At 50.0% G+C, this 139,514-nt stretch overlaps 1 protein-coding gene across 2 annotated transcripts; it reads left to right on the plus strand.

Moving 5' to 3' along the window:
• Positions 1-52,490: 52,490 nt before the first annotated feature.
• Positions 52,491-120,865, plus strand: LOC126541312 (uncharacterized). 2 transcript variants are annotated; one of them, XM_050188055.3, is made up of 5 exons: positions 52,491-53,462; positions 106,425-106,692; positions 115,051-115,197; positions 115,456-115,532; positions 116,457-120,865. In XM_050188055.3, exons 1-5 carry the CDS (start codon positions 53,032-53,034, stop codon positions 117,442-117,444), a joined length of 1,911 nt encoding a protein of 636 aa, XP_050044012.1. In that variant the 5' UTR covers positions 52,491-53,031; the 3' UTR covers positions 117,445-120,865. The 2 variants fall into 2 exon arrangements, with proteins under 2 accessions (XP_050044012.1, XP_050044003.1); XM_050188046.3 differs by having other exon boundaries at positions 52,492-53,462; positions 115,048-115,197.
• The last annotated feature ends 18,649 nt before the right edge of the window (positions 120,866-139,514 follow it).

Below are 139,514 nucleotides of genomic sequence, written 5' to 3' on the forward strand. Positions count from 1 at the left end.
TAAGACTAACTTGTCAAGTTGGCTCGTTAATAATCCGACCGTATATAGCCGCTAACAAGTATCTATGACATACTGGTGTTCTACACGGACTGTACAGGCATGGCCCACTGGTAAAAGGATACGCAAATTGGAACTTTGGTATTGATTACTTCTTAGCTTTGACACAAAGGCCTTAGCAATATCCTTCTTATTATTTATTTATTTATTTTTGCTATTATAGGTATACCTACTTTGTCACGTCGAGCACCTTTTTTTCTCAGTGAAGATGATGACAGGTTCAGGATTTGTTGCTTTAAACGCTGATTACGGGGGTGCATCCGTCAACAGAGGGTCCTTAAGTACGTGTGTGCCTTGAGCAAAAATAATAATCGTCACGGCTGAATGAAAGCCTATTAAAACCGGCTTGCTCCCGTAAGAATGAAACCCACATGTTACCGATCCACAGTAATCATACACAAAGTGCTCATCCCGATGCACGAATTGCGGCGGGTAGACGCATTAATCATACCCCGAGCTCGTTTATTCGGTTGCGCCGAATCTTCAGTCTCGGTCGTATACCAAGTGGAGTTTCGTTCACGAGTTCGTCGCGACCTTGCGTGGAATACGGAGCCCTCAAGAAACACTTGAACTCAAACCGTCAGGCAATCAACAAGCAAGCAACCGTACGCAAGTAAAGAAGTGCAAGACACGTAAGGAAGGCGAACGCTCACACGAGCGTGCTGTGCGTACTGTACGCAGGGCCTGCAGCCCCCGCGATGCTGGTGGTTGCACCTCTTAGCGCCAAGCTTGGCTCCTTTCTTTCTTTTTCTGGGAAGGAACCATTACGTCTTCATCTTTTTCTAAGAGCTGCTCGTTACGAGCGCGAACAAGTGCCTCGTGGCGCGGGGACGGAGGCCCGCCTCGTCCGCGCGCAAACCCACCGTAAGCAAGGGGCGAGACCGGGAGGCTCCGCGAGCACGCCGCATCACCGAGAAAGAAAAGATTGCACTCGCAGCAAAATGGGCGCGCCGCGCCCGCAGCCTAATCTACGCACTGACCATGCGTACGAGGAACCTATAGAGAAGAGGTATGCGCACGAACACCTACCCGTAATACATACGCACGCAGCACACACACACACACACACATTAAAGCACACGCACAACGCACGCACAAACAACACGCGCGCAAGCACACTCGAAGCGAAAGCTGGCCCCCATATTCCGGGGTCCGCGGGATCGAGAGAGAGAGAGAGAGAGAAAGAAGCGACGCGGATGCGCTATCACCCGGCGACGTCGGAGAGCACGCCGGGCAGCAGCGGGGCCACGCAAATGCGCGATTTGTTTGGGGCTCGTCGGTGTGTATTTTTCGCCACCCTCCTCCTCCTCCGTCGACCCGCCGCGCATCGCGTCGCGGCCAACGAGGCGCCTTCGCCAGCAGCTCGATCGGCGCTGACGGCCGAGCTGCCTGCCCTCCGCTCGATGCGCGCCTCTCGGCTGCCAACGGCGTTGACAACGAGGACCCACCGCAACGAGCCGGCGAGCGAACGCCCAGGCCGTTCGATCGACGCGGCCTGTTTGTTTGTTTGCTTTCTTTCTTTTTTTTTAAGCCTCGGACTGGACAGTGGTGATGGTGGTGCTGCTGCAAGACAGAGTGCACACTGCTCATTAGAGGGTGTGGCCGATGGAAGGCGCCGATAAGGCTGCCTTCGCGCGGGGCTGCTATTTAGAGCGTGGTGGTGGCTGCTCCTGCACGCTGCTGCTTCTTCTTCGACGGCTGCTCTCGCCCACCTGGCCTTCTCTCTCGACGGGAAGGTGCTCACTGCCACTTCGCTCGCGCGAGAGAGGAGAGCCTCCGCGTCGTCGACGTCTTCTCTTCATTCCGAGCCCTACTGCTCGGGCAGCGTCTGTCTTCGGGGGGTCTTCGCATCCCCTCACACTCTTGGCCGCGGTTTAGCGACGTGCTTTCGCTGTTTCACTGTTTTCGTTACACCGGGTGGCGCATCTACATGAACGCGCAGGCAAGAAGGCGCGGCGATTTAAGGGGGGGTGGGTGGGGGGGGGGGGGGGGAGACGGCGCGGAGCCTGGTCCGATGTATCTATGCAATACAAACGCACGAGTTACGAGGCGCCCGGAGGTGCTCGTTATACGTCGAAGCGTTATCGATGTGTGCGTGCTGTGACGGTGACAACGGCATGTAGCCGCAGGCACGCACGCACGCACGAAAGCGCGCACCGGAACGGACGACGATGACTCTGTGGCGGCGCAGAGTGGTGCTGGTGGCCACGGAGGCGATGATGATCGTTCCCCCGGTGGCAGGATTTCATTTTTCTTTTTCTTCTTTTTTTTTTCGAACTCCGTTCCCGCCCCGTTGCTCCCGTGGCACCAGCACGCTCCCTCCTTCTCCCTTTAAGCAGGTAATTATTACGTATAGTCGCGTCCTCGGGCTCCTACTCTGGTTCCGCGCCACGCAGTGCGTTTGCGTTGTTTGCACCCCATTTTCGTCTTCGTTATTCTTTCTCTACGCCCGCTCCTTATTAGCAGCCCTACAGCTTCGCAGCATTTCGTTCCCTCCGCTCGGCTGCGCCCTCAGGCGTCGCAGGTAAGCAAACAGAAATCTCGCGTACGCGCGCACGTACGAGCGTGAGTTCGCGCATAAAAGGGGAGAGGGGAAGAACAGGCGCTGACAAGTGGTGTGGTCTCGACGCGCGGCCATGGCGTGGCTCCATTCACATCGAGCGCGTCTGCACCGGCGCTACCTCGGTACGCTCTCATACATGTGCGTGAGAACGCACGCACGCACGCACGCACGCACAGCGTTCGGAAGTGTGCGTGCGTATCGGGCAGCAGGCGATGCCCGCAGCCTTTGCGTGCGATCGCGTCGATCGCGCCGTGACGCTTGGTGATCAACGCCGCTTTGCGATGTTTGCTTTGGGCAAGTCTCAATCATCCTTCAATTCCACCCCCCTCCTCCACTTTCACCCTCTCAGTCTACATCGCGCATTTGCCGCCTCCTCCCGTTCTCTCCGCGTTCACAATGCTCGGCGCGGTGGTGGCCGTTTTGGCCGTCGCGTTACTCGCTGCATCCGCGTCCGCGACCATCATGTTGGGACGTAATTATATGTGCGGGAAAGCAAGGGGAACAGGGGCACACGTTGTGCCTGCAACGTGGCCTGCTCACCATGCAGCTTTCGGACCGAGGCATTTGCATGCACACGTGAACGCACAGAGAAAAAACCTGGCTGCGCTGACGAGTGTGGGTGTGCGCGGTTGTGACTGCACCTACACGCACAGGTAAATGACATGTGCCGGAGCGAACATGCTACGGCGCCGCTTCACAGGCACTCTCGGTGTACAGCTCTATATTCCTCGCTCGCGATCCTCGGCGCGATCTTTTCTTCGGCGATTCGAAAGGTTTCCTCGCGGATGATTACGCTACCACAGGCTTTGGAAGTTTCTTGTGAAACTTGCAAGTTTCTATGACATCGCGTTCCAGTGTCGAGCGAAGCAGGCGCCGTCTTATTAAGATGCTGAATCGCGCATGTGTGTAGCTGCGTGAACAGGTTCAATGCACCGCAACAGTCCCAATGCACCAACAACGTGTACCAATATATATATATATATATTGTATGCGTGAAGCCACCTACGTAACAAACACAGCCAAGGAATGTTTGCGATTGGGTTCCGCAGTCAGTGTACCAGCACTGTGATAGGGCAGTGAGCCTAGTAAGCCAGCGCGTTAACTGCCTGAGGGAAAAAGTCGCAGTTGCTGTGACAGATTCTCATGTTTTGATGGAAGTAGAAGCCACATGATGAAGCTGAAGTGCTAACAAGTAACTGGTCTAACCCACTACTTGTTTATTGTTTCTTGCTTGCTCCTCGTCATCCTGTCCTTACTTTTCTGTTACGCGTAACTGTACAGCGAGGTGTGGAATTCGCAAATATTTGCGTTCGTAAGTGTAGTTTGCCACTGGATGGCCGCCGTCGTAATATGTTTGTCATTACGATCAGCTGAAATCGGCACTTACGAATAGTATAGTACAAGAACGTCTTGGGAATACGGGGCGGGGAGGATCTCGAACTTGTTCTGTTATCTCAAGTTGTCCCAAGCATGTAACAACATATATGCTGCGAGTCGTGCATGATAATATGTTGCATCTCAACAGAATCTAAAACGAATGCAACGCACGGTAAACAGATAAGGCACCAAATTTTCCACAACGACATGAGTAAGCGGCTGCGGGAGCCGACACTCTCCCTCGTCTTTCGCTGTTACTGCATCTGTCCTGGGAGCTTCAATACAGGATGTACACAGAGGCTGACGCCGCGCACGACTCGACCTGCGTGTACACAGACACCTCGAGACGAAACGCAGGTGCCAGACGGAGGGGGTGGGTGCAGGGGGGGGGTTGACGAGCACCACCGTGGGCGTACACACGCATGCACACAGTCCATGCTCGATCGCTCCAAATGCAGCCCCTGGGACGTGTGAGAGCCACGGCGCGGGAATTCCAGCGGGCTCTCGCGACGCGCGCTCGCCTGCCAGACGCGTGATCATCGCTCTTCGATGACAGGATAACAGAGCAGCCGTTGATCGCTGCGAAGCACGAACGGAGGAGAGAGAGCGGCGCGGCTGGCCAGTCGGCCAGCAGGCAGAGCGCCCCTGCCCCAGAAGGTCACTCTCGCCGCGCGCGCGCCTGCCGCGGTCAGCGCGGTTTTCGGAGGAGCGCGCCCGCCTTGGCGTCATCTCCCCTCGCGCACCCACGAACTCTCGAAGAGAAAAAAAAGAAAAAATATCTCGTTCTCCGCATCCGAAGATCCGGCGCACACAATGTCGCATATGTGCTATCGCATATCGAGCCCTCGTAACGATGCGCGTTTAGCCAACAGCGACAACGCTACACATTAGCGAGGTTTAGATTAGGGGCACGCAAGCGTCGGGGACCCCTAGCGCTTGGGGCCTGGGTACTGCGCATGCGCAGATTCCAGACGTGGGGGTTTGCGCACGCGCAGTACCGTGGCCCCAAGCGCTAGGGGGCCCCGACGCTTGCGTCCCCATAATCTAAAGACTCTCTGTTGCCACGTTGGTGCGATCGCGCACAGACGGGCCAGCGGAAAGGGCAGAGCAAAAATGCGAAATTGACCTGTAGGCGGAGAGACCGGGAGCGAGCTGTAAACATGCAGGTGCCGTATTCTTGCTCGGTCAGTTTCGCGAGATTTCGCGTGTCCCGCGACACTGGATGCGTCCGCGTCTACGAGTGACGGCGCTCTTCGCACACTACACCGAGACCACTGGCACACAGTGCCAGGAAAGCTGTTACTCGTGCCGGACTTGTGCCGCCAGAATGCACCGCTTAGTTCGGTTTCGTTAGACCGTCTGTGGGCCATGTGGAAAGAACGCGCCGGATTCTATGTTCGCAGATATGGCGACAGGTTCGCCTCTTCTACGATTGGCTTCACCTGGTATGCTTTTCGCTAGACCCAGTGAACCCCATTGAAAGCATTAGGAGGAGGCTTTAGCTCGGGTGCTCCTATGTAAATACATGTAAAAGGAGAATTCGTTTTTCTCGGCAAACACTGCACCAAATTTGACGAGGGTTGCTGCATTTAAAAGAAAAACTTAGAATGTAGTTATTGTTGGTTTGAAATGTTTTATTTAGGTCGTCACTTTTTTACTAAGAATTGGCAAAAGTCGCAGATTTTCAGAAAACGATACTGTCAAGTTTACAACTCTGAGGCATTTACCCTCGTAATAAAAAAAAAATAAAGATATCACAATTCTGTGAATTGCATCTAATAGTACACCTAAAGCGGACAAGTGTTACACATGAATCCCCAAAAAATTAATCATGTTTAAATACAGCTTTTGCAGAACTCTTGTACACAATGTAACAAATTCATGTAATATATAAATTGACATATTGATTTTGTCCGGTTTGAATAATCTAATGGATGCCGTTTACCGAACCAGGATATGTATTCTTGACGGAGAGCTATTAATTTGTAAACTTCGTGATTCTATTTCTTTCTTTCGAACTTTCGAATTTTTGAAAAGTCTTTCAACAACATTGAGGCGCAAAATCGAAATTCTGCCTCCAACAGTCACTAGAATTCAACTTTCTCTCTCAAATGCAACAAATTTCGTCAAACTCGGTCGAGGGGTTATCTCAGAAAAGCGTTTTTCCGTTTTACATGTATCTCAATAGACCGCGTTGGAGTTAGGTCCCAGCTAAAGCTTCATCTCAAGCTGCAGTCTTTTCGGAAGCTTGCAGCCCAAAACACGGAATTTTTATGGCGCAAGACCCTACCAACTCTTCCCAAAGGAGGCGAGACAAACAAATCCAGCTGTAGGGCGCAAGTTCTCGGGGAAGCCTTCATCCCGGAAGACATCGCCCCCACCGCTGATGTCCTCAAGAAAGGCCCCAAGTTAAGCTCCGAGCCAAGGAGTCCCGGCAGTTGAGCTTCTTTCCTGGAACAGAAAGATATCCAACTAAGCCGCACCTGAGGCTAAGGAGAGGTGTCTGCTCGACGGAGTTGACAGCCTGGCCAGAACGGTGTCTAACAAAGGAACTCGCCTAAGAACCCTTACAAAACGAAACGTATTGAGAATTTTCTCAAGGGCAACGACCTTCGAATGCTGCAGGCCGACAAAGAAGGATGGTTTGTAGCCATGCCGTCGCGTACGTGTAATGAAAAAGCTATACAAGACATGCAGAAGAATTTCAAGTTCACGAAACAAGCCAAGAAAGGAAAAGAGCCGTGCCATATCTCTTTGTGTGAATACCTTGGACTATAGAATCTCGCTAATAGTGTCCGCAAATGTAGGGGTAACCGTTTAAACCGTTTACTGCAAAAACGCACAAAGATGATGTACCGTTCAGATGTATTGTAAGCGAGAGAGGTTCGTGGCAGAACAACGTTAGCCGTTACCTTCTAAAGCAGCTTGACACCTTGGTTGTAGATGACCCGTTTATGCTAAGGAACAGCCTTGATATCATAGCTTTTCTACTCGAGACCAAGTCGCTAGGATGCTTGTTTTCAATAGATGTTGTTTATGTTTTCTACCGTATTCTGCAAAAAGTATTGTTAGCTGCCGTCCTGAGCTGCAATGAGATGAACGGGCAGGTATCCTTTCAGAATACCGCGGGAGTTTCTTTGGCTAACTTCATAGCACGCCTGGAGTTTTATCTTGTTCAACAACTGTTTGTTTTCAAGGCCAGTTTTATGTGCAAAAGAAAGGAATCTGCAATGGCGCGTCCGTGGCTCCCGTACTTTGCAACATTTTCCTTGCGGGCATCAACAGATTGATATCCAAGGTGTTTGGCAGAGGCAAAGTGCTCAAGATTTTTAGGTATGTAGGTGATTTTTAAAATTTTCACTGACGATACGATCTCCCACGGCTTACTCACATACTGTGCAGGGCATTTTATCTGACTTTAAACAGCAAGGCACAGGTTTAGATTGTACTTTTGACGTAGCCAAGAATAACAGCTTGCAGTTTAAAAAAAGAAGATAGAAAAGTGCCTTGTCCTGTCATTGTTCTTTCTTAGTGTGCGGTCTCTGTTGGCGCTTCATCTTTTGAAAGCTATGAACCAACCAGCCCCACAACGTGTTCTACTGCAATACATCATAACACGCTGACCACCTTGGGAATACGCGCTGAGTCAATTATTGATTACATTCAAAGGTGACTCCATCTCCGCATACCTGAAGGTCGGCCATCTTTATACATAGTTTGCCCATTTATTCCTAAACCATTTCAGCGCCGCAAGTGCCTATAAAACTTCGACATGTAAAGGCCGTGTGTACTGCCTGAGTGGTGTTTGGCCGGTGTGCGGAAAACCACAGCACATGTGTTGTCGATCTTTCTTAGTCGTCGTCTGACGCGCTGTTTTCCCTTGCAAATGGAACGCCAGCTAGCTCGAGCAACGTCGATCCCTCATCCAGAGAGAAAAGACTTGCCGTGAAGCCCTTTTCATGTGCTCGAACTGCCAGGGTTCTCATGACGCCACTTCTAAAGTCTGTGCTGAAATGAAGAAAAACGAGTCCGCTGTCCTCAAAGAAATGGTCAAGCGAAATTCGACGCACAGAGAATTCACTGAGATTTCCCGGTGTCGCCGACGTGGCCAACGACGATCTTCCGGCCAGGCAGAATGCGGAGGCTCTGAAGACGTCGTCCGCCTCCGTAGTACTTTGTGACCCTCCACCGCCGCCCGCATCAGAAATTGAGGACACATCGAAGACAGAAGCTGGGTAGGGCCTAACTGTTCAGAAGAATGGCCTGCTCTCTCGTACACTCGCACATTGTGAATGTGCCGCAGCGTACTGCCCTTGCTCTGACATAGTATACACCTGCTGATGAGGTACCTAGTTGCAGGTTGATAAGTTATGTCATGTACTACGGTCATTATCGGACGTCATCCGTGTACTCTTGTAAGCAACGAACGCAGCAGACTACACCTGCTCAAGGTGCGATGTATGTACTGGATTCACTGAATGCAGTGCTAGCATCTCTTGGGTAGCGGAATTTTCCTCAAGCTCCTAAATTGGCTCAAAATGCGAAAGTGGCCTCACCGATTGTTAGCAACAAGTATTGTGAGCTCTCTTGGAGAACTGCCTGGGCGAACGATTTCAAAACCTTCATCGTGTTTTGACTGCGTTAATATGTTCAGGTATCCCTGATGTTCTTGTGCACTCTTTTTCTCTTGATCATTTACCCTCCCCTTTTATCCTTCCCCAGCGCAGGGTAGCAAACTGGACATTGCGATCTGGTTTACTTACCCACCTTTCCCTTTATTCTTCTCTTTAACCAATCTTCTGGTTAGCTCAATTTGTGGCGCGATTGCACCGGAAAGGTGAAAGGTGATAAGCTTGATCCCCGGACAAGGATGAATTTTCTTGAACTGCGCAGATTTAAGCCCGTGTGTAGCAATATCGCCACCACCACCACCATCACCACCACCACCACCTTTCCAGAGGAAACCGTGTTGGTTTCTTTTTTTTTGTGTGTGTAATAATGCTACTTCTGGGTCGCCTTCAAAAGCCTAGATATGCAAGGAAGTCATTCCGCAGTCTTGGCTTTGTCAAGAAGTCTTACTTCGGGCGAAACTGCATTGAGAGATGCAGTTTCATGGTGGTAACCACGTTAAGCACAAATCGATATCACCGGCCACAAAACTAGGAAGTCACATTTGATTGTATCGGCGCACAGAAAGAAAGGCGGTCAGAACTTCTCCGCGCGCCCGCACTGCCACACACTGCCATATGTAGCGCAAACAGTCAGGCCGGTCCTACCATTGCTGGGCACTATAGCCGGAGTATAACAAATGGGATGCACCCGATGCCCGCGCGGTAACATTGGTACAGGCGCGCACGAATGCCCACGGCAGAGCGGGGCTGCCGGTGCTGCGCACGGAAGCCGCCCGTGGGGAAGCGTGATGCTGGTCCGAGAGATGTTATGTGTTTCGCGGACACGACCGTCGGGGGCAGTGTGTCCACGCTCACCGTCTCGCGAGGGGAGTGGATAGGCGCAGGCATATACGCGGGGACAAGTTGGGGAGGGGTGAAGGGCGAGACAAGAGCGCCTCGCGATGCCCGCAGCCATCCATCACTCCGGGAACGTCGATGGCCGAAGAGATAGGCGGCCGCGTACGACGTGCGGTGCACGCTCCGACGGCGACGCGACGTCGACGACGCTTCGACCGAGCTGCTGCGCTGCTTCGTGGCTCAAGCGGAGCAGCGAAAACGTGGTCGACGACGACTCATGACGAGTTCGCTCTGTCCCGTGTCCCTGTTTCGTTATCGCTTTTGCTTGTCCCCGCGTCGCTCCTGGAACCCAACCTCCTCTCGTGCCTTCTACCTCCGCCTATATACGTCGCTGTACGGCAGGAAGCACGCCGAAGAGCAAACTGCGGTCCGACGCTACGTAGCGCCCGTAGCACGCCCATTCCCACCGCTTCTGTGCGAGCCGGCATGCACTTGCTTTCGCGTCGTCCCGCGAAGGTTTTTGTACGAACGTTTTGCTTCTGCGCACGCGTGTGTGTACGGGTGTGTCATCGTTCTCCGGATCGTCCGTGCGCGCAGCGACGCGTTCATACATCACTGCAGCGGAGAGGACCGCGCGCATTTATGGGCAAAGTGACAGGAATATGCATTTGACCAGCGCCCGCTGGTGACGGCGCGGGGTGCGAGTCTGAGTGGCGGGAGGTGGTGGAAGAGGGTAAGGGAGGAGAGGGCGTAGGTGGACGATACGCTGCTTATACACGTCTGTGCTTATCGATCAAGTGGCTTTCTGCGCGGTGACGAGACTGATAACGAAAACCGGTGTTACGAACGAAAAGAAAATACAATAGGTTTTCGCTGCCGAGAGAAAACCGCTTAGCGATCCAATGCGACGAAAGTTGCCGGCATCGTCAGTATAATCAAATAAATCAATCAAATCAGCTTTGGCAATCTCCTTTCTTTTTTTTTTGGGGGGGGGGCGTAGTTTTCCTTATTTCGCTCTTCATATGGGTCACCCGTTTCACGCACAGCTATGCTACCCGTTTCTGTGGCTGTGACTCCGCGTACAAAGTAACATTCTGCATTTATAAGCATTTTCAGCCTATCGCTATACATAGAGGGAACTGAATGCTTGTTTAGCTCTCATTTTTCAGCCCTCAAGCGCCATCATCATAACATTTATCTATAAAGATTATGGGGTTTGTATCTATATTGTATCTATATTGTATCTATATAATTGGGCAGTTAACTCGGCTAGTGGAATAAGCGCGATTCAATTTATTGTGTAAGCTCTTTTGCGACTCGGGGCAGCGTTTAGGCCAGGCCGTGCTCATTGATGAGTACGTCCGGAAAACTTCGTGGGAAACACCTGAGGAATTTCCTTTACCATGTTGATACGTAACAGTTCGCGTTACCCAAACTGATATTTAACTTACTGCCAGTAATGTCCAAAGTAACCGGGTTCGCCACGTTTTCTCGAGCATATATAATCCGTAAGTATGCCGACCTCTTTACGAAATAGCGCAAGTTGTTCAATACCTTGTTTGATTTCCTTATATTCAGGCTATACCCATGTACTCAGGGCACTAGTTGTATGGCCACCTTTGGCCAATGCCCTAGAAAGCGTATGTGCCATTTGACGCAAGAGGCATAGAAGCGAACAAATCAAACACGGACAAGGAATTTGTCAAACAAAAGTGGAGAAATAAAAATGGGAATGCCCGCCTCATTTCCGAGGCGTACCTAATCAATAAATGTGGTGACAGGTGCGTCAGCTGCAGGCGTCAGTCGCACTACAAGGGAAAAAGTTTTTTAGGCGCATCTAACCGTTATCCCCACTATCTTGTGTTATCGCTCTTCAGTCTTGTTTCGCCTTTGGTTGAAAGAACGAATGGTGCGCGATTGTACGCATGCGTGAGTTTATCTATTTATGTGATTGTGTAAGCAATAAATTTTAGTCGTCAGCGCTCGTGTTTCGTCTCTCTTCTTTGTCGTCCGTGTTTGATTCATTCGCGCTGTAAGTATAATAACGCAGATATACCGACTCGCCCAGCTAGCTACCGTTCTCTGTATACATACACCGCACATCATTCTTCCATCGACAACCACGTGCCAGACACCGCCTTCGTTTTCGTGTCGGCTCTGCGTCGACGTCTCACAGTGTGCATCCACGCCTGATGCGGTGTTTGCATCTCGGCGTATACCTTGCGAACGCTGCTGCGCCTAGACACAAACGTTGCAACGTACGTCGCACTTCGCTGTACAAGAATTTACTGAACCGCCTCACGAAAGCTTCGCTTCTCATAGGAGGAGGAGGAGGAGGAGGAAGAGGAAACATTTATTTTAAGAAAAAGGAGAGGACAAGCAGGTAGGTTCCGATCTGTTGCGTTGAATCTCTGTAACTTCTTTTTCTGCCTCCTATAATCCGGCTCTAGATATCTCACCCAACTGAAGAAGAGAACGAGATGAAGAACAGGTAACTGCGCGTGCGAACCGCGACACCTACTCGAGGGGTGTGCTCCCGCATGGGCGCGTGCGTGGGAATCGGAAGGCGTGCGCTTCCGCAGCTGCATCCGTATCTGTAAGGAGATACTTACACGCACAGTGAATGGGAGAGCCCGGACGCGTCGCCTTCTCTCGAGGCGATCATCCGTGCATCCTACGTGTCCGATGTCGCGCCTCTGATAACAATCGGCGCAGTTGCCGCGGTGGTGGTTGCGTGCGCACCTGCTGTTGCGCAGTGCTCCACGCGTGCATGCACTGCACGAGCGGCCTGCGGGGACTGGAATATTAATTAGCCGCCAACGCGCGCCGGCGTTGCTCGTGGGAAGAAGGCGTTGCGTGTGCATATGCAAAACGGTCACGGGTGTTTGTGCGTGACGGTGGGCATGGATCCCCCTCAGCTTCCAGTGCTGCGGCCGAGGGCTGTTTTTAGTCGCACAACTACAAAGCAAAGTGCACCGGAAATTTGTTCGATGGAGTGTATTCGCTGCAGATTTACGGCCGGTATATTCTGCAGTGAACCGGAGGATGCATACAGCAGTGTGCAGAGAGAGAGAGAGAGAGCTTATAGATATCTGGAGAGTTTGGCCTAGCAACAGGCTTGGCGCATGCTACACTTCATGGTGAGATCGTGAGGGATGGAAGACGGGAAGTGAGAGAAAAACAAGAACGAAGACAGACAAGAACGGACACCGAGACACATGTATCCCACGCGCAAAGTGCATTGACACAAAAGCTATCTACCGAGTCTCATCGAGGCCTGTAACCTGCAGGAATGACGTTAGCGCCGTTGTGGGGGCGCAGTTTGGAACCGGGACACTAACGTTATGCGAGAACGTACCGGAGCTGAAGCCGCGTGTCGTGTCACATGTTTAGCGAATTCGCCAAGACAACCCTCGAAGTTCTAAAGCACCTGCCAATAGAAATTAAGTGGTCTATATATACGGTCTAAGTCCTGCGGTGTTGACGAGGAGTAGCACGATATCAGTGTGCAGTACGTTACCGTCGTACTTAACTCGAACCCGTTTCGAATGCATTTTGATTCTCTATAGGAGAGCACTGGATATTTCAGGTTGGGGCGTCTTGAATGTGAATGCTTAAGCGCGTCTTCCTTCTAGAGTATTTGATGTCTGGTTCCTATAGAACCCGTCCGCGTTTGTTAAAGCTAAGTCGCTGTACATGTGTCTTCATTGTTCGTTAAAGTCTGACGATGGATGTACGTACATCGCATTTACGCGCGCGATCCCCCGTCCAAAGAAATACAGCAGAACGGATTGTTCGTCAACGGAGTGTTTGCATTGTCACTTATGGTCAGTGGCCAAAAAGAAAACGTTAAAGGGGCCATGATCGACACTAAAGTTTAGATCTTAAATTATGCATTGCATGTTAAATACAACGAATGAACCAGGCTGATTGCTACGTTCGTTTGTACTTAGAACGTTTGGGAGGGCTGCAATAACGGCGCGCAAGCGGGCAGCTCAGGTTCTTCTTTTTTTTTTTTTTGTAATTTACGGTCATCTGCAGTAAGCGCAAAAACACTAATACCGAATAGATAGAAAATTACAAACTGCTGATCGGACGTTTTGCAAACCGCTCTACGACTTTTTAATTTGAAGTTTTTGCCTAACTTTGTTGCTTCCGAAGTAGATTAATTAGTTTTTACTAATTATGTAATTAAGCATAATACAAGAAGTAGTATGACTTACTCAATACAATAGTCAGCAACACGCACTTGGTCGCGTCGTCTTTGAGTGTATCGGCATGTGTTTAAAACGGTTGGACCACCGAGTACTGACACAAAATTTTGAAGTGGAGATAACGCCTGGGATTGATTTATGTGGGAACACATGCATCGCCTGCAAAATGTCAACGGCGAATATAGCTTAGAACATATTTAAAATCAATTTTAAAGTACATGCGCGCAGCCAGCGACACCGACGTCAATGAAGGATTCTAAACAACCGAGAAAACGCTACGTCAAAAATTTTCGTTGGCTCTTCTTCTCCGTTGTTGCTTGTATAGTGGCACGCTCTCCGTCTCGCTGTAACCACAGCGGCGGTTTTTGTCGTGTCCGCAGATTTCCCCCACTATCAGCTTGATTGCGCTGCATTGAACGTGGCCGATGCAAGAGTCTTGAGGTTCGTCCTCGCTGTCGCCGGCTGCAATATCCGAATCGCCGCTTCCTAGCGGGTCGAATCCAAAGTTATTGACCACGTCTAATACGGCGGCGACTCCGGCCCGCCTGCAGGAAATCGTCACCGCTGGACGACGAAAACGAGGACGACGGCGAAAACAACGACGACGATGGTGGCGAGGACATCGCAAAGCAAGTGCAGGCGTATAGCAGACGAACTACCAGAACGAAGCTCGCACGCAAGCGTGCGCCTCAGAGCGTACGTCAGAGGTTTTTGCGATCACGTGCCCAGCTGTATTACATTCCCTCTCTGGCCCACCTCGTTACTCTCTGAAATCGAAACTTTGACTGGTCGCAACAAACAAGACCCCAAATAATTACCTATCGCGCTCTGAAGTAAATGAGGTTTCGTGCCGTGATTACTGGGTCATTAGCTACTCATTAAAGCAGAAAAGAAAGACAGATCGAAATTTGTTGTGTCAGTACTCCTTCAATGTTGCCATACAGCTCTGTAGTGTGGTTGTTGACGCGTTATATACTCACGAAAGGTAAATTACTCGATCCAGTGTTAATAATATCTGCAATTTTCACGCGTGGTCACCCTGCCTTGATGGAACAAAGACACTTGTCGTCAATAGATGACGGTTTTGATTGCACTGCAAATAAACAGCAGTGGGAATCGGGTTAACATGCAGAATAGAGTTGCTTGTCCAAATTTGCGAACTGAAGTAAAAGAAAAAACAAGGAAATTGCTGCACTCGTTATATTCGACTCTTTAAGAAAAAAGCATTTATTTTATGGCGGGATAGCACGTGGCTAGTTTATGTATTAGTACTGTGGGGTCTTCATGTCTCACAGGAGTACCGACCACCGCGGGTTCGAGCTTAGCGAGCCACAGGGCCGCCGCGTCAGTCGTCGCCTCTAGCGCCACTGCGCGCGAGCTCAGGCTGCAAGGGGCTACCGAGCGACGCACGCAAGAACACAGTATTGCCCTGAGTTGACGGAAACCGTTTATTGTATCCGGCGGCACCCGACACTGCACAAACGCCCGGTCCCGGGGGGCGGGGGGCGAAGTGATCGCGCACCAAGGGCAGAAAATACAGTCAGGGGGGCGCCTGTAGCAAGTCGCTGCGAGAGCACAGGCTCAAGCTGGGACACGCCGCTAGGAATAGTCCCGGCGGCTATGCTACTGGCTCTCGCAATAACCAATGGGCCAACTCGCGAGAGCTCGGGCAATTTCCTTCGCCTTGGGCTACGAGAGTAGCCACCAGGGGCCGCTTCGTGACGTCGTAGCTCCGTCCTCACCGCGAACCATCGCGAGTGGAGCGCCACCACTGACAACTGGTTCGGAGCACGGAGGTAGTGAGGCGTAGGGATTGCAGAAACAGGCGAAATGCGTCCGCGCAATGGCGCGCCGAATTCCCCAAATCCCCACATCCTCCTCTCCTTAATTGCCCCCCCTACTAGCCTGGCGAACAAGCTGGTAGGGGCTAATGCGCCAAAAACAATTGAGCCTTTCATGCACTAGCTAATTGCCACCTCAGCCCAACAAGTACTATTAATACTTTCATGCGCACTATACATACAAAAAACATACATACACGGAAGCATAGTGGGCAAAAACTACGCTCTGCCTGTTCGCGATGTCACTTCTGCTTTTAGAAAAATTTTTTGGCATGTTCAAATGTATAAAGCCATTGCTTTTTTCTTTCTTTTCTTTTTATTCTCACTGCTTCTGAGCAAATGTATGGTTGGAGGAGCCTTAGTCAGGCAGAGTTCATCTGCTTTTACTCCTTTCAACCCAGAGAATGTATGTCTGAATAAACTGCAACTGAAAGTGAAAACACCTCTCTGTCGTGCTATGAAAAAAAGAAAGAAAAGGCCTGAGGCTGAAGGCTCAGATGCTTCACTGTTTTTGTACAACTCTTTATAGACCAGTGTTCAGTAAAAAAGAGCCTATAGCACTAAAACAAATGCATATCCTGCTCTAACGTCGAACCTCGTTATAACGAAATCGCATATACAACAAAATGCATTAACAATACTCAACATTCGTTATAAGCGTATATTCGTTATATCGACAAGAAACTATACATGTTTACTTCGCTATATCCGATAATGCGTTATATACGTGTTCGCTATATCGAGGTTCGACTGCAAGCTAGCAGCGCCCCAAATCACAGGTGCGATGTAGATTACACGTGCGTCCGCAAATGACTCGGGAAAAGGGCAATAGGTACATAATAGAAACGGAGAAGGAGGCCGCGTACAAGAGGGCGAGAACCATGACGCGCTGCCACACGTAGGTACTCCCAGCATCCGCTACGGGGGCATGCACTGCGAAAAAGCTCTGAGCCCCGCTGCGCTTCGCGGCCGATGTCGTTCATCACTCTCGAGTGAGAGACCCCTGCGTAGCTCTCGGACGAAGAAGGACGTGGCCGAGCGAACTGGTGGACGAAACCAAACAAAATAAATAAAGGAAAGGAAAGCGCTGTCATGACGCGCTCGGCTCGCCGGGCTGTCCGCCGCCGCTTTCCACGGAGCGTGGCGCCAAGGCAGCAGCAGCAGCAGCAACAGCAGCCCTTCCATTAAAATATCAGGGCTCGTGACGTGACGTCTCCTTTCCTCCATCCCCCCCTCACCCGCCCCTTCCTTACCCAGCACCCCAGCTCAGGACAGACTGTGACTCAAAAAACGGCAGGCAGATAGAGAGAGATATAAATATATAAAGGGAAAGGTAAGAGTGCCAGTTATACCGCGCGCATGGGAGGTGAGTCTGCAGGAAGCAGAGGCGTGTTATAATATGGCAAGATGCCGAGAAAACAAAAGAGAAACGGAGACAGCGTCCGAGCTTCAGAAATGAGAGGGGAGGGGTGCGGGGGGGGGGGGGAGGCTGTGCGTATGCAGAGCTATAGAAACCATCTCGCGCAGCGGGCGACCTGGGCACGCAGCGCTAAACTGCCCCGGTCTCGCGACGCCCCTTTCGATGGCAGAATAAACAAATATAAGAACAAAACGAGGCCCAGCTACGGGCAGCGTGTACGAAACGAAGCAGGATCTAATCCTGGTCCTTCTTGGCGCGCTTGGCAGGTAGAGGCGAGAGAGAGGGAGTCAGAAAGAATAGGGAGGAGAAGATGTGAATTTTGGGGGGTCGCCCGCAGAGTAAGAACAAAAGAGAGACGAAAGAAAAAGAAATCAAAGAGGAAGGCGAGAGACGTAGGCGAAGCAGGCAAGGGGGGGGGGGGGTGGCTGTCTTTGGGGGAAGGCAGGAGTGAGGCGTGCTGCTGAGACGTGGCGCCCACCCCGTAAGCATTTATTGCTGTTTGTTTTTTCTGTTTATTTTTCTGCCCCCCCCTCCCCGGCTCATTCTTTCGGAGGCGCCAGCACGGCAGCTCGCCCCGTCGTCGTCTTCGTCGAGGCGAGCATGCAGGAGGCCTCAGCCGAAGAATGAAGAAGGCGTGCTGCGGCGAGGCGATGATTCTCGCGAAGTGGCTCTCGCTTCTCTCGTCTGTCCGTGGTGTAGCCGTGATCAGGTGGAGGGAGGGAGAAGAACGAGGGGGTTGTAAGGCGGGGTACGCGGAGTAGGGGGGGAGGAAAGGGGGATGCGCGCATGAGACTGCTTACGAGCAACGACGCGGGAGGCTGTAGGACGGGAGGTGAGACGTCGGAGTGTTTCGTCTTCTTTCGTTCGTTCGCTGCTCAACGACGTCGGGCGATTGCGGGGCCGCAGCTCGCGCGTGAGCTCGCGGAAGGTAATCTCGAAAGCGAGACGTGTGTGTAGTAGATGTTAGAGCGAGCGGGGCATGCAGTGAGGTAGACGTGGAGAGCTCGGAAAAGAAGGCCCATCCTGGAGGACGGACGCACGGATTCCTGGACCGGCGCGACGCTTCCGATGCACGCGCTGGCGTCGTCTTCTTCTACCTCTCCTTCTTCTTCCATCTCGCTCTCCTTCTTTCTCTATTGCTCTCTCACTCTCTTTCTCTCTCTCAACCTCTCACGCCGTATTTACGTAGGGACACGCGTCCGCAATCGGGCGTGGAGGAAAGCTGCCCCGCGCTGTTCCGCCCGGAAGCCTCGGTAAAGGGAGCGGGGTGCTCCCCGTTTTCGCAGACACTCGACACGAGTTTATAGCGGAACGCGTCACAGCGGTGACAGCGGTGACCCTAAAGGGTTGGAGAGCCGGGAGTTGCATCTACGTGTATCGAGGGAAATCCGAACCAGTCGATCACGTGGAAGTACATTATCACCTCGGGAGTTGCCGAAGGGTTTGTTAGATTTCTTGGCAGTATTGTGCCGCATGTGGCCGAGATGACACTTGGTGTTTTGACGAACGGGCATAGCTGTGAAAGCTGTGCGGCGGCGGAAGGCGAACTCATCAAACACTTCATGCGGACAGACATGAAAGGCCTACATAAACGAACGTGGAAGCGGCCACAGGTCCTTCTACTTTTGAGAATTTCCTGTGGACCACATATACATACCGAATATTGCTCTACCAAATAGAAAGCAATATGACCTATCGATAACGAAAACTGGTGCAGATCTATTGATCAGCAAGGGTGAACGCTTCTGGAAGCCCCGGGGGAAGTCCAAAGTTTACGTTTCACGAACGTGACTACTTCGGTTCGGCGTGCGCGCGAGGCATGCGCGCGGGGCTGCGCCGACAGCGGCAGCATTCGCACGGGATGAAAAAAGAAAAGAAAATGAAAGAAATAAAGCCACGCTGGCGTGGAAGTCGCGCGCACGGAGCCTGCGGGCGCAACTGCCGGTGGTCCGCTCCAGGCGCAGCGATGCGCGTACGTACAGACACACGCACGTTCGCGCACGTTCCCGCACACACGCATGAGACAAGCCTTCGGCGCGCGAGCGAGCGAGCTCGGCGAACGCGAGACCTGCAGCATCGTCTTGAGCGCGAGCGAAGCCACCCCCCCCCCCCCCTCATCCCTTCTTCCTGGACAGAGGGGGGCGCAAGCTGTTATAAATTGTGTTTAGTTTGTCTACGGTATAATTTGCTCGCCAGCTATAATGACGGGGGCTTGGTACAGACGGCGGGGGTACGCATGGCAGCGCGTTGGGGAGGTGTGCTCGCGCAATGCGGTGGTGGCTGGCTCTCCTACGGTATAATTTGCTCGCCAGCTATAATGACGGGGGCTTGGTACAGACGGCGGGGGTACGCATGGCAGCGCGTTGGGGAGGTGTGCTCGCGCAATGCGGTGGTGGCTGGCTCTCCGCACGCACGCAGCAGCAGCATAGGCCGTTATCGGCGACCCATCGCTATCGTCGTTGTCGTCGTCATCATCATCATCGGGAGCCTTGGTGTGTGGTGGTGTGTGGCTAAGGAGGAGGGCTGCCTGTTGAAAAGAGTGATGACCCGTGTATACCCTCTCTCTCTCCCCTTCTACGCTTCCTTCGCTGCCCGGGATGAGAGAATGAAGGAGGCGAACGATGTTGCTCGTTGCGTCGAACGTAGCCACCTGTATACACTTGCCCGATCGTTTTCTCCGAGGCCCCCTTAGGCACTTCTCCGGCTATAATGGATAGCAGTACGCCCCAGCGCTCGTTGACGGCCACGCATACTCGGACTCATTATAAACCGCGCGCCGATCGTGAAGCTGTACAGACGTCTTCACTTAATCAGCATCGTGGTATGCAAAAATTGTTCGCACCCAAAAGGACGATTTTAGCTGAATGGCGCGCTGGAGCCTCGGATATTGTCATGGCAACGTTGGATGGCCAATATTGACCTAACAAAGACTTGATTTCGCAGTAGACCATATATCATATACCCGTCGAAGGTTCTCATTTGCTACGGTGTCAGCTGCTGAGCGCAAGGTCGCAGGTTCGATTGCCGCGCGCGGTGACCGCATTCTAGTAAGCTGGGCCGGTGCTGAGCTTCCACGCGCGACGGTATCGCTTTTGCCAAAACGCACGAGAAAAAGAAAGGGGGGTGGGGGGGGGGGGGCAAGTCACTTTTAACATTAACTGGTGTTTTCTTTCTTTTTCTTTTGTCTTTACTGTACGTGCAGAAGGAAATGTGATTCTTAACTTTCCTGTTCCCCAGCCTAAGCTAACGCGAATGACACTATATGCCTTTCCTACGGAAAGGTGTGTGCAGCTAGTATATACATTGTGGACGCGGGTGGAGACACCAAACCGCGTTCGTTGCTCGCAACCCTCGCCGTTCCGATAGTCTCCACTCGTCGATAATGTGCTCCGGATAATCTTCTGACGGGGCCACAGCGTGTAGCGTGCTCGATTTTCTTACTCGCTGCACTCGTCGTGTCTGCATGCGCGCGGGCCACTCCGTGACGATCGCGTGCTCCGGCGGAGGTGGCGCCTGGCAGTCTGCGCGCGCGTGCGCTCTCTCTCTCTCTCTCTCTCTCACCTGCATCATTTCCCTACCTTCGCCCTCTTCTCCCTCGTCCACGTCCGCGACGCGTCGATCGGGGAGCGGCCCAATTAGCGCGGGCGCGACCGGTCCTCTCTCTCCATGTATGCCGGGACAAAGACGAGTACGACGAGAAATGAAAGAAAGAAAGAAAGAAAGAAAGAAAGAAAGAAAGAAAGTGGAGAGGAGGCGGATAACAGTGCATTTGCATAACTCCCACGGTGCTCGAGGAGGTTTCAGGGTGGCTTGCAGGTTGTGTTCGTTCAAGGTGGCTTGCTGGTGTGTTAAACAGAAGAAAACGTCCTCGTCTTATGAATGCTTTCTTTTTCCGTCTTTTCTTTTTAATGCGGGACACTTTTTTTAACAAACTGCCATGTTTGACTTTATGTGAGCTTTAGATAGACCAAGCCTGTCACATCCAAACAAGAAAATAAAGAACAAGTGCCGCAGTGTTCAAGTTAAGGTCATCCCGAATTGTTAGAAGCACGCTTTTGGGACACTGGTAACATTAACTGGAAGACCAATGTATTTCGTAACACATTTTAAGTTTGCACCTCTCGAAATGAGTGCATGGGCTTAGATTTCGAGCTAAGCACCCATCTACTCCTCGGCTTCAAGTGCATAATTACATGTGTCCTAAAGCTAGTGATAATTGTTAAATAGCGCATTTTAGTCGATTAGGGCAATTATTGTCTGAATTTTAGAATGGTCACCGAGTCACATATTGTCAGCAGGCCCAATTGATATACTCCTGAGACACTTTGGACATTGTCCTCAATCCTTTGAAAAGTCAATAAGGAAGGGATTACGTAACACATTCGCGCTTATAAGAGAGACATGCGTAACAAAATGATGCCGTTGTGTCGTCACATACAGCCAAGAGTAACCATGAAGTGCGTTTCTAATGTCGCGAAATGGCGCGAAAATTCAGGATGCAGCATCACCACGGCAACCCGCCACAAGACGTGGCATCTTCATCTGAGTATTTACGTACAGAAGAACAGGTTCTAACGTATCGAACAGGAGCAGATGGTTATTTTGTCCACTTACGCTGTCTTCCTGCTTCTGACTTTGAGAAGTGTCATTTGAAAAACAGTAGGCTTATCACGATAATTTTGTAACATACCAGCCGACAATAAGAGCCGACTTGAAAAAGTGATTACGTTCCTTAGGTGCCTTCGGGTAGCAGGAGCATATGACGGTTTTTTGTCGAGTATTTCGCAGAAAGAGAAACACCAGATATATTACGGTTGACCCGTAGATGTACCGTGGCAAAGTGGCCCAGTTTATATATAGGATACGAGGGACAATGTCGCGAAGCAGTCCGGCTTAATTTTGGTCTAGCGGGATACCTCATGCGTGCCTAAGAATCGAAGCGCGCGAACATCTCTCCATTCCTCCCTAATTGAATATGGGTCGCCACGGCTGCAGGACTCGAAACCACCCCCCCCCCCCCAAAAAAAAAAAAAAAGAAAGAAACCAAGGCTACGGGTTGCATGCCAAAAAAATGCGGTTATAGGGGTCAGAATCTGACAAGGTCTATAAGAGCGATGAGCGCACGCACAATGCATGTCTAAGGCTGTTTCCCGGGACATCGCTTATTGTCGTTAAATTTAGCGGCATTTTGTCGGTCAGCCATGGCACGAGGTCGTCGGTTAGATTTCCGACCGCGGCCGTTATGTGCTCTTACTGGAAAGGCATGCGCGAACGACCGTGTAGCTTACGTGTGACTTTGGTAGAAGCTTCAATGAATGACTGATCGAATTTTTCTTTTAGCCATTCAGTCAGTCACGTTCCTGAGCATAATTCTGCTCAAGAAGACACGTTTACTATTTGCCGACGTATAAGAGGTACACGTTGCAGGCGTATACCTGTAGGTGTCGCTGCCTTAATGTTTTGTCGACTCCATTTACAAAGTATTTGGTGAAGCCATCAAAAGGCGAAAAAAATGGCGCGCGAATATGGTCGCGAGGCCTTTTCTCGCGTTCCTCGGGCTTTCTTTATAACGCTTGCAAAAAAAAAAAAAAAGTTTATGCAGCCCGTACAGAGCAATAGAAAGGCGGATCGGGAATTTTTCACGATGGCTTACAATACTCTGATGGACAATTTCGCTCTGATTGTAATATTTGATATGCTAATTAATTAAAAATAGGCAATCACGAAATGAGGCGAAATACAAAAGATAGCCTGACTTGCTCCGTGTGACGGCTAAAAACAGTATACCTTGGTTTTGTACAGCTGCGTGGTACTCGCGTATATTTTTGAAAATTTTAGCACAGGTTACGTGAGGCACCCTGTTTACAGATGCCACCAGCACAAATGCAAACTTGAAAAGGCAGTAATTCATTAGAACGACTCTCACACGGGAACACATGTCAGTGCGACGAGTAATCGCTTAGTAGCCGATTTCTAAGCTTATAGAATAGTCCCGAGCACTTACTCTTTGGAGTCCGAGTTACCCCGCTGTTACAAATGCAGGTGTGTGTGTGTGTGTGTGTGTGTGTGTGTGTGTGTGTGTGTGTGTGTGTGTGTGTGTGTGTGTGTGTGTGTGTGTGTGTGTGTGTGTGTGTGTGTGTGTGTGTGTGTGTGTGTGTGTGTGTGTGTGTGTGTGTGTGTGTGTGTGTGTGTGTGTGTGTGTGTGTGTGTGTGTGTGTGTGTGTGTGTGTGTGTGTGTGTGTGTGTGTGTGTGTGTGTGTGTGTGTGTGTGTGTGTGTGTGTGTGTGTGTGTGTGTGTGTGTGTGTGTGTGTGTGTGTGTGTGTGTGTGTGTGTGTGTGTGTGTGTGTGTGTGTGTGTGTGTGTGTGTGTGTGTGTGTGTGTGTGTGTGTGTGTGTGTGTGTGTGTGTGTGTGTGTGTGTGTGTGTGTGTGTGTGTGTGTGTGTGTGTGTGTGTGTGTGTGTGTGTGTGTGTGTGTGTGTGTGTGTGTGTGTGTGTGTGTGTGTGTGTGTGTGTGTGTGTGTGTGTGTGTGTGTGTGTGTGTGTGTGTGTGTGTGTGTGTGTGTGTGTGTGTGTGTGTGTGTGTGTGTGTGTGTGTGTGTGTGTGTGTGTGTGTGTGTGTGTGTGTGTGTGTGTGTGTGTGTGTGTGTGTGTGTGTGTGTGTGTGTGTGTGTGTGTGTGTGTGTGTGTGTGTGTGTGTGTGTGTGTGTGTGTGTGTGTGTGTGTGTGTGTGTGTGTGTGTGTGTGTGTGTGTGTGTGTGTGTGTGTGTGTGTGTGTGTGTGTGTGTGTGTGTGTGTGTGTGTGTGTGTGTGTGTGTGTGTGTGTGTGTGTGTGTGTGTGTGTGTGTGTGTGTGTGTGTGTGTGTGTGTGTGTGTGTGTGTGTGTGTGTGTGTGTGTGTGTGTGTGTGTGTGTGTGTGTGTGTGTGTGTGTGTGTGTGTGTGTGTGTGTGTGTGTGTGTGTGTGTGTGTGTGTGTGTGTGTGTGTGTGTGTGTGTGTGTGTGTGTGTGTGTGTGTGTGTGTGTGTGTGTGTGTGTGTGTGTGTGTGTGTGTGTGTGTGTGTGTGTGTGTGTGTGTGTGTGTGTGTGTGTGTGTGTGTGTGTGTGTGTGTGTGTGTGTGTGTGTGTGTGTGTGTGTGTGTGTGTGTGTAAGCGAGAGGGTCATATATACTTTCCGTACTGGAACCAATGATATTCCCTTGATTGCATAATGAGCGTCCTCAACTACTTCCTAGTGAGGTTAACTAAGGTTGTTCATAGCTACAAAGTCAGAAGCTTCAACGTATGTCAAGCCTCATTCCCCTCTATAAGAAACTACCTCCACCTTGCGGACCTTCTGCGCAGCACGGATCCGATAATGGGTATAAGAGTTTTACACTGATGCTATCAGTGTAATGACCGATTTGTATGCCTCGCTCAGAAGAGCTCGTTGCTCGTCGCAATTTGTAAGGCGCATGCAAGGGTGTGGAATCATGATTGTTGTCTTATAGACGTCATCGGAGCAGTCTCAACGTTTGCGCAAGATGTAATTTTAAAACGACGGAAAACTATATCGACCGTATAGAAAGAAGCCCCGGCGACATATTCATGTGGCCACAGTACAAGCCAGAAAGAAAAATAAAAAAACAAGACATCGCTCGAAGTTTAAACAATGTCGTATCGTTAATTCACGCTCCCCCCCACAAGCCCGCGTGAGTGCGGTATAAATTGCCCACCCATGAAGAGCCGAGCGTTTTCGGGGCGCGGAATAGAGAGGCTTGCGTTGCCTCCCCCCCCCCCCGTCCCCGCCCCCCATTCTTCTCTCGCTCATTTTGCTTCTTCAGCATGCGGGTGCCCGAGCACTCATCGACAGCGGGGCGTTTTTTTTTTTAAGCGGCGGGGAGGAGAATAATAAGATCACGGAATACGAGAAGAGCTAGCTCATCGCGCTCGGTGCGTTACGCGTGTACGTGCGCCACACTTGCGAGCGCGCGTACACGTACGTACGTGCGTACACGCGGTGCGTACGCTATACAGAGTGTGCGCGCGAGCGGTACGGGCATATGCAACCGGCCGCCGTCGTTGCAGCCGCTTCGCGGAGAGAGCCGGTCAAGTGGCCATTTTTCACTCGGCCCCCCCACGGCAGCCATGTACGAGCGTACGTCGCGGCGGAGCTGAATAAGGCGTTCCTCAGCTGTCTGCCATCTATACGCCCGCGTGTGTGTTCTTGTAATCCATGCAGCGTTGAAAGCATTGTGCGCGATAACATAGCTCATGCAGTGCATGCGTGGAGGGGGGTGTTTGAAATGAGCGGCGAGTCAACGTCTGAATGCCGCATTATCAGTCCAGCAGATATATATATATATGTATAACGCGAGAGGCCGTATATGCACGAGAAGTCTGTGTGGATCTCTCCCGTATGTTCGTGTGTGAACGTATATACTGAGGCGCATGTATGTACAGAGGCGCGTACGGCGCATTTTAAAGGTGCGCAGCCGTGTGTACTGTAGAGGCGTTCGTATATGTGTATATGTACACGGACACTTGTACCACGCATGGTTGCCGCCTCGCTCGCCACAATCGCTACGCTCGCGCAATTAATCTCCTCATTGCGGAACAATGGCGCGGCCATATAGCTACAGTGCGGCGGCAGCCTGTACTCGCGCCTCGCTCTGTAGGAGGCGCTCGTTCGCGTGTGTGCACGTGTGTGCATGCGTGATGATCGCGGACGGGTTAGGTGCGCGTGTATGCGAAGCATAACGCACGCGGCTCGCTGGGACTCGTGCTTGACCTGCAGCTCGTTTGAATTGGAGCTCCGGTTCTCCACTCCAAACCGGGTTTCCTCCTCCTTATTTTTTTTTTCATCTTGCCGTTTTGCGCGCACTGTTCTCGGAGAATTCGAGTTGGACGTTACCTTACATCACGACTTCAGTTCTCTGGCAGTTACGGTATGTAGTTATCGTTCCAACACAAGGTAAAACGTTGCTTCGACGAGGGAAAGAGGGAAACAAAAGAAACAACTTATTGAACGCATAAACAAGAAAACTCAAAACTAACGGAACGGGCGCCGCGGCAACAGGAGAACCTGCAGTGCGCCGGGATTCAAACAAAGAGTTTGACCTGACCGCTGAGGTGATCACGTCTCGAAACGGAAGTCCCAAATTGTGTCTTTTCGCGCTGGGAGTCGGTATACAGGTATACACAAGGTTCGTGCTATACGTGTAGAATTGAAACAATGAACTTCTTTCTTGTTTGTTAAATATCCTCAATAGCGACTATAACATCTAAAGCTTTATCGAAAAGGTCATTCATGAAGCGACAGCCGTTTCATATATATTTTATTTTCCCCCGAATTGCGCGTGTCTGTGGAAGGCCCTTCCCGATAGCCCAGCCTCGTGTATACACACCGCGCCTGTATACACACCCCAACTGTTCAGCCATAATCTCTTATATCACAGCACATTAACCATATTTCACATCAGGTTTGCACACGTCAATAAATCTTTTTCCCCAGTATTCGTCATTCTTTTCCAAATTGAAACGAATGTTACCACTGCCTTATTACCTTCCAATTTCTGCAGCGAAGATGTTAAGGACTGGTTTCCCCACTATCGTGTCCGCGTGTACAAAAAAAAGATCATCATCAGCAATGCCTCGCGCATCGTCGTCTTCTTCCACAGCTGGCTCTGTTGCCGCTCTTCATTCCAGCGCAGAATTTCCCTTCTCTTCTGTCGTCGTAATGAGTAGGCCGCCTTAGATCTATCTATCTATCTATCTATCTATCTATCTATCTATCTATCTATCTATCTATCTATCTATCTATCTATCTATCTATCTATCTATCTATCTATCTATCTATCTATCTATCTATCTATCTATCTATCTATCTATCTATCTATCTATCTATCTATCTATCTATCTATCTATCTATCTATCTATCTATCTATCTATCTATCTATCTATCTATCTATCTATCTATCTATCTATCTATCTATCTATCTATCTATCTATCTATCTATCTATCTATCTATCTATCTATCTATCTATCTATCTATCTATCTATCTATCTATCTATCTATCTATCTATCTATCTATCTATCTATCTATCTATCTATCTATCTATCTATCTATCTATCTATCTATCTATCTATCTATCTGTTTTGCCGCCAACTTGAGTCCTCTGACGCGAAGCCAGATGCGCTCAGTCTCAATATTCTTGCGATTGAGCTTTTGGAAATTGATGAACATCTCGAATCAGGGGCGATTTTCAAGATCTTTAAAAGATGTGTGCGAATGAAAATGTCAGTGCCTCCAAATCTGCCATTTAGACAACTGCCCCCAAAGCACTAATAAACCAGTTCATTGATAAAATACTTGTTAATTAATATTCCGATGCTCACGCTATTAGCGGCAAAGTATGTCTGCCTCGCCTGGAACTCGTCTGCAAGAGCGCCACGTTCGCTGCGCTCATTAATTTTTTATAAAAAAATCTGTATGGTCTAAAAAACGCCCTGTATGTACCACGGCGTATATGCCGCTCCCCAATGACAAATGCAGTCTTGTAAGATTTCTGATGCTGGGCAGAATGCGCGGACTTGGCGGCGGCACCGCCAGACGGCGCAGCGTGTCCAGTGCGAATGCGAAGGTAATCACCCGTAGGTAACATGCACCTTCTAGAAGCGCCTGGAGCTTAAAGTGGACGGAAGCATCAACCGGTCAGCAGTCGAGATAAGCAAAAGACGTTTAGAGAATTGGTAAAAAAAAAAAAAATAAAGCAGGGAAGAGATGTAGAAATGTTGAGGATGAGAAAAACGATTAAGCAGACGTGCGCAAAACTTGCTAGAATGAAAAGTATGTATAGCATACTTGATTACCTCAAGCAGGCTAGGTGGCCATTTGCCACCGGCCCGTTTGAAAGCGGATGCCAATAAATCGTCATTATCGTCGAATCGAGATAGAGGAGCCCGACTGCTTACATGCACCTCATACATGACGTGTCTCGGCGATGGTAATATGGTGTGTCGCTACAATGATTCAATCCTAACCTCATTAATGTCGACATTCATCGAGAGATGAACACCGACGTTATTGAATGTCGACGTCGACCAATCCGGCAGAACGCATCTCCGGATGGGTTCTGCCGGATTGTTTTAGGGGCATTAGAACTAAGTGAACACACTGTAGTCGTTGTCAGTTACCTTCCTTGTCTTTGTGCGGACGAATTCTCTTCATATCTTATTTCTTATCTTTTCAGCCCCAATGCAGAGTTCATCATGATCATCATAATTCTTTTTGCGTTGACTGCAAAACGAAGGCCTCTCCCTGCGTCCTCTATTTACCTCTGCCTTGCCCTATAGCTGATTCCAAGTTATGCCTCCAAGTTTCCTCATTTCATCACACCACCTAATTGTCTGGCGTCCTCGGCTGCATGCGCTTATTTTCTTTTGACGCTCAGTCTCTAAAGCTGATAGACCACTATAGTTCTCTGCCCTGCGCATTACGTAAACTCCTCAGCGCCATTTTTTCCAGTTAACGTAAACTAGAATATGGGCTGCCCACGTTTGTCGTTTAACCCACGCCGCTGTCTTCCTGCCACTTAATTTTACGCCTAGCATTTTTCGTTCCAGCACTCGTTGGGCGGTCCTTAATTTATTCTTAAGCTTCTTTTTTAACCTACAAGTTCCTGTCCCGTTTGTTAGTACGGGTGGAATGCAATGATGGTACACTTTTTTTTTTTTTGAAGTATAAGCTTCCGGTTATTATATTGTAATGTCTGCCGCATGTGCTCCAGCCCATTTTATTGTTCTGTAAATTTCCTTCTCATGATCAGGGTTCCCTGTGAGTAATTGACCTAGGCAAAGGTAGTCTCGTACCGATTGTAGAGGCCAACTGTCAATCATGAAGTCTCCGCTACTTGCCAGGGTACTCAATATTATTACTTTTGGCTACTGCCAATTATTCTTCAAACCTACTCTTACACTTTCTCGGCTAAGGTCTTCCATTATTTGTTGTAAATCATCCCCATCGTCACTGAACAGAACAGTGTCATCTACAAGCCTTTCATTGTTTAGATATCCGTCGTTAATCCTCACTCCTAATACTTCCCGGTATAACAGCTCGAATACTTTCAGGCATGCAGCACAGTGTAGCCAGCCGATACACACACTGGCTAACCTCCCTGTCTTTCCTCCCCTTTTGGCTCTCTTTCTCTCTAAGTACGCCGTCAGTAGCATTGGAGAGGTTGTGTCTCCTTGCCTGACCCCTTTGTTGATCGGTATTTTGCCGCTTTTCTTGCGGAAAACTAAGGTAGCTGTGGAGTCTTCATAGAAATTTGCTAAGACATTTACATACGCTTCCTCCACTCCTCGATTGCTTTGACAATCACGACAATCTTTATTCCTCATTCAGTCCTTACAAATAACATACGAAAAGCCGGGACTGTATCAAGAGGTCGCTTTACCAGCAGCTTGACAAGGGCTGGAGCACTGACTGTATTTGGCAGGGACATTTAAGGAAAAAAAAACAACGAATGAGTGCACAGTTACCTATAAGCTGATTTGGCTAACCCATGTGCCTGTAATTTCTTACTCTTTCTCTCTCGTAACCCTCAAGGTACTGCCAATGAGTGCATCTATGTTTTGCAGAATCAAACAATAAATCACGATAAAACGCCTGTTCATACACAATCGGCCGATGGTTATCTCAAGAGCGCCCGCACCTGCTAGTTGAACAGCGCATGATACTCAAATTCTGTAACTTAGAGTTGCAACACAGAAACTTTTGGAACACGTCAGATGTTACACTATATATGGATCTCTCGCTCTCTCTCTCTCCGTGCGCGTGTGCGTGCGTATGTATTTAGAATGAACAGGATCTTTAAAGATCGTCTGTGGCAGATCGGAATATTCTAATCCTGGATCTGTATTGTGCTCGGAGAATGCGTGCATTATTTGCACGAGGAATTAAAATACGCAATTAAATCACTTAAACAAAATTAAAAATCGACATTTAAGATAATCCTTCAGGACATATTTCGAGATTTCCAAATCGCTTAGCTCGTGAATTTACGGATTTTGAGCCTTCGCAGTGTCCCTTTCGCATGGGTTCCGATTCGCACGCTGCTATCGGCAAGCGCCAGTTCGTCTTCACGGGCGCACAACGAACGACACGGCATCGCGACTCGTGTATAAGCCAGTTGGTACCAAATGGCTTCGAAGACCGTTTCACGGGTATCCTCTCCAAACGACGGGATCGAGGCAATGACTATATACAGGACGTCGTCGCCACCTGCCCGCAGCACTTTTTTCTTTTCTCACAGCCACGCAGTCACGCCTTGCAAATTGCGATGATGGAAAAGCCTATATACACTACGGCGCCGCATACAAGAAGCGGTGGGGGCTAATTATGATCTGTCACTAAATGCGATCACAAAAAAAGAGAAAGAACAAGAAAACCATAGATATACATACGAAACACAGAAACTCCCCTAGATCGTGACCGCTGGCGTGCCCCTTGGAGTAGGAATCGGCCCAGACGACGCGCACGGCTCGTCATGGGCTAAACAACCGACAAATGACCGCGTCTGCGAGGAAGACGGAGAGACGGTTACAAATGATGGCCGCGCACTTGGAAAGAACAGTGCGTGCGTTCGTTTGCGCGTATACGCGCAAGGGGGCGTAATGAAGATGAGCGGCGAGGAGCTAGAACGCTAATCACGTTGCCGCCGTCTATATAGTGTAGCGTGTTTTGCTGCGAGTGCCCGCCTTCCATGCATCGGCGAACGAAAGCGTCCGTCTGCGACCGGCGGCCATCCGTGGATGGCCCGAGCAGACGACAAGCTACGAGCTCCCAACGCCTGCCATGCCTACCTGCGTGCATGCATGGGAGCGACGGCACAGGCTGTTCCAAACTGCGCGTTTGCGTGAGGACCTGCATGGCGGACTTGTTTGGCCGTCCAGTAGATCTTGTCCTCCACTTCCTTCGTGTACACGCGCGCGCGCACACACGCACGCACGCACGGAGACACACGAAGCAGTCGTAGCGCTCTTGTACATGTACGTGCCCGTGCGTGTGTGCGCGCCCGCCGAGGCAACGTACGTCTCTATCCTGCAGACCGTCCGGGAAAGAAGAGAAGAGTGCCTCGGCATTCATTTGCCGGCCGCTGGAACTCCCACGAAGGATGTGCGGGCCTTCTATGTACGCGTGCGTAAGTTCACCCTGTACAACGCCTCGGTGGAGAGAATGGTGCAAGCCAGAGTTGCGCATACCCCAGAGATTAAGATTTGTTTTTTTGTCTTGTTGGAGCGCCGTGCAACATTTTAGAGAAACGGGCCATTTGCGGGGATGCGCCGTGTTTATATATATATATATATATATATATATATATATATATATATATATATATATATATATATATATATATGAGGAGAGGTGGACTGCGAAGTCCGGACGGTCTAAGAACGTGCCAACGAACCAGGTTCCCAGATGAGCCGTTCGCCACCGTTGGTGAATGAAAATGTTTGCAAAGGTGGTAAACAAAGATTTGTCACCTTAACAAAAGAATAAATAAATTAATTAATTAATTAATTAATAAATAAATAAATAAACATCAAAGAAAAAATTTTGTAGTGTAGTCTTGTACGTCTATTTCGTGATCGAGTCAGCTATAGACATCACAAAGAAGCCCCTATAAGCCGTGGTCACCCAGCCTTCTTCAGAAGCGCTTTAACTGTCCTGTGGGGCTTCGGTCATTCGACCAAATAATACGATCAGCATCTGGAGTGTACGTGGCTTGCGTACAATGCGCGAGTCTGGTGTGTTTTATGAACGTTATTTATTACGCCATCGTTATCATCAACGCCATCATTAACATTAATCACAGAAACCTATATCGCGAGCTTTCATTAAAGAGCATCTCTATATATCTCTCTCATTCCTGATCATCTCGAGCTGGCAGCAACTGCTGGTGAAAAAAAAATCAACGTAAATTATTCCCATTTTTCCTTAGAGCCAAATAGTGCTGCGATTCTGTGGACATCATGCAATTCGAACAAAACTAAACTTCAATTGTGAAACATACGCCGCCAGGGACGCATCTGCTGTCGATGAATTGTCGTATATTTCTAAGAAGCGGTAGAAAATCCTATATTTTGTTGTTTTTTCGCGATTTCTTGTTTCGTGAAAGCACATTTGTTCATTATCCATGGAGGCAGATAATGTGCGCGGTTTTGCACCAAGAAACATTCGCCTACAGCGACCGATATGTCAACTTATGGATAACATAAATCGTCTCAAATTCTCCTTTGATCATTCCGACGCCAAGATGTCAACCGAACGCTCTGAAAGTGCAATTAGATACGGCAGGATGGGAGGGCAGAACATAGAACTCCTTTTACCTGCACTAACTTTTGTTTTGCTGTTATTGTGAAACCAAGGCTTATTTTAGTAAATTATGGGAGATCGGCCCTCAGGGCTGTTGGGGCGATGCCCCCCCTCCGTTGCGGTGATGCCATGTTCGCCCCAACAGCCCTCCGGTTCCGGAGCCGCTGACTTCAACGTAAATGTGCGCTGGCGGTCATGTAGAAGTCATTTATAGCTGCTAGTGGGTGTCTTTCAGAGCAGCAACCATAAGCCGTTGAGTGCTATACGTTGCTGAGCGCGTCCGACAGCTCCGTCTGCCTCTGAAAGACCACAACCAATAAAAGCGGAAGTCGACCAACATCAGTAGACCGACACCACAGCGCAGTATTCGACCGCTCTAGATCGGTTCTTTTTGCCACCTCGACGCAGCGTTCCTGGTGCATAGCATTCTGTTCAGGTCTCACTTGCACCCTTATTGAAAGAGACTATAATGAAAGATATTGCGGGAGGACTAGTGTCCCACAATGCAAAAAAAAAAAAAAACGTACCCAATAAAATGTTTATCGCGCGTAGTGGCAGATAGCCGGAATGAATGCATTTTTACTTAAAATAGAGAGACGGGAAGGAGAGCATTGCGCGAATTGGTCATCGTGTGGTGGTACCACTTCTAGTTGTTTCCTCTCACGTTCCAAGCCGAACAGGTCATCTGAAGAGGCTTGCAGAGACGACGACCGATCAACAGAGAGATTGAGGTAGAGTAACGGGAGGGGGGCGGCTTCGCGTTGCGCTCCGGAGCTCCGAGGCGAAGCCCACCGTGCCGCTTCTAGGGGTGGTGGAGGGTTCGACGGTCCGAAAGTCTTCCGTGGCGCCCGTCGGTCGCTCGCTTTGCTGGTACGTTCTCGTCTCCCCCCTCCCCCCCTCCCTCCCCCCATCGCTCCGGCTCAGTTCTTAGCGCTCGATTGCGCGCCCCGCTGAGAACTGCCGAGCCCGCGTCCTCCTCCTCCCCCTTCTCCAGCACGCCGAGCACGCGCGGGGAGGAGGTTGTGGCACTCCCTCTCTCCTACGCCCTCCCGCCGAGTCGCGAGATCTCGAACTAGCGAGAAAACAAACTCGGCAACTCCCGTTCTACTCCGTGAGGGATTACGCGACAGTCCGTCAGCACGGAGCGGCAGTGAGTGCGTTGCGGATCAGTCTCTTGTTATTGCACCTCAGTTTTTTGCTGCACGTACCATGGTGACTCAGTGCTATGACATTTTGCTGCTGAGCGCAACATCGCGGGCTCGAATCCCGCCCGCTGTGGCTGCGTTCCGATGAAGGCGAAAAGAAAAAAAAAGAATACAAGAAAACATGCTTGCTGTTGTAGTTATAAACGTTTATTGGGAATTTTTGACTAAATGTGGATCAGTCACCTGCGCCAGTCCACCCCTGCCAGCTAGAAAAAATAATGGAGACTGAGAAAGAGAGGGCGGGAATTGAAGAAAGAGGGGGAAAAAGGTAGGTAATGCGCAGTAAAGGTAAAATGAAACGAACCGCTTTGGCAGAGCTAAGGCGCCAAGTTTCGAAAACGAAGTTGGCACATCATCTGAACCTCGTAGGATTCCGTGCTTACGAGAAAACGGCCGCTCCAGAGCGGTTCGGATGAGCGACAGAGCTTCGCTCGGCGTAGCTCCGCCACCACCCCTCGCGTAGCGAGCCTTCTTCGTCGGAAGGCCCCCGCGTCCAAAGCAAACAATCAACACGAGGCCGCACGCCAACCGAGGCGGACGGCCCCCCAACCCTCCCGGGGCGTCCGCTCGGCGAGCTAAAACAAACAACGCTACCGGGACCCCGTAATTTATGGACTCGATTTGAACATGTAATTTTAAAGCGACAGATGCGCCTGCCTGCCTGCCTGCCAACGAGGTAGGCGGAGGAGACCTGTAATAGAGAGAGAGGAAGAGGAGGAGGAGGAGGAGGAGGAGGAGGACAGACGCCGTGGAGGAATGGGGAGAGAGAGGAAGAGGAGCTCCCGCCGTTTCCCGTCGGCGCGAGTGACGTCGCTGGCGACTGTAGTGGCGACTGGTGGTTTCCGAGGAACCCCCCCCCCCCCCCCCCCCCGCATGGGGCGCGCGTCGGTATGTGGTCTGCGGGATTGCCACTGGGTGTTATTTTGGAGCCGAAGGCTTGCGCCACCGCACGCAATCTTCACTTCTGTCGTATAGGGTTCGTGTTGCACTAACGCTGTTGCTTCTCTTACTAATACTGCCACTACAGCTATCACAACCGCAGCTATTATTACTAATTAGCAGTAGTAGTAGTAGTAGTAGTAGTAGCAGTAGCAGCAGCAGCAGCAGCTGTAGCAGCACAGGAACTACAATAACAAAGCCTCAGCCTCGCGTGAACGTTTCGGCAAGAGGACCTTTCTTGGTCAGGTCTTCAAAGACGAGCGCTTCTGTATAGCGAAACGTTGGCTCCTGGCTGAGACATTCCTTGTTCGCCCACTGCTAATGAATTCAATGCTTCCCCTTCCTACGACGCCTTCTTTCTGATAGCGAAAAAGCGGAAAGGCGCAATTAGACAGCAGACGCAAAACCGTGCGCTGTTTTTTGTATGCTGCGCTGTATACATGAATGCGCTCGTATACGTACGCGGTTATGCAAAAGTCTGTGCAGCGCACTTACACCATGTGCCAATCCTGTACTCGGGACACCTGCATGGATGTAAAGTTTTCGGTGGAGGAGCTTGAAGCGGCAGTGGCGACTTGCAGGCGTCTTCGTCACCCGGGCCGGACGGCGTTACCTATGCGGCGCTCGGAAATCTCGGGCAGAAAGCACGACTCATGCTGCTAAACGCTTGCAACGAGACTTGGGGCAATGGTGTGGTTCCACGTGAATGGAAATGCAGCCGCTTGGTTCCACTTCTTTAACTTGGTAAATCACCATTAGATTTGTTATCGTGCTGCCCCATCGCTCTGGCCAGTTGCATCGGGAAAATAATAGAACGAATGAAGTTGACGGGCCTGAAATGGTACCTGGGAGAGAGAGAGAGCAAATGATAAAGGAAAGGTAGGGAGGTTAACCAGGACTGAGCCCGGTTGGCTACCCTACACTGGGGAAAGGGAAAAGGGGACGGAAAGATTAAAAGAAGAAGAGAAAGTCTACTGGGTATATCGTTCGGTCACTCAGTTCGGATCATAGACGCTGACTCAATCCAGTTGCCTTCAAATATCGCAGCAGAGCTTTTGTGGCCTTTTGTAGCTGCGATATGCGAGGCCATGGTCCCAAGATCGTCTTCAAGGTGAACGGTGTTCAAGGTGAATGGTACCTGGAAAATGGCAACGTGTACCCAGATGCTATGGCTGGCTTCCGGCGTGGGCACTCTTCCATAGATAATGTCATCGATTTGGTCACGCCTGTTCAATATCAGAAAGGTCTCAAACGACTCCCTGCGGCATTATTCCTTGACACAAAAGGCGCCTATGATAATTTAGCACATTATGCCATTATAGAGGCCCTGATGGAAGCCGGAATCGGTGGCCGCACTTCTCAGTGGCTATGGAGTTATTTGACCGACAGGCACTTCTTCGTGATAGCCGAGGATGGCGCCACGACTCAACACCAAACATTCCATGGAGTAGCGCAAGGCGGGGTGTTAGCCCGACGCTGTTCAACCTAGTGTTCGTTGGCCTAGCCAGGTGTTTGCTAACCCAGTTCAAGTATCAATATATGCTGACGACATCTGCATCTGGGTGCCTGCTGTAATACGACTGCAGGTACGAGCAAGGCTACAAAAGGCAGCTAGGTTAACATCACTGTACTTGCGAAAAGAGAACTTAGAGCGTGCTTCAGAGAAATGCTGCCTTGTTACATTCACTCGGAAGGCAAACAAGCCTCACTTTGTAAGTGTCAATGGGCAAGCAATTGCAAATGCACGGAAACACCGCTTTTTAGGGGTAACTATCGACCACGACATATCATGGAGCCCTCACGTTTCATACCTAAAGAGGAGGTTAGTGACAATAATGCATCTCCTCAAATTTCTCGGCGGAAAGTCATGAAGCACATTGGTGCGGTCAACGCTGCAGCTTTGGGAACACCTTGTTCTGAGGAACTCAGGAACACCTTGTTCCTCAGTTTCGCAAAATGTTACAGCCTCCCTGTGCTAGGCAACACCTGCAAAACAAATCTGCGTGTACTCCAGGGAGTATACAAGCTCCAGCCGACGCGTCGCAGTCTTCCGAAGCGTGCGTCTACAGCGGCAACGATTGTCATAGCTCTAGATCACCCAATATCAACGTACTTAGCCACCGACGCTCTCAGGGCGGCGCATATTCGGCACATTGCCCGACTACCTTATCACCATCTTGCTGCTTTACTTGCAGAAAGGCCACACACAACTTTCAGTCGTATAATTGTTGCCAATCGTACCTCGTTGCCATCGAACTACATGCCTGCAGCAAGATCATCCTCACCTTTATGGTGCCTGCACAAATCTGAAATGCGCCTCACCATCCCAGGAATCATGAAGAAAGCTAACCTGCCGCCGTTTGCCCTGAAGCAGGCCACATTAGGACTTTTACATGAGGTGCACAGTGGCCGCGTACATGTTTACATTGATGGCTCAATCACACGTATACAAGTTCAGCTGCCCTGTGGTGATACCAGCAAGATCCGTCAAAATACAGCTAAAGATGTCACATGTATCATCAACGACAGCTGCTGAACTGGTAGCCCTGCGTGCGGCTCTTCATTTCATTCAGGAGGAACCACCACACGAATGGTCAGTCTTCTGTGATTCCAAGGCATCCCTACAGAGTGTACTCTCAGCACTACGCCATGAACCCCATGAGCAGCTTGTTGCAGGGATCATAGAAGTCCACCATCACATAGTTGGCGATGGACATGATATAATATATCAGTGGTTGCCTAGTCACTGTTGCATACATGGCAATGATAGAGCGGACGCAGCTGCCCATGACGGCGTCAACTGTGTTGCCATTCTTCTTTCGAGAGCCGACGCAGCGAAAAAAGTTTCCGCACTTGCGCGTGACTTAAGAGTAGTTCAATGGAATGCATCTGAATTCACAAGTGCATGCCTGGATACCCTGGACCCTAATTCATAGGCGCCGACTACGGGGAAGCGGGAAGGGGGGTCGGGCTCCGGGGCCCGAGACCCCTTGAAAAACTTACGGTAGGGAGGGCTAAGCCCCCCCCCCCCCCCCCTCCTAGTGATGCCGATGCCCCCCCCCCCCCCCCCCACTACCTAAAGTGTCGTTACCAGAGCTTTGTAGCCAACATCATTTGAGGTTTCTTTTAACTTTCCTCGACCTTTTCACTTGAAATTTTATTGGACTGCATCATTGTTAGTGCGGACGTTCACGGCTTTTAATTCATACTTCCGCTTCATTTCTGCGAATCCCGACAATAGGAGGACCCGCGCATTAGAAGTATATAGCAGCGGCTGCCTCATTCGTATTTTCTCCCTTCAACAGTGTTTTAAATTTTCAATGTAAACACCACACACATATACAATATATTTAAATATGCACACAGGACAAAGTTTATTATATTTTTGAGAGAGATGGAGGTAGCTAATTAAAAATTATTTCTAGAGGTATTGGTAGTTTAGGCCTAGAGAATGAATATGTTGCTGTAAGTTCACCATGCTTCAAATTGCTTTGCGTGATTTTTTGAGCATGAAAAAAAACCTATAGACTTCAGTGACCCCTTCAGCCGAGTCTCTTATCAACGACGTGTGAAATGCAGGTGAATGATGTGTGTCTCAGTATTGCTTACTTTTCCAGTAAGTAATGCTGACTCGTGAAAAAGAACGGACGTTTGGGCGTGTTGGTAAGCCATATTTGAAACAGACCTGCTCGGTTTTGACGGGGACAAGCAGGGAGAAACGACATGGACAGCGCTCGTCCATGTCGTTTCTCCCTGCTTGTCCCCGTCAAAACCGAGCAGGTCTGTTTCAAATGAAAAAGAAACTCTTCTAATAATTTACAACATTTATAGGGGTTGGAAACATCGTCACTTACATGCAAAGGTCATAAACATATACAGAGTGTCCCAATTAACTATCATGCACCAAGCTTTAAAGGAAGAGCAATCCGTTACTCGAAGAAAACCTAGTGCATATTGTTTCCAGTACAGTGGAGTAGCTGCCAGTAAATTTATCGTTACTTATATTTAGTTAGGTAATTGTAATTAATTTTCTAAGTCAAGACATTCTATCCTACTTATCAAAGGGTTAATGAGGGATTTCTAGGCACAACCAAGGGACATCTAATTGCAGTATTTTCAGCGACGTACTAATAGTGTACTAATTCTTTTTCCGAATGATAAATAAATCCCGCGAAATATGGAGAATATACCCCGTGACTGCGCTCCCACCCGGATCATAAAGCAGCGTCCTCCAATAAGCCCTCTTTTAGTTATCCAAAACTAAATAAAGGAAATAAAGAAAAACATCGTGATCGAGCTAGTGCCTTATTTGCCGCGCCGCGGCCGAAGTAACAGGTCGCGTTTTGGTGTTAGTTGGAAACAAGCTGTGGTAGCTGTTGTATTAGCGTAGATAAACATGCTCGGATGTTTTTTTTTTTTTTTTTTGCCACGAAACCTATCACCACAAAAGCGAATTGACAACGTCACTGCAAAGGTTTAAATGTGCGTTTGGTTTCGTTCCAGTCGCCATGTCTTTCTCTAATGAGCATATGGTAAACATGATCCTTGCCTTGAGAGCTGCAAATGGCAACAAGAGGAAGGCCGCTAATATATATAAGTCATGGAAGTGTGGTGGTAGACCAACCTCAGTGACTATCATCAGAAATTATGAAAATATGAGACAAACCGGCAGCTTCAAGAAACAGCGGCGTAAGGCTCCATCTTTGAGTCCTAGCCTACGCGCGGATGTTGTAGCATTTATAAGGCCTCAAACCGTCATGCTAGCGTGCGGGACGTGGCCGCCTAGGTACCAATTTCCAAGTCATCAGCTTGGAGGATACCAAATGACAGCGTTTCACCCGTATCACTTTAACCATGGAGCACCAATGCTTGGAAGATAAGGATCTGTTGAAACATCTAGATTTCTCTAATTGGGTACTCACAAAAGCCGATGAGTCACCGGACTTTTTGAGCAACATGATGTGCACCGATGAAGCCAATGTTTTGCTGAAACGCCTAGGTAAATTTGCAGAATGCACACTATTGGAGGAACTCCAATCCACACTGGGTAAAGCCCAATGGGCACCAGTACCAGTGGTCGCTTAATGTTTGGTTCGGAATTTACGCCGGTGCTATAATCGGTCCCATCTTCTTCGATCGCACACTGAACTGGACAGTGTTATACGTGAACGTAATCCTTGAAGGAGTGGTGGATGAGTTTCTCAGCGAAGTCTTGCTGTCACGTATTCCACTTCTGTGGTAACGCCAAGATGGGGCACCCGCACACAGCAGCAGCCGAGCACGAAACTGCTTGGATGCGGCATTTCGTGCGCAATAGATTGGAAGGCACGGGCCTGTAAATTGTTCGGCTAGGTCACCTGACCTTTCTCGACTCGATTTCTTTCTTTGCGATTATGTGAAAGATCGTGCTTACATGACTGAGACGGATGTCAGGTTAGTTCCAAGCAAGTATAACGGATGTCTACTGTAGAATTCCGGCGTCGGTCATCAAGAAAGCCACTGAAGATGTGATAAAGCGGACTCAGTACTGCGCAGCTGCAAAAGGAGACCCATTCGAACACATCTTCTAGGCAGCAGCTGGTGTTCAACGGAGCTTACGAATTTATAGGTAATACGGGCACACTGAAATATGATGTCTTTCTTTTCATTTTTTTTTTTTTGTGCAGACATCCTGATTGCCAATCGGCTTATTTAGGAGTGGCATATTTACTTTCTTTAAGACATAGGTTTTTATCTTTTCTCTACAGGTTGGTCGTTTCCCGGTGTGTTTATTTCGCTTTAATTATTGACACGAACCTGTTTTTGCAGCACGTAGAGGCTTCCATTAAGAGTAAAACGGTCGCATTAATTTGGCTTTGGTCCGAAGCAAGCTTCTGGCGCGAAATATAGCTTCGCGCGCAATCTTTCGATGCGGCGCAATATACAAAGCCACGGGATTTTGAAACATGCTATGCCTATCACATTGCTTTTCGCATGGTGCTTTATGTTATCAATGTGATCATTCGACCTTGAGAGACGGATAATAAGTGTGACGTAGAAATGAGAGGAAGGAATAGTTACGAAGCCGCGAAACCTGATGTTGGTGCTCCTTCCTTGCCATTATCGAGGTAATGCGCTGTCTCTTCGGGTTTGCGACAGGCAATGTAGTTGCTTTCAATCAGCTTTTTTGAAAGCGCTGTTTTATGATGCGGGTGAGAGCGCGCTCACGTTGTATTTTTCATACTTCCTGAGCTTTCTTTGCCAGTCGGACGAAATCGTACGCAATTAGTACGTCGCTGAATATACCGCAATTAGATGCCATTTGGGGGTGCCTATACAAATGCCTCATTGACACTTTGATAACGAGCACAGTACTTCTCGAGTTAGATAATTGATTGCAATTACCGAATAAAATCTCAGTAATGAAATATTTATTTATTTATTTATTTATTTATTTATTTATTTATTTATTTATTTATTTACAGTACACCCTGCAGCGCCGACGCATCATAGCAGGGGAGTGGGTACAACATAAAGTGACTATAGCACGAGAAAATAATCACACAAAGGGAGGTATGACAGAGGAGCAATGCATCAAGATCGAGAAAAAGAAAGTAAATAAACAAGGTACATGAAATAAGTACACGAAGAAAGTACAAAACAGTACAGGAGAAAAAAAGTGCGTTCAGCCTGCAGCCATTGGTTTGGAAGAAGATTGCATTCACATATTACTGGTGGCTGCTCCACTCTACCGGAAACAACATGCACTAGGTTTTTTGGAATAACGCAACTGGTCTTTTTTTAAGTCTTGTTGCATGCTAGTTGGGGAACACTGTATAATTCGCTCAGTAACCGAAATGAGCGCAAGCTAGATGCATGCGAAATCAAAATTAACAGAAGTCATGCGCAGCAGCGCTAGCTAATACCCCGTTTCACAGAAAAGGAATATATATATATATATATATATATATATATATATGTTTAGAACGCTCCAAAGGGAACGCAATGAGCGTCTTGGCGGCGTTCGCACCAGGCGTCATGTATGCCAAGTCAAGCATGAGCTCCAAGTTAAGGTGCATTTCTGAATACGGGAGTTAATATAGCAAATGAGTTTTCTGAAATACAAACATGTTTCCGACAGACGCTGTTTTAGCTAACATCACCTATGCTGACCGAACTGGGACATTTATTGTCAAAATATATGCTTTCAGGCCTCCCTGCCTTGCTTTTAGAGTTATTGTATTAAACATAAAGAAGTAGTGTTAAAGACAGCTTTCTATAAGGGTTTATGCTAAGATTGTTGTAAACGCAAATTAGATATCAAAATTAAGTTGGCGGACTCGCCAGGGCTGGCGTAGAGGCTTTTCAAGATAGCGTCGGTTAACAGCGCATGAGGATGTTTGGCTCCAGTGACGGTAAACACTGAGAAAATAAAATAAATCTATCTGGGAGTTTTTAACAGGTGATGTGCCCTAAAACATCCCATCCTTGAATATTTACTCCGATGTTTGGAAGCATGCTATGTTGCGGCATTCTCTCGTGTCACTCCGTTGGACAGCTGCGGGAGGATTAAGGCGACATCTGAGTTAAAGCGACCAACTAGATTAACAATGACAGAATGTGTAAGCGTTATTCAACGAGGACGTAAAAAGAAACATACACACAGTGAAAGCGCTATCTTTGTGTGTCTATACTTCTTTCTACGTCCTTCTTCAGTCGCATTTAAACATTCTAACACAGATTCAAACCAACTAGCTCGTCAACGTTTTTTAACCAAATTAACCAGCACGGTGTCGTGCGCGCAGGTAAACATGAAAAAATCTCGCTCGATGGGTGCGGAAACTCGCTGTGAAAATTCTGGAGTGAGTAATCGCAGCAGCAGCAAGCGAATTGATTTTCATGCATGTCTCGCTTCAGCGCGAACGAAACGTGGAGAGCACAGCGCATACAAAGCTACCGGCACTACGAGCACTCTGAAAACATCGCAGAACGCTTTGAAGATGAGGCTCGCGCGGTTGCGCACTTGAGCCACGCCGCAGATCGGTTTCAAGACACGCGAGCGCCGGCACCGCATCCGGCGTCCTCGATTGGCGTGACCCACGCCGTAGTAGACGCCGCGATTGATGATGATAGTGATCTAAAGAAAGGAAGGACGCTTGATTCTGCAACCCGTGAGGGAGCACGGCGAAGCGTCGTCAGGGGAGAGGGAGTGGGAAGTGAAAGATGATAGAGAAAGAGGGAGGATGTGGCCTAATAGACTCCACTGTGCACGACAGGTGGCAGTCCTCAGTAAAGTTGCCAGCGTTGTAGCGGGCGCTTATATATAGGGTGTCTATTCCCGTGGAACTTATATACTCCAGCAGGCTTCGCAGCGCAGGGAGCTGCGGACACACCGGGAACAACAGGTCAGTCTCTGTGGCCGCCCGAAGGCCGTGGCGTCTGTAGGTGTTGATCACTCTGGAGCGTTCCTGCGCCAAGGAAGGGCAGGCACAGAGAAGGTGCTCCAGAGTCTCGGGATCCCCGCACCTCTTGCAGGCAGGTGACGTGGCGCGGACCTTGGCGTACAGCCGGGCCGCAGTCCAGGTGCAGCCAGTCCGCAAGCACAGGAGCCACTCGGGGGTCCGGATGAATGGAGGTCAGCAGGCACCGTAGCCGATGTCTCGTGTAGTTCGAAGGCGCTACCGCTCTGGTAACCGGGACTACATCATGATGGGTAGCTTTGGCGTAGGTATCCGCCTCCTCGTTACCGGCTACCCCGACACGTGAGGGCAGCCAGTGGAAGGATATTGGGATTCCGGCGGTGGCTAGAGCCGTTAACTTGGCAAGCAGCAGCACCACTGTAAGTCCTGCACGCCGTGGGTTGACGAGGGCCTGGAGCGCTGGCTTGGAGTTGCACACCACCGCCACCGGCTGCTGGGGAGGGTGCTCAGCAAGGAGGTCGGCAGCCAGGTGCAGCCCCGCGAGCTCAGCTGCAGTAGAGCTTGCTGTAAACGGCAGCCTACACTGCCTGTGACAGGCGGGAGTTGGAACTGTGCATGCCGCTGCTGCCGACCCTCTGGAGAGGACTGAACCGTCCGCGAACACCAGCAGGTGTCCTTCCAACTCCTCCTGGAGCTTGCAGGCTGCCGCCTGCTGCAGGGCTGCGGCTGGTGCTCTCCGCTTGGCTATACCCTTGAGGGAGAGGTGCACGTCCGGAGGTCCGTCATGAGGAGGAAGAAGAGCCACTGCCACAGGTAGTTGGGGAACTGTCTCCTCATAGAGGCGACACAGGCTGCCCATACGTGAAGCCGGCAGGCTCCGGAGCCGCTCTAGGAGAACCTGGCCTTCTGGTGCGCGATGTAGCCTGTCAATATGCCCCAGTCCCCGTTGCAACATGAGCAGTGACAGTGGCCATTCGCCGCCCTCAGCCAGTGTTGCGGCGATCTTGGAGTGCCTTGGAAGCCCCAGGACATTTGTGATGGCTGTCCTTTGCAGAACCTCTAGTTGTCCCTTCCTGGCATGCGTCAGGGAAACCAGCGGCAGGGCATACAACAAGGACGATGTTGCTGCAGCCTTGTTCAGGCGCAGGGCCCACTTGGTGGAGCATCCTCGACCTCGTTGAAGGAGTGGGGCCACGGCTGCATGTACTCGGCGCACCTTGGCGCTGAGGGCCTTAGTAGCCGGGACCCACGTCAGCCGGTGGTCTATGGTGAGGCCAAGGTACGTTACTGTCAGCTTCCACGGAAGGGGGTCAGTGCTGATTCTCAATTGGTGGACGCTGAGGCGGGAGGCAGCCCTCGGGTGCATCAGTAGGGCCTCCGTCTTCTTATGAGGGACGGTTAAGCCGATGCTCCCGAGGAATGTTGTCACCGCGACCAGGGTCCCCTCCAGTGATCTCCGGACGGCTGGAAGGCACCGCCTTGGTCCACGGACCCAGAGTGCCACATCATCAGCGTAGATGGAGCACTGTGTGTGGTATCGGGTGTCTGCCGGTAGTGCGGCTGGCAGACCTGCCAGGGCTGCATTGAACAGAAACGGGCACAGCGCCGATCCCTGCGGCACGCCGGTGGCGATGGCTCGAGGAGCGCTGAGCGCCTGGCCCACTCGTACTCGGAACGTTCTTCCCGCAAGAAAGGCAGAGACAAAGCGCCTGAGGCTGCCAGTGATACTGAGGATATCTAAGGAGGCCTCGATGACCTCGTGGGGCAGGCTGTCAAAGGCGCTCTGCACGTCAAGCAGCACGAGAAGGGCCAGGTCACCACTGTTCTTTGCATCCTCCAGTGTGGCCACGACGTCGGCGATGGAGTCGGCAGTGCAGCGGTGGCGCCTGAAACCGGTTTGCTGCTCCGGGAAGTAGTGCACCTGCGCGGCGATCCACTCCATGCGTGCCAGGACAATCCTCTCCATCACCTTACAGGCGGCAGAGGTCAGAGACACTGGCCTGTACGAGGAGGGTGCCGCCGCAGGTTTCCGAGGCTTAAGGACTGGCGCCACCACCGCGGTGAGCCAGCTGTCTGGGAGAGCCCCAGTGCTCCAGATGGTGTTGAAATACTCCAGGAGAGGATCTTGCTCTGCATCTTGAAGGTTCCGAAGCATCTGGAACGTGATTCCATCCGCTCCTGGAGGGCTCCGTCGCTTGCTTTGTCCTAGGGCGGCCTTCAGCTCATGCACCCGGATCGGCTCGCAGCAAAGCGCATTAATCTGCTCGAGCACCCATTCCGGATGGTGACAGGTGGGGGGGAGGTACCGATGCCCAGTAGCTGGCGGAGGCAGGACCCGCTGTACCAGGGGCCGGGCGGTAAGCCGGTCGGCTAGTAACTCCGCCAGAGTGATGCGGAGATGCCCAGGGAAATGGCTGCTGAGAGCACTTGTCGTTGTACACGAGGTCCTATCAGCAAGGCCCTCAGCAGGCGCCAGGCACGAGCTCGATCCGGCGCCCCGCGATTGTGTCCACTCTGTACGGAGCGGCAGGCGAGGAGGACATCGAAGCACCGTGGCAGCCGCAGGAGAAGAACACCCCTCCTCCCTCGCCTCACCCCTCTGCCTCGTGCGCCACAAGAGAGGGCGCGCATCCGGGCCGCGTTCCTCGCTCGCGCACGCGAGATTGAACCGCGTTCGCCGGCTCACCCTCACTCGTACGCTTTCTCTGATACGGAACCTCACGGCGACGGCGACGGCAGAAATGTGGCGGGAGTGTCAATTTATTGACAAAATTCTTAGGATTCCACGCAAAAATTGCGCTCGCACGGAGTAAAACTTCTACTCGGATCATCCGCGGAGTATAGTAAACTCAACTGGGGGGTCGCTAGAGGACAAGCATGATACTCCCACCTGGGAGTTATTTCCGTTTACAGTGTAGTTCCAAGGGGGGCGGGGAAGGTTATTCTATAAGAGTCCACCTAGTGAAATGTCCATTTCACCCGCTGCTGATTGGATGCAGCTGTACGAGCGAGGAGGAGACGAGCGGCCGAGCGGCCAATCAGGAACAACCGAAATGGACAGTCCTATAGGTGGACTCTTACAGAATACCTCCCCTGTATTACTGCACATACTATATGTTTCGGAATATGCAAGCGTTTTCGTGCATGCTATGGTATTTTTACAGCGAAGCTGTCTGTGGATATATACCCTCCGAAACTCGTGCATGGCGGCGAATAGAAAACGACTTGCGGGAAACCAACTTTCTCGCGAGTGATGTGCAGCTCTCCATGTAATGTAGGTATTTGAAAAAGATCCTGCTGGAATTGGCCGCTAAGACGACTCTATCATTACGCCGAGTTTCATTTACTTCTCGTAATTACGTAGTTCAGAGCGAAGTTCTAGATATTGCGGAATTCCCGTCTGGTGTGAATACATGGGCTTCTATATATGTACGGGAGGGAAACAGACAGTGCCATCTTTGTCAGCTAGAATAAAACTCTAGTCCTTCCTAGTTTCATTCAGATATTTAACCAGGAAGTGTGCTCAATCGCAAATTACAAACGAAGGTGTTCTGTTTCGTGCACATCTTTGGACTGCGCACGACAACGCATATCTTCGCACGCGTCGGGGCTCGGTTTTATATTCGCTTGATGGACGCCGACATCTTGGGCTGTCACACAAACAATTCCTATGTTTTATTAGAAGTGAAGTGACGTAACATGGTCATGAAACGCTGAACGCATTTATACAACTATTCTCATGCTTGCGAATCGACTGCGCAACGTACATTGTGTTGTTAAAGACAGAAAACAGCATCGTTATTAGTCCAAGATGGCGGCCCCTAAACGCTTCCGTAAAATAATCTGCTGCTCCGCAGCTGCGTCTATATATGGAGTCTACATGCAAGCCCGGTGTTATTGTGGTGACAGCCTTTGTAAGGGTATACACTTGCCGCCGCCAGCTAAATTAGCGGGTTAAGCTTTCCGACAAATTATGACACGTGCGAATCAAAATGGCGAATGACGACGTGGACAGACTACGCTTCCCGCAACCTTTGGTGACGTGAAGCCAATTAACTTTTTTTCCGATAAACTTTGGCCTCAGCAACCAGAGAGGTGTATAGCGCGCCCGAGCGCAGTACACGGCGACACGTCTATACGTTTTAGTTAAATATGGCTAGCAAGCGCAGCCTTTATTACAGTACACTTCCAAAACCACCTTTCATATATTACGCACAAGTGGAAGGCAACGGCAACGCTTAAGGCAGTTCACATTCTTGGCGTGAGATAATGCTGCCACGAGCGCGCCACCGTGCCTTATAACTTGTTGCTGTATACGTGTCGCACGACATGTAACAGCAAAAAAAAATTTTTTTTTGATGTGTTAGAATACAAGGAGAAGGCAACTAGTATAATAAATATGTATGCAGGTTTCCGATGCGCATCGGTATAAAACTAAATCAAAGAAATTTAATAGAGCGTGTGCCAAAATGGGTACATCAGAGCGGGAAAAAAAAATAACAGCAGGGATACGCCGCGACTTCTAGTGAGATTGGGAATCAAAACGCCTATACTCAACAATTTTGGCGGTAAATAGCGGTCAAAATTTTGGTGTTGTCACCAGCCTAAAACGGAGCTAGCATGTATAGGCTCCCCAGCTGCGGCGGCAACACCTGCGTCTTTAGAGCGGCTTCGTAAAAGCCCTTCGGCGGTAGCATGTCTGACGTAAGCGTGACGTAGTGCGCGCCCGTTTAGGCGACCAAGGGGACCTCCGTATACCATAGTTACCCATATCAACAAAACTCTATTATACCAACATAATTTATACCACTATAGTAGCTTCGCAGGCCAACCAACTTCACAGGGTGGAATGACTCCTCAATTATTTCTTCCCTTTCTTTTTAAGTTTTCCGTTTATTCGTGTAACGTGCCTCGTGTGCAACATCTTGCCTGTCTGCTCACTCACTTGCTTTGTTTACAAGCGGGTGAGCACAGCGCCAATGTATACATGCGCTGGCTGTATATACAGAACGCTGCCTTCGTAAACGTTCCCTTTTGTCACAGACTGCAGGCGCGGGTGGGGGGGGGGGGGGGGGAAGACTCAAAGTGTTTCGCGACTTCGTTGCAAAAACAATGGGGACGCTATCGTCGCCGCTGCGCAGCGTTTGTACTATATATGACCGGCGACCAGCATCCATAGCCTCGCCTGCTTTTGTTTTTCCGTCTTCTCGCTCTTTCCGTCCAGGCGCACGTCATTGTTCGCCGCGTTTTCGAAGGGAAGCTGCTGCCACTAATCCCCAGCGCGCGGACTTGTGTTTGCACAAACGCGACCTCTCGAGGCGATCGACGTTGCAGGCTCCGTATAGCGCGGGAACTGAACGACGCCCACGGCTTTTCTTACTCCCGCGCTCACACATTCTTTAGGTCATTCTTTCTCCCTATATTTCTTTATCTTATTTTTTTTTATTTGCGAAGTCCATTCTCCCTCTCTCCTCCCTATCTCTCTCTCTGTGTATTTTTCTTTCTTTTCTCTACCTCTGCTGTGATCCCTTTCTACATCTTTTCCTTTTTTTTCTTCTTGCCTTTGTTCACTATGGCTCCTGATTGATCGCCCGTGCTTTGAAATGTATTAGCTGGGGAGGGAGTCGCACAATTCATTTTTATATTTGCGATGAGATTCATAAGTCGGCTAGTCTACATTCTAGCGTAGCCATCACCATATATACTCGGCTATATATGCATATTGAATCCCAACGCCAGCAAACAAATGCCTCGCGTATACCCTCGTGAGTTCCTTCCGTGGAAAATAGCAGTAACCTAACTACCATGGTAGTTAGGCTACCATACTGTTTTCCACGGAAAGAACCCACGAGATTAGGCGAGGGATTCCTCGCCTAATCGAGGCGTTCCTCGATTGACCATGTGATCGCCTGTCTCGCTTATATACCTGATGTGTGTTTAAGTAAACGTAGTTGTGAGTCGGCGCTCGTCCTGCGTCCTTTCACTCCGCCGTCATCTTGTTCGCGCTGTTACCATTATGAATGTATACCAACTCGCCCAACTTTCCAATTTAATAGAGGGATTTGAACTGGCACTCCGGACTGGGAAACGGCCCGGAGTGGTAGTTAGGTTACTACATTATATATCTATCATCTGTAGAAGGTACGTTTAACCGAGAGAGGCTGAGTTAGCATACCGTTGTATTATAGTGTAAACTGCGGTGCACTGATGGAGACACGAGATTAACATTTAGGGACTCATTACAGCTTAGTTGCGATACGAAAGCTTGGGCAATAATTTTTCGTCAGTATATAAACTATAGGTGTGCCTGACACATCTGATCAAACGCTCCTTTCCCAACAAAATTGGGTCATGTTGCTTCGAATACTAATTAGATGTCCTCGACGAGAGTGTTTACCTATACATACACAGAAAGTGTTTGATGTTAGCGGTGCCATGGACGGCACGTATAGTCCATGGATAAGTGTTCCGAGTTAAGGCGGTATGTATGTTCATTTGAATGATCGGATCAACGTAAAATATAAATCAGTACTCTTGACATTTTTGGTCAACCCTTGTCTACCAACTTTATGGAGTAGATATTTTTTGTCTTACATGATTTTTTACAATAATTGTTCAATATTGCAAGAAATAAGAAAACTGAAGCATCAAGCTTACAGCTGTGTTACAGGGAAGTAATAAAAAAAACGATATCGCAATTCGGAAGACTGCACCTTTTCACAACTTGAAATGGGCAAAATTGACTTGTACTCCGTTCTGATTAACGGCATGCTTGTTTGCAATGCCTTCGTTAGCGTTGTAACAATATCACGCAAGCTATAAACTTATGTCATATTTGTCCACTTCGGAATTTATTTATTGTATTATTATTACTATTATTATTATTATTATTATTAAAACACTCTTTTTTCGGCAGGATTGGTAAATAAAGACATTTGCTTTCTGGCAGTCGGTAGAATTTACCTTTCTGTCTCAAGAGCAAGTAATTTCAATACGGCAGTAGCAGCACTTCTTGTGTTCCACGTGTATTTGAATGAGGAAGTTGTAGACAGGGCCACTGACCAACTGTATTTAATTTACGTTTTGGTGTTAATTGTGTCCGCCTCTGACGTCTCATCGCGAAGCAACTTTCATACCTTTCATTTTTTGCAGACGTCAGTGTGTGCCAATACAACAGCGATTATTACCAGTAATAGTTGAACGTAGTGCCACAAGGTGTCGCCAATAGTACCGCTGGTCATATAGAACGGCTCCATACGTCTACGCTTTAGTATATATACATATATATATATATGTACAGAAAGGTAACTCGTGCCTGGTTTTCTGATTCCACACGGTTCCATGCGTAATTGTGGGAATCCGACATTATCGGTAGAGCTGACACGTTGCTCCTAATTGGCATTACGAGCTTATAACATATATTTGTGCCCGCATAATCCTTCTTGTAACCATACAGTTCAGCTGCTACATGCAAACCCATGCATCGTTCTTTTTTTCGTTATTAACATGCAGATTTGAAGCAGTATGCAGATTTTATGCACAGATAAACAGATAAAATGCACCTTTCAGGGGCGATGCCGCAAATTTTCAGCCGTACTGCCTAGCGAGGGCATCGAATCTGCTATATATAGTCCTGCGTTGTTAGTAGCCCAATTTCTGTGTATATAGTAGGTCCATTCGTAAATATGTCATCTAATTAGTATGCGAACTTGTGAAGTAACGTGATCTAACTTAATCTGAAAGACGTTTGATGAGTCGTGTTATGTAGACCTATGGTTTACATACTGCTAAAAAATGATTGCCCAGGGCTTCATGTCCTGCCTGAGTTGTTATAAGTGTTCCGAAGTGCTAAACTGATGTCCGCTTTATCAGAGCACCACACGTCAGAATAGTGTTTTACAAATATATATACAGGGTATTTCAGCGAAGACTTCCATTTTTTTTTAAATTGCCTGTGGCACATGACACGTGCAAGTCTTGTCCATGAGCTGGTCTACTCGAAGAAGCAAGCATTACGTGCACAAAAAATTGATATGCATAAACGACAAATTAACGAAAATTCACTAACTAAGTTTTTAAATAATTACCTTGTGGCACGTATTGCAATTAACAAATTCTAGCCGGGGAGTTCGCAAGACGGATGTACTTGAAAAGAATTGTGTTGATGACACCATTTACGAGATATGCGCCGTCGAACTTGCGGTAAAAATGCACTATCGTTCCACTTGCTTTCTTAACAAAACGTTGTTTTATGCATTGAAGCCCAAAAATAACTGAAACGCCAAAATGCATTTATACGCAAAGTTCGGGAAATAATATCTCGAAACCGGTGTCGTCCTTAGAATTCGTTCCAGATTGATTTGTATTGTATTGAGTTTGTATTAAGTCACTTGCGAAGGAGCAGGCGTAATTGTCTCCATCGTGCAACGATTGGCGAACGAGCTGCTCACACAAACAAACATTTGGCGCTGCGACTTGCAAAACTAAAGTTTCAAGAGAATGAAACAGGCAGACGAGCGCTAACTCTTGGCAAAACGCCGAAGTCAGCTTTTCTGCAGCGCACATACATTTAGCTGCCGTGAGAAGTAGTTGAAGCAGAGATGAGAACAACGCTGATGGAGCTTGCGCCCTGTGGGGTAGCTGACACGAGAGTACAACACTACAGAGAGTTAGTCCCACGGAGTCTCCGAAGCTGCAAGTCTCACGGCCTTCCGCAAAGTATGTTTGTTCAAGCTAGTTCTTCACCGTATCGCTGTCCATTAGCTGCGACCCCACGCGGTATGTGGTGGTCGCGGCGCCTTTTCACTCTATGTTCAGCGCCGCGGAAGTTAGCGGTCGTCTCCGCGGAAGCGCCGGGTCAAAGGAAAAAGAGAAGCCGCTTAAGAGCTCCAGCGGGGCGAAGACCCCGAGGCCTCTCATGGAGTGGGGACAGCAGCGGACAATGCCGACGATTTCCAAACAATTAGAGATAGCGGGTGTCCGAGAAAAGTGCCGCCGAAGACGGAAGCCTGCGGGAGGAAAGGGGTTTCCGTCGCCTAAGCCAGGCCGCCATCAGCCGGATCTGCTGGGACCCGCCGGCCACCCCCGCTGACTAATGCCTTTAAAGAGAGTCCGACTCTATTGCGGTGTCAAGTGTCCCGTGTGTGCCTGTGTGTCTCGATGTCAATGCAGCCACCCGAAGGGTCCAGTCACTTCATCTTCTGGCGAACGAATGCACACGCTTCGGCCGGACTCGACGGCAAGGAGAAGCAGCAGCAGCCGGAGGAGGAGGAGAGCCCGTCATCCGAAGGGGGCAGGGGAACGGCACCGCTGGCGGGCGGCGAGCAGCAACCGCCCTTCGCCCCCCTTTTTCTAGGGAAGCGCGAGCGGAGGGAGAAGAAGCGGCTCGGGCAACACCAGCGCAGCACCGAGCGGGGCTGCGACGGCGTCGAGCGGCGGCGCCGACTCTCGCGCCTCCCGCCGAGGCGCCGGAAGGTGGCGCCAGCTGGCGGCGCCGGGGCGCGGCGCCCACCGCGCTCCCATTGGCCGGCCGCGCGCATCTCATTAGGCGCGAGCAGCGAGGCGCGGCCCCTCCCGGCACCCCCCTGCGCCACCCCCTCCCCTTGCCACGGCGGGCAGGGCGCGAGATTCTCACCGTTCTCGCCGCCCTCCTCGCCTCGAAGCCGCCTGCGCGATTTCTCTCTCCTCGCAGCCGCGGCTCGCTGCGAAGCAGCCAGCGGGCACCCCTCCACCGCCGCTGCAACAGCCGTCGCCCGGCGGGTCGGGCCAGTCTGCGGGCACTGTCCAAGCGACGCGGGTCGGTCGACGATCCCGGCGGCGAGCCAGCGAGCGCGCGATCCGTGATTCTTTTCTCCTCCGGCGTCGTCCGCTTGCGAGAGGTCTGGCGCCCAGAGCTTGGCGGTTCTGCTGCTTCTGCTGCCCCGTGTGCCACCTCACCCTCACACCCCCCTCCCCCTCCTCCGGCCGAGAGAAGGAGGAGGCAGGCGATGGCGCTGCTGCCGGCCCCACGCCGCCGCTGCCCCGGCCGCAGCAGCCGGCTCCGATGCTTCTGACGACGCCCCGTGCGTGAGCGAGCGGCGACTGCCGTCGTCGCGGGCTACACCGTGTGCTTCTGACGCCGCCGCCGCGTGTTTCGCCGGAGAGTAGTAGTACTAGCAGTAGCGTGGTGCGCGCGCGACAACTCCCTTCCCCGATGCGGGTGGAGCCCGAGCTTCAGCCCGGGCAGTGCATGGCCTTCACGCCGTTCCTGTTGCCCGGCGCCACGGCCAGTTCGAGCCCGCCGGCGCGGAGCCCGTCGGACTTCTCGATGCACTCGATACTGAGCCAGCAGCCGCCGTACCTGCCCCTGGGGCTGCCGCCGGTGTTCGGTGCCGCGCCGCAGCTGTTCCCGGGCGCCGGCCCCAAGCTCGTGGGGCCGCCCGTGCCCCCCGTGCCTGCGCTGGGCGCACAGGCGCAGCTCACCCCCGAGGAACTGCTGGCGGCGCGCCACTTGCGGCCGCCGCCGGGCTTCGAGCCCGAAGACGACGGCGTCCAGGACGACCCCAAAGTGAACCTCGAGGGAAAGGACCTGTGGGGGCGGTTCCACGAGCTGGGCACCGAGATGATCATCACCAAGTCGGGCCGGTGAGTGCCTCGAGGCGCGCCTTCCTCGCTTCTCTATTCTTCGCGTTTCTGTTGCTGCATCGCCGCTCGAGTCTATCGCTTGCGTCTGTGACTCTTGCGCGATAACGTTAGTGAAAAGAAAAGAAAGTAGCTCCTCGAGAAGAATAGGAAAGCGCGCGTTAGTGCCTAATACACGCAAGTTATTAGGTCTCGTGGAAGTGCTGCACGGGAGCGTTTACGCGGCGACGAGATCCAAGATTGTGTATACATGCAACGGAACGGTGAGTTTCGAAAATAGCTCGCGTATAGTAGCATGCCCGGGATATTTTCAGTGCACTCGACGTGTTCGTGAGATGACGCACGCGTTCTTGATGACTGGCCAACGATATATATTTTTGCACTCCACAGCGTTGAATCTCACTCATCGGCGTGTATATATAAGCAGGATAGCAAGAAACGCTAATTGGTTTTACCCACCCGTCTAATGCACCCGCGATATAGTGTCGAAAATTACGCTAAATAATTCTGGCCTTCGACTCGGTGCTGTGACTCTAGGCTTCGGAGCTACGAGGCGTAGCCTCCCCGTCGCGGTTCAGGCGATCGAATGCCAGCGTTCGGTTGCGTTCGATTTGCTGTATATGCAATGACACTCTCAGCTCCTCGGATGTATATAGTATCGCGCATAGCATATATATATATATGTGCATTGTGTGTGTTTCGAGTATACACTTATATATCGTCGACAGGGCCACGCACGCTTGAATAATGCGATAATATTCACAAGCGTCTTTATATATCGGTGTTCACACACGTTTGTCACTATATAGTATCCCCCGTATACTGTTTCACCCAATCGGCGAGCGTTTTCATATATTTAGGTTTCACTTGGCATTGCACATAGTACGCTCACGCGTAGCGTTCTCGACAGCGGACATTTGTAGTCTCATTCAAGGCGTATAATACTTATACGATCTCGATATCGCTGACGTGTAAACACTTGTGTGAATGTAGACACAGAAATACGCTTATAACAAATGTATATGTCAACGGGGCCTTTTAGACACAGAGATGACAGCGCGTGGTCTTATGAATTTATCCGTGCGTGGCGTCGCAAATTGTACAATGCACCGACCAGAAGAATCCATCTCATGCTACACTTTATATATAGCGTTTCATTACGTTTTAGCGATCATTCGAATGCGCGCATGAATGCTGCATCGGGGCTTCTCCGGATAGAAAAAAAAAGAAGAAAAAGCGCTCGGCGATGAATAAAACTTCAAAAAATCGAAATGTCGCAGTATCGCGTTCCTTGCGTTATATATATATATATATATATATATATATATATATATATATATATATATATATATATATATATATATATATATATAGAGAGAGAGAGAGAGAGAGAGAGAGAGAGCACCTCTCGAATAGCGATAGCAAGTTATAGAGTAGTTTACCTCGGGTGTACGTCTGGCCACCCCTCCTTAGATAAACTCGCTCTATCACAACATACGCATCGCAGCACTTCATGCGGTTCACACTGGCCAGAAAAGCTTAGCATTTAATTCGAGTAATCTTACCACGTTGGCCATGGGTCTTCTGTCGCCAACAGGCGCCGAATTCACAAAGCTCTTTGTTCGTAAGGAATATTTCGGTTTAGTCTGCTGCCTTTGCTAATAATATATTCACTGTCGATATATTGACTATATCGTCACACACACACACGCCCACATATATGTATCGTTTTTACGAACTTAGCTCGCGCATGAACTATGTTTCGTCAGTACGTGCTCAGATACGGTGCAGAAACCTGCAGGCGAGCCTTATATAGCACGTGTAGCAGAATTACGACTTAGTTCGAGTCGTCTAATATATAGCACCGGTGTGTGCATTCGTTATGCGTTCTCAATTTTGTCTGCCGAAATACACACTGAATTGGCGCTGTAATGAGTCTGACGCATGGAGCATCGGCTGCTGCTTTGAAGCCTTTATTACATGTTGTCATTTTAATTCGGGCAGATTTAAAGTTTGCTTCGCGCGTATATACGCTTTTCCGCGTATAAGCACCTGTGTTCGCTGCAACGCATATAGGCGAGTATACTGCATTTGTGGAAACTGACATTACACGAACGCACGTAGCCATTCATTATTCCTTTGAAGTGCGTGGTTATTATGGGATAGACTTTGCGGAGGTTCATTGCGTTAGCTCCGCATGACATTTTCTTTTTCCCGGTTTTCTAATGCTGGTCAACAACTAGGCGATAAAGCCTCGCATGTCAGGCGCACATCTGGCCACGGTTAATTAATCCAACAGTTAGCTATCTAATCTTGTGATGTCTGTACTAACGCGCGTACACGTGATATGGCAACCTAAAAAAAAGGGGGGGAGGGAAACAGTGTGTATTTCTGCTTTGGCCAGGAAACGAAAATCGTACGCGTCGTTATCGGTCTGTAAACTGGACCTGTGCTACGCACACTGCTCGTATAGGTTCCAAAGCTGTTACGTCATACACCACAACGTGGGAATGCGAGTAACGTTGTATGAGTTGATACAAGTTGAGAAAAAAGCGAAGGTATACTATGCAAGCACCACTTGGGTTGATTTTGATGCTGCAGGTTCAGTGTTCTGTCACTCGTATACTTCGTTCCGCATTTCGAACTCTGGTTCTGCTTTCAAGTTGCACACCTATTGGCTGTAACTTGATTGCCCAACTGTCACTAATCGCGTGTCTTATCATGAGACGTTGTAGCGGGGAAACAACAGATCCTCTCAGAGAATGCGCGCATATACAAAACGTTAATGGAAGTAACTGCATGACTGACTAACCATCTGCATGGGGCCTTATACCTTACCCGCAACACTCTATTTTACAGTATAGGGAGATTTAGAAACTCGGGCACTAAAGTTAGGGAACAGCGCCTGCCCTAAAGCCGTTCGAGTTTAGCGCAGAGCTATATATATATATAAACCGACGCAATTTTCCAGGTATACGATGAACTTCCTTCAGCGAACTTTAGAGAACGCAAGAAGCTTGTTTCGCCAATTCGTAAAACATTTGACTAAGCTTGATTCGGCGTAGAGGCCACGTTTGGCGTCATCGAATTACGTATGGACGCGATCCTGCGAGTCCACGTGACCTTCCACGTTAGAGTGTCGTCTGCTCGGCATCGTGTCACCGCCAGAGCTGAAAGCCTCGCGTTATCTGCAGTGGCGCGTTACATTGAATTATACAGAGTGTTTGTGTTTATACACTCTCGCGATACGATGCGTCTATATATGCCCTATGCCCCTTACATGTATAGCATCAGTCAAAAATTGAAACCCGGACAGAAAGCAACTAACTAGAACTCCCGTCGCGCGTAGTTCGTGGAATTACGACGTGCATGTAACCGCTCTGTATAGTCGGTTTCTAAGGGATGGGCCAGTCTTAAGCGTACGTTTTGCGCAGTATGAATTACGCCACCTTTACGAATCTGTACGCTATAGTACATTTTACTGCACATTGCTTTCAATAATTCTTTTATGTTACCTACATCGGAAGCGACTATGCAAAATATTGATCCCGGATATTAGGAAAAACAGATGTCTGCCGTACTGAATATGTATGGTGAAGCGGCTTTAATCATGTGCACTCTAAAAAAAGTTTACACCCTTTGAATCGTATCTTGCCACACAACAATAAACGTCATATTTCTCGCCCGCATTTCCTTTCTTTAAGGCTGCGAGCCTGGTACTGCCCAGTAACGAACGGCATGCGCGTTATCAGCATGACATAGCGTTGCCGACAGGAAATTAGCGGGCGCGGCGTTTTCAAGAAAGGAAATGCAAGCACAACAGATGACGATTATCGTTGTGTGACAGATAAACACCCCGAAGGGTGTAGACTTTTTTTAGAGTGTGATAACCTTGTCGTCGGATTTTGTGAAAATGGACAAAAAAGAAACAAAAAAAACGACGAAAGCTGTGAGGTGCATTTCGGGTAATTTCGAATAACGCTATACAGACGTGCACTAAAGTCCAGAATGCAGCGTGTCAACCAACCACATGACGTTAAATCTTCAATTCTGCATTTTTATGGCAAAGAAAGATTGTTTACCTTAAAAAGAAGAAGGGAAAACACGATGAGACACGATTTTTCCGCGCACACGGAAATGCTGCTTTCGGCGTCGAACCGTGGCATTAAAAAAAGAAAAGCGTTTTTCCCGTTCGTAAAATACCAGTAATAAGAACCGACTTGGAAAAGCGATTATGTCCCTCGAGCTATCTATATGCCATCTATATGGCGTCCGAGGAGGATATAGCGTCGAAAAACACACGTTCCGCGCCAGCTTGTTGCGCCATGTATATATACTCTTTGCTGCGTCGAGAAGCGTTCTTCTTTGGTCTGCGTTCGCCGTCCGAAGCAATTAGAAACGGCACTCTTTTTTTCTTATCGGGAACGGAGAAGTGGGGGGGGGGGGGGAGTATAATGTCTGCGATTGTCCGTGCGATGGGATGGGGTGGGGGCATGAAGGTGGAAGGGGAATTGGCGGAGTATATAGAGGTCTTTGAAGGTGTGGATGGGGAGTGGGGGGGGCGCTTTGTGGAGCGAGTCGCTAATGCAAGTCTTGTGTTTCGGACGCGCTTCGCCGCGCACCAAATGACGTCGCCCGTGCGAACGAATGCTGGCCGCACGAATAACGCCGCTCGTGCACGTGCGCGCATGCGTACTCGGTTGCGTGCGTCTCGGTGCAGCTTTTCTTGCCCGCTTGTTTATGGCCGCGCCGTGTGCCTGCGCATACATGCTGAACTGCTAAATCACGGCAGGAAGTCTCCATATCGTCTGATATATAGAACGGCGTGAATGCCTACGCAGTATAAGCAGCTCAGCAGGCTATATATTACGCGCTAGGTTTGGGTGCTGTTTTCTTGTGTTTTGTTTTTTTTCCCTCGTGTTTTCTGATCAAACTATAAACACAACAACCGAATACTAGGTGGGGGGGGGGGGGGGGGGGGGGAGAGGATAACGCGCTGTGTGGAATGGCTACCGACCACACGGTATAGTTCTTAATCTGCCCATCCCTCAATGCTTTGAAAAGCTTCAATTGCTCACGTAGGGCGTGCAACTTTCTTGTGTGTTTGGAGATTTCGGCGTGATGTTTTAGCCGAGAACGGAAGCGGACCAAAGTTCGCGTCGACGCGCAACTAACTCGCCCGTGCTGTCTTGTTTCTCGGTCACGAAGAATTGCGCTTTGATAACGCCGGTGGAAACGCGGTCGTTGCCTCTCAAACATATTGTTTAGACAGTCTGTAAGAACGATTGCGAAATTATTCCGGGGATTTTTCGCCCTAAACCTTTTGTTTGTCTTTCGTGTGCAGACTTTCGGCAAAAGAAGAAAAGAAAAAGAAGAATAACGTTCTTAAGTGTAGCGATTACAATAGCCCAAAGAAAATAAACGTGTAAACTGACTTATCGCGTATGCATACGCTGCACATGGACTTCATATGACTAGGATTACAAACCTATACGCAGTAAACTCGCCTTTAATAAGTCTGTGACCAGTATCTAGAAATTTTTTTTTTAAATTCGCTTTGATAAGAGTTGGCTTTCCGTTTCCTTCGGTTCTACATCTCGACGTGACGTCATTGAACTGTGATGGACCGAGGCACACACAGAAACAGACGAATAAAAAGGAAAGAACGCGTGTTAGGGAGCGCGGAATCTCCAAATACATTGCTTCATAAATAATAGTACTCTCGGGCTGGTTGCTTGTTGCAGGTGCAGGCTTGCGGGCTTGTCGCGATAAGAAACGTACATCGATATTTCGATGTCCCGGGGAACCGACAAGCTGTATGTTTCTGCAGATCTTGTAATCACTTATGTTAAAAAACGGACCTCTGCGACAACCTTTGAAAATGTTCTGGGCCTGCACATACATGCCAATATATGTATCAGAAACACTGGAAATTGGTTTATTGATTGATTGATTGATTGATTGATTGATTGATTGATTGCTTCGCTTGACAGTATTTCGCCTTGTAGTTAGCAGTTCCATATACGTCCATGACCCGACGACTGCAACTCATAATGGAAGTACGCCCTCATATCTACATTCAGCAGCTCTATATGAAAGTGACAAATCGTATACTCTTTTCAGTTCAATTAAATTTTTATATATAACTTTTTTGCAGGACAAAACTTTTTGTCTCTTCGTTTACTTGCGGGCGATATGCGGCGTTGTCGTTGGAAGCGTGCATATTGAACGACGTTTGTTACAGCTGTAAACGAAACGTCGATACTTTTGTTCTTTTTTTCTGAATCATATGCAACGAGAGTCCATCAGAGCGTCGCATTGTCTGTGGAAATCAAAATAAAAGTTAAACAAAAACACCATCGTGCAACTTAGCAAACAATAATCCGCCGCAACGATAAATACAATGACAGAAGTATCGGCGCAGCAGTCGTCATGATTGTCTGCGTCCTGTGCAGACGACCGTGACGTCATTTGTTTTCTGTTCATTAATAAATTCTGTATCGCAAAACAGGGAAGCAGCAAAACAGAAACCGGAGGCTGAATTCACGATCATGTTTTTGTTCGTACGTACTGTTTGCTGTTGGCCGGCCGCTTTTGTTGCTATAATTGTTAATTATAATCATTATACGTGTTAATTGATTGGTTGGCATATGTACTCCTACGAACAGTTCTGTCGTAAGAACTTTTTTTTGTGAGTACAGTCGCCGAATGTAAATACTTTGGCATTGCTTCGAGTGTGTCACCCACCGATAGCGAACGTACACACATTCAATGTGAAATACGAGAAGGGGCAACAAACATCACGCCAGGAGGAAGGAATCTTAGGGTGACATAAAATTGCTCCATTGAAACGAAAGGTGAGCTTCAGTGATATCCCGCTGCAGAGTAATTGGCGCGGCAGAGTGTGCGTTGAGCCGCTACGCGCAGCTTGTACTGCATGCAGCCGGCACCCCCCCCCCCCCCCCCTTAATAACGTCTAAGCAAATTAAGTGCATTATATAAATATCTTTCGTCAGCGCAATGTCTCACACATTACTTAAGAAATTCGTGCTTACTTTTAATTTCCACCGCATTATCCGAAGATGTTAAAGGGCAGTCGGGGGGCACTGTGCTTTCTTTAGGTGAGAAATTGGACACCGTATACTTTGTTGCTTTCCTTATATGTTTTCATTCTTATGTTGTTATTATAATTGCTGTCTGCGTTCGATGAGATCATACTATCATAAGCACTATATGCGCTGCCATCTTTCGTATGTGCTCTCTTTTTCGATGCTCTGTGCGACAGAACAGCATATCGCATTGTAACACAACATAGATTACCTTAAGCGAAATAGCAGTCGGAAAAGCCGGCTTTTTAAAGAAATATGTATGTCTAAATGGACTATAAGTGAATTCTCCGAACGGCTTTTAGACATTAGCTCGCGTCTTTTCACGACGTTGCAATTGTTGCCTCTAATTTCTTAGAAGCACTTGTGTGTGTGTGTGTGTGTGTGTGTGTGTCGCTTCGTATATGTGTTTGTCTCGTTTCTGCGCTATGTTCTACTTGTTCGTCGTGTATGTATATACCAACACGCTCAGTCTGCTCTCGGCAGCAATATTTATTTTCATAAATGCAACTGGCACGCTCGCTGGTCACTTTATTCGTCTCGACGCTGTCCAACATGCAATACATGCGAAAGTCCACAGCAACAGCAGCTCTAACAACACTCAATATGTGCACTCACACTTTTTTTTTTTACAACAGCAGCGTGCTTGTATATATATAGTCATCGCACTCTCACGTACTCGCCAGAGCTTCATTCCGAAAGCGTTAAAATTTTACGCCAGGACGGTTGACGCTATCTCCCTTTACCATCTCCTTATAGTTAGGCTCGCGTACACAACAGAGGGAAGTAAAACAAAAACAAGAAATCAGAAGCAATCTGCAGTTTTGCCGTTTCCTTCGGGGCACAGAATGCGCGGGGCTCCCTGCAGCGTAAATGCCGAGCGTATAAGTATAGTATAAGTAGTATACAGGCAGTTGCTCGACACAGCTCGTTCGAGAACGCGCGTAGCGTTCCTGCTTTCTTTCTTTATTATTTTTTTTCCTGTTCGCATTTCTCATTCTCGATTCGCCCACGCCGTTGTCAGAGGGCCCGCGCTCGGGCACGCCGCGCGTATACACACATGCGTGTATAACGCGTCTCCGTGTGTATGTATATACGCGCGCATTGCACGTGCGCCATGGCGTAGAAAATTGGTCCTCGTTGCGATCTCTGCCGTCACCTCTTCATTATTTCCTTCTCTGCGTGTGTGTGTGTGTGAGCACAGCAGTATGGGATATGTGCACACTAATCCACTATACGAGTTGCTGCTCGTGCGTTGCGACCGCCGGAGAGGCACATATGTGAGCGGGATGGATATAGCACGAGGCGTATAGAGACGTCTTAGTTTTCTTCTTCTTAATTTTTTTTTGTGAGACATTTCTTTATAGGCTGAAACGAGGAAGCGCCGCCGGCACGAATACGTGTACTGTATGTACACGGCGATGGTGCCCGCTTGCCCGCGCCGGTTATATGTATACGCGCGAACGCAAAGTCAAGTGTGTTCGTTCGTGCGTGCGTTTTGCGCTTTGCACCCTGTGTGCACGCTGACAGGACGAGGAGGAGGAGGGGGGGGGGGGGGGGGGGGGGTATCTGCTGATGTTGCTGCTGCAGTGGAATGTGAACGCGTGTGAGTGCTCGTGAGATTGTTCTCCGAGAGGGTGTGCACGCGTTGTCTTTCTCTCTCTCTCTCTCTCTCCCTCCGGCTGCGGCAACATGCTCCCGTGACAGATCGGCGTGCACCGTGCGCGCCCGATCATTGATCGGTGGTGTCTTCCTCGGAAACTCCTATCTATCGCTGCCCTCGCGTGAGCCATCGAGCGTGCTCGAGTGACAGGCGAGATAGAGATAGACGCGTCAGCTGTAACCCACGCTGCATGCGTGTGCCAGCCTGGATGTATACACACACGCGCGCTGATCCATCACGGCTTCGAGTTTCGCGTCATATTCCGGCGGCTGCGTGGAATCAGCATTGTCTGTGTGTGTGCGTGTGTGTGTGTGTGCGTGCGCGCGCATATGTCAGTGGCGAGGAGGTAGAAAGAATCGTGCTTCAACAAATGGGGAAAGAAATTATGACACTTCGTAGTCGATAGCACACGCGCATCCCTATGGTACTATATATGTGCCTGTGTATATGCACCTATAATAGAATACTGCACTGTAAAATCAAAGCAAAATATTGAAGTTGGCTGGGGTCGTGTGATATGCGGCGTCATAGTGTTGTGATTGCAAAAGTTGGTGGCTCAGCGCTCGGAGTCCTGTACACATATTTTCTACAGTAATATATACCTTTTTAAACATTTTCTTCCTTTCAGTGCAACAAGGCAAATCACATCGGGTGCAGTACGCCGAGCAAAGTGGCTACTCTGCTTCCATGTACTTAGACAGCAGCTGATGAACTAAAGGTTCCCCTTAATCACATATTGAACAGCGTTCCGCATTGCGGCGTCCAATTTCGAAGTCTTTCCGTTCTGCAGAGAGAAAATTCGCTCATGCCCGCAGTTGTTACGGCTTGTATACGGCGTCACCGTTAGGAAAGGCAACGGCTGATTTGAGTTCGCGGCCATCTTTTGTCCTTGTTCTTGGACTTGAGACTAAACGTCAATGGGGAAGATTCGTCCTGAAGAGAGCTTATTCAGAAACTATAAGAATATGCCAGGCAAAAGCCATAGTTTGCTGTAAAATAGCTTAACTCACCCTTAAAATTCAAGAAGGGTGTAAATCTGTCTATAACTCACGCCCTTACACCCGAAAAGGTGTAAGCGTGTGAGCGGTAGACACACTTACATCCTTGTTCACTTTTAAGGGTGTAAGTTATTTTACAGTGTTCACCCGCAACCTCTACTCGAGTGCCAATTGTTCTTAGCCCTATTTAATTGACGTACCGCGTCGACAAATGCGCAACGCGCACTATGCATGCATCGAGATTGGTTGCCAACGCTATCTGCTATATATGCTTTTCTCGATCACGTGTCGTCTGCAGATGCTGTTGACGCTCACTTTTGGTCTGGTCGAAGCATCGCGAGTCAGATTCGTTGATGCGCTGTGTTGCTATATATAGTTGCGTGCGGACGACACCGAAAACACGGTGTACAACTCTCTATAACCACTGGTCTGTGAGACGCGCCTAATGCTCGGTGGTTTGCATAATAGGTCTACATATCTATAATACGTGTTCACGCACAATGGAGTCGCTGTGTCTGGCAGGGAACAAAAAAGAAACGCGAAATGAAAACAACGACGACTAGGATGAATAGGGAATAAATAAGGCGAAGAAAAAAAGGAAAGCACGGATTTCACCGACGACGCCAGAAAGCCATGTGGCGAACGCATGGATTGCTGCGAAAGTACATCGCTGTTCGGGACAAGCACGAGAAGACGCTTTTGAGATGATGCGGAACACGGATATACTTTTCGAACATGCATGCAGCATTCCCGTGGAAAATAATTGTTTACGGAGGGGGAGGGGGGAGAGAGAGAAAAAAGAAAGACAGGAGTATAACATATAAAAACAACACGTGGCCGAGGAAAAAGTGTAAGCAGCGTACTCACCTCAGTAAGAAAGAAATAAGAAGTCAAAAAGAAAGTCGCTGACACCGCTGCTCCACGAGGCTCAATGGCCGCAAACCGATTACATGCTGCGCGCCAGACACTATATATGCGGAGTGAGTACCCATAGGTATTGTTACGGACACTTAGAGGGATGCGCGGCGAAGAGAATGGATGCCGAAGAGCAGACGACAGAGAGAAGTTACTTCTGCTCGCCTGGTGTGGGGAGGGTGGTCAGCGACCGTCTGCCGTACGTTGACGACATGAAAAAAGAAAGAAGGGAGCTAGACCACTGCAAATGACAGGTCCTGGCGTATCGACACCACACATTTGAACGCAGGTGCCACCAGACGGCGCCTTCCTCGTTTATGCGTGCATGCACACACACGGCCGTGTTCATAGCTCTGTGACCTTATATACAGCATTACTCCGTGTCGCGTCACCGTGAAAATCATGCACGGCTTTTTGGTGCGGGCATCGTAATGTCTTAAGATGGGAAGGTGATCGGAGAGAAGGATGTTATGTAGGTGATAGAGCGACGTTGATACGTATGCCCAGAAGCCGGGAAGCAAATGATGTGTGGTGACGATAGCGATGACTGCAGGTTCCTATACGCGTTCGCCGTGTGTTTATAGTATAATGCTGCGCGAGGGCGCTAGGTGCGCTCTTTGTATGTACGTATTAAATAACACGGGAGGCATAAAGAAACAGCTATCGAGACGCAGATTTAGGATGCAAATTGCGCTTTTCGCTGTCGCAGACGAGGCCTATAGATCGTCGGCGTGGCTCCTGTATACAGTGCCTGTGCGTGATTACGTGAAGTTCCGAGCTGCTGGATCTCTCGGAGTCTACTTGATTTCGTTCGTCTTTCTCGTTCGCTTGTTTTGTTATATTGTTGCTTGGTATTGCTTTTTCTCTTACCGTTATTTCTTTTCGGGGCAGTTTATTTTCTCGCATGCATGGTTGGTCGTCAGGCATGCTATACGCTCGGTTGACCGCAACATCGAGACATACCCACGGAGACGCCCTCTCTTCGCTGTGCGCAAAGTGGCGTGTCCGTTTGCACTGCTGCATGCGTGCACTATAGCGTGAACTAGCACATTGTGTACGCAGACTTCGTTCTGCTGCTAATTGCGCCCAGCGCTATCGGAGCTTCGACATATTTGCGCACTGCGATGAGATACAAAGCGAGAAGAAAAAAAAAAATGAACCTCAGGATCGATTTGCCTCACGGGATGCCATTTAAAAAATTCTGCTTAAGTACAGTCATCTCAGGACACTACAACGATTTGTGGGAAACGTTTGTTTTCGCACAGCGCCTATAGTTTTGTTGTCCGATGCAAATGCCATGCCGTTTGCCAGGCGTTTCCAGCGTACAGCCATATATACCTTGCGGGGCTCAACAAATGGTGTATTGGTGGACCAATGATCTTGGCTTCTGCAGTAATATATGCGCGCAATGAAACTGCGCAACCGCGGGTGCGTGGATACGTCACAGTGAAACAGCCCGGTGGCTTTGAGAGTCCACCGCTCCTATCTCGTGCATTTCTTTCCGTTTTTCTTAGTGTACTTGATTAAGAGTTCAAGTATAAAAAGGAGGCACGAACGTGTGAATTTTACGGGTGTTTGGTACGTGTTTCACACCGCGAAGTTCTGCAAGGCAAGCTCAATAAAGTGTTGAAAAAGAGCTAGCGAGCTTTGGATATATATCTCGAGCACGGATGCTAAGAGGGGATGGCTTCGAGCCTCCCAGTTTATGACGTTGAAATCAATCATGCGTATCATGCAAATTGTACTTGATTTTAGTGCCTGAAGCGTTCGCAATAGCAAAACGCCTGTGTTGTAAACGTGGTTCAAAACGCTTCTTTTGACGCGTTATACGAGCGGTTGTGTTTGCAGTTTATCGTTTAGAGAAAGCTATGTTCGAGAGAACTATTTTTTCAGGTGACTTACGTACGGCAGAAGTGAGTGTGCAACAAGGGACCCTATTTCGCTTTTGAGCGTTATGCGTGACCCAAACCACTGTTCAGTAAATTTAGATATTACAGTTATCAGGATTCCTGGTTGTGTCCTAAGAGGCCGCCAGGAGGATATACATATACAAGAAAAGTGGCTCGACGCGGTGCTATCCACAGAATAGCGAGCCCCCGTTCGCGGGCGTATACGTTGCAGCCGCTCCGTGCGAGGGACACATCGCGTTCCACAAAACCGCCCAAATATTGCATGCTTGCACGTACAGCACTGCATGCAAGAGTGCGCCCGTCGTGATACTGGGAGGAGCGCCATCATGCGCACGCATACGTGCATAGTACACGCCTGGGCAGCGCACTTGGCAGCGCGGCTCTCTGTATAGGCTTCGGTGGGAATTCGGTGAGAGACAGAACACACAGTCGCCACGAAAGCCTTGAAAAGCACGTGCGTTCTAAAGGAATCCGTGGTTATATAGGATCTCCATCGCGGAACGGAAGCAGCGCGAAGCAAGCCCAGCGCAAGACTTAAAACACTGTACACACAGCCCCTCAAAAGGGGAAAAGGATAATGAACACACGCGCGGTTTCAGGTTTCCCACTCTTCTTCTCGGCTTCACCACGTGTAGGGCGCCTCGCGTTCGTTTAAGCGCACCGCCGACGCCGTGAGATGAATTTTGAGCGACTCCGATCCCGTGGTGTATAGTGTACACTGTGTATGCGCTATACACCGGGGGCGCGCTCATGCGTGCGTGCGCGAGACACGCAACCGCGAAGCCCGCTTCACCTTTCCTCTTCCCACACGAGAGCACGGCTACTGTACTTCAGGTGGGCCTTAATTTTATAAATACCTTAATGCCCTTTTATATGCCCCGTAATTCGACCCCCCCCCCCCCCTACATTCCCCTTTGCCTTTCCTTGAGTGGGGACCATTAATCTGGTCTCTCCTTCGTTCGTGCGATATATAAATACGCACTCACCTCTATGTACACTTTATGCGCACGTTGTAGCCCGTCTATATTAACGGAATGAAAAGAGTAAGCGCGCGTGACCGTCGACACTCCATGCGCATGCTTACTTACGTCCGCAACTTCAGCAGGGCAGGCTTGCCGCATTGCGTTTCGTCCGTGCGCCTGGATCTGCGCTCTTGGAACGTGTTCCGATCACGCGCCCTTCGCCTGGAGATATGACACAAACGCACATGCCCACCCACCTGCACACGCACGTACATGCATGCACACACACACACACACACACACACACACACACACACACACACACACACACACACACACACACACACACACACACACACACACACACACACACACATATATATATATATATATATATATATATATATATATATATATATATATATATATATATATACACACACCAAAACAGACACATACACACACACATACAGAGACCCAAACACACGCATGTACACACAGACAGGGACGCGACACACGTACAAACACACGCCCATACACATTACTGGCGCATGTGTGTGTGCACATTCTCGTGTGCGTATAGCGTAAGTAGCCTGTGGCCGTAATGTACGCAGGCGCGCCCGGGGAAGGTAATGAGCCTCTCGCGCAAGAAAACGGACGACGCACCGTCCACGCATTCGGGAGGACAAGAAAAATGACCGAGCCTGCGCGCAGGGAACGCGCGCGCGGCGTGAGCGAATAATTGCGCGCCAGTGAAAGCGTCAGCTCGCACACGGTCGGGATCCATTTAACGGTGGCCCGCCGCGTGGTGGCGCCAAAGAAGGTGTGCGCCCCTGCACTGCGGGCGCAAAAACAGACTCGCCACGGCTTCGACGGCTGCGGGTGCACCAAGCCGGCCTGCAACTCCAGGGCAAGCTGGGCTGAAGGACGCATCGCGCGATATACTCTATAGAGCATGCGCTCGTGCATGCTCTACGTGTAGGAATGGACCGGAAGTTGGCTCGTTTGCACACCCGTGATTACAAGAAAGCGTTAGCTTATCCTGACAAAAAAAAAAAAATGTGTTAACATTTACGGAACACCAGCGTCGCAGACGTAATCAGCAGCAACCGAGGCGCCATCTGGCGACGTTAAGTTCAATTAGAGGTTACAAAATTAATGTTGCTACGTGCGTGCGGGCTTAAGTGAGCTTACTCATTTGCTCCTGTGAAGGCATCGGCAACGCTATAATCGTTAAAGGGGCGGGGCAGCCATGATTTGCGGCTTGACACTGCAATGAAATTTCGCGGCATCGTGCAAGTTGCCCTCTCCGTGCCTGGTCTACCCTGAAAAAAAAAAAAAGTTACGGAAAGTGAAATGTGTAGAACTGTCCTGTTTTTCTCTGACGTCGAATTCTAACGGGAATACATCACGCCCATGCAGTCGATACTGACTGAGCACCTAAGAAAGTCCAGTAGTTTTATATAGATTATAGTACACTATAGATATAAATATAGGCTGCGTTTGTACATGTTCGCAATCGGAGTCTCTCTCTCTCTTTATATATATATATATATATATATATATATATATATCCTAGTAACTGGAGCTTCGAGAACACACTAGATCCAAAGCTGTCCCACGTGGAATAGGTATAGAAAGCATTACACGCGTCCACTCCGTTACGGTCCCACAAGCCTCTCTCGTCGCCTATGTTCTACTCGAAGGAAGGAGCGCTAGCTGTTAATGCATATATGTGCTCGCCCCGGGAGAGTGTACACAGACGTGGTCGCCCGATAACATCCGCAAGGCCACGCTGGCGCCTCTCTCGTCGAGGCCCGACGTTATTAATGAGCGGGTCCATTGGCGGGGTTAACGAGACCCGCGAACTCCCTCAGACCCCTCGCCTCCACACTTCCCCTTCCTTCTTCTTCTCGCCCCGCACACCGGCAGTCCGGCAAGCGTCGAGGCACGACGACGATGCCTCGAGCGCGTCGTGTACACCGCGTTTACTCGTGTGTGAGCCGCACCTTCCCTACCCCTCTCCACGCACACATACGCTCACATTTACCAATGCTCGCTAAGCTCGTTGTCAACAGTACATATCAGTCGCTTGATGATTTGAGATTTCTGGAATACTTAACTGCACGGACGGCGCCGAGGACAACCATCCTTGGGAGTGTGTCGATGAAGTGAAGAAGGCGTCGATGTAAGTTCCCTTCTTCTGCTAATCTCGGTGACGAAGGGGAACGACATCGAGAGCGAGGGAGATGAAGAAGGAAAGTGAACGTGGTCGGTGGTGTCTATACTCGAATATATTGTGTAGCCAGTGCTTGCATTATAGTCTATGCACGACTGTTATGATCACACGCGCTTTTCTCGCCTGTTCATATTTAATTTTTTTTTTCGCGTCCCATCAAAACGTCATTCTCGAAGTGGTCCACGGTTTCATCGGAGTCCAACTCGCGTAATATCCGCATGATGACCCCCCCCCCCCAAAAGAAAAAAAAAACAAGAAAGTGCGGGTCTTACACGAGTGGATGCGGTATATACCTGCGCTAAAGCTGCATAGAGCGTGTTAAACGCGCGCGCTCGGACGCAGTATATATACCTGCGGACACACACGCATGCACGGGTCGCGTCGGTATCGGCGGAATCTATCTCTCGCACGCCGCTGCCGGCAGTGATTAGTGGTGGCGCGGGCACCGATGTAGACCGCGTCGTCGAGGCGAGCGCGCGCTCTCTCGCACCTCGATCCAGTACAGCGCGCCTCCGTCCGTGGTGGCGCCCAAGGCCGACAGCACTCCTCTCACCGCTCCCATCTCCCGCCGTCGTCTCGCACGCACTATGTACCGCCGATATCGTCACCTATGTTGCGCGCGCGCGTTATTAGGATGCACGCCCGCGGGGGTTCCCGCCGATATATATATACATATATGTGTGCATGCATGTGTGTGTGTGTGTGTGTGTGTGTGTGTGCGTGCGTGTGTGCGTGCGTGTGTATGTGTGTGTGTGTGTGTTTGTGTGTGTGTGTGTGTGTGTGTGTGTGTGTGTGTGTGTGTGCCTTGCGTGTGAAAAAAAGCGGCGTTATCGGCACACGCGTACGTGCGTGCTTTCCATCGTCGGAACCTGCTCGAAGTCTACAAGGACATGACGAAGCTAAAAAAAAGAAAGATAACGTATATACAGTAAGTCTTCGTTATAACGAAGTCGTCGGGACGACAAGAAAGATTGTTGCGGGGAGAAGAGAAGCGGAAGAATATATTTACGGAATATTTAGAATGACTTAAGCGGCGGACCAGTAGGTGGGTATATAGCTCGCGAAGTGCAAGAGCGTTGTCACCTTCGGACTATATAATCTTCGACGTCTTCTTCATCATCCTGTCACATGGCCCTCGGCGGGACCGCGTCCCACTGCTGCATGCCTGCGCGGTTAAGGGGCGCTCCAATGAAACGTCTTGAAGCGCGCGATGCCGAAAATTCACGCGGAGTAATCAGATCGTTGTCTTAGCACGTTAAATCCCGATTTTTTTTAAAGCCCTTCATCAGCTTATGCGTGTCAGCTAGGTCCACTGTGAGGCAGAGGTTGCGTCTCATCAGTCATGTCACTCACGACGCATGTTGCATGCATGTGAAACAATTTTGGAAATAAATAAGTAAATGTTATCCGTATACTCTTATCCATTGACCACGCCGCGCTTCTCGTGCCCGGGCGCCGCAAATTTGACGCACCATCTATGGCTCCATTTGCATATCGTTCTCGCTTGCGTATACTTCTATATGTACCGACGTGCATCATCGCGCCGTACTTGGATACGAGCGTTCTTCTGCATGCATTCAGCGCGTGGAATGTGTAATACGCGAGAGCCAAGCGATTTCCTCGACAAGCGCCGATCCTCTCTCGCGCTCAGATTCGCTGGCACGTGCAATGGCAATGCGTATGCATAGAGTGCGTGCTTTGTTATTCCCTGCGCGTCACAGATAATCGGTCGCGCCGTGTGTGTCGCTCTTATTTCAGGCACGCGCGTTATCGCTCTCCGCGCAACGAGGCACGTATAGATACATATACGTATACATATGCACACCGCATGGCGGCTCCCGGGTCTGCGAGCACGTGCGCGGCGCGGAACGAAAGCTCGGCGTCAAGAGCGAGCGCTGCTCGCATGCCTAATTGAGCGCGCGCCGGAGGGGGAAGCAAACGACGCCAATTAACACGCGCCGGCGCTAATTGTCGCCGACGAACGGCGCAGAGCGTGACGTTCCTTCTGGCGTTACCTGAGCCGCTCGCGCTTGTGTGTGTGTGTGTGTGTATATATATGTATGCACACACACACACGTGAAGGCGTCTAGCGCCTGTCTCTCCCAACTCACCTCTATTGGAAATGTTCCGTTCGTTTTGTTCGTTTCTTCGTTCGTTTATATGTTTTCGTTAAGTTACAGTTAGAGTAACGGAAGCAGCTATAATCAGCCTATAGTGGTGACGCCTATACTAAACGTGGTTCAGAGCTAAGAAAGGGTGATACGAGGTCCCGATATGGCGCGCGCTATAATATATAGAACAGCACGAAGCGAGCGCCTGGGAGCATGAAGAGACGATGGAGCATGCGTTAATTCCTTGATCATTTGCTAAGAATAGGAAGCAGGAGGAACCATAGCCTGTAACACAAGTGTTCTCTACTCCTATGATGTTTGAAAAAAAAATAGCTTATTCGGCAAGGCACATTCTGCGGTATATATAGCTAACGGCAGCTGACTTGGTTGCCTGACTGCCGGCGCGCTGTGCTTCGTCTGTATACTGCGCACGATGAGCCTGAGCAGACGACGACGACGGAGATGGTGCTTTCGGATCCTTAGCCCAGTTTTGAACATCGCCTGGCTCGCGTTGGCTTTCTGGTTATCGCGCCGAAGATAAAACTTCAAAGATAAACTTGAACAAAGCTCGCCGAGTTGGCATCGGACAGTAAACATCGGATCAAATGTTGCATCATCATCATCATCATCATCAGCCTGATTACGCCCACTGCAGGGCAAAGGCCTCTCCCATACTTCTCCAACTACCCCGGTCATGTACTAATTGTGGCCATGTTGACCCTCCAAACTTCCTAATCTCATCTGCCCACCTAACTTTCTGTCGCCCCCTGCTACGCTTCCCTTCTCTCGGAATCCAGTCCGTAACCCTTAATGACCATCGGTTATCTTCCCTCCTCATTACATGTCCTGCCCATGCCCATTTCTTTTTCTTGATTTCAACTAAGATGTCATTAACGCGCGTTTGTTCCCTCACCCAATCTGCTCTTTTCTTATCCCTTAACGTTACACCTATCATTTTTCTTTCCATAGCTCGTTGCGTCGTCCTCAATTTAAGTAGAACCCTTTTCGTAAGCCTCCAGGTTTCTGCCCCGTACGTGAGTACTGGTAAGACACAGCTGTTATACACTTTTCTCTTGAGGGATAATGGCAACCTGCTGTTCATGATCTGCGAATGCCTGCCAAACGCACCCCAGCCCATTCTTATTCTTCTGATTATTTCACTCTCATGATCTGGATCAGCAGTCACTACCTGTCCTAAGTAGATGTATTCTCTTACCACTTCCAGTGCCTCGCTACCTATCGTAAACTGCTGTTCCCTTCCGAGACTGTTAAACATTACTTTAGTTTTCTGCAGATTCATTTTTAGTCCCACCCTTCTGCTCTGCCTCTCCAGATCAGTGAGCATGCATTGCAGTTGGTCCCCTGAGTTACTAAGCAAGGCAATATCATCAGCGAAGCGCAAGTTACTAAGGTATTCTCCATTTACTCTTATCCCCAATTCTTCCCAATCCAGGTCTCTGAATACCTCCTGTAAACACGCTGTGAATAGCATTGGAGAGATCGTATCTCCCTGCCTGACGCCTTTCTTTATTGGGATTTTGTTGCTTTCTTTATGGAGGAGTACAGTGGCTGTGGAGCCGCTATAGATATCTTTCAGTATTTTTACATACGGCTCGTCTACACCCTGATTCCGCAATGCCTCCATGACTGCTGAGGTTTCGACTGAATCAAACGCTTTCTCGTAATCAATGAAAGCTATATATAATGGTTGGTTATATTCCGCACATTTCTCTATCACCTGATTGATAGTGTGAATATGATCTATTGTTGAGTAGCCTTTACGGAATCCTGCCTGGTCCTTTGGTTGACGGAAGTCTAAGGTGTTCCGGATTCTATTTGCAATTACCTTAGTAAATACTTTGTAGGCAACGGACAGTAAGCTGATCGGTCTATAATTTTTCAAGTCTTTGGCGTCGCCTTTCTTATGGATTAGGATTATGTTAGCGTTCTTCCAAGATTCCGGTACGCTCGAGGTCTTGAGGCATTGCGTATAGAGGCTGGCCAGTTTTTCTAGAACAATCTGCCCACCATCCTTCAGCAAATCTGCTGTTACCTGATCCTCCCCAGCTGCCTTCCCCCTTTGTATAGCTCCCAAGGCTTTCTTTACTTCTTCCGGCGTTACTTCTGGGATCGTTGAATGTTGCATCGCTGTCACCCATATACGCACCCACCTTGTAGGTATACATACATACAGGAAAGTCCTTTAAATATATATACGGCTGAGTGTATGAGTGGGCGCGTCCTAGTCACTCAATCGAAGCATGTGGCAATCGGGAATTTAGGCAGCTGTATTTTACACAGGGAAGCCGTGCATACATTGAGTCTTGTAATTTCTTTCACACGCCACTCAAGTCGTACGGCTTTACATGCGCGTCTGCGCGCGCTATGAAACGTCCCGCTACAGCGCGCCAGTTATCTCCATATCCGCACCGCCGCTCGCAAGCGACGCGACCATTAACTATCACGCGGCCTGAATCACCCCCTCCACCTCCGTCCCACACCTCGAGCTCAATTTGTATACGCACAATCGCCACTACCTGTTCCTCGCGTATCAGCTCGGCGCCTTAAACGTCCGATGGCGTTACAACGCATGCATGCATGCTGCTGCTGCTGTTGCTAAGCGGCGTAGATGGCAGCAGCCAGCTCCGCTGTCTCACTCTTTCAATAACAGCACCCCCTCCCCCTCCTCGAAGTCCGTGCTCGCTGCTGTTTGTGTACAGTGCTGCCTCCACTGCAACTTTGAGCTATATGCCTTCGTTATAATGTATGCAGCGGCCGCGCGACGCGGCATTGCTGTTCACACAAGTATACAGTGTCGGCCGCGCAGCAGAACGCGCTGCGCTTTCATACCGACCCGCGACGCGCATGCATGCATACCGCCGTGCGCTGCGCGTAATTTATGCGCGCAGTTATTATAACACCGACAGAGCGGAAGCGGCAGCTGCCTCGCGCCGGCTTCCGCATAATTTGCAGCCGCGGGGGGATTATGTTGTCACTTTCGATAACGTGCCCTCCCATATCCTCCCGCCCACGTCCCTTTACTCCACTGTACTGTTTATAGAGCGGCTATTAAGGCAGGTACAGTGCGCGAAAAAGAAAAAAAAATTGTCGTTCTCGTTTGGACGTTACGGTAGCAGGGAGGTTTAGAAATAGGCGACTAAAAGTTTGGGGACACCATCGTCCGTGCGTGTAGAACGAAAGAGTAAAAAAAAAAAGAACCGACGGGTAGGGTGGATTCTCGCAAACGCAAAGCTGCTTGCGCACGCTTTTTCTATGACTCCCTAGTATAGGAGCTGTAGATTAGGAGACAAAAGAACCCAAACTCTGCGGGCTCGATTGTTTGTGAAACCGCTATGACTTGCGTATAGGCAAATGGAACTTCCCCAAGTCCGTCCCCTAACACAAAACCAAGAACATTATTGTTACGGAATTACGCTCGTTTTATTTCTTTTGGGCCTGATAAGCAGCATTGCGAGAAACTTCGGGCGTTAGTAGATTGGTCTGTGAATGAAAAAAAAACGTCGAGGGGGACAAAATTTGTCTGCGAGTTGGCAGACTACACTCGTGGAATTTACTTCGTCGGTAAAATATATAGAATGCGCGTTTCGCCAGAGTTTCGCAAGCTGGCAATGCTGCAAAACACCACTGTTCGCACGCTGCGGTACTCGCGCTTCCCCAAAACACGAATTCCGTATTCCTGCCTACTGAACTCCCCACCCCCCCGGAACGTGCGCCCTCCACCGAAATAAATAAATAAATAAATAAATAAATAAATAAATAAATAAATAAATAAATAAATACGCTTCAACCGCAAAGATTGAAAGCGAATTTCATTACTCTCTGGAATCAATAGCAGCACAATATTGCTATTGTGTATACTGGCTTTGTAGTTTGATACGATCCCTTTTAGGCAAGCTAATTAATGTCGTTGACCAAGTCACGTATAGTATACGTGAGCGTTTAGTTGGTGCTGCATAATCGACGTGTGTGTATAATCTATTGTCCGCGTTCGATGTTTTCAGATCGCATATATGCGATCTGAAAACATCGATTTCTTCTGAAGTATGGGAAGTTGCCTCTTCTCTCCTCTGTCTACACACCGTCGGCTGCGACATATTAGTGCTCACTATGTAATTGCGTGCATTCCTGTACAGTGCTCTCTACAGTGTGCACAGCATGCCGATTCCCTATAACGAGGGTGACGACCTGTTCTCTCTGTTATTTACATTTTATAATTTAGACCACCGGTTATGCGTTTTGCATCACGTGGCTACAAGGACCCATGTAGCACCGGACACAATTTCCTGAAATATTGAGAGTCATCTCTCTCTCTCTTCGCTCTCCCCTCCCTCTCCCCGTATTGGCTGTCACGTACGATGTTCCCTATTATGTAGTTGCGTGCACAGCACCACGCCTCCTCAACTTTCGAGCAATCGAACGGTAAGACGACAAAGGACGCGCGAGAACAACAATACAAAACGAAAAGAAGAGGGAGAGGGTCGCGTGTACAAAGAAAAAAAGAAGGCGAGAGGCAGGCAGGCATTATTATGGCCGCGCAGGCGCCGCGAATCTACAGCAGCAGCTTGTGTATTTTTTGCAAAGCCTCGAGGCGGCCTTTTTTACACGGGGCGATCCGTCTCCCCACACAATGGAACGTCGACAGCCCGCGCTGTCCACGAGCTGTCGACGTGTGTTTTATATATACCCGACGCGCGCGGCCGTGCGGTCCAATAAAGTGCAACGTGCGGTGGAAGGCCGTCCTCGCATGTTCCCGCCGCGACTCATCAGCCTCGCTGGTATACGCAGCGCACAAACAAGCGCTCTTGATCATCTTGGCGAGCGACTTGGCAGATTGATAAGGCGCTCTCCGCGCCGATGGCTCCGGCTATATACACGCCTCCTCTCTCTCTCTCTATTCGCAGGCGCGCATAAGACCCAAACTCGTGCCTTCCTTCGGTTGACTCCTTTCTTCCAGTGCTATATAGTCTCCCATCTTTCTTTTGAGCGCCGCACAGTGATGCGTCGCGGACAATCAAAGTGGGGCAAGGCCACTGGCGGGATTGTTTACGCGTCCGATATGACAGTTTCCTCACTTTTTCCTGTTCCTCGCGCAGCAAGTCCGGATCCTTTTCTTGTTTTACTCGATCCTGTCTCCTTATGTCTTCGTGTTCTTTTGTTTTGTCTGCGTGTGTGTATATGTGTGCATGCACGTGCGTGCGTGCGTAAGTTTATGTGTTCGTCTTCACTGCACTAGCTGCTGACGCACGCTTAGCGGTGAAAACACGAAGTGTGTACGCTTATTATAAGTGAACAATTGAAACGGCTGACGAAAAGGGTTGACGAAGAAGAGGCGATGACACTGCTCTTCTGTCCGCGCGCAGCGCGTGTATTTTTGGCTGGGTGCCGTGCGTGTGTGTGTGTCAGCGCCGGCGATTATACACTGCATCGCGCGTTCGCAGATGGGCTAACGCACAATGCAGCAGCGATAAACACGCTGTCATGCGAGGTAGCGAGGCTGCACGACACGTGGCCTTACAGTTCACGGATCGCACCGATGGGGGGCGCCTCCGCGAAGTTCGAGACGCGTGGGTACACCACAGCGTGCAACGCGTTATTCTCCTTGGTACTTATTACATCCCGTATTAACGGGGGTGAGGTCGCCACGTCCTTCATTGTGAAATCCTGGTCAGGTTCGATCGCGTATCCAGTCCGGTAGGGTTACTACTCCTCGTTGTTTCGACGTCTGAAAAGAACTCGCGCCGGCCCGACGCTTCGCTCTTGCGAGGGAAAAAAACAACAAAATATGGTGTTTTGCGTGCCGCAAGCACGATTTGATTATGAGGCACGCTCTATATTGGGGCACTCCGGAAATTTGGACCGCCTGGGGTCCCCTAACGTGCACCTAAATCTAAGTATACACGGGTGTTTTCGCCCCCATCGAAATGCGGTCGCCGTGGCCAGAATTCGATCCGGCGACTTCGTGCTCAGCAGCCCAGCACCATAGCCACTGAGCAACCACGACGGGTGTGCGAAATAACCGAAGCGTGGAGGCGAGCGGGCAAGTGCTCTGGCTTTATGGCGCTGCCGGTTGTTGGCGACTCAAAGGTGATGTCACGCGCACCGGCACTCTTGCATGTAGGTAGAGTCCCATCTTACACGTGTGCATTTTCCCAATTCTCGTGCGGTATAGCTTTAAACTAGAATACAGCACAGCACTACAAGTTTCAGCTATAAGGGCCTTTGATTCATGGGTTCCTTCCTTTACTCTATTTGTTTATTTTGTCTAGTGTTAATGCCTTCAAGATGAGCCCAAAGGAAATTTTGCGTGCAACTCCCGATTTGTTGTAAGCGCAAATATATGCAAAAACGTATTGCGCCTTCATATTACAAAGGCTGCATACATCGCGTGACACGAAAGTGCACACACACATGCCGCGCCACTTGCCGTCACCAGATGTGTGCGGCATGACGCAATCGCGTCCTTGGCGCACACCGCGCGAAACCAGCGCAACGTTACACACACGCTCCGCGCCAGAACGCGCCGTATAACTCCAATTAACGGGACGTCCCAAAAAACAACGCGAAACTGCGGCATCGCGTGACAGACCACTCCGGCGGCAGCGTGCAGCGGAACCCGCATGCAGCTATAAGAACTGAGGCGCTTTTCTTTCTTCGCGCGCCCTGCCCGGCCGGCACGCATTTTAACTCTTTGTGTTCAAGTTAATTACAAGGGGGAAAGAGGTGGGAAGAGGAGGGGGAGGGGGCAGGAGGTGAGCTACCGCTCGTCTCGCCACAGGCGCAAGCGTTTTATGGTCGTGTTCACTCGGTCGCTCAGCCGTAAATATGTGTGCATGTGTATGTGTGCATGAGTTGCGTGCATGCGTGAGCAAGGTGCTTGCGCGCGTTCCTTTTTTAGTATTATTTTACGAGGCGAGCCACCCAGGCTGGTGGAAGGCAGGCAGCGACATGTGTGGGCCTGGCTCCAGCCTGGGTTTCCTGTGGCCTCTCTTCTACTACAATACGCGCGCGCCAGGTCGCGGTTATAGCTGGTCGTCTCTTCTTCCAGGAAGAATAAAAAAAGAAGTTTGGACAGCAGCTCGTAGCTGTCTGCGCGGCACGCTTTTATTGGTCCACACGTTGGTGGCCCGTAGTTTTTTTACGGCTTCACCTCGTAACGAAAGTGCCGGTGGTGGCGACGTTAATGACCACACTATACGTGGCAGTGGAGAGGCGCTTGTGGGCGGAGAGAGGGAGATGCCGCGCGAGAGGAGGAAAGAGATGGCGCTGCCGCGTCGCCGTCTTAAGCTATATAGGGCAGTTTAAGGAAGTTCGGTAGGAGTGGTGGCTTTGCCGTATACACGTTCATTGTAAACCGTGCGAAAGCCCGACATGTTGAGGAAGCAAGAACACCGCATTAGCTAAGTGCAAGTGCAATGAGATGCGAAGTGGCTTACGGTGTGTTCCCAAAGCATGCGAAACGCGCCCCCTTTCGGGCAACTTCTTGAGGTTGCGGGTGCTCCTACCGAATTCTTCGGCACTTTGTAAAGTGTGCGTGATGATGAGTGTGTAGAACGCTCGTCGCTAGCTTTCAAGCTAGGGAGGTTGAACCGAAATGCGACGGTACGGCAGAAAAAGAAAGAAGATAAAAAGAGAACGAATAAGGATAAAAAGAGAGAGAATTAAAGCATGCGGTGTTTGCGCGCTGTGGGCTTAAAGATCGGCTACTGATAGTTGGCAGTAAGCATTTATGGCGTGTATGTTCGACAGCTATGTTAGGAGAAATTGGCGGGAAGCAGCAAACAAAACAAAAATATCTCAAAGGAAAGCGCGTTTTTGACCCACTATATCCCTTTTCAAGGGAGGCTACCGGTTACACTCGTAAGATTTTGGGAAGTATAAATGCTATTGTTATTTTATTATTATTAGTTTTTTTTTTTTTCTGCAGACAGGCCCACGGGCAATTGAGACACATGGGCGCTCAGTGGCTTCTACTGCTCTGCAACATTTGCGCGCCATGCGGGGAAGCATGCACGGCGCGATGGCTTTAGCGGCATTCGCGTACTCACTGACAATGACAGGGCACATTATTAAGCAACAACCACTTCCTCAGTTCGAGAAGGTAGGTTTGCGTTAATGCAATTGCCTCCCCCCCCCCCTCCCCCCACCGAAAAAAAAAAAAAAAACTGCGGGGAAGCTTGCCTTCGAGGCGCACTGAAGCCGCTCGCCGACTACATTGGGTCTCTGCGCAGACGGGAAAACCGCATCGCGTGCACCGTGAGCATGCACATAAGCCGGGCACCTGCGCCGTAACAGGCCGGTTTCGTCAGGGTAGCGTGGGAGCTCCCTTCGTGATTTTGTCCGTCGGCAATTGACGCCCCGGACGCCGGGCTTGTAAACAGAGCGCAGCGCGTACGTCGCTCGCCAGCATGTCCCAACACCCGCCGCCGCTCCGTGCTTCTGTTCAGTGTATATATAGTGTATATATATATATATATATATATATATATATATATAGAGAGAGAGAGAGAGAGAGAGAGAGGGGCAATATAACCACCGCAACCCACGACATGCCCCAGAGTGTGCCCATACTTATACGTACTTCGAGGGCCGCCCGCATGTGTGCACAGTACGCGGGTACGCTCGCATTTATAGGAGTGCTACGATTCGTCTGATGTAGATACTGTATACGGTGTATTGTATTGTGTATGCGTGTCGAAGATAGTACGTGTGTATACGATTACATATAAGAGCGCTACGATTCGGCTAATGTGTACACGCTTCTACATGGCGTATTTAGCGTGCGTGTGCCTGCAGTGGGTATGTGTGTTGTGTGTGTAATGCACACGCGTGTTGGCCTTTGCTGCCTCACGCGCGTCGAAATTGAGAAGGGCGCCACCAGACACACGCGCGCGTGCCTGTCTTTCGGTGGGTGCGCCCCCCCCCCCCCCCCCCCCCCATTTCGGGCGAATGCGGGGCGTGCATTAAGGCAGGCATATGCGCGTATGTGCGAAAGCGCGTGTCTTGCTTGCGTGCGTAATGCGCGTTGCCGCGGCGGCGCGTTTCCTTTGTCTCTGCAGTACACACACTCGCGCGAGGCCTGAGGTGTTGTGCCGCAGGAACTCGTCAAACGAGGACATCGCATTCGCCTCTATATACTCTCGAGTGAGAGTGCGTGAGTAACACGTATAGCGTATACAGAGTTGCACGCATCCGTCGAAGGTGACGAGGCCCATATACGCGTGTTTGCACGCCGGGAAGCACAAATGTTGCGCTTGCCGCTTTATTGTTATGGCTCTGATTCGACGGTTGTACATACTATCGCCCTTTCTTTCTTTTCTCTTTCGTTCTTGCTTTCTTTCTTTGCGCACAGTCTTTCTACACCTTCGTTCGCTAATAGGCGATTGTGCGGCTTTACGGGCCCGACCTCGCTGCGGCTTTTGCGTTTGGCTCGTTTCTTGCCATTTCTTTTCCTGCTGCTATAGCTCGCTCGCGCGGCGCATGGTGACGGTCGTTTGTGTGCGTGCGGCCGAGATGGATGCGGTGCCCTTCTCGGTGCTTGCTTTCGATTTTGCATCACAGAGAAACGCGATGCGATTCTCAAAAGTGCGCCGGAAGTTGTAACGTATTAACAAAGGAGCGCCGGAAGTTGTGACGTAGCATGCATCTGCAGTTTGCATACTATACATATATATATATATATATATATACACCCTTGCACACGCGAGGTGGGTACTGCGTGCGCCGCGTAGCTATCGGTAATTTTTGGCGAAAGCCCGACGATTATTCTCGTCGTCGTTATCGAGGCTTTACGTTATGTCGAGGAGCTCGCTGTCACCCGCACCGTCGAGTATAACAGACGAAGCAAATCGGGAGAGTCGCGCTGGTTATATATATATATATATATATATATAATGGCCTCGCTGCAGGCGGTGACGACTGCTGGTCAGCCGCTACGCACCCGCCGTACGACCTTGAACCCATTTGCGCATGCGCATCGGGTGGCGTTTCCCTTCTGGCGCCCCTCCTGTACTAAAGCGAGACCCATTGGCGTGCTTTTATATATCCTATTCTCGATGAGCTAATCTCCGTTTTTTCTTTACGCATTTTTGCGAACTCCTTATACTGCGGTCAGTCGCACAGGTACATTACTGCGTTAATCGCTTGCTGCTTTGTTTCTTACTTCCTTCTTTTTTCTGTTCTCAGTTCTATACCCTACCCTTATCATAATACTACCCTTGAACAGTCCGCATCCTATATTCCGTGCAGCCCGAAGCAACCCGAGTATACTTATGCGGCAATCTGGAGGCAGGCGCCTTCTTACAAGGTGCTCACAAGGATAAACAGTGAGACGCAGGTGTGAACAGGAGACGTAGGATATAATTCCGTAATTACAGTTCCCGACATCAGCGATGGACACTTCGAGTGAGGCTCCTGATGGAGTCATTCCTCTGCGGGTCGTTACATACCTGGTACACCCGCTGCGATGTTGTTTTCTCCCCACCATCTCATAGTCGCGAGAGCGGTGATTCACGCACGCTCCGACGGGCTCTCGTCATGTTCGCCTCTCTCGCGAATTCTTTTGTCGCATGCACCTCGCTTGTTCAGTCTCTCTCTCTCTCTCTCTCTCTCGTTTGCCTCGTTCGCGGTGCCCTCCGGCTTTCTTGAGCATTCCGTTTTGTCATGCATCGAACGCGTTCTGTATACTCTGGCTCGACATGCCAGCATTTATCTTGTAGGCTTGGCTTCGGCAGATCCACCCGCTCATGACTCCGAGGAGCCCGTTTCGGAAACCCCGAGACCTGCGCTAAGCACATGGTTGACGTATACGAAATACATCGAGATAGCGAATCGGGACGATCCGTTCGGAATCGCGTTAATTTGTTAGGGCTGCGGGCCAACGTACAGATATATGCTGTTCTGTCATAAATGCGTTGCTGCGTAGATATACTGACGTAGATTGCGCTTCGTCTTATTCAGTTATCGTTGTTGTAGCGCAAAAAAGAGCAATAATAATATAAAAGGAAGAAATTCTTGATAACCAGGGAAATAATAAATAAATAAAAATTGTAGTTAAGTTAAGCATTATAAAGGCAACGACGCCGCAACGGACAGTTGTCCGCACATCTAACGTCGATTCGCGCCGCTACCCAAATTAACAACACGCTATAGCTTCGTACTTTTTAGCCATTAGTCGTCGACGGACTGGATGGCAGGTTCAAACGCACGGCTCTGTTCAAGTCAGTCAGCAGTACAGAGCATAACTAAATGCCTCACTTCATACGTATAACTCTTACAGCGCACCCTTATTACAGACGCGCTGGTGGAACGCCGTGTATACAGTTAAATGTGTTTTTAATGGAGTCATTCTAGCATTAGGAATGTTGGCAGCCGCGAATTTTAGCCAACTCGATGACAGTCGTGCCGCGTACGACATGGAAACACAAGAGGTCTCGCGATTTCTGCTGAGCTTCCTTTCTGCTTTGCTCGTTCATAACAAGAGCGTCTGCGCAGAAACGCGCCCGGGTTTATACGAGAGCTCGATCGTCGGACGTTTCTGTCTCCCTTGCAAGCCCTTGTAAGTCCTGTACAGAAGCGAAGCGGAGCACTACAGAAGGTTCAGGCGACGGAGCTCTTCTTAATCGTACCTCCAAGGCCACCACGGCCATGACGGCGCGATGCATCTTCAATGCCGAACAGTCGGTCGACTCTCCAGCCCACGGTGAGCCTGCGGCTGTATACAGTGACTATGCGCAATCGGCTGGACGTTCCGAAGCGCTTTTTATCGCCTTCGATAAGCACTTTCGTTCGCTGTATATACTACAAGGGGACCGAGGCGTAGAAGGTGCAATTGCAAACCCTTGTGCTGCATGTGTGGGTCTTCTCCTTTCGCTGCAACAGGCCTGCGCTTGACTCTGTCGAGTGCTTCGTCGGACATGTACCTGTAATCCGCGTGAAGACGAAAAAAAAAAAAAAAAACACGAGAAGAACTACACGCCCAGCATACTTGCAGCGTCCGTTGCACTTACGCCGCCGCGGTCACGTCTCAATTATAACCAGGCTCGGAATATAGGCGTGCCAACGGTCTTGCCTTCCACGGTCGTGGCTCTCGAGCCGCCCGTCACCCCTTAGGCGAGCTCGCATATCCGTCATCATCGTTCCGAGTGCGACGAATTTCGCTCGCCCCAACGATGGATCGTTCTGCGACGCCCACCCTTGTTATACGCGGACGTACGATAGGGGGCGCTGAAGGATTGCGTTACAGGCGTTGCACACAGCCAAGCGGGCACCGCGCGGGCCGTTGTGTGCTTCCCCCGACTGTCCGGCCTGTTGTTCCTATGCCTTATTACATACTATATTTTTTTTTTAGCCTTCGCATCAGCGCGTATTATTACTTCTTTTTTTTTTACATTTCCTCACGTAACGTATGACGGACACCTTATTTAGACGCGATCTGTTGTTGTAATCTTTGTTGTATAGTTGGCGTACCTGACAGAACGGCGCGCGAACGGTCGGACCGGTCTTCTTTTCTTTTGTTTTTTTCTCAGTTCCTCAACTTTATTTACATTTTCGGGGAAGTCCATAGGCCGCGCGCGCGCGGCGTCCTAGACCCCGATTTGCGTCTCCGTCTGCCACCCGAACTCGTCCTATAGTTTCAAACAACTTCGTTGAATGTCTTTGGGGCCGTTGGACGTCGCATTAATCGAACGCTTGTTCGTTCCTCGTCGAAATAGCCAACGAGGCCGCATGCAATTCTTGCGGCTTTGACGCGACTATAGTAAGAGCACATTCTACGAACCACTGTCCATGCATCCTTCGGCTTTCAACGATATGCTTTACCCACTGTAGTCTCAGCCTACAGTCTTACCCAACTGACGCCCAGAGTCACGCTAAAATGACATTTAAGCGTGCAAGTGCATGTGAAACACGTTAAACGATATGAAACCGTTTCATTATTACTTTTTTTATTCTATGCGTGTTATAATGACCAATGAAAGTGTTCCAACTGGAGTGCTCGTCGCGAGAGGCTGTCATTTCGCGTGATTCAAGAGACCAGGCGTATGTCTCGTATATAAAGCAAACGCTTAAATTCCGCCGCACCCTTTCTCGTCATAACGCTTCTCGTCATACCCGTCATAACATCCCGAGATGTCAGACCGTTCCCGGAAGCAGGAATACTGGGAACTCGACCGCAGAACACTAGTTTGCACAAGAAACAAAGATACACGATGAAGGTTAAAGGCAGGGATGTTATCAGGATTAGCCTGGCTGGCTCCATGCATTTGGGAAGGGGGAAATTACGGAACCGAAAGATTTTTGTGTGAATGATGTCTGTCTATTAGAGTAATCAAGCTCAAAAAGTAGAATTCTGCTGCATGCCGCGCCCATATTTTAAATCTTTGTTACCAATATAACAAAAAAAGAACACCATTAGTGGTCCGCACAAATTTAAACTCCACGACTTCTGCGTGCGGGTATCAAAGAAGAAAAAGAAAAAGAAAGTGCACGTACGCGAAACAGCAGGGCATACACACGTGCATACACATATGCATAGCGCACGTGCAGTCGGCTACAAAAGTTTACGGGACGTGGCTTCCATGGTAAACGTGAATTTCGGCTTTATTAAGATATAGAGACTTCCTTTCTTTCTTTTAATTATTCCCTTTAATACCATAAAAAGGAAGATGTCGCGCTAACCTTGTTGTGTTCCTGCACTAATTTTACTGAAAGACCGAACTGAACGTCTTCATCGTTCAATGTAGCAGTTGGCTCTGTTACTGGGTTGGTTTGTCAAGCAATAAAAAAGATGCTGCGAACTTGCCTTCCTCAGGCTCCCGCAATTGGCTCCCGCAATGAGCGGTGATATAAACATGGAAGCTAAGTGACTTAGGGCGTCTGCCGTATGGCAATGCATGGCCTTTGAGATTCGTTTCCAATGTTCGCTGGGGGGGGGGGGGGGGTGAGTGTAAGGGGGGGGGGGGTTCGATTTGGACAATATATATAATAAGGCCTTGACGAAGGCAAATTCGGAATTGTTTTTATAGACGAGCAAGGCAAATATTTATGCCCAGCGCTATATTATAGGGACCACAAAATGCAATCCTTATGCAAATTTTGAAGAGCAGAGCAGCAGTCAGGGCGATATATTTTGTTTTTTATTTTTTGGATACTATTTGAGAGAAAAACGTAGCGTGTTTAGTTTAACGCATCACCGAGTGTAGCTCGCAAAGTATACAACTATAGATTTCAGGAACATTAAAGTTTGAAACTGGTGCGTCGAAGCTTCCCTGGATTTCACAGCCTTCCAGCAGATCCCGCAAAGTTTTGCTGCTGACTGCACATACGTGCAGGGGATTGCGTGACGCGCGCGAATTCTCGGGTGCGAGGTGTGGGTGTTATTTTTTTTTTTCTTCTTCTTTTCACGCGCCTTTCGGTATCCACCGAGCCATTGTTTGAAAGTGCGTGCACACGCCGAAACCCGACCGGTTACACACGTGCCGACACCGACACCCGTGCCACGCATTCAGTCAGTTCTCGGTTGGCGCGGCTTCGAGCGTATACATATAGTTTGGCGAACCATTGTTTGTGGCGCGTCTGCGTGCGCACCTATATGGTACATGTGGTTTGCGTGAGCGAGCCCGTGTGATACGCGTATGTGGGTCGTTCTCGCTGGAAGGTACGTATATATGCGTGTGCGCTTCGCTTTATCGTTATACGTGCACAAAAGCTGCGGGGAAAAAAAATGAAAGTTTGAGGAGGGAGACACACGCTCGCGTTATATATACCGGGATTTTGGATGCGATACAGGCTGCGCGAAAACCTTCGCTTCGAGATTTCTTGCTCCCTGTCCGCCTGTTCGGCGGAGCCTTTCGTCTTAGATTTTTATACCCGGATTTCTTGTGATAATTTTCTTTCTCTCCAAACACAAAAGCATATTTTTTAAACTCCAATGTTCAAACTGTTAACTCCCTTATTATTATTTTTTCCACCTGATTTAACCACCCGATTCATGGCCAATCCCCCACTGTGGGTATGTGCCACGGCCACACAGGACAACAACAACATTGCTAAGGGTTTCTGCGGACTCTTGTTTCTGCTCATAAAGAACCGAACCAATAACACAAAAAAGGTTAAATGTATGGAATGCTTGCTTGATTTCCTGTTTATTATTATTATTATTATTATTATTATTGTTATTATTATTATCATTATCATCATCATCTGACAGCGATATATCTTCTGTTGATGGCACAACCGTGCAGACGCGCGACCACGGTTCCTCTAGCATGCCACTTTCATTGGAACTGTACCAGTTAATTACACTGCCGGAAATTTTTTTATTTTGTTTCAGTGACAACCACATAGGGCGCATTTCCGACGTATTTTACGCGCTTCACCGCCCGCCGACAATCGCTACACGCGTAGACGCCGCGCGCTGCTTTATGCCGCACTAACTGTATATAACCGTGGTCGATACAGGGATCGTAATATATATATATATATATATATATATATATATATATATATATATATATATATATATGTATTGGTTACCGTATCTTCTTTTCCAAATCTACAAGCACAGTCATGCAGTTACGCCAGAAATGTCGCGCTACTTGTCGCAGCAATGCATGCGCAAGAGCTCCGCCCCGTTAGCTTTCCCTCCGTTAATTGCGACACACAAAGTTGTCTGCGACTATGTGTGGTTGGTTCATTTCGTGGTGCGAATGTTATTGCCGCGCAGATATATGTTGCGCTGACTGTGGAAGACAAAAACGTCCGGCAAGCGGCGATGAGAAATTTCCTATGCTTGAGTTGCCTAATGTTTCATTATTACTTTATTTATGGATTGCTTTTTCAGCCCTCACTGTCTATTTGGGTGCACTTTCTTCATTACCACCAGTGTGGCCAATCCCCCTATATAGTGTGTACGAGCCATATTCTGAAACAACAACAACAACAACAACAACAACAACGAAATACTATGGTTAGACAAGCTTTGATATACTTTCTTTTGAGATGAACACTTCGCGGCAGTATAAAAGGAAACACCGGATTTGTGTTCAAGGCCGGCAATTTTCCTTGTGTACGCTTGTAATGAGGAAATGTTCAGTGAGCTGCATTCTTCAACAGGAGAACAGCATAACAAATAGCACTGTAGTGAGTCAATATCTGACTTCCGAGTTTACAAGAACAATTGCCTGAACAAAGACGAAGTGTTGCCTTTCATAACTAGCGGAGAGTGTACGTGGAATATCATGCATGATTTTTGAAGCTGTTGTAAAAGCGAAGACTACATTCGACGCTACAAAAGTAAAACGTAATAAATAACGCAAGGAGAAATTCTGAAGCCACAAGGCCGAATGATACAGTATATACAAACCCGTCCACTACCCATAATTTCAACGCTAGCAGTATGATTGGGAAGACCGCAGTGTTGTAGCAATTTCCGTGGAAAACTCTATGTGCTTGTGTCGTGGCCTCCGAGATAGCCGATACCGATCTCGGGGGCCATCATCCAAGCAGAGTAGCTCGAAGTGATGAGATCGCGTGATTGGTGCCGGTAAGCTCGCGCGTACGTGAACGTAAACATGAAAGCCAAGTGTTCCGAGGTCATCACTCTAAGCGGGTGCGAGCACGAACGCACTATGTCTGCTTAGCGCCGTGTTTTTATTGCGATTGCAGATATATGAGGACACTCCAAGCGAAACTTTGCCGTCGCCGTCGTCGTCGCCGTGAGGGTCCGTATATATTTAGTTATATGTATGCTATACGCCATGCCATGCCATACGACATGTGGTGTATGCGGATATGTTGCCACACCATTCTATCACTAATGTTGCTCATACCGTTGCCTTTGCATTCTTGACAAAATTACTCCTCATAATTTTGAGAATGGCAGCCAACAAAGAAATTAAATGAAACGAAACACCGACAGCAGCGGATGCTATTTATCGTAAATTTTCTCACCTATATATTCAATTTGCAAAATAATAACGGAACTCAAACCTTAATATGGTGGTATTTTATTGGCACGACCGCGCACTACCTTCGGGATCGGCCCAGAAAAGAGGTTTGAAAAATACCCGATGCGAAAAAGTAGTGGTAAAGTCGCTGAGGAAGACGTCGGCACATAATTAATAAACATAAATGAAATTGTCGGATGGCAGGATTCAAACAGAGGGCTCCTGGCACAACAGATCGTTTTTGCTGAGTCAGCTTACGTTTGGTTCAATTCATACTGCCACTAGAGCTACAAGTCTCGTACACATGGCGTAATGTCCTAACATGTTGATATACGGCATTCATCGCTTCGCGCGGTTATGGCGAAACTGTGAGATTTTCTTGGTTTCCTGTCTCTTTCTTTACTTTTCCTTTGCGTTTACCTGCAAAGATCTTCGCATCCTGCGTAGCAAGCGCGCTCCCTAAAGCGATCCTCTGGTTACATTGTTGCCGTTTTTTCCAACCTTCGCGGCACAGTTCGTCGATCGGCGCCTTATGGCCCCGTGACATGCCACCGAGGCATATCTCGCATGGAAAAAATGTGAAGCAAGCAAACAAAACAGTTGACCTTCCAAATGTCTCGGCCACGTATAGCGAAGCACTACGGGGCAAGCTTTATGTACACGTCGTGTTTTGTGAGGTATAGCATATACACACACGACTCATCGAACACTGCACGCAAGAAGCGACTATTTCTTTGCTTTCTCCTCATTACAGAGTGAATATATCGAACCGGAGGACGCCCACTCCTGCCCTCCCGTGAGAGCTTGCACGCGTGTTGGAATAGCTTGGCATTTTGCGCGATATATGCGGCGCTTAGGGCAAAACTGAGTGCGCAGTCGTTTCGCCTGTAGACGTAAAAAAACGTGTGCGTGTTAGAGTATGCGTGCTGCATTTTCTTTTTGTCCGGGTTGCCCGCGTATACCTGTGGAGAACTTGCGGAAAGCTGCATCAGCGCGTACACGGGCTGATGCGTGCACAAATAGGAACGTTTGGTTGTTGCTGCGTGTGTATGCATATCTCTGCCCGCGATCGGCCGTTAAGGATAAAATGCGCACTCGGAAAAATTGCGTAGATGCACACGGATCTTCTAGTTTGTTACGTGAATGAACGCCGAAGAAGACCGCGTGTACTCGTAAGACCGTTGCACAACATTTGAATGTATGGGTAGATCACATCTTGCACTCGGAACCGAAATTCTGTCCCATCACTGCGCATGTGTTCATATATACACAGCCCTTGCAGGCTAAGAAACTTCGTACACAACCTTTGCGTGGTATACGAACACATTGAAAGATTTAGTCATTGATTGAATTCGACGAAATAGGAAATGTTGGCCCAACAGCTGTGTTGCTACAACTCACTACCACCACCACAACCACCACCACTACCACCATCACCACCACCACCACCACCACCAGCTTCCCCGCAAACAATAAATTGTTCAGTGAGTGCATGGTCAATTATAGCGCTGTGGTCACAATTATCCGTATATATACGAGCCAACCGAAACATTGACAAATCCATGTATTCAACGCCGTTATCGTCGCAGTAATAAAGTTACGACAACGAGAGAACCGAAAACATTTGCGCATCTCGTCTCTCGTTTCTCGCGCCGCGCAACGCGCACCAAATTTTAAGTACGCATGCGCGACCATCTATTGTTTGCAGATATACCAACATTACATAAGGTCGCTCGCGGATGCATGCATTGGGTATTTGCACTGCATGCGTCTGAAGGCAAGCTGACGCGAATTTTAGGAAGTTTTAGAAACTCTGTCAGACGCAGAAGGACGACGTGCACTTAGCGCGTATGTTTGAAAACGGTCTCGAAATGCCGGAACTTGGCGTCGTCGGCATTATCGCGACGTCACGGCACAGCTAGAGCGAAATTTGTTCATGTTCTGTATATATTAATAAGGTCTGTAGGTGATTATATTGTTCTTTCTTTATCGGGTTTTACGCACCAAAACCACGACCTGATTATGAGGCACGCCGAAGTGGGGAACTCCGGCAATTTGGACTACCTGGTGTTCCTTAAGTGCACCTAAATCTAAGTGCACGGTTGTTTTCGCATTTCGCCCCCAATGAAATGCTGTCGCCGTGGCCGGCGATTCGATCCCGCGACCTCGTGCTTATCAAGCCCAACTCCATAGCCACTAAGCAACCACGGTGGGTCATGGTGTCCTTAAAAAAAAAAAAAAAGAAAAAAAACCGTCAGGAGTTTTGCCTGCGTTTTTTTTCTGCCACGACGCACGCGCGTGTTGTGAGCCACCGCGATTGCAGAAATAGAGCGAGACTATACGTATTGTGACGTCATGACACATCACCGTCCTGCATAGGTGTACCGAAAGTGAAAGTGGTTCGTAGAAGCAAGTATGATAGTAAATAATTTAATGTGGTCTCACGCTATAGCCAGTATTCCTTTATTTATAGGGTGTAGAAGGTTTTGATTGTCCTTTAACAAAACGAAAAAAAGAAAGAAGGGTACTGGAAAATTGCGTGTTCTACTTTCTTCAACTTGTCTCCCGCATACTGCAGTATACTAAAACGCAAATGAAATAAACCACACATGCGGACAGCATCAGCGGATTGCGTACACACACACACACACACACACACACACACACACACACACACATATATATATATATATATATATATATACACACGCCTACACTCGCATATGTATACTATAACGTATCCGCACAGACACGGAAGCGGAAAAACTTGTTCCGTCGCGGTCACGTTTGCGCTCGAGAGAGAAGTTGATTGCCGCGCTACTCAGTCTGTACGGTTCCCCATCGGCCGTTTGCACACGTATACCTGCGCATGCACACCTTCTCGTTACGTGACGAGCTGCCCCCGCGCGCGGCTGACGAGGTGGGCGACGACGTGCGCATGCGGTGTCAGCCCCGCGGCTCTCTGTTCGAGGCTACGCGGACGTGCATGTATGTATATATATGTGCACGGCATGCGGGCGAAGAGCATTCTCAATTGGAGAAACGTAGAATACGGCCAAAGTAAGAAGAAGAGATGGAAACAGATGAGAAAAAACAAAAAGCGATTGCGCGGAGGCGCCTGCGTCGTAACAGAGATGTGTCCCGAGCTGTCCGGCCAGACGTGTTATTGCTGCCCTTGTATATGCGTGTATGTATGCGCACACAGACGAAGCGAAACCACGAAGCGAGACCGAACTGATGTACGTAATTGGGCTCGGTTCCTGCGCGTATACAGCGGAGGTGGTGCCATGGTCAGTGCTGCAGATGAACTGCACAAAGTAAGAAAGAAACGGAAAGAAAGAGGAATGGCGAGGACTCCAGAAAGAGGACGAAACAGTGGTAAGTGGAGGAGGACGCTCTAGTGCCTGATGAGAACGGCTTATAAGCTGTGCGGCAGTCACGAAGACAGCGATGAAGAAAACACACACACACACACACACACACACACACACACACACACACACACACACACACACACACACACACACACACACACACACACACCAGAGAGAGAGAGAGAAAGCCGACGAACAACATTAGACAATGCACATTTTGATGGCGCCCGACGGTAGCAAAGTTCTTTCGCCTTTTTTCGTCGATGAGGCAAATCATTTCTCGTTCCCGTCCGCCCAAGAACGAAACTCTAGCGTTTTGCGTTAGCGGCCAAAACGAGGAACGAGAAAAAAAAAAAAGAAGAACGCCCTCGATTGGCTAATTGCAGTCATCCGGAGATTACGCGGCATGCGATTCTGCCTGCTTGTTCGCGCGTGTCTTATTTTAATACTTCTTTCAAATCGCGCGAATTCCCGTATACAACTCGCCGCGTCTGAAAACGCTCACACATACACATCTACGTTCGCCTCGCGATCCCATATGCGCGACCACACGCGCGCGCGCGCGCACGCAATCGAAGCATCGCGAACACCAGCGCCGCGAAGTGTGCGCGGCGCGGCGTGTGCGCTTTATTTCGGGTAATGGCTCGCTGCGGTCAACGCGCAGGTGGGAGGACTCGACGAAGCGTCATGAATATGAACGATCCGTCATGAATATGAAAGTCATTGCGCGGACAGCCATGCACGGGCTGATCATCTCTCTCTCTCTCTCTCTTTGAGCGTGTAAGGCGCGGTGACGTCTCTATCCGTCGTATAATGCGTGCGCTTGGGCTAATCCCGGCACGTTCGCAAGCGCAACTCATGCACTAGCGCTTCACAGCGTTCTTTTCCTTCCTTCCTTTCTTTCTTTCTTTCTTTCTTTCTTTCTTTCTTTCTTTCTGTCGACGTTCGTTTTTTATGTGTTCCCCGGTCACATACGCTAAAGTGCAACCCGTACGCGACGGTTTTTTTTTTATTTTAGAAGAGCCACCGGTTCCCTTAATGTCTTAATCTCATTATGCGTTAAAAAACGAGAACCCGTGGCATATTGGGGCTCGCGGAGGGAAAGAAAGAAAAGAGTGGAAGAAGAAAAAAGAAGATTGAGGGTGAGGCTATAGAGAAGTGGAAAAGGAGGCGAGGTTTCAGCGCCCTGTACAGCTTCATATACGTGCTCTGACTATATTAGAAGGGAATACAAAACAACAAATGGGAAGTTACGGACAAATTAGGCTCGGGCTGAAACAAATGGGGGAAAAAGAAACGTTAAAGCGATTGTTTGGTCCTTAATCGATAGAGTCATCAGTTCGACAGGCCATTAGCGTTGATTCAGCTTATACAGAGCGCGTGCGCTGTAGAGCAAACAAGAAATTTAGAAAATTAAAGCGAACAAAAAATGTCGGGGCAAATGCCAGCGAGCTGTAGAATTTCTTTTGCTTCTTCTTTTTGTGACGTACGCGCAGTTTCACATTTAAACCCCTGCTTGCTCCTTCCCATTTTTAATCATTTTTCTTTCACTCGCTTACATATTTTATTGCTTTAAGACAGGAAAAGGAAGCAGCAAGATAATGAGTCCCCATTCCTTCCTTCTTTTTTTTCTTCTTTTATGCGTGTATATGTGTTGCATGTGTGAGTACTTTACTATGAAATTCCGAGTTTCCGAAGGTGGCAGCATTTTTGTTTCTCTTTCGTGTTACCCTCTCGGCTTTTTTACCTTTGGGCCGGCGCAGAGGCGCGTTCAAAATGACAATCTTCGAATTACCGACCGCAATAGTCGTTACGATGCAGAGGGTGCGGTGGCCTTCCCCGTCGCACTATGTATATCCAGTATGCACGCTCCCCTAATGGAGTTACCAAACTCTGTGGAGGTGCGTGTGTAAACTTTTTAGGTAACGCGATTTCGGCGATCTGCGCAAATTGAGGAAGGGGGCGGGGCGGGGGAAGCGAGCGAAGAACGCTCGCGGCTTTAATTTGGGGGAAGCGGCGGAAAATCTGATGAAGAGTCTCACGTTTACGGCTCTGTGCGCACGGTGCTTCAGATTATATATGCTAAACACGCGCGCTATCCGTACTCATACAGCCACCTTCTTCTTCCTGCTGCCTGTCTTACTCGCATCCTTTTTTAACGCAAACACACAGTCGATGTTTGACTAGCTCGACTACGTAAGTGCCTTATGTAATCGAATGTAGGTTTCATTAGCCCCTGCACGCAGATTGAAAGCCGCACGGAGGAAGCGCAGGCGACATGCACCAATGTGCTTACGAAATATTGTCATCGAGCGCTTAATAATTAATCTTGCAGCGTAACTATACGTTTCATAACAATGCAGCATGGCGGTGCATAGACCGCGTAGCGCGTGTACATAATGCATATAACTAAACCTTACATTGCAGGGTGTAATATTGCAAGGTTTGGAGGCATGAAACTGTAATGTATGTCTGAGTTTCCACAGTGCCACTCTGATGGGATATGTTGGGTACGTACATAGGCGTGGCGTGTCAGGACGCCAACGAATTCCGCCGTGGTGTCCAGAAATTCCGCCACGTACGCTTTATGAGCCAATCGAAGCCGAGCGCATATCCGCCGTGTGAGACAACTGCAGAGCTGACGAGAATGTGAATTCGCCAACATGGCGGAATTCGGCAGTCTGTACTGAACGGCGCCACTACACCGTGGTACAGTGGCTAGAATTACAGTGGTTAGAATTCCAGCATGCTTTATCATTCTCACGATTTACACGTCAGGCAAACATCACTAGCGACACTTGCGCGACGCCGTCTACACCTGTCACTCCGTTACACTAATTTTACGCGATGACTTATTTGCCGCAATTCGCGCAAAAGTCTCACTCCTGCGCGGCACTGCCATGGGGTGAAACAGTTATCGGATGCTGCGCAGTATAAGGTATATATGCACAGGACATATAGGGCTCAGCACTGAACAGGAATATGAAAAAAAAAAAAATAATAACCTAGCTTGGTTGGTGAGCCTGTGGTGTGTGCAGAGCGGTATAGTGATCTTCCACGCAAGCGTGCTTAGACGCGTGCTATCGCCCGAGAGAGAGAGAGAGAGAGAGAGAGAGAGAGAGACGCTTAGATATTGTGGCACACAAGCGCGTCGCTGTTTGTAGACGGGACTTGTCCGATACACGTTCGCGGCCGCCCTCCGTTAGTTCGTGCAGCAGACGAAAAAAAAAAATTAAAAGCAAAGGGGCGGATATGGAAGGGCAGGTGGCAAGCCATAGAAGTAGGGGAGGGGGGGGGGGACTCCATATAATAAATGACTCGCTAAAGACGAGATAAGAGCTCGGCGCTCGCGAGGCGAGGGTCGTACGTGTTGTACGCTCAGCGCGAACCAGCACAGCGTCAGGCTTGACGCCTCCTCGGTCGGGCGCCCGCAACACGCTCTTGGCCGGACAAGCGGCGAGGAGGACGTTTAGCGCAATGGCCGTCGCTGCCGTATCCGGCGCCGCTGTGGCTGCCTTTTTTCCCCCTCCCTTCTCACATATACTCGCCACCGCGTCGCCCTGTTAGTCCTATACAGTATACTTGTGAGATAACATTGCCCGATAGGGGGCAGCCTGTTTGCTCAAGCAATGGCGGCCGGCCCACCTTATTAGAGCAAGGCGGGTGTCGTGTTTACCCGCGTACAACACCCTCGACGTGCTCGTGAAGGTCAGCCCGTATATGTGTATATATATAGCTTTGGCGAAGCTTAAGAGCGGGAATGATAGCACGTTGAACGAGAACGATGTTGCAGCGTTCGTCGTGCACAATAAGTATACCATGCAGTGTTTCATTTGTGTGTCTCGTACTTTCCGTCACGTGGAAGCCAAAGGTCATTCACTTGCAGGATCGTGAAAGCGCACTACATATATGTACTTCCTTGTAGAGTACATGAACACTTTGTACATTACAATGCGCACTGCTTCAAATCCTTTTTGAAAATGAGCTCGGGAGAGTTGACGACAACCATTCATTTCGGATATAAAGTAGGATTTACGCGTATAACTCTGTATGGAACCGGTTTAATGGCACAAGAAATTCTAAGCTGCAAATCTATAGGTGGTTTACGTTCAAGATTGCGTACGGCGCCGCCGATGGTACCAGTAGTACGGACAGCTAGAGAGATAGATGATGCGCTTCCTATCAGCTGATTTTTACTCGGAATCGTGTATACGGTATACAAGACAAGAGTAATTCAGAATCACTTGATATAGCGCCTGTATTATTCGTACCTGTATTGTTCCGTCGCCTGCGCTGCTGGCCATGTCTATATAGCTTGAATGCTATCCTTGCGATCAGCTTTCGTGAAGGAGTGACCCCTTGTTCGACATGTAGACCGCTGTGTCGATCGTGACATGTGACAAAAAAGACCCGCGAAGCACGTGCTTCGAAAAGCGCGAGTTGATATCATTCGGGATTTGCCATCAAGATGGCCTCCCATACATACAGCCCTACGTATTGTTGTTTAGGCAAAGCAAAACGGTTTTGCGACAAGAAACACGAGAAAACGGTTGTTATATCTGTTCATACATAGAGTTGCCGCCATCAGCATTTACCAGTGATATCTTTTCTTAATCGTTTTTTTTTTCGCGTTCGCAACGCTCCAGTCAGTGATACGCGCTCACTTAAAAAGCCAGTGTGCCTCTCTGCGCTGTCTCTAGAACAAATTATAAGGTATGCTAATCAACCCCCCGGGGTCACCCTCGTTTGCTGACCTCTCGACAGTTCCTGCTTGCGGACGAAGGATAGGAGGCATACCTGCGGGTAAATACGGCATCTGGCGAGCTTGGGAGAGATGTTGAGAGGTGAAGCGCGTTACAGGCCGTGCGTGTGCGTACCGTGCACAACGGCTCGGGGAAGCGCGCGATATAGGAGGGAGTTCGAATTGAGGCTAACTGGCGCGCGTAGAGGTGGGGACGCGCGATCGGCGCACTGGTGTTTCGAATGCGTCGAGACAAATCGGCGCCCGTCATACCTGTCATACGCGCGGCTATCGCGGCGCTCCTAATTAATGCGGGATGATTGATTGAAAGAGGAGAGGCGACAGAGGGGGAGAATGAAGATAAGAGGATACGGGGGGCGCATGTTGTGTGAGCGGCGTGTAGATAAGAAGCGCGGTTCTATAGCATGTGAACAGCCTATTTATTGGCTTCGTTGTCGTTCGCGTGCTGCCTGGCGTGGCTTCGTTTTGAGGTATCAGACGCTTCGAGAAATGAGAGAGATACGTAGAGGCAGGAGAGGCGTATCATTTTCTGGTTTCGCTTTTCAGAATGGGCTATAGGGATGACAGTGCTTTTGCGATAGCGTCTACGAACATGTTTTTGGGATCGATGTGCCAGTTGACTGTCGATTTACTGAGTGAACGAACCTTTTCTTCCTTAAGAAATAATTCGATCTCGTATTAAGGGCCGTTTGCATATTGCAATGTACGCGTGACGGATGCGTTGTGATGAGTGACACTCTGATAAACATCATTATAATTATCATTAGAGGCTGTGCAATAGAGAAAGAAATGGAGGCAAACGTTTTGGCCCGTTTACTACGACAGCAAGTCTGAAGTTCGAAACTATATATAAGGTTTTGCTGGGCGCGTCCGTATATAGTTCCTGGTGCACCGTCGTCGTTATAGACCGCGTCGTCATCCTGCAGCTCCGTTCTAGGCCCTGGCGAAAAAAAAATTGAACTCGAATTGTCCAGTACCGCTCATAAGAGATCAAAGAAATGTGCTAGTGACAAAATATACTAGGTTGGTAGCCGAAGCGTGACAACAATCGAACTGTGGTAGAGCGGCTGCGCCCGGAAATTCGTGTGGTGCTGTGCGCGTCACCCGGACTCCGAGATTGGGGGCGCGCATATATGGCCTAGAATTTCGGAGGTTGTGTTTAATGTGTTTCGGAGGATGTGTTTAATAACATTCAATAGCACATCGATAATGTTCAATATCAACGAGGAGCTTGGATGTTCCCTATGGATCGCCAACATTGCGCAGGCAGCACGGACCGATATATAGGGATCACGGGACTATATATGGCGGGATCGTCATGTTTGCCCGAACGACACCGTCATATACATACACTACACATGCAACGTCGTCCTTGCTTTCTGACACTCGTGTTCAAGCACTTCCGTTTCCGTTCCGCATGTGTTAGTGTATACGCCCGCACTGTTTGGAAACTACACGCAGAACGTACACTTCGTGTCCCACTTCCTGTTGACTTTACACACGCAACGGCGCCGCGAATCGCTTGCACAATTCTACGGGGGCAACAAAGTAAACGCGCTCTTCGACGCCGTCGTTACTATACCTCCGTTCTCGCTCTGCCACGCGCAAAGACTGTGACGCGCATGAACAACACGGGCGGGATGTGCACGCACGAGTTGCAATCGCTCTTGAACGGTCGAAAATTAAGAAAGAAAGAAGGAAGCCCAAGGGGGAGCTGCGGAACCCGAGTTGCGCGCGCAGGGAACGTGTTAATCACCGCCCTGTTTCCCATCGCATCTCGCGCGCGAGCGATTATCGCTGCCGCCACCGTATGGGCCGCTTTATGCGCTTCACGCGTGGATTAAAAGGCTCTCTCGCGTCGGCGGCGCGCGGATCTGGAAAAGTCCGCGCGCTGCCACACAGCCGCGGCAGCGGCGAAAGCTCCCGAGCCGCACGGATGATTTATGAGCCGGGCACACGCGACGGCCTTGAAGAGCGCCACACCGCGCGTTTTATTCAGGCCTCTTCCTTTGTTTCGTCCGTTCTTTACTCTCATTCTCCCTCTCGTCGTCTGTCTGCCGCGCCGTTTTCTAACCTAACGCCGCCGGTCTGGTCCGTGGCGCAGCTACCGGAAACAAGATGGAGCGTTGCATGTCGCACGTTAAACACTTGCGTGCGCCGTGCGTGAAGTGGTTAAATTATCGCCGCGGCTGGCGAAGAAAAGAACTCCGCTCGGACGCGGAGTCTGCAATGCACGCTCTGCCGACTCTCTCCTCTCTTGTGTGCGCTGCGCGAGTTGCGTTTGGTTAGGTTCACGCGAGGCGACGCGCGGTTATGGGCACTGGAGCGCCTCCACGGAAGCGTCGAGGTGTGCGAACACATAGATAATACAGCCCAGGTCCAGAGACTCAAATATGCACTCAAAACGGCGCAGCCCAACTTTGGGATACTGTGTAGCGGCGTGTGATGACCACTGGAGCTGTATGCTATATTGCTTAGAGAATCGCCCGTGAGGAGAACGAGAGAGGTTATTTTTTAAGTAGACCTAACAACTCGTGACGGTGTTTGCGCACTACGTGTTGGCCTTCCGGCATGCACCGCGGCGAACATTACGAGGGCAACTGTAGGCCCACGTGTCGTCTCCATACTAATTACTTGTAGGAGAGTGTGTGCATTGTAGGTGTTTAACGGCTGCCTCGTGTTAAGAGGCCGTGGTTAAGTGGGTTTCTCGTCCCGGTTTCTTTCTTGCCTATGGCGTTAAGGACCTTTCGTCGCTTTGGCGATCTTTATCGTCTCCCCTGGGTGCACCGAAAAATGGGCGTGCGCCGAATTGTTGGCAACGTGTTTTTCTATGTACGTATTAAGCTTGACCACGTTGCCGCATATTGATGCCGATTTCGGCGCATATTCTCCTGCGCAAGAGTATTTAGTGTTGCGATTGCGGTCAGCTGTTATACGCACTAAATACAGACTGCACGAAGTCAGGTCGCAATAGTTAGAATGGTTATCGGCACAAAAAGGAATAAAAACTGCAATTAATAAGTTCCCAGAATATTACTCTCTATATATATGCTGGAAATCTTTGGACTTATTTCTATAAAGTGGCTCTAAGCGCGTGATTTCTGCCAAACGGAAAGCACTCCATCACTTGCTGTTCGGTTTCATTTCCGTATCTGGGACGTGTGCCTTAAACATATTAATTAACATTAAACAATGACAGCTTGTGATGTACGTATATACAGCTGACACCACACTGCTATTTATTCTACCCGCCGCGGTAGGTTAATGGCTCTGGCGTTGCGTTACATGTTATGCGCGAGGTGTAATTATCAGCTCGAAATGCAGGAACTCCTGTGTACTTAAATTAGAGTGCCCGTTAAGGAACCCCAGTTGGTAAAAATTGACCTGGAGTGCCCTACTACGACGCGCCTCATAATCAGGTAGCGGTTTATTCATATTAAGTTTTATTTATCCTGCAAGTAATGTGTGCCTTTTGAGTAGTTCAGCGCATGCCACAGAGCGCGATATATATATATATATACACACACTTTCTGCAAGCACTGTCTTGTCCGCAAAAATCATCACCGCTTTCTTTGCCCGAAAAACAGTCCCCAAGGCCAGCATGTGTCAGCTCCGAGCGCATGCATATACATGACGCACAGCTGTTATCTCAGCCCGCAACGCCTGCAGCTGCTGCTGCTGCCGCCGTTCGGAGGACGCAGCGAGACAAGACGTATGGAGCGCCGTTGTCAGTTATAGGTGTGTGTGGACCACTGTGTCGCGCCACGGCAAACACTGCACAATAGAGCGTCTCTCGCGTGCCAGCCGTTGTTTCAACATTGGGACAGTGTCGAGCAGCTGCAAATCAGAAAGAAGAGCCGGTTAAAAATGCATCTATATAGCCTATACATATATGTGCCGAGGAGAACGTTCACGGGGGTGCCGTTTAAGCAAACACACGGAACTGCCAGTGTGGGTACGATTTCTGTTTGCGCACTGTCATACACCGACGAAGACGTATACATACATTTGCCCGAGAGCCTCTGAGGAAACGCGCCGTTTGATTTTGACAGTGTGCTTTATTTCTGCAGCGTGTTCTCACTTGTATAGTATATATCGGTACATGGGGCCTCCATAACGCATTCGCTGAATTGCCTTTATACAATACGCTTTTTCTCATTCGTAGACAACGTGATCTTACAGAACTTATATGTGTTCAGACATCTGTGTACACGATCTGTGAGCGCTATGGGTGCAGCGCTGTCGTGTGTGCTATACGCACGCATTCTCTGCAGCGTGTAGCCATCTATAGTGACGTTGGCACTCTTGCAGAGTAGCTGACTAGAGCGCACTAGCTCAGGTCGACCTCTCTGTCTTTCCTGTCAATAAATTCTATAGTCTCCTTCTTCCTCCTCTTCCCTTGGCAGTCCCACTGTATGGTGCTTCTAGTTTTCTTCGCATCTCGTCTCCTTCGCCCCAAGTGGGGGGTATCAAACGAAGAGGGATCCGGTTAACCTCCATGCTTTTCCTCGTACGTGTTTGCTAGGCAAGACAAAACGCAATTCAGTTTATTTAACACGCACGCATGCCCATGCGCACATGTGAACAAACACACGCATAAGACAGACAGACAGACAGACAGACAGACAGACAGACAGACAGACAGACAGACAGACAGACAGACAGACAGACAGACAGACAGAGACAGACAGACAGACAGACAGACAGACAGACAGACAGACAGACAGACAGATAGATAGATAGATAGATAGATAGATAGATAGATAGATAGATAGATAGATAGATAGATAGATAGATAGATAGATAGATTCGACACCTCCGGAAGTGCCCGCCATGTGTGCACGCTTTGCCGCATCACGCGCAGCTCATCATGCGGGTATGCGCTACGCGCGTTGGTTTGCTTTCGCTAGAAAAGAGAGTCATTGTGGCTGATGCATACTTTCTCCCGCTGCCGGCGGCGGCCTTTTTTTTCATGGCGGCGGCGTTTCGAAGGAGGAGGAGGAGAGAAGCACACATTCGCGCAGCGCGCTCTCGTGGCCGGTCCCATTGCGTGCGGGAAGCTCGCCACAATCGTGAGGCCACAGCAGCTTGCCTCGTGTGTGTGTGTGTGTGTGTGTGTGTGTGTGTGTGTGTGTGTGTGTGTGTGTGTGTGTGTGTGTGTGTGTGTGTGTGTGTGTGTGTGTGTGTGTGTGTGTGTGTGTGTGTGTGTGTGTGTGTGTGTGTGTGTGTGTGTGTGTGTGTGTGTGTGTGTGTGTGTGTGTGTGTGTGTGTGTGTGTGTGTGTGTGTGTGTGTGTGTGTGTGTGTGTGTGTGTGTGTGTGTGTGTGTGTGTGTGTGTGTGTGTGTGTGTGTGTGTGTGTGTGTGTGTGTGTGTGTGTGTGTGTGTGTGTGTGTGTGTGTGTGTGTGTGTGTGTGTGTGTGTGTGTGTGTGTGTGTGTGTGTGTGTGTGTGTGTGTGTGTGTGTGTGTGTGTGTGTGTGTGTGTGTGTGTGTGTGTGTGTGTGTGTGTGTGTGTGTGTGTGTGTGTGTGTGTGTGCACGTATACGCTTTTCCTCTCGTGAGTAAACGCGAAGTGCAGCTTTTCGCAGCTGCGTGAATTATAGCGCGCGCGCGGGCGAAGAAAGCGTTTGACGCCGCCCGCGTCGCCCGCATCGGATGCACGCCTCGGCGGTCGCGTGATTGAGACGCGTTCCCGCAGCCTGCCATGCACACGCTGCGTATATTTCGCGCAACGTGCGTGCTACGATAAAGAAACTACAAGGTTTAATAAAATAACAGGTGCTTCCCCACCTTTCAGCTACGTGCGAGCCCCCATTCCTTCTCATCCTTTATGGCGCCTAAATCATTTTCTGTTGTGATTGTCTCGCTTTCATCTCGCGCGATTTATCAACGTTCAGTCGCACGCTGCCTAGAGGCACGTATGCACAGGCCATCGCACTGTTTGACCGGCCTTATACCTCTTGTTGGTCGGCGCTCGTACAGAGATTCGGTGAGCTGCAGCATGCTTGTTTCGGCATACCATTCACACAGTAATCAGGCGTCCCAGAAGTCTTTCTCCGATTACAAGCATGCAGAAAGCAGAAAATATGACACATAGACACACATTGTTTATCTCGAAGTGCAGGTAACATATTCAACTTTGTGTGTACTCATGCACGCAATTAAATAAATTTTGATGTGTGCTGCTTTCGTTGGCCGGAAGATATCCAGGCGATATTCCAATTCCATCCGTGCGTTTTAGTCAACATTTCGAGAGGGGCGGATGTTATGCCGTCAGTAATTCTGCACCGTAATCCTGCGATGTCATTCACTGGTGTTTAGTAAACCTGTTCCTTGACATAACCCCAAAGAAAGAAATTCAGTGGTGTTATGCCAGGTGATAGTGGAGGCCAGTTGATGGGACCAGCACAGCGAGATCCATCTTCCTAAAGTGTTGTATCGAAATAGGCACGATAATCCAACTCCCAATGAAGTGGCGAACCATCTTGTTGGAAAATTAAGTCCGGAATTAATGTCCCGAATCTGTGGCACAAATAATAACTGCAGCATATCTAGATAGGTATTGGTTGTGGTTGTCGTTCCACTGAAGAAAAAAGGTCCTATAATTTTAACAAACAAAGTAACATTGAGTATATATGTAACGTACAAGAACTTGAATATGTCGCATGCAATTCAAGATAAAAGGTATCTGTGTATGTGTCGCATTTTCTGCCTTCTGCATGTTTGTGAAGAGGGAAAGACTTCTGGGACACTCTCTAGCAACAATTAAAGACAGCGCGCTGGTAACTCCATTTATTGCTAGTACTAACTGCTTCCCTTAACTACGATATCAGAGAGTTCGAGAGAATCGAGGGTTATTTTTGAGCTAGTATACAGTTGTTTGTAGCAACGTGTTGCCTACCCACACATTACTTCCCCAGAGCTCGGCCGTTGACTGCTGCATGTATATACGACATTTGCCGGGGAACCAGACGCGTTGATGCCGACGCCAATACGCTTTACTGGCGTTAAGTCCAAATCACCGACTCCATGATAAGTAAAAGCAGTTCAGTAAAAGCAGTTCTGGACCTCCAGATATACGATCGCCTTGTTTGCATCTGGCGAATTATATCTTCGCGTTCCTGATAACGTTGTCGTGTTGCGCTATAGTCGTTAATCATCACATCTTTGAGATTCGGTTGCCCCCGTGGACGTTAGTATCGGCGAAGACGTCGTCGACGCTCGTTAGTGTGCTAGTGTATATATATATATATATATATATATATATATATATATATATGCACTCTTCGGAGCGATGGGGTGTGTTCGCAAGATCAGGGCTTGATTCGCATGCACAGCAGGTACATTGTAACGCGCCGAGCCGTGGATGCGTAGATGGAAGTTCAAAGAGGGTCGCTCTTGATATATGCGGCCGATTATGTCGATTACGTTCATATGTGGCTCTCGGGGTAGTTTACGGCAAGCCTGAGCAGAGGCCCGGGTGCGCCGGCGTCAGGGTACTTCGTTTCCGCGAGCCGGTCATTATATGGCCTTGCCCCTGCGGTGACCGCACCCACGGTAGTCTACGCTGCCCACACATGTCCGTAGAGAAACATATACGCGCGCACGTATTCGTCCCTGTTGCTTGCGCACTTGCGTGGTGCAGCACACTTCGGGAACCCGGTTCTTAGTTCGCATTTGATTCTGGGAAAAAGAATAAATGTGTACAGAGAAGACTGTTGGGTGGAATTTCGCTGATCGTCGATGAAATCAGCACGGGATGATTTATTAACACGAAGACATCTTCCGCGCTTCCACATTGTTTGAGCTTTGTTTATCGTAACGTAATAAATAAATAAATAAATAAATAAATAAATAAATAAACGTGAAAGAAGAAAAAGATAGCCACAACTCTCTGTCAGCTTCGCTGTAGTGTCGCTCTCGTTGCGATCAGCAGTTATTTAAGCCGGACAAACAGAATTGAATGCTCTGAAGTTTGATAGAATTCGCAGCTTCGCGAATTCTCCGCGCAATTCGGCAATGTCGTGTGAGCACTAAAGTACCAACAAGCGTGAGCCGTTCCTGACTGGCATTAAGTGAATTAGGCAGCGTTTATATTTCTTCCCCCACTGCATTAGTATGGACAGAGGCCTTACAGTATGAGGGCGGAAAGCGCATGTCTGGAGCGCATCGCCATTTTCTGTAATCAATCGCAAAGCGAGTGCAACATCGCACGCACCGCGAACGTGTTGCCACAAAACTTCTGACGTCACGACCGCTCTCGCTTCACACCTATTGGGCCGTATCCGATCACGTTGGCAGCTGCTCGGGTCCTTCTGCGATTATTATTGGCCTGAGAAAGTTGGCTCCGCCCCGGCGGCCCCTTCGCACTCGCCAAGCGGCTTCACCGCAAGACACCCGCAGCGCCCAGTCGACGGTGTTGGGGCGACACATTCTTTTTCTTTCCTTTCTCGCCTGGAAAGCCGCCAATGTTGACGCCTTTGGTTGGCGCGTCGCCATTGGCCGGTACGCAGGCCGTCTCCATGGCAACTCCGCCTCGGCCCGGATCTTCGGGAAAGGGGGAGGGACATTGTTTGGGCCACTATCGGGAAAGTGGGAGAGACGCGTTTTTTTTCGGGGGGGGGGGATGGTGAGGAGATGAAAAGGGGGCGAAATCTCGGGAAAGAGGGTGCGCATATCGGGACGGCGGGAAAAGCAGCGGGCTACAACGTCGGGGGATGAGGCAACCGAGGGAGGTGTTGTTCGAGCCAGGCGCTTTTCTCCCCTGTCAGGCGCACGTAGCAACAGCTGCAGCTTTCACAGGGTTCCCCGCCCTGACTCGTTCCCACGGCTAGCAACACACAAAGGGTGGGTGCGCGCGCGTTTGCGCTATCGCTGGCGTGCGTGCGTACGCTAGGGAGCGCCAGACCAGCGCAACCACCCGCGCTCCCGCCCGCCCGCTCCTTTTTCTTGCGAATGAATCGAACAATGCTGACAGCGGGGAAGCAGCGGCGGCGAGCCAGCCAGAAAGATGGTTGCATGAAAGCCCTTTCTCGCTGCTTGCAAAACAGCGGAGAGTTGGAAAGGGAGGAGGGAAGTGGGGCTTCTGGGGCATCTGCAGCTCGGTGGGGAAGGAAATGGGGAAAACGATGGGCTCGGAGAGGCCCTGTCTGCAACCGAAGGATGATAGCATGAGGAAAAGAGAAAAAAAAATAACGAAGAGAAAGGAAGATAAGGAAAGACGAGATGGATTGGCGAACTAGAGCGGCAGCCGCCGCCTGTTTCTGCTAGAATGGCTGCTACCGCTGGAAGGGCGATTCACCGCAAGGCATCCAGCCGCGCACGCCTCCTCTCCTGCCGGTCTGCAGGGGCACCGGCTTTTATACGGGCCCAATTTGAGCTGCTGAGCATACAAAGCACGAAGAGAATGGGAAGAGGAGACCGCGTGTGATGTGATTTTCTTTCTTAGCAGCTCTCCTGGAAATCCCGTCAGTTTGTGTTAGCCTCCGGTTGGCACAGGAGAAGAAAGAAATGACGCGAAGCTTTACTTCCCACTCATACACGAAGGCAAACCATGATGTAAAACTGTAGAAGCAGTGAAGTACAATATGCGAGAATTGGAAAGGAACGTGCGTTGTGATAAGGTGTATATAGGCAACCTTGCAGTCTATAGTTAGTCACGTTTTAAGGATTCTGCGGTCTAATCAGAGAAAGCGATCGTCTGCACTTTGTTATACAGGAAAATTAGAATTGCTGATCAGCGTTTTGACTCCTAGAATGCGCACAGTTGGCGACCCCGTGGCTGTGCTCGTATAGCTAACCTGGAGTGATTTACACGTTTCTTGTTGTGTACACGAGTGCCACTCTCAATGACATGGTGTCATTGTTAGCGTTCCGCGAGGAGCTGTCAGTGTTGAAATACCTGTTGCCCGATGATTTACTAACATGGTATTTTCGTCCTTTTTCTGTATCTCGTTTTTCCAGGCGAATGTTCCCGCCTTACAAGGTCCGGGTAACGGGTCTGGACAAGAAGGCCAAGTACATCATGCTGATGGACATCGTAGCCGCCGACGACTGCCGGTATAAGTTCCAGAACAGGAGATGGGTCGTGGCCGGCAAGGCTGACCCCGAGATGCCGAAGCGGATGTACATCCACCCGGACTCGCCGTCGACTGGAGAGCAGTGGATGCAGAAGGTGGTCTCCTTCCACAAGCTCAAGCTCACCAACAACATCTCCGACAAGCACGGCTTTGTAAGTGCTCCACGCTTTCAACATTACGTTTAATAGCAATCGTCTTCATGGTTCTTCCGTGAGCCGGTCCGGGCACTTTCGGCATCTACTGGAAGACACTGAAGTTCGAGACTATTTCTCAGCAAAACCTTATCTCAGGAGTCTCCGAAGAACACGATTAAACTTGTGTTGTGACAACAGCGACTATAGGGAAACCTTGTTATAGCGAAGTCGCCGGAATCGTAAAAACATCTTCTGTATCAGTATAACTGATACAAGAAGATGGTAACCTCTATAACTGTACTTGTTCACGCCCGTGCGAATTGAACTGCGGTACCACGCCTTCACTCTACACTCCATCACTATACCAATTGAATCGCTATAACATGGTATATTTATATATATAAATATATTTCAGACGATGAGTGGGGCTGCGCCCTTCACTCCCAAGTATATCCCGAGACGCAGAGACGACGCCTTGCAGTGCTGTACGGCGGTACATGGTAGTGTGTGTGCGATAAATATATATTTGAGACGTTGCCTGCGTGATGCGTTTTACGACCAAGCGTAAATGGCCAGCTGTTCAAATCGGCGGTGTCTGTCTGAGGCCGCGAAGCAAGCGAACGAGGAAGGCGCCGGAGGAGAAGAGAATCGCGCGCCGGGAAAAGTACTAGGGAGCGCGCGGCAAAGTACCCTCACCTGGAGGAATGTGTAGGTAACGTTGAGCGAAGTGGGGATAGAGGAACGAGGCGAAGCGTCACAGAGGAGGAAGGAAGGTGGAGGCGCGCTGGGTTGACCTCCACTGTCTGCAGGTTATCTTTGCAGTGCATACATACAGGGTTCTCGTGATAGCATCGTCCTCGCGCTCCATACGCTGTTTGTGCGAGTGAAAGCGTGCGACGGTGAGCCGACGATGGCGGCTCAATGCGCAAGGGGAAGAAGCGCACCGTATTCCGTCGCGCGCATGGCACCCTGGCACCGGGTGGAATTGGGCGTTGTACTTCAGCCGCGCGCGGTCGCGGGCCTTTTATCTTGCAAGGGATCTGCTTTGAGGGCAGAGTCTATAGCAGGGCAAGTCAATGCATTTCTGTCAGGGACGTGAACGGCGCAAAGGAGAACGGAAAGTGGATGATTGTTACAGCGATTCTCTTCGTCATCTTCCACTGTCCCTCGTGGTTCGTGTTGCTCATTTTTACGCTAATCTATGGTGACCTATACGCTCTTGCCCTCATGTCAACGACCCGGCGTCTGAGCACGCTGGGCCTCTGCAACTGTGCCTATCTCGCCTCGAGGAGTACTCAGAGCAGAGGCGTCGTATACCCAAGTCGAGAGAGAGAGAGAGAGAGAGAGCTGTAAAAGCGCACATACGCACTAACGCACACGGGAGTCCGGGGCGAGAGAACGACGCGCTCGCGCCTGCAGCCCAGCGTGCGCAGCTGCGGCCCGAGGAAGAGAGAGGGAAAGGCCGCTGGCGCAAGAGCGCGCCGGAGGAAGGCGTAAGGAGCAAATCGATGCCGCCAGGCCATGACCGTGTGGCCCCGCGGCTGCCGGCCAGCGCAGAGCTGGCAGCGTCAGAAGCGGGGGCGAGCAGCCAACATGGCGCTCTCGTCGCCACCACCGCCGCCGCCGCGGCAACGCCATCGATCGCCGCGCGTGCGTGAAGGCGAGCGCCCGAGAAAGAAGCGAGGCGCCGCGCCTTGAAAGCTTTCCCGCGCGCGCCACTCCAAGAAGGAAGGAGGGAGGCGGGCGGGCAGCGGCGGCCGCTTGATATATGACGCCAATATTCCCGCCGCCTACAAGAGGGCTTCGCCCCTCTCGTCTTTCCCTTCGAGCAGTCCCTTCCTCTTTTTTTCCCCTTCTGCGCAAGGAAACAGGGAAATCGCATTTGTGCTCCGGCCGGGGCAGTCCCTACGCGCACAGCCGCGCGCGCAAGCGCCTCAACTGGCTTCCTCTGTGTGTACGGGCTCCGCCAAACAATACTGCGATACGTCGCATATAAGGTATACACGCACATGATATATATATATACATATATATATATATATATATATATATATATATATATATATATATATATACGCGCACACACTCAAGTGCGGCAGTGTAGTCGTGTGGGCCGCAGCACGGCGCCTGGCGCAAGTCGTTAGGGAGAGGCTCCTTCGTTCGCTCGGCGTGTTCAGCGTCGGAGGAACGGGCAGTGAAGCCCGCTTTCCGGGATCGCCCTCGATCGCCTCACCACCCTCCTTCCTCCCCCTCACTTCGCATGCGCTATTGCGATAGCGATGCCACCGCCCCGTACAGTCGGTCTCCGAAGCAGGCTCGTCTAGGAGGGTGGAAGGCGGGTTTCGAGGGCTCCAAACGTTAAGCGACGACGAGCCAGTGTCGAATGTAGCGCGCTGCGGAAACGAGGGCGCCCCTGATGACATTTCGCTTCGTGGGTCGCCTAACAAATGACCGCCGCAACCGCGTCGGCAGCAGCCCTGGCTTGCTTCGCTGGCTTCTCCCGCGGCTTTCTCTCGCTCGCCTCGCTCTCTATCTGCCGCGAGCGTGCGGAAGCCGCACAGCGGTTTGGCGACAGGATAAGTGGTGGCCGGGTGACCATATATATCAAGGAACGTCACGGGCTGGCTCGACGCAGCGCTCACCAATCTCGCGGGGGCTTCATTCCATCATCGCGGCGTCGCATGACGCACGTCTATGTAGCTGCCATTTTCCTCGTTGACTAATGTGCGGTCGAAGACAAAGCACGTTAAGAACCGCCACGGATCGCACGATTTGGAAACTGGTCGCGTTTCTCAAGACCCCTGTATACATACATACCGACCGGCATAATCGTTTATAGGCAACATCGGAAGAAGCGCACGCGTGGAAAATAGTGCAAGGAAACAACGTTTCGACACCGACGGGGTCTGCGTGCTCGGCGTCAGCAGCCGCTCTTCCATTGTCGCCACAGGGTAGTTTGTCAAGCGGAGAGCAACGTCCTTACAAATTCGGACCCGTTCGACATTTTGAAATACGCCGTCCTTGCAACGTAGCACGATGCGACGTGGAAGACTAAATCAAACTGACTGCTATGCGCAACGCCTCATCGTAAAATGTAAGGCTGCTCTGGGAAGCAGTTATAAAGTGAACGAGATACAAATATTCAAGACGGGGCTCGTGCGCGCACGCCATAGGCAGCAGCAGCCGGAGTAGAACGCTGTAAACGCTGTAGAACGTTGTAAACAGTCGGTTACTACCTAAATTGCCTCACATATAGCAATTCTATTATAATTTAGCGGGCCGGTTGAGTTGTCGTTGGCTTTGGTGGAGTATATAGGCAGAACTTTCGGGTTCCTCTATGCTCAGGAATCTCGGTTCAAATCACCGTCACCGTGCAAGCCTAACATTTTCCGCTTTGTGGTGTGGCTTGATCCTTGGACAAGGCCCACCGAGGTTCACTCACGTTTCACATGTAGAAATGACACTAGAACGACCCAGTAGCAAAAAAAAAAAAAAAAAAGCTCCCTTGCCAGTCGACGAATGGGAGTAATCTCGCAGAATCTGCAGGCATATGACTGAGTAAGTTTGCGCAAGAAAGTGGAAATGGAGCGTGTTGCGCGTAGACACCTTCGTCTTTGCTATTTGTGAAGTGATCCGGTTCTGAATTATAGACAACGTAATAAGCACCGCAAGTTATTCACCACTTTCATGGCATGATGACAGGTGTACCATACCTTCTTTTACATTGCCTACGAATGAAGAAGTACGTAACTCAACTCCAATGTGGATCAACATTTCAAATCCATTATCGCGTAATTATCGATCGGCACCGGTATACTGCACGTACGAATTTAGTGCGTTTCTGAAGCCCTAGCGAACGTGCTAGCAGCCTTCGCTCTACACATCTGTGTATACAGCGCGTGAAACGGAGTGTATACGTGGGATTGTATATACCGACCCAGCGGATTGGTCGACTGACAGTGTTTACCGCCGGTTTCTTCACGCGTGAAGTTATAGTATGGTTGAAGGATAACGATACAGGATAGGTGACTCGGCTTGCGCGAGCTTTCTTTTTTCGTTTTCGGGATTCCCCCGATGCACTGTATCCCAGCGAAGACAATTTAGATGTCAGTCTTCAACTTCTCGCGGTGCTCTTCTGATGTGCGTCCTCGGAAGACTTCTGTTTTAGATAAATTCTTGAAGCAATCTCGCGCCTTCTTCAAGTGCACTTTCGGCCGATATTGACGCTTGCGAGAGGGCTAATTTTATCGCGTAGCACCATAAGCATGAAGTTTGAAGCCTCAACGTCTCCGCTGTGCGCGCTACACCCGAATACTCTGTCCATGCAGCGCTTCGTGGCGTAGTTCAGCGCGTCACACCGTGGACTTGGTAATGGCACACGAGGAAGACGTGTACGCATAGCAGCCGCACTTACGCTTGCAGATGGTGCATGTAGCCCGGCTCTTCTTTTTTTTTCTTTTTGTTTCCTCCACCTACAGGCGTCATCTTATTGTCTGAATACGTGCTGCCGAGTTTGCAGGCATCGATGTGGCAGCTTCCTCATCCGAGGTGTAATCGATGTCGCCAGCGCGAGTTTCCTTCGCTCACGCGCCCCCGGGAGTTGGTGGCGTCAAAACTGAACGCGCGCAGTTATTATAGACGTACATACAACGCCGAGAGATGATGACCCGCGAGAAGACGCGCTGACGGCGGTTGTGGTGGTGGCCTTCATTGAATTGATTTCTGGCGCCGCGAGTGGCGATCATGATTACATAGGCCCGAAGGGCGGAATACAACGCAACCCGGCAGCAGCAGCAGCAGTAGCCAGCCCGTTCTCGTTCGAAAATGACGCCTCTGTATACACACAAGCCGCGGGGCGCTCGCTCGCGCGTTCCACCTCTGCATGCTTGCTAACGACGATCGCGCGATGATGGACGCGTCGAGCGCGCGCAAGGTTGGCTTCTCGCGTTCGCTGATTATACTGCGTGCACGGCAGATAAAAAAGAAAAAGATAAAGAAATAATAATAATAACCAAAGAAGGTTGTACAGCATCAACAAGCACGCACCTTTCTGACCTTGGCGCATGTCACGCGCCTTGTGGCTTTGTTTATCTTTCCGTTCTTTTTTTTTTTTTTTTAATGTAGCCGCGAACAACTTTGTTTCCTGCGTACGCATGCATATGCTTGTCCGCGCCAACGAGATTCCCGTTCGCTACACGTGAGCTCGTTACGCGGCTCTCGCGCCGGAGCCCGGCGTTGTATATACTTCTCACCTCCGTGGTGACGTGCGTTGATTAGCTTATACAGAGAGCGCGTAAGTGCGCGATGGCTGTATACGGTGCGTTGGGTGAACAGAAGCTGGTCGTCCGGATGGACGCCCGCATGTCATACAAGTGCCTCACCGTGAAGCCAAAGACGCGAGGAAAAAGAACAAAGAAAAGGTTGGAGGACGTAGTGAGAGCTAATGGCAAAAAATGGCCTTTCCGAAGGCCCTTATACGAGCTCCACAGAGTGTCTATATAGCTGGGCGGCGTGTTCAAGTTCGAAGGGCTTTTGAAACGCCTGCGGGTCTTGCGCGTTCAAGTAAACTGATAGTCCCAAACAGTTGATATGAAAATAGCCATGCATGAATGTCTGAAGTGGTGAGTAAAACAATTGCAGTTACCGGCCCATAATGGTCTATATATCTAGAATCTAGAAACTCTTTTGGAATCCCAAGAAACAAATTTCGATTAGCAGATGCACAGTGAATAAGTTTCCCTTTCTTTTCCTTTTTACGTTCAAGGATGCGAGTACCCCTCCCCTGTAACAATATCTGAGCGAAGGTTATGGCATTGGAGGTCACATGTCAGTGTTATAGGCTCCTGCATCAATCTGACCTGCGTTAGCTAAGCCCTTCTTGTGCCGCCCAAATTTCCAAACTTAGTCAGTCCCCTTAACTATCTGCGCATTGCACTCCGTTTTCCTTGAGTGGGCATGAATCTTCTCGTATTTAATAGACCGCTTGTTGCCTGTTATGCGCGTGAATTAAACTGTCCAACTCGACTCAAGTGCGCCCGCGCTTTTGTTGTCTCCCTTTGTTCCATGCCGTCTTCCTATCTCCCAACTTTGCGGCTGTCATCTTCTATTCCAGCACGCGCTGCAGCTCCTTAAGCTTGCATTCAAGTTTGTTTGTTGTCCTCCAGGTTTCGGCCACGCTGAGTTCGTGTTGGCATTGTACAGCGATCGCACTCGTTTTTTTTTTTTTTTTTTTTTTTGTCTTCTATGATATCGATATGAGAGAGAAAGTAAAATGTGAAAGGCAGGTAGGTTATAACCAGAGTAACGGTCCAGTTGGCTACTCTGCAGTGGCTGGCAAAGAGAAAGGGTAGAAAATACGAGGAGAAAAGAAAACATGAAAACGAATCTGTCCGCACTGACACGACGAAGCCGCTTCATAATGACTACAGTGCGTAACACAGTCCCGATGCTGTTAAAAGAAAACAAGACAGTGTTTTTTTTAAAGCATCTCGGGCTGACTTCAGCAGGAACTAACGGCCAAGGATTTTCCTTTCCGTTAAGTATAGAGGACGGCGGTCGAGTTCGTCGATAACTGAGGTTCTTTAGCGCACGAAAAGGGACGAAAGACAGTGGCGAGACGAGGACACAGCGCTATCGTCGTCGTCGAGTTCGTCGAGCTCCGCGTGGAGCGCCGTGCCTCGCGCACCGAACTGGGAGCATTTAGATGCGTAGTCGTCTTTTCACACCCTCAAACCTCGCATTCGATAAATGTGCTTTTAATTCGTATAATAAGAGAGAGAGAGAGAGAGAGAGAGAGAGAGAGAGAGAGAGAGAGAGAGAGGAACGTCAAGCGGTGTTTCCCAATAGCCTGCGCTCGAAACACGGCGGGTAATAAAATCCCGAGGAAACTGTAGGATTCTCTCGCACGTGGCAGACCCTCGCGAAAGCGGGAGATGAGCGCGCTCCCGCGACTCGCTTCGGCCGAGCCGGAGAGGATAGGGAGGGTGCGTCTTGGACGACGCCATTGGCCGGCCGGCCGCAGCCATGCGTGCGGCGCGGAGCCTTCCTTGCGAGCATCTCCTCCCAACATGGCGGAGGAAAAAGTGTCGGTCCCGCGATCGATACTTGCGGCACGTCGAGTCGCGAGCGTCAAGCGGAGAGACGCGTGGCCCCGCCGCCGCCCGAGGCGCTGGAAGAATCGCCCTCCGCTGCGACCGCTCTCTTGGCGAAGCTTCGCTGCTGCGTGTGTGGAGTGCTTCTTGGTACAGCTCGGAGCGAAGGGGCCGAGGGGAGAGGGGGTGATTGTGCGCGAGCGGCGCCGCGGATTCAGCGCCGCTCCCGGCACCGTCCCCGCTAGGAAAAATCACGGTGAACGCGCCAACCGAATTTCGGGAAAGCGACTGCAGGGATGAGGTTAAACAGGGATGCGGCCGGCCCGGCACGCCAGCTGTGGGCATTTCTTCGAAGATTCTTGGCTTCAATTTTTGTCTCGTGTGTGTGTGTTTTAGTTTTATTTGTCGTTGTTGGTGTTTGCATGTATGTTACGTTTCTTTACAAATAATGTTGCAGTTGTGATATCCTGCCTCTCTTGCGTCTTCTTCTTCTCCTTTTTATGCTGTCGTTGTTTACCGTGCGCTGATGTATCATGGCTGGACATTCCTACTACGAAGCGAAACCAAAACAACCGTATGAAGCCAACAAACAGTGAAACCTAGCAATGGGAAATTATAATCTTTCTTAATTATTATTAAATTTTACAAACTATCATACCTAATATCGGGGTAAGTGCTAATCTTAATAACGTTGAGAGACAAGAAAATGATGGTACAGACTAGAGAGCGAAGTGCCGTAGCCCGTACTCTAGTTAAACCTAAGAGGAAGAGCTGCAGAAGTTCGGCACGCTACATATATCGTAATGCATATAAACGGTGATCTGTTTTGGAGTATCAGAACAGAGTAACGATTATTATAGAATATTGATGAATAACAGAATTCGTGCCTGAGAGAAGAGGAATTCAGTCGACGATGACGTGGGAGTCTGTGACGTAAATGTTGCTAAAGACTGTGGTGGTTGCTGAAACCAAGCACAAAACCGTTTATTTACCCAGGCATTGTAGACATTGGAAGATTTGGAATGTCGCTTGATTGAAGGAAATAGCTTATCGCTTTCGATATCCCGCTTCCATTTGTCGTTCAGCTATACCTTAAGTAACCCAAGCGTTATTGAATTACGCGATAACCAAGATAGATACCGGGTACTCTTAACCCGGCTCATTTCAGTTTAATTTAGAATTTAAACGCTCACAACTCCTTCGCTGTATTCGAAAGAGTACGCAGTAATGCGAAAACAGCGGCAGCCAATATTAAACCGTCGCTATCTTGTCTCGTTTCAAGCAGACCATCCTGAACTCGATGCACAAGTACCAGCCGCGGTTCCACCTGGTGCGGGCCAACGACATCCTCAAGCTGCCCTACAGCACTTTCAGGACGTACGTGTTCAAGGAGACAGAGTTCATCGCCGTCACTGCTTACCAGAACGAGAAGGTACGGGTGCCGTATAACATGTTTGAACAGGCCCTCTTGTTGTGTCGTAATAACGCACTTGTCGGACGTGCAGTGCAGTATTCTATGCGTGATGTGCTTGAGCGCCTGTGCATGCGTGGTGTGTAAGTAAACGCCACACGCATGTGATGTGTGCAGTTTATCTGGCGTGTCAGCTATGTATACCGTGACTCAAGAACATAGGTGCAGCGATCCTTCTTAATTAACCCTGCAATGTTATCTTCTTTTTTTCTCCCACAGATTACGCAACTGAAGATCGACAACAACCCGTTTGCGAAGGGCTTTCGGGAAACTGGTGCCGCGAGGAAAGATAAGAAGTAAGTCACGTGAACGATGGATTAGAATTGATCTCAATTGAGGTACGAGGCGTTCTAAACGCGTGCGCTTCTGCTACATGCGCGTTTAACGGCAGCTAAGCCAACTGACCTCCTACCGCCAGCATAAATCTGATAGCACCATGGTCGCGGTTTAACAGATAAAAAGAAGCAAGGGTATTGAAAAAAAGTCTTTGAGCTTAGGAATGCTGTGAGCAATGGTATGCGCACACCTCATAGTGTTAACAACGCTTTTTCTTGTTGTACACTACTGTTATACCTTTATTAGTTGGAAAAAGGTCGCGCTAATCAGGCATTCAAATAGGACGATGGAGGCTTGAAGACAAAACGAATTCGTTTCACTTGCATGTTTGTTAAGCCCAACTCAGCATCGGTGTACTAGCCTGTCCATTCGAATCGGTGTTATAGTTTTCTCTTATTCTGCAATTTTTCATTTATGCTTATCACGCGCTGCGTGATTGGTTACAAGAAAGTGATAACATTTGAAAACATGATTGATTCCCTGCAGAAGGCTCTTTCAGTAGCTGTCTAAAGTGAACTAGCGAACATATAGACACCGCGACGTGCCTCAGTTAATTAAGAGGCTGTGCAAGGCACAAGCGGTTATTGCTTACCTGGAAGAGCTGAGCGGGAACTGAATAGTGTTTCATCGGGTACAAGTCTTACAGCAACCATGAAACACGCGCCTTTATTTGACTGAATTCTATTTCCTTTGCTTTTGTTTTCCCTAGTGATGGTGTCTTTAGTTAAACGCGCTGCAGCTGATGGAAATACAGAGCATGCGAGGCACTCAACACTTAAAGGAGCCCTGCGGCAGCTAACGTACGAACGAACAGAACAAATGCATCGCAAATATATAAAATCCCCGCCGCTAACCCACGCGTTCGTCTTCTCCTTCTCGCGCAGGAAGTACGCGCTGCCTCCGGCCTCCAAGTCACTTCCGGGCGGCGCCCTGGCGCCGAGCGACGTCAGCTGTCCGACCAAGATCGACGTGGACGACTCGTACTACAGCGACGACGACCGGCGGACGGAGCAGTCGCTCTCGGCCGACGAGACCTCGTCGGCGGGTCCGCCCGGCGGCGACCTGTCGCCGAGACTGCACGGCCGCTCGCCCGGCTCGCCCGACCATCATGGCGGCCTGGGAGACTACCTGCCCTTCGCCGCCGCCGCTGCGGCCGCTGCGGCGGCGGGCGGCGGGGGTCCGCACGCGTCGTTCCCGCTGCAGTACCTGTACAACCAGAGCCTGTACCAGCAGAGCCTCATGCTGCAGGACATGCTCATGTCCTCGGCGGCGGCGGCCGCGGCCGCGGCGGCCGCTTCCAACAACGCGTCCCCGACCTCGGCGGGGCGGCCCGGCGCGTCGCCGTTCGGCTTCAACCCTTTCTCGGTGCGCAATCTCCTCATGGCTAACGAGCAGAGCTACCTGAAGGCGCCCAGCCCGCTCAAGGCGGCGGCCGACGAACACCTGAAGAGTCAGCTACGCTTCTTCCCGTACCCGCTGCCGGCGTGGCGGTTGCCCGCGGGCGCCGGGGACACGTCTCCTCCTCCACAGTCTCAACCTCCTCCTTCCGCCGTGGCACAGCCGCCGTCGAGACCCGGCTCCTCCTCGCCGCCGACCCCCAACAAGAGTTCCGGCGTCATTCCACCCTTCGGAGGTCTCCGGCAGGAGAAGATGTGCCTCCTGCGGGAAGGCTCCACCGGAGAAGACCCCATGTCCTCGGAGAGGTCTTCCGCGCCGGGCAGTCCTCTGGCGGCGACCTGCCCGACGCCGACGACCACGACGGCGTCCATGTTGATGATGCGGGACCGCTGCTCGTCGGCGACTGCGAACTCCGCGTTCGAGGACGGCAGAGTGGGCCGTGACTCGGAGGAACTGGTCGACGGCAATGACTGAGGGCGGCTCTCGCCTCGGTGACACCGCGACCAGGGACCCCACCGGTGGTGTCGCGCCGTGAACTGTGTCCCGCTTTCCTGCGGTGCTTGTGCGAACGCAGTACACATGGACGACGCGCGTTGTCCTCGGTGCGTTATATAGCGCTTGAACGATTTCGCGTTACGTGGACTTGTCCGAGAACTCTGTCGTGGTCGCGCGGTGTGAGTGTGTGTGTCTGTGTACAACTCGTGCGCTGTGGAAAGAGAGGAGTGGGTCATGCGCCTGCTAGCTCTCAATTGATTTCTTTTTCTGTGAGTTGGCTTTTCTCGAAACCACGAGTTTGGAGAACAGTATACATGTTCACGCCACCCCGACGAAGAGACGTTGCGAGTGCTCTGCAAATAATACGCAGGATTGTGCGTCGGAAAAAAACAAAGCGCCCTTTCAGCGCCGGACGTTTCGCACTCTTTGCAAAGAATAGCAGCAATCGGTACTTTGTAGGTATCCTCTTCCTCACCATTTCGGATGTTTTTTTTCCCTTCATAGTCGCATTTCCTGTGTATGCCCCGGGTGACTCAAGCGCAGCGATTCAACCTTGCGTGCAGAGGCAAAGCGTTTTCTCTCTCTCTCTCTCTCTCTCTCTCTTAATGTCAGCGGCTCTGATGTCGTCACTCGAGTGTGATGACAACGCAATACAACGAATGCAGCGGGAAGCGATGTTTGCCCACTGCGACATGCTCTTGCGTATATATATATACACACCGTCGTCATTGATCTTCCACGAATGGTCAATTTTCCAAGCTATCTGCATATGCCGCTCCCAGAATAAACATTTATGTTGCAGACATTGCGAACCAGTAACGGAAATTAGTCTAAGGACGGATGCTAACAGTCTCATGACAAGCATGATCAGAATCAGTTCCGCTTGTAACGAAATTTCGGCCGTCAACTCGATGTGGAGATAACCACGTATTTTCTATCGTCAGCGGATTTATCGTTATTGACGCCATGTTGTTGAACTGGGGCGAAAGACAGCAAAGCACAGCCAGTTTATGTGGAGAAAATACAGATCAGGCAGAAAATATGTAAGAGTCACGTAAAAGAAGTGGGTCATGCTATTGCCCGTTCTAATTCTTTTTTTTTTTTGGGGGGGGGGGGGTATGCGAGTTTCAAGTTCACATTCCTCAACCGCACGCTGGAGAGTACAAAAAAAGAAGAAGAAAAGAAAGAAACCTGCATCAGAATGAACTGTGTTAATACGTCCTTCATATGCACAACAGATCCGAAACTCAGTAAGGCTCAACCCCAAACGCGCTCATCAAACTTCTTAACATGACGAGACTTCAGAGAACTTATTTATTTTGACGACTCTAAACGTCCTTGCCTGTAAACGTCCTTCATCAAAGAAGTCAATCTCGCAGCACCAAACCTGCCTTTTCTTTCACGCGCTGCGAAGGTATACCGACAAAGCCATTTTCCCGAGTGAACCAAACTCCGTCGGGCCTTATTGCGATAACCATCTCTGGGCCCACTCTCGGAGTCTTAGATGGGCAGACAGAGAGAGAGAGAGAGAACACAGGACCGCAGAGCCGGAGCTGCATCCTTTCAGCGCCCACTCCTATATACATAGAATATAACGCATAGGGATCACCCGGGGCTTCGGGAGCAGTCCTTGTTTGTTCGCGGGATTTATGCAATACTCCGCACATCCGCGTCGTTTCGCCTCGGGCGCGAGGCGGGTATAGTCCTGTGTGTGCATACCTTGTCTAGTCAACTGCTGCATCGACGCGCGAGCGAAAAAAAAATAGACGATGAGACAATAAAAAGAAGGGACGTAATGCAAAACGTAAGCCGAACGCGATCGCGCAATTTCGACGCTGCTCGCGAGGTCGGCGACTTTAGCGCAACAGGAGCGCGGGCATCTATCTCTGTCTGCGTGTGTGCGCATGCAGCGTTTCTCCTCCCCCCCGACCGTGTCACGTGTAAAGCGACGTGGTATACGCGTCTCTCCATGTCGTACGTGGTGGGACGGCAATTTGTTTTTCTATGGAGGATTCAGAGTGATGGTGAACGAAAGACCTTGGCGTGGCAGCAAGAAGTGGCGTGAAGTGGCGTCAGCGCACTCTGTGAAATTTTTTAACATTTTACGTGGCAAAAAAAAAAAAAAAAAAAGCAGCCTTCTGTGTCAAAGAGAAACCAAACCCGTATTCGAGAAAGAAAAGAAAAGAAGAAAGAAAGAAAGTAAAAAAGGTAGCTCGTCTAACTCGAGAGCTGTCCGCGATGCGCTTGTGACGTCATCATGCCTACCGCTGTCACGAGTCGTGGAGGCCTGATCGTCCACCAATCATGAGAGGTTGCTGCGGTCAGAGACATTTTTTTTTTCTTTGTAAATATCGGTCCTGCGTCACGAGCAGGCTTCAAGCAGCCTGCGAAGTAAGGTCCTCGCTACGCTAGTGATTACAGAAAGAACGGGCAGACCGAAGACAACAGAACCGCGTAACTGCGTTTACGCGATTGCGACGGTAGAGGACTCCGTCGTCTCTCGACCCCGACTATAGAGCACGGCATCTCGCGTCATAAGCAAAGACAGCGTATACTAGGAAAGTGTGTCGAGTCGAGTCGGCCTTAGTAAAGAGCCGTCTCGGATCGAACTGCGCGCAATAACGCCGGCGCGTAACGTGGACTTGGAACCAGGAATTGTGGGAAGGCTTTCGGCGCGTGACGTGAGGTGCCGCTGCCGTATTCGCAGTCGATTCGGTACGCTGGTGTCACTGAGAGACGAGCGGGTCGCGTCGAGTCAGTACGACGCGCTTCCGGTCGCACTCGCGTATACGCGGCTCGTGACGCCGTTGCATTTAAGACGCTAGGTGCTAACGGAACCTGTCCTTGAAGGCTTGGGTAGTCACATGACGCGTGCACATGCAGCACGTATACAACCGCGCACTGAGCCAATCTGAGCACCGCCTCTCTCTCTCACTTTCTGTCTACATGTATACGTATACGTGAGCTTGTTTCTAGTTTTCGGGGGCGATTATTTATTTAGTTCTTTGTACAAAAAAAGAGGAAAAGATTGTTCCTGCTTAGAAGTGTGCCTCCCCCTCCGCTTTTGAAGCGTGTTTCGTGGCGACGTCTGCGTGAGTGTATCTGTTGTCTGTGTTATGTTGCTGGCATTTCTATGTCCCAAGTTTCGTCGTTTGTTTTCTGACGGCAGTGCGCTGGCTGCTTGTTAGCAGCAGCGCCACCTCTTTTTTTTTTATTCGATTCGGTTTGCGCCTGCGCGTGACACGCGACTCGAGCGTGTCGTTTTGTTTGTGTCTTTGTTTGTTTTGTTGTTTTGTGTAACGTCGTGGACGTCCCCTCTGCGCACGAGAGCGCAGAGCTCCATGTCTCACCGACAGTTAAAGACAAAATTAAAAAAAAGAAAGCGGGAGCATTACACTGACGTCAAAAGTCTTTGTGTGTTTTTTGTTAAGTAGTTGTAATCGCCGAATGGTCTGTTGTCGTATATAACGGAAAGAAATTTGAGCGATATGAACTGCACAAGGTGGTGGTGGCGGTGGTGATGTTGATGGCATACATAGCCGGCAATTGTTCCGCCTGATCCTCCTTCGAGTTGAGATCAGGGGGTGTGTCACCAGGTGTCGATGAGCCCCGTGCCTCGCAGGAAGGCTATCAGCAGTCGTTGCGCTCTCTTCCTGAATGCCGCGGGCCCTCCGGGGAAAACAACGTCTTCAAAGGTCCTGTGCGTGAGACCGCTTTTTTGCAGGTTGTCGACCAACGCGACAACCGAGTATACCATCATTTGCAAATGGAAGTGCGATGATATACATCAGGCGAGAAATACCTCACGTCACCTTACCAGTGCAACACCTTTGTTCTACCTTCTTGGAAGTCACCGCTGTGCAAGTGTGCCTAGGAAAACGAAAACTCAGTGTGGTGTCGGTGTATATAAGTCCGCGCAGGAAGGTCTCCATGGAGGCGTTCATAAAGGACCTCTGCATTCGTTGCCCCTCTCCTATAATAATCTGTGGGGACTTTAACGCACATCATTCGCTTTGGGGAGATAAGACTACAGATTCCCGAGGCAAGGAACTAGTCACAGCCGCGGAAGCTGCTGACTTGTGTATCGCGAACGATGGCAAACCGACTTTCTTCAGACCACCAGATTCATGGAGTGCCATAGACCTCGTGAACTGCACAACTTCAGAGGAACTAAGGCTGGAACTGGAGATAACTTGCTAAATAAAATAGAGCAAAAAAATAAATAGAGACTGTTGCAAACACGTGGCCACTTAGTCATACCAAGTCGTAGCATGTTACCATGCAGACGCTGGTCGTTACAGTATAAGCATACCTACAAATGCACGACCGTATAATAATGGAGTTAGGCAGTCGGTAGTCCACCTATGGAGGCTTTATACTCCTTAGCTGCTTACGGAATTCCAAGTAGATCCACGTAAATGTACCGATCTTCAATGAACGAAAGCTGCTGGCGATTCTATTTCCTTCATTTAGTTAGTAGAGCACATACTTCCAAGCCGACAGTTTTCTGGAAGTTCATAAAAATAGCTGACAAAAGAAAGGAAGGCAGCGAAAGTCTGTATATTTTGTTTTCGGTTGTTGCGCCGCCATGATTAGCTGCTCTACGAATTATTCCTAAATTTTTTGGGCTCTCACGTATATGTTGATACGGTCGTAAAACATAAAACGCGCCATTTTCATCCATACGAGTCGACTGTACTATATTTAGTGAAGACTCCGGCGTCAATATATAGAAGTGGATGTGCAGTTGTAGATGACGGCCTCTAGTATTAATGCAAAAAACGTTCGTATACTATCTACTAACTTTCTAAATAAAGTTCTGTGGGGGTTGACGCAGAATGTCAACACATGGCTGCGACAGACGACAAAGTGTTCGGTGAACAGAGAGCCGAAAGACGAAAGAGCACAAGAACGTCCAAGGCGCATGAAGCGCCCCCAGACGATGCGACTATTTCGACAACTCTGCGATTTCTGCTGAACGGAGGAGTCTTTTTACTGGGCAGCAGCAGCAACGTTTTCAATTGGTGACGTTACCCGAGCGCGAGCTCAGTGAGTGCGAGCCAAATCATTGGGGTAATATTAGAAGACTACGGCGTCAGGTGCCGTTCTGCAGCGTGAAGAACAAGGGAGAAAAGGCACACTAGCAAGCGCGAATGAAGTACACAAAGAAAGAAGGAAAGAAAGAAAGATGGACCGTCGCCAGTCATCGGCCGCTTTGAGGGGAAAACGCGTTGAGCTTGTCTGCCATTAGTGAAGAACAAAGTTATTTACTCTGTGTCTTCTGTCAATACTAGAGAGAGAGACAGACAGACAAAAATATCTTTACTCAATAGTATAGTGGTTATAGCGCAAAGGGGACAATGGTATAGAAATACTAGAATAGTATAGAAAGGGGGGCAATAGTATAGTGGTTATAGTGGAAAGGGGACGCCTAAGACGAAAAAAATTATAGACCGATCAGTTTACTGTCCGTTGCCTACAAAGTATTTACTAAGGTAATCGCAAATAAGATCACGAACACCTTAGGCTTCTGTCAAGCAAAGGACCAGGCAGGATTCCGTAAAGGCTACTCAACACTAGACCATATTCACACTATCAATCAGGTGATAGAGAAATGTGCGGAATATAACCAACCCTTATATATAGCTTTCATTGATTACGAGAAAGCGTTTGATGCAGTCGAAACCTTAGCAGCCATGGAGGCATTTACGGAATCAGGGTGTAGACGAGCCGTATGTAAACATGCTGAAAGATATCTATAGCTTCTCCACAGCAACCGTAGTGCTCCATAAAGAAAGCAACAAAATCCCAATAAAGAAAGGCGTCAGACAGGGAGATACGATTTCTCCAATGCTATTCACAGCGTGTTTACAGGAGGTATTCAGAGACCTGGATTGGGAAGAATTGGGGATAAGAGTTAATGGAGAATACCTTAGTAACTTGCGGTTCGCTGATGATATTGCCTTGCTTAGTAACTCAGGGGACCAATTGCAATGCATGCTCACTCTCCTGTAGAGGCAAAGCAGAAGGGTGGGTCTAAAAATTAATCTGCAGAAAACTAAACTAATGTTTAACAGTTTCGGAAGAGAAAAGCAGTTTACGATAGGTAGCGAGGCACTGGAAGTAGTAAGGGAATACATCTACTTAGGACAAGTAGTGACTGCGGATCCGGATCATGAGACTGAAATAATCAGAAGAATAAAAATGGGCTGGGGTGCGTTTGGCAGGCATTCTCAGATAATGAACAGCAGCTTGCCATTATATATATATATATATATATATATATATATATATATATATATATATATATATATATATATCATACCAATGCCCGTCCCCAATATATATGAAGTACAGGTGTATACATGGCATCGAATGTCATCCCACGATGGGAATGCGTATATGTGGCAAATATATACGCACTATACGGGTGCATGCATATCACTAGCACATGGGCGTTTTTCTTTATAAGAAACGTAGGCGAACAGGATAACAAACCGCGGTAATAACTGGCAACAGACCTTAACTTACCCACACATATATGCAACAGCGCTCGCAGAACCCGCATTGTGAAGCGCCAGATTAAGATCGACCATCGGAGTATACCACGGGCGTTTTTCTTTTTCTTTTCTTTTTCATTCGACACTCCTTCGAAGCACAAACCTTACGGCTTGGATTTTAACCCACCATCTACGTCTCAGTGGTAGAGCGTATATAGGCGCTGAGAGGTGTGACAGCTGATGATGGTGTAGTTACAGGTAAGACAAGTACACGCAGCCTAAAATACTTTTATCCACGTTGCTGATGACTTAGAGATATTGTGGGGTTTTACGTGCCAGAACCATGGTTTCATTATGAGGCACGCTGTAGTGGGGGAGCTACGAATCAATGTTGAAAACCTGGGGTTCCTTATCGTGCGCCCAATGCATGATAGACGAGAGGTTTTTTTTTTTTTGTAATGCGTTTTTCCTCGGCATGCGCGGTCGCCGCGGCGGTGATCGAACCCGCGACTTCGAGCTCAGCAGCGGAATGCCACAGCCACTCGGCTGCCGCAGAATTGGCTGTTGAGTGGCCGCCTGTGGTGATCCGTCCTTTCTTGGCCTGATCAGCTTTCTCCATACGGATGCCTCTCAAAGACAGACAGACAGATGGTGCGTTGGACGCCAGTAACCAATATATGGAAGAACCAGACAGAGAAGTCTGGGAAACACAGAAAAAAGCAAAAGGAGAGACGAAGTTTGGAAGGCAGGAGCTTGACCAAAGACGTGTCCGTTTGGTTTACCTCCACTTAAGGAATGGGGGAGAGATAGATGAGAAAGGAGAAAGCTCGGAAAAATAACAGGGTATTTTAGGTTTGGCGCACTTGAGGTGTGGGCGCACAGAGGAACGCAAATAGGTATACACTAGAACACAAAAGAAGTACAAAAGGACACAAGGAGAACGTTCGTTGTCTCTGAAATTCCCTAACAAAGAGGCAGCCACTGAGAACGCACTCGCAGAGGAATGTTCGCGAACATTCACAATAGTTCGTGCAGTCCACTCGCCTTAAGGCTACGCGAAACCAACGAAGTATAAGCACAAATATGGCCAAAGCGCCACGAATGTCTTAGTTTTACAGAACACCTAATCAGACTGAGAGAAAGAAAAGAAACCCGATAAAGGATAACAAAGGGATCGAGCTCCGCCAAGTTGGTAAGTGCCGTGCGAGTTGGAAGTGCCCTGCAAACGAACAAATGCGGCGTGAAGAGGGAGCTCTCCGGCCGGAGGATAGGCTCCGAAGCCCATGGAGAGACGGGGGCAAACAAGGCGAGCGAAAATGATCGGGCAATTTATGCGAGACGTGCTCGGGCGATCGGGGGAAAGCCCAACTGCTGATCACTCAGCAGAGCGGGATCCCCGCATCTGTCTCTCTCCCTTCATCTCTTTCTCTCTCTTGAGCTCTGCGTCGTCGAGCGCTTCTGCAAACAAAACTATACGGTCGGCGGGCTGAGAAGAAGATGCACGTAGCACAAGGCGTGGCGGTGGCGAGTGCAGGGAGAGGAGGGGGTGTGGTAGAAAGGGTAAGGACGGCAGGGAGGAGTTGATTGCGAAGGAGACGGCTGGGCTTGCTCCTAAGGAAGAACAGTGGGCAGCTGCAGCAGGGTGCCTGGAGTGCCTCTCGGCTGGCTCCGTCCGCGCTGCTCCGTCGTCCAAGTGATACGGCCTCCTTCCCCAGTCGCATCGTTTCGCGTGGAGGCTACCGGGCTCTCATCTGTATAATTCTCTGTGGCGGCCTGTGCGCATAGGCGCCTGGGGTGTGCGAAGAAGAAAGGCTGCTGTATACCCACGCAATTGCTGAATGGACGATCTGAAAAATTCTGCTAAGTTGCTGGAAGGCATCATACCGCGTGGGTGAAGTAGCACACTGACCAGGACTAAGCGCAGAGACACAAGAATAGACGACGCTCGCTCCTAGAATTTTTGTCGCTCTCAGCTTCGCCCTGGTCAGTGCGCTGCATCACGCGCACGGTATGATGATAAGTCGTCTAATCGCCCAACTTGCCACATTACCATACCCCATGCAATTGCTGAATGAACGATTTGGAAAAATTCTGCTAAGTTGCCTGTCCTGGAAGACTTTGTTCAAATCAAGGAGCATCGCCCGCATACGTAGATTTCTCACGTACGCAGCGCTGATGGGTCACGAGAAAGCGTGAGTACGAATACGCTGTTCGGTGTCACGTATACCGTAGAATCACCAGCGAACTGGGCTAGTCGGCGTGTCTATAAATCGATGATTGCAAAAATGCGAAATTGAACGCAAAAGAAAAACAAACGCGCTTTCTTGTTCAGCCATTTCAGTGTCATTGACGCTTTTATATATGGAGGGTATGTTTTCATAGAGGCACGGTTGCTCACTTAAGGGAACCCTGAAACGATTTTGACGATTTTGTACAAACGTATAGAGTCGTTAGAGTAGATCCCTCTGATCATTAATTGACGCATCTAAGTGCTCCGCGTAAAGCGTGTAATGTATTATAAGGGTTTAAAAATGTACATTTCTGCCGATCGCAGCACACTGCTCGACTGAATTTTAAGCCGCCCTACCCATTTGACGTAAATTGCCTTAATGACGTCAGTAGGACGTGCTATCCGATTGGTTACCCATGGCAGGTCATCGATAATTTTTCTAACCTAATGGTGCACAAATCTTGTTCGTTTTAGTCGGAATAGTTAATTTGTTTCTATAAAAAGCAAGTAACAGAAAGAGAATGCACAAGAACACTTTCTCAGTATACTTAAGTATTTCCGCACTTAAGCACTTCATCAAGTGTCGTCTGCTTGTGTTACAACGTGCTCCGTCTTTACTAGAGCTCCGCGGTCGGTGTCGGTCTGTCTTTTCGTGAGCACCATGAATCGCCTTTGTACAGTTATTGGCTGCAAACGTAGTGACTGGCAATATGTCAAGTTGCGATAGCTTGTCTCTCTGCAAGGCAGCAGACGAGCAGAATGGCTGCAGCGCATTGGACTATCGGTATCCGATCTGTGCCAGGATTTGCGCGTTTGCGGCTGCCACTTTACACCTTTACACCCATCCGTCGAAACGCCCATCTCGCCTGTGGTTACCGGAATACCAAACACGTTCGGCGCTGCGACAGAATGCTAGCAACGCATGCTGCTTCGATAGCTTTCGCTTGGGGTCGACTGCTAAGTAGCTGGCGGAGAGGTTGGAGAGCCTTAGCGCGCTCGCTCCTAGAGAACAGGAAGTCGATGACACGGCGTGCCATCATGACGCAGAGCCAATAAAGGCAAAGCTTAGCCCCGATCACTCGGCGAACGAGTTGAGGGAAACGCATCACTATGGAGGAGGGTAATATGAGACGTTTCACTCAAATTGTGGTGCGAATGATTAACTTTAGCTGTGCCCTACGCGTCTACAAAATTTGTCCGAACCATTTCAGGGGCGCTTTAAATTCCTTTTTTCTCCTATCTGAAACATGGATCGAGTTCAGTCGCATACAAAACTCTATATCAAATCTTTCCTTCAGAGAGAGGTAGAGCGGGCCGACTGTCCACCTGTTCCCAAATATTTGTTTTTCAGCCAATATAATGGACCTCCATTATCACAGCGAAAGCCTTAGTGGCTCGTACCCCCGATGGTCTGGAAAACGCAGCCTGTCGTACAGAAAGTCATGTGGCGCAACGTACGTCAGGGGCGCAACCTGTGGCAAGACGCCAACGAGATGGACCTCACTCTGGTCACTGACAAAAATTTTCCTACGCGCATCGGCAACTCCGTCACCTGGGACTCGACACCCGACCTCGTGTTCGTCAGGAACGTTGAGGACGTGGGCTGACAGAACACCGCCATGGAGTTCGGCAGCGACCACTACATTCTCGAGACCAACTTCAAGGTGTCTCGGAGTAGGATCAAGGAATTCACGTTCATCGATTGGGACCGCTTTCGCAAGATTCGCGAAGAACCCGGCAGAGCCAAGGCACCCGCCACTCTCGAAGAATGGTGCGAAGGCGTCCGGAACGATGCTTCCGCGGCTACCAAGAAAGTGGAAACCGACCTCGACGTCGAGCGGATGGACAGCAGACTTGCCCACCAGATCGAGGCCAAAAACGCCCTGCTCCGCCGATGGAAGGGTCAAAGGCTCAATCGCAGACTCCGAAAAAAGATCTCGGAGCTCAACAAGGTCATCTATGACCACTGCAAGGCGCTATGCCAGCAGCAGTGGGACGAGCTCTGCGAATCCATCGATGGACAGATGCGCAACGGCAAATCCTGGGGTATGCTGAAGCACCTTCTCAAAGAAAGCGGCTCAAAGTCAAATCAGAGGCATACGTTGGCCCGGGCCCTTCACGAAGCCACCAGGTTTCACACGGTCAATGAGCTCGTCTCAAAACTCGTACAAAAGTACTTGCGCGTGCGTCGCGACGGAGATCCAGTGACCCAACTCCCGGACTACCGAGGCCCTCCACGCCCCGAGCTCGACGAAGACTGCTCCGTTGCCGAGGTCAGACAGGCCATCTTCGCGCTCAACCGCAAGTCTGCGCCAGGTCCAGACGGAGTCACCAACAGAATGTTGAGAAGCCTCGAGGACACCTCGATCGTCTTTCTGACCGACAAAATCAACGAGTCCTGGAATAGCGGCGTTGTTCCTGCAGAATGGAAGATGGCCTGCACGGTGCTCATTCCCAAGCCCGGCAAGGCCCCGAACATCGAGAACCTCAGGCCGATTTCTCTAACTTCCTGCGTCGGCAAGGTCATGGAGCGCGTCGTCCTCAACAGGGTCAACGGGTACCTCGAAGACAACGAGGTTTACACGTACAACATGATCGGCTTCCGCGCCGGACTCTCGACGCAGGATGCAATGAAGCTAATAAAGCATCAGATAGTGGATGGCCGTTCCAGAGACGTCAAGGCTTTGCTCGGTCTGGACCTCGAGAAAGCTTTCGACAACGTGCTCCACAGCTTCATCGTAAAGACCATTTCAGACCTGGGTCTCGGTTCCAGATTCCATAGCTACGTCAGCTCTTTCCTAACGGACAGGAAGGCCAAGCTTCGCATTGCGGACTTCCGCTCCAACGATGTGCCCCTCGGAGGGCGGGGCACTCCTCAGGGCGCCGTCATCTCACCCGCACTGTTTAACATCTGTATGATTGGCCTTTCCGAGAGGTTGGCACGCGTAGAGGGCGTCAAGCACACCATATACGCCGACGACATCACCTTATGGTGCTCTGGCGGCTGCGAGGGCAGAGTCGAAGAATCCATGCAGGAGGCGATCGACGTGATCGAGGAGTATCTACGCCCCACCGGACTTCGATGCTCCCCCGCCAAGTCGGAGCTTCTGCTTTACAGAAAAGAGAAGGGAGGCAGACCCAAAGATTGGAAGCCAGTCTCCGAAAGCAGCATCAGTCTTCGCACTTGTAACGAGGGGGTGATACCCAGGGTCGACGTTATTCGGGTCCTGGGCATGTTTGTCGAATTCAACGGCGGGAACGGAACGGCTCTCCGCAAGATCATCGCAAAGACGGACAACACTTTCCGCCTCGTTCGCAGAATAACAAACCGGCACCGAGGAACGAAGGAAAACAATCTCCTCAGGCTTATCAATGCCTTCGTACTATGTCACTTTACGTATACACAATTTCTATGCACAACTGGCTAAGAGCGGAGCGAGACAAGCTCAACGCTCTCATCCGCAAAGTGGTCAAGAGGGCTCTCGGGCTACCCATCAGGATCCATACCGAGGATCTCCTCAAGCTGGGGGTGCATAACACTGCCGAGGAGATTGCCGAAGCCCAAGAACGCGCGCAACTCACTCGCCTGAGCACCACAGCGGCAGGTAAACACATCCTCGAAGAGCTGGGTTACCAACCTGCGGGATTCCCGATGGTCACTACCCCGATCCCTAGGTGCATTCGAGACAAGTTCGAAGTAGCCCCTGTGCCCCGAAATGTCCATCCCGTCCATAACGAGGGCAGGCACAAGGCCAGAGCAGCATGCAGCCATCCTGAAACATATCAAGCAACGAGACATTACAGCAAGCTTCGTCGACGCCGCGGAGTACAGCGATGGGAAGACCTTTGCCATCGTTGTGGTCGACTCTAGCGGCAAGATTTCCAATTGCGCTTCCATTCGCACTTCAGACCCCGGAGTCGCCGAGCAAGCCGCCATCGCCCTCGCCCTGCTAGACGGTCGCGGGTCCGAGATATATAGCGATTCCAAAACGGCAGTTAGGGCTTTTCAGATGAGTTGCATCGCCAAGCAAGCAGCTCGTCTTCTTAGCAGCTCGAGTCGATATGCTCCCACGCATCATTCGATCCACTGGTTTCCCGCTCACGTAGGGTCGATCGAGGGTGCTACCCCGAACCTCAATGAGTCTGCTCACGAGGCTGCGCGTGACCTCACCGACCGCGCTTCCTCTGCAAGCACCGACTCCCCTCCTCCCTACGGCCACAGGGACGCTCCCGCTACTCACAACGAGATTATTAAATTCTTCTACATGCCTAGAAGGGTCTTTCCACCCCTCACCCCAAGTTGAATAGGGCGCAAGCCGTTTCGCTTAGGCTTCTGCAGACCAGCACGTATCCGTGTCTGTCCGTTCTCCACGAGGCTTACCCGGACGTGTATCGCGACGACGCCTGCCCCTCCTGCGGGCAGACCTCCACTCTAGCGCACATTCTCCGGGATTGCGGGTCGACATACCCCAAGTTCATCAAGGAGGAGTGGGACTCGCTTCTGCGTAGCCCCGCTCTACAAAAGCAAATCCTGGCTGTCCGGCGTGCCCGCGACCGGGCCGGTGGGCTAGACCTGCCGGTCCCGACGTGGGACTAGCCGGATGCGCGACGAGTTCGCGGCTTCGCCGGACCTGCAATAAAAGTTTCTTCACTCACTCACTCACTCACTCACTCACTCACTCACTCACTCACTCACTCACTCACTCACTCACTCACTCACTCACTCACTCACTCACTCATGTGAGCTCGCCTCGCGCAGACATGCGCTCGTGCCACAGCTCGCACGTTCGTCGTCATCTTCCACTGCTGGATCGGATGCCGCTCATCATGTCAGCGTTCCCATACTGCCCCTCGCGCTGGTGCCACTACTCTCGCGTTCAGTGTCAACTTCTTCCACAGCTCGTGGTCCGATGCCGTTCACCATACCAGCGTTCCCATACTGCCCCTCGCACTCGTGCCACTGCTCTCGGGTTCGTCGTGTTCTTCCACAGCTGGCTTCGATGCCAATCGTCATGCCAGCGTTACCATTTTGCCCCTAGCGCTCGTGCGAGTGTTCTCGCGTTCGTCGCCTTCCACAGCTCGCGCTCCGATGCCGCTCATCATATACCAGCGTTCCCATACTGCTCCTGCGCTCGTGCCACTGCTCTCGCGTTCGTGTCGTCGTCTTCCACAACTGGCTCCGATGCCGCTCATCATGCCAGCTTTCCCACACTACCCCTCGCGCTCGGGAATTAAGTTCAGGAATTAACATATTTAAATAGTTGACATCCTGAGAATTTGTTCCAGGTGGATCCGCCTTGCGAACTCCCCGGCTGTAATTTGCAAATTACAATATATACCATGAAGTAATTAGCAAATCTTTTGTTTATTTATTCAATTATGCATCTAATCTTGTGCAAGTAATTTGCGCCTCTTCGAGTACACCAGCTCATGAACTAGAATTGTGCTATCGGTCACAGACAATTTTTTGTTTAATTTTGGAAGTGTTCGCTGAAACAACCGGTATATGTGCAAAGACATTAAGAGCGATACGTTTTAGCAGGGGTAAGAAGCTCCACCGAAGGAAGAGCTGTAGCACTGAAGGACGTTTGTTCAACATAGGTTATAATTAGTAAGTAAAACACTGTTTCGTAAAGTTCAGCTTACTTAGAGGAACCTGCGTGGAACTAGATTAAGAATATTGGCAAGAGGGATGTGAAGGAGTGTATGTCCGACTTCGGCGGATGCGTTGCGCGCTTCCCTCTGTATACCGAATGAAGCCTGTGCGAGCCCTTGAACCGCAAGCCACCACGATGTCACCGCCAGCTCAAGCATATATATACTAAGACGGCCGTGCCTATGTGGCATAACCAGTCCACTTGGCCATCGACGCTATACATTTCCATGCCAGAGTTCGTTTCCACCGGCAGTCCCCACGCAAGCCGATTGGCCAGACCTCCACGCTCGGAGAGGAGCCGGGTTCGAGTTGTAAGGATTCGAGAAGGACTGACCCTGAACGAAGTATAAGCAGCATGCTTACGCGACTATTCGGTCTGTATTAGCGTACGTGTTTGTTCATGGGGAACGCGGAGGGAAGGGAGTGAAACTAGAAGAGCGTGCGTGTCTGTTCCATGGCATTATGATGCAGTTTGCACGGCGCATGTATAGACCCGAGCAAACGGGCCGGCACCGAACCGCGGCTGCTTCGTGGAGTGCTCGCCTCTCCTCCACATCCGCGCTATAACAGCGACGCGAACTAGAAAGGGCGACAGGCCATCATTGGGGAAGCGCGGGGAAGGAAAGGGGTACTCGAAGGCGGCTAATCAATGGCCCCCGGTCCGTCCTTCCATAATAAATGCCCCCGATTGCATTTCTATTACTGAGGCACCCACGGGCAAACACATGGGCGACCGCTGCCAAGCGCACCAGCGGTGATCGCGGGGCAGGCACCGAGGCCCGCACGCAACGTGGTAATCAGCCCCGGAAGAAGTGGGGAGAAGGGTTCCCTGCATGGCCCCACATGCGCGCGCACGTCCGGGGCCGCAGCTTACACACCGCCCAACGATGGTACCGCCTATAGGCCAGCTGTGCTGCGTTATAAGCATCGCGCTATAGTAACGTATGTACACGCTTATCGAAGGCGCGCAGGTCTGTCCGGCGTTTGTGCGTCGGCACGGCGCTGTCAATAGTAGGTATGCACCCTAACGACAGACGCCAACGTTCGTGCCATTTCTCTTTTTTTCTTTCTGTCCGTCTGTCTGTCTTCTGTCTGTGTGTTTTCCGAGCCAACCGCTCATGCGCTCTCCACACGACGCAAACGTCGATGACGACGACTAAGGCTTTCTTCTCTCTATGCGGTGTGCTCAGCAATTGGGCAAGGCCTCTATATGTACCCGCCAACCTATACCTATAGCTGCGATGGACGAGCACCTACAGATACGTACGTGCGTATACGACCCGCCGAATTCGTCGCACGCGCTCCGTCTGTGCGCGCGTATCGCAGTGGCCAGCAAGCGTTTCGCGGCCGACGATAATGGTGTGAGACCACCCCTTTTGCGAAGCGAGATGGTCGCCTGCACACACGCATTCGCCCTCGCCGCCTCGGTTTCGAGAGCCGCTGCGTGAGCACCGTGAGTCTGTGTGTGTGAGCGTGGGCTGTGGCGAGTTCGATCAGAAGCGAGAAGGAAGCTTCGGGGTGAAGCCATCCAGATGTGTGTACGTTCGTGCGCGTGGAATGGAGTGCAGCGCCGAGGAGGACCATGCAGGGTCCGCAGGCGCGCTCTCATTACGTAAATGGCATACACGGGGCGCGGGTGAGAGGGTGCTTGGGGCTGGAACTATAACGTTAGCGTGCGGCGCGCAGAGACAAAAGCTGTAATGATTTCCAGGGCTCCTCGTAAAAATAAGGCTGCGCGGGGCCTCGCTGGCGCGCGCGCGCGTGGCGATTCAATTATGCATCGGCTCCTGCCCCCCCCCCCCCCCTTCGGTTCGAGCTTCTCGCCGTGCGTGTGGGCCTTGGAGAATCGGTATATGTACGAGTAGGAAAATGGTCCGAAGCACACGTATACGTTATACGCGCAGCTGTGGTGGAGACGAAAAGCCTCTCGGTTATATGGTGTGCGAACGCTATAAAGAAGCCAGTCTTCGAACCTGTAGGTAATGGATCGTTAGCGTGCAATACATAACGCAATAGACGAGAAGGGAAGAAGCCGGCGGTTGTCGTATCAGGAGCCTAGCCTTCTGCATGCAACAGGAATCAAAAGGGATGGCTTTTCGGTTTGGAATGTGGAAGTTTAAAAGAAAGAAAGCCGAACAGAACAGGTCCGCTGTCCAACTGCCTACCTTAGATTCCCTTTTCTTTGAAATCCTGCTGTTCCCTTACGACCTCTGTTACGTTTCGCCTACAACGCGCGGTAATGCCGGCGCGGATGCAACGGACGCCGGGGCTTTGTTCAAAACGGCGGACATTTTGGCCTGTTCGACGCCGCCGCAACGCCTACCCGCCAAGCGTGTCCAGGCGTGTTTCAGTGCCACGTGTCTTCGTGTGTGCGTGTGTGTGTGTGTGCCCTCGCTTGTCAAAGCGCGGCAGCCGGGGAGCGGAGTTCCCCGAATGAGGAGCCTGGAGGTCTCTCGGCTCAACTGTTCGCGCCGTCGTGTGGGTGAGGGTTGGCGATGCGTCACTACACTCGGTTCAGCAGGTCTCTCGGCCCGACAGTTCGCGCCGTCGTGGGCTCCTGCTGCGCCGTCCCGTGACCTTCATCCCGTGACCTTCCCTCCTTCCCTTTTGGACCGCGACGCCGGGAGTATAAGAGCAGCTGCCCCCGGACGCCAGGGAGAGGCTCCGATTTGTACTGTTGAGTTACGTGCTCTCCCGCCTCTCCACTTCGGTCGACCTGACCGGCCGCTCTTTTGCTATGTTAGAATAAACAAGTTGTTCTGTTACCAGTCTTCTCATGCTTTGCCGGGACCTTCGGATGCTTCCAGTGCCCCAGGCCGCCAGGCCAACGCTACCCTTGGGGCTTGCGACCCATTGGCAATAACGGGCGTCAGAACCGAGACCCCAACAACTCGGGCCAGCGGTGCAATTCCAACATCTGGTTGCCAGCGGTGAGATCGCGACAACGGAGGCCAGCAGCGAAGAGATGCGGTTGACTGTATGCTGAGCAGCACAACGACCATCCGGGAGCAGCGCAACGAGCCCTGTGTGATGACTGGTTGCCTGCAGCGGAACGACTGCGCTGAAGTCTTGGCTGCGAGGTTTGGTGAGTGCGGGACTTTCTTCTTCTGAGTTTTGCCAGGCTTTTGTTAGTGTTAGAAACAGAGCTGGTAATTGTGGTTGTCGTTGCTACCGGGTTAGTTTGCGGCAAGACAATAGTAGGCAGTAGAGAAAGCAGCATTCAGAGCAGCCATGGATTTGAAGTCGTTGCGCAAACCGAAATTGCTGGAGCTTGCGAGAGAGTTGGGTCTGGATGTCTCAGACAAACTCAGAAAACCAGAACTGCTAAGGGCTATTCTTGAGTTAGAAGCTGAGGATGACGAGCTGTCGGAATGCCTTGAGACCATTGAGGAGAGGGAGGAGCAAAAAGAGAAACAGGAGCGCGAACTTAAAGAACAGAAAGAGAAAGATGAGCGCGAACGTAAAGAACAGAAAGAGAAAGATGAGCGTGAACTTAAAGAACAGAAAGAGAAAGATGAGCGTGAACGAAAAGAACAGAAAGAAAAAGAAGAGCGCGAACACGCTTTGGAAATGAAGCGTCTCGAGGTAGAGATGGAACGCGCTCGTAATGGAAGTCAGGCACACGGTGCAGGAGAACGAGTATTGTTCAAAATGACTGACCTGATGCGGCCGTTTAAGCTTGGAGAGGACATTGGTTTGTTCCTGGTTAACTTTGAGCGAACGTGCGAGAAGCAGGGGTTCTCTCGGGAAACGTGGCCACAGCGCTTGCTCACTTTGCTACCCGGCGAGGCGGCCGACGTAGTCGCTCGCTTGGAGAGAGAGGAGGCAGAGGATTTCGACAAAGTGAAATCGAGTCTGCTAAAAAAGTACCGGCTGTCAGCGGAGGCGTTCCGTCGGAAGTTTCGGGAAAATGAGAAAGGCAGAAGTGAGTCATATACAGAGTTTGCGTACAGGCTTATGTCAAACATGCAGGAGTGGCTCAAAGAAGAGAAAGCGTTTGGTGACCACGAGAAAGTTCTGCAGTGTTTCGGGCTAGAACAGTTTTATAGTCGGTTACCTGAGAACGTGCGGTACTGGGTCTTGGATAGGCCAGACGTTAGTACGGTGGCTAGAGCCGCTGAGTTAGCCGAGGAGTTTGTGACGCGTCGGGCTCGTGGAGCTAAGGACGGTCAAAAGGGTGAATTTGGCTCCAAGTTTGAGAGGCCAAAGTTCACGCCCATGAGAGCAAAGGGGGACACACGTAGTGCGGATGCGAGTGAAAGCAGTCCGACCGAACGTAAGGAGACGGCGGCAACCGAAGCCGAACGCAGAAAGCGGTTCGAGATGAGGCAAGCGCGCGTTTGTTATACGTGCCAGAAGCCGGGTCACTTTTCGGCGCAGTGTCCAGAAACAAAAACACAAGTCGTGTTTTTGTCTATATGCAGCACTGACGAGAACATGAAGCTTCTCGAGCCTTACATGCGAGACCTCCTCGTGAACGGGAAAGAGTGCCGAGTGCTTCGCGATTCCGCAGCTACAATGGATGTAGTTCACCCCTCTTACGTAGAACCCGATATGTTCACGGGCGAGTGCGCATGGATCAAGCAAGCAGTGGAAGCTCATAGCGTGTGTCTGCCGGTAGCAAAAGTGCTTATTGAAGGACCTTTCGGAGCACTTGAGACGGAGGCCGCAGTGTCATCTATGCTGCCCCCCCAGTACCCGTACCTATTTTCGAACAGGTCCGATCACCTCCTGCGCGAGAAGGGGCTTTTGTTTGGTGAGGCTAGCGTTCAGGCCTTAACCAGATCGAAGGTTCGGGAGCTCGCTGCAAAGGCGGTAGTTGCGGGGCCGACGTTGATGAACGATGAGAAAGGGTCAGAGGCGCAGCAAGCTGGTATTCAGAGCACGCCCGAACGGGATAAAATTGAGCCTGTAGCGTTAAAAGCACCAGATACTGGAGAGGAAATTCCCGATGCGGGAAAGTTAGAAGAGCTTCCGGTCGAGCTTCCGGGACTAGGCTCAGTGACGAACAGGAAAGACACCGATCAAGTCATTAGTGACTTAATAAGTAAGGCATCGCTGTCGCCTGAGCAGAAAACCGAACTACACCAGCTCTTACAAGAGTTTCAAGGTCTGTTCTCTGAGAGGCCTGGTAGGACTTCTGTCCTTACTCATGACATAGAACTTACCTCCCCAGAGCCAGTACGATCCAAGGCGTACCGGGTGTCACCCCGCCAGAGCGATATTATGGAGGCTGAGGTAAAGAAAATGCTACAGCTCGGTGTTATTGAAGCGGGTGAGAGTGATTATACCTCCCCTTTGATTTTAGTTGAGGTACCGGGCAAGGAACCTCGTCCTTGCGTCGACTACCGCAGGCTTAATTCCATCACTAAGGATCAAATTTATCCGATCCCTAACATCGAGGAGCGCCTTGAGAGAGTGAGTAGCGCTCAGTTTATTTCCACCCTAGATCTTGTCAGGGGTTATTGGCAGGTTCCACTTACAGAAGAGGCTAGTAGGTATGCGGCGTTCATTTCACCAATGGGGACATTCCGTCCTAAAGTTTTGAGTTTTGGTTTGAAGAACGCGCCATACTGCTTTTCAAGCCTCATGGATAAAGTGTTGCGGGGACAGCAAGAATTCGCTTTACCGTATCTAGACGACGTAGCGATATTCTCCGCATCCTGGCCTGAGCATATGGCGCACTTGCGGGCAGTGCTAACCCGCCTGCGCGATGCGGGCTTGACAGTCAAGGCTCCCAAGTGCCAGTTAGCGCAGGCCGAGGTTGTCTACCTCGGACACGTGATTGGTCGGGGTCGTCGCCGCCCCTCTGAAATAAAAGTGGCCGCTGTGCGAGACTTCCCGCAACCGCGCACGAAGACCGATATTCGGTCGTTCTTAGGTGTCGCCGGCTACTATCAGAGGTACATCCCCAGGTACTCTGATATCGCGGCTCCCTTGACGGATGCTCTAAGAAAGACAGAGCCGCAAACAGTCGTCTGGGATGAGACAAAGGAAAGAGCTTTTAGCGCCCTAAAGAGCGCCCTAACAAGCCAGCCTGTGCTACGATCGCCCGACTACACAAAAGGGTTCGTTGTTCAGTGTGATGCTAGTGAGCGAGGCATGGGCGTTGTACTGTGCCAACGGGAAAATGGAGAAGTAGAACACCCCGTCCTGTATGCTAGTCGTAAGCTGACGAGTCGTGAGCAGGCGTATAGCGCCACCGAGAAAGAGTGTGCGTGTATCGTGTGGGCCGTTCAGAAATTGTCATGTTACCTAGCTGGCTCGAGGTTTATCATTGAAACGGATCACTGCCCTCTCCAATGGCTGCAGACCATCTCTCCCAAAAATGGCCGCCTCCTGCGCTGGAGCCTCGCTTTGCAACAATATTCCTTTGAGGTGCGTTACAAAAAGGGGAGTCTCAACGGTAACGCCGATGGCTTAAGTCGAAGCCCCTAACGTGGGAATCAGCCTCAAAATTGCTTGTTACTGATGTTTTTCTTCCTGAGGCAGGATTTTTAACCTATTGCTTTTGTGTAGTGTTTCAAAGTGATGATGCGCTTTCTAGTGCAATTTTTCGATTTGTGGACGCGTTCTGAGTGCTGCTAAACTACTATAAGGAACTAGGCAGCAGTAAAAAAGGGGAAAGAGCCTGGCAGGGCTTAGTGAGGGTTGTGCCGTGCTTGCTGACTGAGCGGTTGACTTTTGGCGTGGTTCTAACGCTTGCCGGAAACGAGAACAAAAATGTCAACTCTCCCGAAGTCACTTTGCAGTGTCCTGTGTGCACCTGAACGTGAGAACGAGGCCTTCTCTGTGCGCTGCGCTCAAGAAACGCCCAACTTCGGTTATGAGCATCATCGAGCGACATCCCTCCGGACAGCGGATGCAGTCCCCTGACCTTCGGGATCTCCTTCCCCCGGCGGGGCGGTCTGTTACGTTTCGCCTACAACGCGCGGTAATGCCGGCGCGGATGCAACGGACGCCGGGGCTTTGTTCAAAACGGCGGACATTTTGGCCTGTTCGACGCCGCCGCAACGCCTACCCGCCAAGCGTGTCCAGGCGTGTTTCAGTGCCACGTGTCTTCGTGTGTGCGTGTGTGTGTGTGTGCCCTCGCTTGTCAAAGCGCGGCAGCCGGGGAGCGGAGTTCCCCGAATGAGGAGCCTGGAGGTCTCTCGGCTCAACTGTTCGCGCCGTCGTGTGGGTGAGGGTTGGCGATGCGTCACTACACTCGGTTCAGCAGGTCTCTCGGCCCGACAGTTCGCGCCGTCGTGGGCTCCTGCTGCGCCGTCCCGTGACCTTCATCCCGTGACCTTCCCTCCTTCCCTTTTGGACCGCGACGCCGGGAGTATAAGAGCAGCTGCCCCCGGACGCCAGGGAGAGGCTCCGATTTGTACTGTTGAGTTACGTGCTCTCCCGCCTCTCCACTTCGGTCGACCTGACCGGCCGCTCTTTTGCTATGTTAGAATAAACAAGTTGTTCTGTTACCAGTCTTCTCATGCTTTGCCGGGACCTTCGGATGCTTCCAGTGCCCCAGGCCGCCAGGCCAACGCTACCCTTGGGGCTTGCGACCCATTGGCAATAACGGGCGTCAGAACCGAGACCCCAACAACTCGGGCCAGCGGTGCAATTCCAACACCTCTCTCTCTCTCTCTCTCTCTCTCTCTCTCTCTCTCTCTCTCTCTCT

The sequence above is a fragment of the Dermacentor andersoni genome, chromosome 3 (assembly GCF_023375885.2).
Source record: "Dermacentor andersoni chromosome 3, qqDerAnde1_hic_scaffold, whole genome shotgun sequence".
In the NCBI taxonomy this organism is placed as follows: Eukaryota; Metazoa; Arthropoda; class Arachnida; order Ixodida; family Ixodidae; genus Dermacentor; species Dermacentor andersoni.

What these genes read in the sequence shown, in the direction of transcription:
- LOC126541312 (XM_050188046.3), top strand. Translation starts at nt 53,032, where the DNA reads ATGCGGGTGGAGCCCGAGCTTCAGCCCGGGCAGTGCATGGCCTTCACG. An exon ending in TCTCCGACAAGCACGGCTTT is followed by an intron (nt 106,693 to 115,047) that starts GTAAGTGCTCCA and finishes TCTCGTTTCAAG; the next exon opens with CAGACCATCCTGAACTCGAT. An exon ending in GCCGCGAGGAAAGATAAGAA is followed by an intron (nt 115,533 to 116,456) that starts GTAAGTCACGTG and finishes CTTCTCGCGCAG; the next exon opens with GAAGTACGCGCTGCCTCCGG.